The sequence below is a fragment of the Pimephales promelas genome, chromosome 20 (assembly GCF_988280905.1).
Source record: "Pimephales promelas chromosome 20, fPimPro1.hap1.1, whole genome shotgun sequence".
Taxonomy (NCBI): Eukaryota; Metazoa; Chordata; class Actinopteri; order Cypriniformes; family Leuciscidae; genus Pimephales; species Pimephales promelas.
This window is the reverse complement of record NC_142788.1, coordinates 30,347,596-30,459,748: the sequence shown is the minus strand read 5'-3', so window position 1 is coordinate 30,459,748 and position 112,153 is coordinate 30,347,596. Positions and strand designations below refer to the sequence as shown.

General features: G+C 38.0%; 8 protein-coding genes and 1 long non-coding RNA gene across 19 annotated transcripts; 4 read left to right on the top strand and 5 right to left on the bottom strand.

Moving 5' to 3' along the window:
* Positions 1-3,907: 3,907 nt before the first annotated feature.
* On the bottom strand, positions 3,908-13,973 carry gltpd2a (glycolipid transfer protein domain containing 2a). The gene is made up of 5 exons (XM_089124768.1): positions 13,890-13,973; positions 8,494-8,623; positions 8,325-8,386; positions 7,965-8,137; positions 3,908-6,829 (listed from the first exon to the last, which is right to left on the bottom strand). The coding sequence occupies exons 2-5, from the start codon at positions 8,564-8,566 to the stop codon at positions 6,265-6,267; spliced, it is 873 nt and encodes a 290-aa protein (XP_088980894.1). The 5' UTR covers positions 8,567-8,623; positions 13,890-13,973; the 3' UTR covers positions 3,908-6,264.
* Positions 9,363-12,286, bottom strand: LOC148970684 (uncharacterized). Its single transcript, XR_016148310.1, has 4 exons — positions 12,162-12,286; positions 12,007-12,079; positions 9,995-10,104; positions 9,363-9,620 (listed from the first exon to the last, which is right to left on the bottom strand). It is a non-coding gene; the product is annotated as an uncharacterized LOC148970684 (long non-coding RNA).
* Positions 13,974-15,751: 1,778 nt separating the features above from the next.
* Positions 15,752-30,934, top strand: LOC120471110 (zinc-binding protein A33). Of its 2 annotated transcripts, XM_039660844.2 has the most exons (7): positions 15,752-15,843; positions 17,704-18,266; positions 20,946-21,041; positions 26,630-26,863; positions 28,433-28,583; positions 29,167-29,193; positions 29,325-30,934. In XM_039660844.2, exons 2-7 carry the CDS (start codon positions 17,706-17,708, stop codon positions 29,861-29,863), a joined length of 1,608 nt encoding a protein of 535 aa, XP_039516778.2. In that variant the 5' UTR covers positions 15,752-15,843; positions 17,704-17,705; the 3' UTR covers positions 29,864-30,934. The 2 variants fall into 2 exon arrangements, with proteins under 2 accessions (XP_039516778.2, XP_088980893.1); XM_089124767.1 differs by lacking the exon at positions 26,630-26,863.
* A 2,960-nt stretch (positions 30,935-33,894) lies between these two features.
* LOC148970683 (E3 ubiquitin-protein ligase TRIM39-like) lies at positions 33,895-48,669 on the top strand. Of its 4 annotated transcripts, none has more exons than XM_089124765.1 (11): positions 33,895-34,318; positions 34,957-35,513; positions 35,795-35,890; positions 37,170-37,403; positions 39,677-39,827; positions 41,162-41,188; positions 41,301-41,365; positions 43,054-43,113; positions 43,217-43,346; positions 44,901-44,927; positions 45,030-48,669. In XM_089124765.1, the coding sequence occupies exons 2-11, from the start codon at positions 34,959-34,961 to the stop codon at positions 45,578-45,580; spliced, it is 1,896 nt and encodes a 631-aa protein (XP_088980891.1). In that variant the 5' UTR covers positions 33,895-34,318; positions 34,957-34,958; the 3' UTR covers positions 45,581-48,669. The 4 variants fall into 4 exon arrangements, with proteins under 4 accessions (XP_088980891.1, XP_088980889.1, XP_088980890.1 ...); XM_089124763.1 differs by having other exon boundaries at positions 41,301-41,419; XM_089124764.1 differs by having other exon boundaries at positions 41,301-41,419; positions 43,063-43,113; positions 45,030-48,667.
* Positions 48,670-50,080: 1,411 nt separating this feature from the next.
* LOC120471111 (E3 ubiquitin-protein ligase TRIM39) lies at positions 50,081-57,158 on the top strand. Its single transcript, XM_039660847.2, has 7 exons — positions 50,081-50,231; positions 50,845-51,401; positions 53,497-53,592; positions 54,058-54,291; positions 54,665-54,803; positions 55,442-55,468; positions 55,594-57,158. The coding sequence occupies exons 2-7, from the start codon at positions 50,847-50,849 to the stop codon at positions 56,130-56,132; spliced, it is 1,590 nt and encodes a 529-aa protein (XP_039516781.2). The 5' UTR covers positions 50,081-50,231; positions 50,845-50,846; the 3' UTR covers positions 56,133-57,158.
* Positions 57,159-58,502: 1,344 nt separating this feature from the next.
* On the bottom strand, positions 58,503-74,201 carry tgm1l4 (transglutaminase 1 like 4). 2 transcript variants are annotated; one of them, XM_039660819.2, is made up of 14 exons: positions 73,761-74,201; positions 71,533-71,702; positions 71,266-71,451; positions 68,276-68,518; positions 68,084-68,202; positions 67,251-67,358; positions 66,309-66,486; positions 65,919-66,057; positions 64,732-64,924; positions 64,495-64,648; positions 62,494-62,778; positions 61,292-61,452; positions 60,823-60,959; positions 58,503-60,670 (listed from the first exon to the last, which is right to left on the bottom strand). In XM_039660819.2, the coding sequence occupies exons 2-14, from the start codon at positions 71,687-71,689 to the stop codon at positions 60,526-60,528; spliced, it is 2,205 nt and encodes a 734-aa protein (XP_039516753.2). In that variant the 5' UTR covers positions 71,690-71,702; positions 73,761-74,201; the 3' UTR covers positions 58,503-60,525. The 2 variants fall into 2 exon arrangements, with proteins under 2 accessions (XP_039516753.2, XP_088980888.1); XM_089124762.1 differs by lacking the exon at positions 73,761-74,201 and having other exon boundaries at positions 71,533-71,893.
* Positions 74,202-78,533: 4,332 nt separating this feature from the next.
* Positions 78,534-101,745, bottom strand: LOC120471166 (AP-1 complex subunit sigma-2). 6 transcript variants are annotated; one of them, XR_016147961.1, is made up of 7 exons: positions 101,558-101,741; positions 99,624-99,802; positions 97,770-97,878; positions 97,549-97,686; positions 91,945-92,026; positions 87,388-87,463; positions 84,016-85,398 (listed from the first exon to the last, which is right to left on the bottom strand). XR_016147961.1 is itself a non-coding variant. In XM_039660918.2 (6 exons), exons 2-6 carry the CDS (start codon positions 99,800-99,802, stop codon positions 80,115-80,117), a joined length of 483 nt encoding a protein of 160 aa, XP_039516852.1. In that variant the 5' UTR covers positions 101,558-101,745; the 3' UTR covers positions 78,534-80,114. The 6 variants fall into 6 exon arrangements, 4 of the variants coding, with proteins under 4 accessions (XP_039516852.1, XP_088980327.1, XP_039516854.1 ...); XM_039660918.2 differs by lacking the exons at positions 84,016-85,398; positions 87,388-87,463; positions 91,945-92,026 and adding exons at positions 78,534-80,162; positions 82,689-82,697 and having other exon boundaries at positions 101,558-101,745; XR_016147963.1 differs by lacking the exon at positions 91,945-92,026 and having other exon boundaries at positions 101,558-101,714.
* Positions 101,746-103,253: 1,508 nt separating this feature from the next.
* Positions 103,254-104,078, bottom strand: LOC148970682 (histone H2B type 1-A). Its single transcript, XM_089124749.1, has 2 exons — positions 103,910-104,078; positions 103,254-103,499 (listed from the first exon to the last, which is right to left on the bottom strand). Exons 1-2 carry the CDS (start codon positions 104,021-104,023, stop codon positions 103,323-103,325), a joined length of 291 nt encoding a protein of 96 aa, XP_088980875.1. The 5' UTR covers positions 104,024-104,078; the 3' UTR covers positions 103,254-103,322.
* Positions 104,079-104,547: 469 nt separating this feature from the next.
* On the top strand, positions 104,548-110,527 carry rs1b (retinoschisin 1b). Its single transcript, XM_039661002.2, has 6 exons — positions 104,548-104,807; positions 105,566-105,591; positions 105,667-105,862; positions 108,962-109,103; positions 109,245-109,440; positions 110,264-110,527. Exons 1-6 carry the CDS (start codon positions 104,687-104,689, stop codon positions 110,414-110,416), a joined length of 834 nt encoding a protein of 277 aa, XP_039516936.2. The 5' UTR covers positions 104,548-104,686; the 3' UTR covers positions 110,417-110,527.
* Positions 110,528-112,153: the final 1,626 nt, after the last annotated feature.

The following is a 112,153-nucleotide window of genomic DNA, read 5'->3' as shown; positions in this document are numbered from 1 at the left end:
CGACAAACACACCTGCGCTACTAGAAACTCATTACAGAGTTTTTCACTCCCTCTCACACACTGACGGCATCTTTGAGCTCTTTGTCCCCGTCTGTAAGTTTCTCTCCATTCCAATAACTCGACACGCTCGTCACTTTGACTTTTCGCCGGATGACTTCAATAGCTCACAGACTCATCCCGGTTTTTCATCTGTCCTTCATAGTGAGACGTGTCTTATTCTTTCTTCACTCTCTGTAAAAACACTGCTCAGAAACTAGATGTATCTTATTAAATATCCTGAATATACTGTTATATATTGCCTGACATGAAAATTGTGAAACTTATATTCGAAAAATCAAATGATTATCATTATAAATGAAAAATGGAAAAGGAAATAAAACATTTTGTGTTAAACAAACATTTGTTTGTTGTCTTTTTTGTTGTTAAAAAAACTGTAAATGAAACTAAATTACTCTGTTTCAATATAAGTTATGTCATGAAACTCTAGATGGCGCAGGCTGATTGGTCCTGAACTCAATCTGCTTGTAATCAGATCTTTCTCTATAGGACACAGCTGATTGCTTCCTGCTGTATCAGTAGCCAATGAGCTCGCTGCTCAACCTTCAAATACTTGGTCAGCATTTGCTGTAGCAGTTCTCATCGCGCTTTCATACACCCTCCACCTTCCCCAGCTCCACCTGTATAGGTCTACTATGGGTAATACATGTATGCTATATTGTACAGAAGCAGCATGTCTTACTTGATCAACAGCAGCAACAATATCCAACAGCAGCAGCAATAACAGCAGGAATAACCAACCGCAGCAGCAGCAACAGTAGCAGCAGCAATAACAGTAACAGCAGCAACAGTAGCAGCAGAAACAACAGCAGTAGCAGCAATAAGAGTAACAGCAGCAGCAGCAATAACAGTAACAGCAGCAGCAGCAATAACAGTAACAACAATAACAGTAACAGCAGCAGCAGCAATAACAGTAACAGCAGCAACAGCAATAACAGTAACAGCAGCAGCAATAACAGCAGGAATAACCAACCACAGCAGCAGCAACAGTAGCAGCAGCAATAACAGTAACAGCAGCAACAGTAGCAGCAGAAACAACAGCAGTAGCAGCAATAAGAGTAACAGCAGCAATAACAGTAACAGCAGCAGCAGCAATAACAGTAACAACAATAACAGTAACAGCAGTAGCAGCAATAACAGTAACAGCAACAGCAGCAGCAATAATAGTAACAACAATAACAGTAACAGCAGCAGCAGCAGCAATAATAGTAACAACAATAACAGTAACAGCAGCAGCAGCAGCAATAATAGTAACAACAATAATCGCAGCAGCAACAACAATAACAGCAGCAACAGTAGCAGCAGAAACAACAGCAGCAGCAGCAATAACAGTAACAGCAGCAGCAGCAGCAATAACAGTAACAGCAACAGCAGCAGCAATAATAGTAACAACAATAACAGTAACAGCAGCAGCAGCAGCAATAATAGTAACAACAATAACAGTAACAGCAGCAGCAGCAGCAATAATAGTAACAACAATAATCGCAGCAGCAACAACAATAACAGCAGCAACAGTAGCAGCAGAAACAACAGCAGCAGCAGCAATAACAGTAACAGCAACAGCAGCAGCAATAATAGTAACAACAATAACAGCAGCAGCAACAACAGCAGCAGCAGTAGCAGCAAAAACAACAGCAGCAGCAGCAATAACAGTAACAGCAGCAGCAATAACAGTAACAGCAGCAGCAATAACAATAACAGCAGCAGCAATAACAGTAACAGCAGCAGCAATAACAGTAACAGCAGCAGCAATAATAGTAACAGCAATAACAGTAACAGCAGCAGCAGCAGCAATAATAGTAACAACAATAATCGCAGCAACAACAACAATAACAGCAGCAACAGTAGCAGCAGAAACAACAGCAGCAGCAGCAATAACAGTAACAGCAGCAGCAGCAATAACAGTAACAGCAACAGCAGCAGCAATAATAGTAACAACAATAACAGTAACAGCAGCAGCAGCAGCAATAATAGTAACAACAATAACAGTAACAGCAGCAGCAGCAATAATAGTAACAACAATAATCGCAGCAGCAACAACAATAACAGCAGCAACAGTAGCAGCAGAAACAACAGCAGCAGCAATAACAGTAACAGCAACAGCAGCAGCAATAATAGTAACAACAATAACAGCAGCAGCAACAACAATAACAGCAGCAACAGTAGCAGCAGAAACAACAGCAGCAGCAGCAATAACAGTAACAGCAGCAGCAATAACAGTAACAGCAGCAGCAATAACAATAACAGCAGCAGCAATAACAGTAACAGCAGCAGCAATAACAGTAACAGCAGCAGCAGCAGCAATAATAGTAACAACAATAACAGTAACAGCAGCAGCAGCAGCAATAATAGTAACAACAATAATCGCAGCAGCAACAACAATAACAGCAGCAACAGTAGCAGCAGAAACAGCAGCAGCAGCAATAACAGTAACAGCAGCAGCAGCAATAACAGTAACAGCAGCAGCAATAATAGTAACAACAATAACAGTAACAGCAGCAGCAGCAGCAATAATAGTAACAACAATAACAGTAACAGCAGCAGCAGCAGCAATAATAGTAACAACAATAATCGCAGCAGCAACAACAATAACAGCAGCAACAGTAGCAGCAGAAACAACAGCAGCAGCAGCAATAACAGTAACAGCAACAGCAGCAGCAATAATAGTAACAACAATAACAGCAGCAGCAACAACAATAACAGCAGCAACAGTAGCAGCAGAAACAACAGCAGCAGCAGCAATAACAGTAACATCAGCAGCAATAACAGTAACAGCAGCAGCAATAACAATAACAGCAGCAGCAATAACAGTAACAGCAGCAGCAATAATAGTAACAGCAATAACAGCAGCAGCAGCAATAACAGTAACAGCAGCAGCAATAATAGTAACAGCAATAACAGCAGCAGCAGCAATAACAGTAACAGCAGCAGCAATAATAGTAACAGCAATAACAGCAGCAGCAGCAATAACAGTAACAGCAGCAGCAATAACAGTAACAGCAATAACAGTAACAGCAGCAGCAATAACAGTAACAATAACAGCAGCAGCAATAACAGTAACAGCAGCAATAACAGTAACAGCAATAACAGTAACAGCAGCAGCAGCAATAATAGAAACAGTAATAACAGTAAGAGCATAACAGTAACAGAAGCAATAACAGCAGCAGCAATAACAGTAACAGCAATAACAGTAACAGCAGCAATAACAGTAACAGCAATAACAGTAACAGCAGCAGCAGCAATAATAGAAACAGTAATAACAGTAAGAGCATAACAGTAACAGAAGCAATAACAGCAGCAGCAATAACAGTAACAGCAATAACAGTAACAGCAGCAATAACAGTAACAGCAATAACAGTAACAGCAGCAGCAGCAATAATAGAAACAGTAATAACAGTAAGAGCAGCAGCAGCAATAATAGAAACAGTAATAACAGTAACAGCAGCAGCAGCAATAATAGAAACAGTAATAACAGTAAGAGCATAACAGTAACAGAAGCAATAACAGCAGCAGCAATAACAGTAACAGCAATAACAGTAACAGCAGCAATAACAGTAACAGCAATAACAGTAACAGCAGCAGCAGCAGCAATAATAGTAACAGTAATAACAGTAAGAGCATAACAGTAACAGAAGCAATAACAGCAGCAGCGTAGTAGATATATTCTGCTAAGATTCTGCTCATATTAACACAAACACTGTATGCGTATTAATTGTCTTTGCAAACTCACTTCTGGGGAATATTTTTATGCCAAACTATAGCAGTTAACACACATGCACACAAAGCAGAAACAACGGCTTATGACAAGACAGAAGAACATGTCATTTTCATACAGAGAGAAATATCTGAATGATGCTACACACTGAGAGCTTTATTTATCATCTTGTGTAATAAGACTTTGGTAAAAGCAGATGTAATTCCCAATCTGATCCTCTGTGTGTCTCCATATAAGAAAGAAACAACAACAAATATATCATTTAAATCTCAATTGTTTCTCCTGGATCAGCCATTCTCAACTGGTTTTGCTTCAGCACACTGTACAAAATATGTCTATGGTGCAAAAGCAACAAAATTATTTTCTTAAAATCAAACAAATGAAATGTATTAATATTATCATAAACGGTATGACATGAGCTGAATTGGACAATTGAGAATGTTGGTTTCTAAATGTCTCTTGAATCCAGTTTCTACCATGTGACGGAGGAATTTCTGCTGAAATATTGCACACATAACCTTTGACATCAGACACAAAAGATATGAGGGGTGTTTTCTGATAATTCTGTTTATTTTACTATCTTAACTGTGCATGACTGAACTGCTAGCTGTGTGCTCCTGTTTGCATTGATCATCGTTTCTTCCCTGCCCATCACTATCTGCTCATCACACACTGCACATTCATCAGTCGTGACCCACCAGTTAAGAAACATAGACGTATGTTCCTGCTTTTCTCTTGAGAATAAGACCCAAATAATCATGGAATCATAATAATGTCTATCGTAGAGTTTCAGGAGAGATAATGTCTCAAACTGTGTTCAGATTTGCCAAGATGAACGGACTAATTTCTAATCAAATGCAGGCATTGGAGGCTCAGAGAAACATATGAGACAAAGTTGATACCATAAATATAAAGCTTTGAAAGAGCTGTAACATTTGAGTATTTTTATGTCTGACACAGTTTGAGCAACAGTAATCTGTTACTAGTAAACTAGTGAAATGTTTCGACTTTCTCTGATAAACCGCTCATAAATAATTTATCAAATCTATAAAAAAAAACCAAAGTGAAATAGCGACATCTAGTGTACAAATAAGTGATGAGATCAGAGAATGTCTAATTGAAGAGAATTGGCACTGGCTGGTTACTTCCGGGTTCTGGACTGGCTGCAGTAACACGTCTCTGTCCATGAGGGGGCGCTCGAGTGCAGAATGAATGGGAGTCAATGGGGTTTCACCCCCAGAAATCCACTTTCCTCAGGATGTAATTTTTTGTCAAGTAATTTGAAAGTTGCATTCAAAAGGGAGGGCTAAGATAATACACTCAGCTGAAAATTGCATTTTTAAGTTCACTTATCTGTTCTAAAAATCCGTTCAAAACTGTGATGACGTCACACAATAGCAGAATGCTAGCGTGTTTCCGGTCAACAATGGCCTAACCTGTAAGAAATCAAAAGGACAAACGTTCATTCGACTTTTGGCCTATAATCTACAGTATATTGAACTTGCGGGATCAACAATAAAATCTATATTGATTCAATGACAAGCAGGAGAAAGAGACACATTTAGCCGTTTAGCCCCATAGACTCCCATTCATTCTGCTCTCGCCCGTGATCACCCCCAGTGGAATTATAATGGAACTGCAGCCAAGATGACACACAACGGGGCTAATAGGAAGTGCCAAGGCTCTCTGTGAGACGGGCTCTGGATGAGACACATTATTTTCCCCTGCTGGACCAGAAGATCCCAGATTCTTTTCACACCGACATGAAGAAAATACCAAGCAACCACATAACAACATAATATAAGGCACTTAAAAAAATAAGGTGGATATAATATGTTAATGTTAAAGGCCCACTGAAGTGCCTTGGAATGGACAGATTTGTATGATGATGCGTTGGCATTATTTCCACTGAAACAGGAAGCTTAGGCGGGATATATTGGTAGGCTCCTCCCCCTTTTCAAATAGCCAATAGCGTTTAGTTTACCTCACAGACTGACAGCAGCACGGAAGCGAATCTGAGCGCTGATGATACGCTGGATTCAATGGTAAAGCTGTGAATACATTTTAGAAATGTGAATACATTTCATTCTTATCCACAGTACAGTTGGAAAACAATAAAACTCGGCGTTTGAGTAACCGAACACACATCTCCAACCCATAATGCTCCGTGACTGTCAATGGTCACTTTGGCCAGGTGGTGTTGATACGATAGGAGGCGGAGCTTTAGATTCTAGAGACCATTTGATTGGACAGAATATGTGATGCGAAGTGAAGTCATAAAAATCTGTATCCATTTTAGGAAGTGTGGGACTATAAGTTTTGAATGCTTATATTGCCTAAATGTGAATTTTGTCATTGTTTAGGAACACACCACCTTATTCAAAACCTTAAGGCTAACATATCGTACTAAAAGCTAAAAAAAGTAAAATTTTAATTTCAGGGGGCCTTTAAGATCCATATATCTCTGTTGTGTGTGAGTGTTTGTATGTGTGCTAAGGCAAGTCCAGCATGTTTCTCAACTCCAGCTCTCTCTGTGTCCGTCGGTGAACTTCTTGGATCGCCGCGACGACGACGTGGATCACAGGCTCCGCCTCTTCCTGCGTTTGCACACACACCAGCTGCAGGAAAACTTTGCGGTCGGGCATCGCATGAAACACCAGCTCGGCCGCGCGCTGCACAAGCCATGGATGATGCGGCGCTAAAACCTCCAGGTACGCGTCGCGACATAGTTCGCCCATGCTACGCCCCTCGCGCTCCGTCACTAGCTTGTCCAGCAGAAGCTGTAACCACAGCAACGAGCGATGGAGGCGGAGCAAAGTCCGACTCCCGGAAGGCGTTTGACTGTCGAAGGAGACCAACCCCCTCTGTAGCTCCGCCTCCAGCATGGAACGCACCGAATAGTAGGCGTGGCTACGGCGAGGGGGCGGAGCTACACGCTGAGCATCATCAGTCGTAACGATTTTAGAGTCTTCCAGCGAGAGCTGTCGGATGAGTGTGATCTTCTCCTCAACTTTATGAGTGAAGAAGCCCACCAGAGGGCCCAGAGACTCCATGAACCTGACCAGACACAACATCAGTGTGAGACTGAGGAATCATCGTATGAACAACACATTCGGCATAGTTATTGTTACATAAATATATACACACTATAAACAATGTTTCTTTGGAATGTATAATAGAGTTTTTGAATAGATTAATAAATACTTTAACAAATGTATTGCTCATTGTTAGTTAATACATTAACTTATGTTAACTATTATGTCCGCGAAAGTAGGTATTTGAAATAATCTCCAATATTTAACGAAAGATTCGATTGCCAGACGTGGTCTTAGATGCAAAGTTGCTGAGAATGCGTAGTTCTACCATATGTATGAATGTCGTGTGCGAAACATCGTGTGAAATACAATCCTTTACGAACATGAAAAACGCAAAGGCGCCAATTTCTTTTGAATTTCTCACATGCCTCTGGGGCCGCGAGTCAAACACGCCCACTCTGAACATTTTGCCGTCATAGATCGAAATTTGTTCCATTTTTTTTTTTTTTTTTTTTTACAATTATTGGCAGTCACATTGGAATCTTCCTGCACAGTTTTGGTTCTTATCGGGTGAAAAAAACTAGGACTAGTTCGCAAAAGTAGGCTTTTCGCTAGGGTCAAGATCGAATCCAAGATGTACAAGAAAATTGTTTGTCCTGAGCCAAGGATCCAACAAACACTCTTGACAAACGGTTTAGGAGCCATTACGTACTTTTGACCGCTATAGCGCCACCATCAGGCCGATTGGGGTGAGCTTTGGTGCCGCTGGAGACTATGTGAGTACTACCGTCCCTCAAAGTTTCAAGTCTCTACGATTTACGGTTTGGTCTCCCCGATCACTTTTAGGGGAGAATGCTGATGCTTGGGAACAATTACAACAGTGTTTCAGCGCCACACTTTTACGTCTACGAGTCAGTATCGAATCCTCTCATCCCTATTCGTTACAGCTTTAACAGTATCACGAGAGAAAGGGTAAAATATGTTACATTACTGAATACCCTAAAACACTCAACACCCCCCAAAGGACAAATCTATCAAATTCTAAGGTTTATCTCAACCCTTTTTTCTTTTCTCGTCTATCCTAACCTCGTTTTTAAAAAAAATGTATATGTGTTCTGTACGTATTCCTGCAATAAAAGAAAAGAAGGGTATCCTACTTGATAAGCTCCTCCCAGCAGAGCAGGTACGGTTCCAGCAGCACGTCGGAGGCGGGGCCGAGGGCGGAGTTTAGATGCTGGAGGAGGCGGGACACTTGGAACTGCTGTCCAGCACACTCTGTGATGATGTCATTTCCTCCGAGCGCATCATCAGTAACAGCAGCCTGAACCACCTGGACAGGAAGTGAGCGTCAATCAGCACTAGTTAATGTCAAATAACAATATAGACTGTTTCATAGCAGCTTCACAGAGATAATATGAGATTACAGTAACAGAGATTGTTTACAGCAGCTCTAGAATAAAGTTATTGTCCAGATAAAGTGAAGTATTCAAGTTTAGTGTACTTTAGTCACTTCTCACCTCTCTGTTCACACTCAGACAAGGCCGCCACGACTGCTTACAACTCTGAACTGTTGCTTGAGCTGCAGAGAACCGGAAAACAACAGAACGCGGTTATTCAAGCTCGAGGGGGTTGTGTGTTTGTGTAGGGTGTGTGTGTGTGTGACGGTGAAAGGTTGTATGTACTCACGCAGCCACAGTGAGCTGAGAAACAGCAGCAGACTCAGCGTGACTGCGGTCACGACACACCGGCGCATTCTCATCGCTACAATGTCTCGTTCTCGTCGTCCGTGACTCCTTCGTCTCTCGCTCTAATGCTCCTAATGAACAGAGGAAGACTCAAATCAGCATGACCTTTGAACTGTTGTGCGTGTCACTGATTCAGGCTTGTGTAAAGAGCAGGGTTAAGCTGAACTATAAACACAACTGTGCTGGCATTTGAACATAGAATTACAACATGACATTCATATTAGTGTGGTAGTAGTTTTAGTAGTACATTTCATTTGTCAATATGAATTATCCATAAACATATGGATTATTTCCAGAAACCAAAACATTAAAAATGTATATTTTTATTACTTTAAATGAAATAAGCATTAACTGAAATATAATAAAATATTTAATTTCAGCTAGTTTTCAAGACAACGATTCTAATTTTCGTTTAGTTTGACTTAAATAACAAATTAAAACTGAAATATAAATGTACATACTTAAAAAAATTACTAAAACCTTAACTAAACCAAAATAAAAATAATATATAATACAGTTAGAATATTAATAATAAATATTATTATTTATAATAAATATCAATAAATGATTATATATGATCATATTTAATAAATAAACCTAGTTTATTGTATAAACCATAGTGAAACGCTTGCTTCTCTTTCTAGAAAATTTACCAGAACTTAATTTTAATTTTAAATTGTAAATATTGATTGTTTTGACAGTATTGAACCATGTTAGGAGAATGTCTGATCTGAGAATAATTATTAATCAAAATGTATGAGGCAGTTTTGCATTTCACACTCATAAATTAAAACGAGACAAACACACACATCACATTGAGATTAGATTTTTATTTGATATATTACACACATTGCTTTGACATGAGATAAACACGCAGACAGAGTGATAAACTGGCTTTCATACTTGCACACAAACAAACATCACAGTGTTCACTGAACAACCAGAGCCGCTCATGATGACATCACCACAGTGGGAGGGGCTTAGCACTGACAGACAGCTCAGACAGCCAATGGCAGAGCAGCGTCCTGAGTTTTAGGGCAGTTTGGATTGACTCTCTGCCTCCTGACTCTGAAACACAATTTAAATATACATTTATAAATAATATGTTTAGATAATATAAATATAACAAGATTAAACAAACATATTTTGAAATGTGATTATTGCAAAACAACAGTCTTGATGCTTCACACTTCTAATGAAAAATCTGTTGTGTTTTATATGTAACATGTAGGAAATGTGTTTTGCATTATGTGTTTATACATTAGTTGGCACATGGCACTAGATATTATAGATATTATGATTTTAAATGAATTAATACTGTGTGTGTGTGTGTGTGTGTGTTGAGCTTATCCATATTTATTCATTTTCTCTCAGGATTGGCGTGACTCTGTATTAATAAACTTATGTCCCGTTCAGTGTGTGTGTGTGTGTGTGTGTCTGACCCGTCTTCCTCGTCCACGAAACACAATGTTCAGTCCCTTGTGCGCAGAGACGTGTTTGAGTGTGTGAGGTTGTTGCAGCTCTTTCAGTAACTCTGGGCTGCTCAAACTCACTGCAGGAGAAACACACACAGGTAATTGCATTCATACATCAAGTTGCAGCCCATTCTCACCCCCAAGGCGTCACCTAACTGACGCCTTGGGAAGCATTTGGACATGCTTCAATATCTGACGCTTTAGGCGCCCTTTAGCGTCAGTTAGATGACGCCCTAGGATCGCGTGTACCCTACCCCCACCCCACACCTAAACCTAACCGCGTCCTCTAACAGACGCTTTCCTTTAGCGTCAGTTAGATGACGCCGTAGGATAGCGTCATGTAAGTGACGCTAAAGGGCGCCTAAAACGTCAAATATTGAAGCATGGTCAAAGATGACGCCTTGGGGTGAGAATGCGTTGCAAGTTGCATTGTGGGATACAGTATTTGTGAATTATTGCGCATTTTGTAGGTCATCTGAGTGTTTCATACGTTAAAAATATGACATAAAAAACAAAATAATGGCATAGTATGTTTCAATTTCAACCTCTTATGTCATGATTCAGATTTTTTAAATATATAATAATAATGTAAATATACGGTAAGACTTTACAATACGGGTGCACTAATATGCATTAATTCATGCTTAACTAATACACAGATAATCATGAGTTAATGTATAACTAAAGAAGAACTAAACCATTAATTAACAATTACTGGATCAGCAACTAATATCTAGTCTATATGATTAATAGATTAAGTAATACATGAATTGCTATTAATTCAATGTGTCATTGTGTATTAATTCCTTAATAACATATTTTATTAACTAATAGTGTAAATTAATGTGTTAATTATGCACTTCTATGCACTATGCACTTCAACTTCCAGTTGTATGCTTTAATTAATCATTAGCTAATGATTTGCAAAGGTATCATTATGTTATGACTTTACTTGTTGGGGCACATCATTATTAACTAGTCATTTAGTAATTGTAGTAATTTTCACATGAACTTGCGCTAACAATGAAGTAATTAATCATGTATTAATGCATATTAGTGTACCTGTCATATTATCTGGAAGTTAAAATACAAGGCTTTGGCTCATTCTGGTAATTAACATATTAATTAACACTATTGGTTAAAAAAATGAGTTATTATGTAATTAATCCACAATTGCATATTTAATTAAAAACAATTCATGTATGAACTAATACATTAAACCTTACAGACTCTTAATTAGTTCCTAATGTGGTAATCATTAATGAATAGCTTAGATGATAATTACTTGCACAATAATTCAGTATTATCTGTGCATTAGTTAAGCATCAATTAATGCTTATTAGTGCACCCTTATTGTAAAGTGTTACCAAATATACATAGTAAAGATTAAATAGACTGTCATAAATGTCAAAAAATTAAGATTAAACAAAGCATCTTATATTGCCGAAATAGGCTTCAATAGTTTCTCAGAAGCGGACGTTGTCATATTTGGGTAAATTGCTATATTGGTGAATGAGAAACTAATTTAAATATATTTTTTCATGTCTCCATTTGCTCAAATAGCAAAAGGAAAACTCCACAATAGTGTTCGAACAACTTTCGAAGAGAGGAAAAAATAGAGAGAGACTGATAACAGCACTCGAGAAAAATATGTCAATTTCACGGTCACCATCACTGTATTAGAAACACCCTCACACCAGCGTTAACATTTCTTGAAGCAAAGTCTTATAAATGTATATTAATAAAAAATAATAATTTAAATCTAAAAAACTGCAGGGTTTATGACGCTGATGACATCATCGCTCTATGAAAAATGTCCGTCGTATCAGATTCACTCTAACTTAAGCTTGACACTGCTTTATTTGTCCTTTTATGTCTGTTTATTTAGTTTATTCATTGTACCCCTGACTGAAATTATAATTCTTAAAATTCAATAAAAAAAAATAATAATAATAAAAAAAAGTATCAGATTCACTCACGCGTCTGTTCAGCAGAAGTCGGCGGGGAGGGCGTGGCTTTGGTTGGAGTGGTGGGCGGAGTTACAAGAACGGTCTGTAATAGTAATAAAGAGAGGCAATCGGATGAAATCACTGGTGGTTATTTCATGTTTTATCATTAAGAGAGTTCCTCTTACCTTAGTTTCTGCCATCGCTGGTCAACCATGCGCTCACAATTCTGATCAAGTCAAGTTATAAGGACAAGACGACGTGTCCAGATGACGTGGGTAACGGTCAGCGGTTTCAGCATCAACTACCAAAGCACTTAAAGGTACTAAACAGTTATTTTAGTAGTTACTGTATTTGTATATCTAAATATGATCCGGTCGCTGTGAGAAACTTGTTTCTCTCGTCATTCACTGAGATTAGCCTGAAGTCTATATTCTGCAGCGACATTAATCATTTACTTACTTTATGGCTCTAAAGTCCACTGAAAACACCCTGGAAAAAAGAAAAAGTCCCCGTCTAAAATAAAAACACTATTCCCCTGTTTTGACACACGAGTCAGATTTGTTGAACTGTCTCTGCAAAACTCTACACACAAATCCCTTCATTTCTCATTGCCTACACCATGTTGTCATTTAGTACGGAGGCGTATTGCATTCATTTGAAGAAAAAAAATCTACTCTGTTTTTCTGAATTAATGAGTTAATTTTTCATGAGAAAAAATTTTTTTCTCTGTTTTTCTGAATTAATGAGTTAATTTTTCATGAGAAAATTTTTTTTTGCTCTGTTTTTCTGAATTAACGAGTTAATTTTTCATGAGAATTTTTTTGCTCTGTTTTTCTGAGTTAATGAGTTAATTTTTCATGAGAAAAAATTTTTTTCTCTATTTTTCTGAATTAATGAGTTAATTTTTCATGAGAATTTTTTTGCTCTGTTTTTCTGAATTAACGAGTTAATTTTTCATGAGAATTTTTTTTTGCTCTGTTTTTCTGAGTTAATGAGTTAATTTTTCATGAGAAAAAAATTTTTTCTCTATTTTTCTGAATTAATGAGTTAATTTTTCATGAGAAAAAATTTTTTTGCTCTGTTTTTCTGAATTAATGAGTTAATTTTTTGTGAGAAAAAAAGTTTTTGCTCTGTTTTTTCGGAAGTAACTCGTTAATTCAGAAAAACAGAGCAAAAAAAAAAAAAATCCATGAAAAATTAACTCATTAATTCAGAAAAACAGAGCAATTTTTTTTTCTCATGAAAAATTTACTCGTTAATTCAGAAAAACAGAGTAGATTTTTTTTCTTCAAGTGAATGCAATACGCCTCCGTAATTTAGAAAGCACTAGACTAGCATTTAATATTGTTCACTCTAGTCAGCGCAGCTTTAGCTCAGTTAGCACACAATTAGTGGAAATCACAGACCAATCAGAACAAGGGCCAGAGTCGGTTCATTCAGTTTTCAAACAATGGATCCAGAAAGACATGAAGGAAGAGGTCGAGGAAGAGGATGAGGAAGAAGAAGAGGATGAGGAGGTGGATGAAGAGCAAGGAGACAAGTCTCAGATTAAATTTGTGCCACTCTGCCAATGTCTTATGACTATTAGGGAGTCTTGGCTACGAGGAAGGCCAAATTTGAGTCGCTTCGATCATGAAAACCTTCTTGGAGAAACCCAGGTAGATGTAGGCTACTAAAGACTGCTCTCAAGTGTATTTTTGAGAGCTGTATGTACACATGTAGCTGTTGCACTATCAACTGTAATAAAAAGAAAAAGGTTTTCTGAATGCTTCCATTTTGTAAAAAGGATGTTACAGTTACAGTAATCAGTATTTCTATTTTTCTAGGACACAGAGACGATGAAATGGAAGAAGCCTGCCAAATATTTCAGTTGTTGTGTGCCAGCGGGGAACAGGCATGCTAGAGGATTTTACCCGCGGCCTGGCTAGAGTCAGTATCCTGCGGATGAGATTCTCTGGCCTGACCCAGACCAAAGACGGGATGCTGTGGCGGTGTAACGTCGTGCGGAGAAATAGCGCTGAGACTGGAACCAGACGCAGTGTAGCCAAACTCAGACAGGAACAGGATTCAAGGAAACAAGACGACTCACAGATTCAAAAAAACACCAACGTTAACATACATTCAACAACTAACAAAGACAGGATAGAAAAAACACAGGGCTTAAATAATCAAGGACAAAAGTGTAGAGTTTCATTTTGACCTGAAAATAGGGGGAACTGGGTGAGACATTATGGATTTCTGTTTACTGTTTTGATCATACGAGGCACAGTTTCAAATAAGAAATTGATAAAAACTGTAAACTAAATAGATAGTGCATTGGCGCCACCTATCGGCAGTATGGACCAGAAAACACTGACATCTCTTCAGGTATCAGGGCTCTCAGTCATCGTTTTCAGCTCCTCCAGGATCCACACTGAGCCTCACACACCGCCCAGAGCAAAAGAACTGCACACTACACTGTAAGTAGGGCTGGGCGATATATCACACGATATTGTTATGCACATCTAATCAGTAAAGCCGGTTCCTTGATTAGTAGTAAATCACCTTCACCTGCTTTCAGATGGATGATATGAGTGTTAAATTAACACTCAAAAGTTAATGAGATAATTAAGTTATTAATTGAGTGATGATTGAGCATTATTGAAGACACCTAAAGCAGAATCACAAGGAGAAAATCTAAAATTGTAAGCCAATGTTATGGCGATCAGTGTTTGCTTTAGTGTTGGGCTCTTGACACTTAAACTTACATTTTTAAACTTTGTCTGCTGTTATTGATTTATAACAGTCAAATAAACAAAGAAAACTGTGATTTGATAGTGTTGGTTATGTTTGACATAATCATACTGTGATCTGAAAAATTTAACTTATTCAGAGGTTTTGGTTTAACTTGTTAGCAACAGTTTGGTGAGTCTACAGCATATGATAATCCATATTTTTCTTATAATCCAAAACATTTAATAAAAATTGTTCTGATCAAATCACTTTCATTTCTATTGAGAAACACAGACATCAATAATTAGCCTGTTTATCTCAACCATGGTGACAATAATAATCATTGTTGCCACCAATCACAACTCATTAATGGCTCCCATCATGCATTGCGGTATGAATAAATTATGATCTGAATTGTCTATATTTACTTTTCCTAATTGAATATTCTGCTTGTCACCATTCTTGAGAAGCATTGACTGAATCTTGAGGTCTGTGTGCCTAAAAGAAAGATTTTTTTAAACAACTTTTTTTTAAACAACAATCTCAAATTCTGGGTATTCATGCAGAATCTCAGTTATGCTGTAACCAACAGAATAAATCGCAAATACAAATTTCAAATGATGAATGTCATAATATAACCAACACTATTAGATCATATTTTTTCTTTGTTCGTCTGGCAGGTATAACTCTGATTAAAATTGCCGATTAAAATACAAACGTTTCTGCAGATTTAGGCATGTTTGGCTTGCCATATTGACACCAATATGCACCGATATGTAATAGGCTATATAATCCCAATTTTATCGTTCTAACCCGACGTGACGTTGGGAGTAACCGACTGAAAGGGAACACAGAAAATTTCACTGTAAAACATGTTTAACATGTTGTTTCTATCAAGCTGCAATTGTGTAAACTGTGATACATAAATATGATAAAATAAGAATATAAACTTGACATTCTAAAACGTTCCTACTCTATTACAGTCTCAGCAGAACTCTTCCATATTCATGATTATGGGCGGAGCTGTAGCATCACTGCAAGTGTGTAAAGACTTCAGTGAAAGTGAAGCTAAACAGATGAACAGGAAGCTTCATCAAACATCATTTAATTTCAGAAACTCCGAAATCAATGACCAGATCTGATCTTCACTTACAGGTAAGTGATGGAAATGTAAGAGCTACACTGTAAAAAAAAAATATTTTCATTATTTGTAATTACAACATTTTTTCTTTTATCAAATCAACTTAAATAATTTATATAGTTCAGATAATATAATATTTTGAGTTTCTGGCGATTAAATCAATATCCTTCATTGTATTAACTATTTTTTTTTTATTTCAATGCCTGGCAGCCAGGTTACTTAATTTTTTAAGTTAAAACCAACAATATTTTTTTACAGTGTAGTTTAGTAGATTCATCAGATTGTTGGTAAAAGTACTCGATGACCCTTTTTTTTTTGGGGGGGGGGGGGGATGTAAATCAAAGTTTGTTTATTCGTGGTCATGTCACACTCAAGTGACTTTAGAAACAGGAAGTACTTGAATTGGCGGCAGAATGAAAATAACAGTAAAAGTTCTAGTAAATGTTACATGTTAACCCTCTACAACACAGAGTTTAAATATTTCTTAAGCCCTATGTTCAGTCCTGTTCTGTAAAATATTTCAACTAATTAGAATGGTGAAAAACATAATCAAACAACAGTCTAGTAATAATAAGGTGTGGTAGTCGAGCACCGTTTGAAAGCGGGGATTTCCTTTTCTGACACATTTAGTCACCGGAGCACATGGTGTGACAAGTAAGATTATTTGCATTAGTAATCTTATTTAAAATGACATGAACTGTACATAAAAAGCGTGTGTGTAAATGAAGGTGTAGAGAAGGTTTTTCCTTGGCATCGTCGTGTGTTAAGGGGTACTTTCCAAGGATGTCTTTGCTAAAAATGTGTTTGGACATTATCACGTATTAGTGCACAATATCAAATCTTAATATCACTCTTCTATATATGTAGCATAGGGTTCTTTACTCAACTCCAAAGGACATTTTATGCTAAAAAAGGTTCAATAACGACAAGAAAGAACCCTTTTGGCACAAAGGTTCTTTAAAGGCTATCATTCATTCATATATTACATTATTCTGCAACATTATGTAGTTGTAATTAAATTATTGTTTATTAAACTGTTGTAGTAACTTTAATATGACATTTTAATCATGCAGATTTTTGGAGGATAAAAACTGAAATGGCACTCTTTGTGTGATATTGATTAATTACATTTTTTAACCACCATATCTTGAATTTTGTGATCGTTCACACTCATTGCATTTTAGGGGTTCCAAATACGTAGCGCTTTAGAACCTTTTAAGGTTCTATATGGAACCTTTTCTTCTAAGAGTGTAGTTAGTAGATTTCTGATACATTTTGCATTGCTCTATGACCATTTTCTTGTAATATTTAAATTTATCATTAGGCAACAAAATATTTTATCAATAAAATCTTCTCAAATGAACCAAGAAATGATGTGGAACACATTTTTTTTTTATCATGTACCATCACAATGTGTGCAGTAGAGGGTAACAAAACTGACACGTGGGATTTACCGATGATTATTTAGTGGGTTATTTGTTTGATAAAAATACACTTTCAGGCCTTTCTGTGTTGTCTTTTTTTGTACTGTGGGTCCCAGTTTCTGTATTTAGATGATTCTTCTGCAGCCCAATAGATCGAACTCCATTGATCTGAAGCACATGGTCTCAGAGTGGCAGTTAGAGGCGGAGCTTATAGGCTCAGTGAGGTTAGAGTTAGTGATGGAGGGACTTCCCGTCAGAAACTGCTGTCTCATATACTCACGCATGGCGTGTTTGTGGTTCATAGATTTGAGTTATTATAATTTTTAACCATGCAACATAGATTTTAGAACACAAAATAATTTACTCAGTGCACATTACTTATGATGTATTATGAAAGTTGCTCTCTTCAGCAATGTAGATGATATATTGTCGTGATTACTTATCTTTCAGCCATGGCATCCTCCAGCAGTCCAGCACTAAATGAGGAGCTCCAGTGCTCCATCTGTATGCAAGTGTTCACTGATCCAGTCACCACTCCATGTGGACACAACTTCTGCAGAACCTGCCTGAGCAAGTGCTGGCCGAACTCAAAGACCTGCTTCTGTCCACTCTCACACTGCAAAGCAAAATTCAGCAAAAGACCTAAACTCAGTATTAATACAACACTCAGAGATGTTGCGCAACACTTTCAGGAGAAGCCCAATCTAGGAGGATCTGAGGTGTTCTGCGACTTCTGTGATGAAAGAAAGCAGAAAGCAGTGAAGACCTGCCTGACGTGTCCAAGCTCTTACTGTGAGACTCATCTGAAGCCTCATCTCAGTGTCCCATGTCTGAAAAAACACAAACTCATCAACGCTGTGGAAAATCTGGAGGATTATATATGCCAGAAACACAAGACCTCTCTGGAGCTGTTCTGTAGAGATGATCAGATGTTTGTGTGTCTGTTCTGCACTGAAGGAGAACACAGGGGACACAACACTGTTCCTGTAGAGGAGGAGAGTCGAGAGAAGAAGGTAAAGAGATACGAACAAAACACCACATGAAATTCAGTTCCCTATCACTCTAAAAAATGCTGGGTTGTTTTAACCCAATTTCGGGTCAAATATGGACAAAACCAACTGTTGGATTAAAAAATGCAATTTTTTGATTGACTGATTGATTTACTTTATTAATCCCCAGGGGGGAAATTTACACTCACCGGCCACTTTATTAGGTACCCCATGCTAGTAACGGGTTGGACCCCCTTTTGCCTTCAGAACTGCCTCAATTCTTGGTGGCATAGATTCAACAAGGTGCTGGAAGCATTCCTCAGGGAGTTTGGTCCATATTGACATGATGGCATCACACAGTTGCCGCAGATTTGTCGGCTGCACATCCATGATGCGAATCTCCCGTTCCACCACATCCCAAAGATGCTCTATTGGATTGAGATCTGGTGACTGTGGAGGCCATTTGAGTACAGCGAACTCATTGTCATGTTCAAGAAACCAGTCTGAGATGATTCCAGCTTTATGACATGGCGCATTATCCTGCTGAAAGTAGCCATCAGAAGTTGGGTACATTGTGGTCATAAAGGGATGGACATGGTCAGCAACAATACTCAGGTAGGCTGTGGCGTTGCAACGATGCTCAATTGGTACCAAGGGGCCCAAAGAGTGCCAAGAAAATATTCCCCACACCATGACACCACCACCACCAGCCTGAACCGTTGATACAAGGCAGGATGGATCCATGCTTTCATGTTGTAGACGCCAAATTCTGACCCTACCATCCGAATGTCGCAGCAGAAATCGAGACTCATCAGACCAGGCAACGTTTTTCCAATCTTCTATTGTCCAATTTCGATGAGCTTGTGCAAATTGTAGCCTCAGTTTCCTGTTCTTAGCTGAAAGGAGTGGCACCCGGTGTGGTCTTCTGCTGCTGTAGCCCATCTGCCTCAAAGTTCGACGTACTGTGCGTTCAGAGATGCTCTTCTGCCCACCTTGGTTGTAACGGGTGGTTATTTGAGTCACTGTTGCCCTTCTATCAGCTCGAACCAGTCTGGCCATTCTCCTCTGACCTCTGGCATCAACAAGGCATTTCCGCCCACAGAACTGCCGCTCACTGGATGTTTTTTCTTTTTCGGACCATTCTCTGTAAACCCTAGAGATGGTTGTGCGTGAAAATCCCAGTAGATTAGCAGTTTCTGAAATACTCAGACCAGCCCTTCTGGCACCAACAATCATGCCACGTTCAAAGTCACTCAAATCACCTTTCTTCCCCATACTGATGCTCGGTTTGAACTGCAGGAGATTGTCTTGACCATGTCTACATGCCTAAATGCACTGAGTTGCCGCCATGTGATTGGCTGCTTAGAAATTAAGTGTTAACGAGCAGTTGGACAGGTGTACCTAATAAAGTGGCCGGTGAGTCTATATGTCACAGCAGCACATAAATACAATAAAAATAATATAAAAACACAACAACAACAGGTCTTGTACTCAAATATCAATTTTTCAAAGCATTATGACCATGATTATATATATGACCATCATCTGCATCATCTTAAATAGCACTGATTGTAATTAGATTTTCTAAAACGCTCTTTGTAACAGCGTGGATGAATTAATCTTGAGCTGTGGGTACTCGCATAAGCTTGAGAAATTTCATTAAGAGGATGATGGTCATGATTAATCATAAGAGAAAGTTTTCCAATCATTCTATCCTGCATTATCTCGTCTACAGTGGGCAACACACTCCCCACGACAGAGCCTGCCTTCTTTAGAAGTTTGTTTAACTTATTCTTCTCCTTTTCCAACAATCCCCATGTAATGGAGTACAAAATAAGAGATAACCCAACAGCTGGGTTAAATTTGACCCAAAATTGGGTTAAAATAACCCAGCATTTTTTAGAGTGTATAAGTCAGTCACGTTCAACGTTGCATCGGACTGAAATGACGTATTGGGATCTCGCCCGAGAGCCCAATCTCAATCGAGTGGTAACAAGCCAATCCACCTCCCGCTTCCAATTATATAACGCAGCGTGCAAACTCACACACTAAGCTTTTGCTTCGGGACAGAGCAGATGTTGTTTCATTCTGCTCTTCAATCATCTTTCAATGAGAGAGTTGTTCCTTTGTTGGTGTGACTCTCCTGACGGGTGAATCCCTGTGGTCCCATGGGTGACCCGGCATCTCATTCAGAGGACCGGATGTCGAGTGGAATATCACAGCTGGATGACTGGGAACGTCCGACATGACTGACTGATAGGGAACGTCTAGGTTACTAACGCCTGTACCCTCGCTGAAACGGCAGAGACCCCGTATCAGCTCCTCAGTAGAAAACTTAATGTCAGAGTTCAAACTCTTCAAACTGCATTATATACCCGGAAGCGGCGAGTGGATTGCAATGCAAATCTCACATTGGCTTGGTCATTTATCACTCAAAGGTGATTAGGCTCTAATGCGAGATCACATTCAGTCCAAACGTAACTTCTCCGTTCCCTCCTTCACATTAGTAACCATTTTCTTTACCTGCATCTTGACATGTTGAAGAACCTGTCTCTTTTTTTTAAATAGTTAAAAGATTAAAAAAAGATTCAAACTGTAATTTTGAATTAATTTGATCCTCACAGTAAATGGTTTTTAATAAAAGACTGTAAGAAAATGGAAAGCCATATTTAGTGATAAATGTGTGTTTTTCTCTGTATGTAGAATCAGCTGGTTCAGACACGGACAGACATTCATCAGATGATCCAGGACAGAGAGAAGAAGATTCAAGAGATCCAGAACTCAGTAGAGCTGAGAAAGGTTTGTGCTTCGATCATGACTTTCTGTTCACTCTCTTAAAGGAGTAGTTCACTTTTGAAAAAACTTTTGCTGATAATTTACTCACCCCCATGTCATCCAAGATGTCCATCCTTTCCTCAGTCGAAAAGAAATTAAGGTTTTTGATGAAAACATTCCAGGATTTTTCTCCATATAATGGACTTACATGGGAACCGGATGGTTCAAGGTCCAAAAGATAGTGTTAATAACAGTTTCAGATGCAGCTTCAAATGTCTTTAAACGACACCAGACGATGAATAAGGGTCTTATCATGCGAAACGATCGCTTATTTCAAAACTTATTCCAAAAATGTAACTTTTCTAAGGACAAATGCTAGGCGCGTTTATAAAGTCACGTAATACGTAATTACGTTCAAAAGGTCACGAGCGACGTAGCCGGAAGTACAGAATCAAAATCGTCCGACATCGTTGTTTTACCTTTTAATTCCTTTTTTTGTAAACGGCGTTTGAGTTCGTTTGCACGTTCAACCTATGCATTCAACTTGTTAACACTTTGATTCTGTACTTCCGGCTACGTCGCCCGTGACCTTTTAAAACGTAATTACGTATTACGTGACGTTACAAACGCGCCTCACAGAATATAGCAAGGCTAGCATTAGTCCTTAGAAAAGTTACATTTTTGGAATAAGTTTTGAAATAAGCGCTCGTTTCGCATGATAAGACCCTTATTCATCGTCTGGTGTCGTTTAAAGACATTTGAAGCTGCATCTGAAACTGTTATTAACTGTCGTTTGGACCTTGAACCATCCGGTTCCCATGTAAGTCCATTATATGGAGAAAAATCCTGGAATGTTTTCATCAAAAACCTTCATTTCTTTTCGACTGAGGAAAGAAAGACATGGACATCTTGGATGACATGGGGGTGAGTAAATTATCAGCAAATGTTTTTTCAAAAGTGAACTAATCCTTCAACTATTCTAGCAAAAAACATTAAATGCATCATAATAGTTTAATCTATTTAATAAAAGGCGCTAAATTAATTTGATATTTCTGCCATCATCTAGTAACCCTAGATGAATCTAGTAATGATTTTTTTCCCATAGAGCACAAATCTGTTGTATGGAGTTATATAGGAGTGCTTCAACAGCTGGTCCTCAAACATTATTTTGTGTTCCACTGAAAATCACACATTTTAAGTGACATAAGGTTAATTATGGCTCGTTTCCACTGAGTGGTACGGTACGGTACAGTTCGGTACGCAATTATTTGCGTTTCCACAGTCAAAACTTGTGAATGGTACCAAAAAGCCGAAACCGTACCGTACCACTTTTTGGGTACCCTTCCGTTGGGGTACCTAGCACAGTGAAAGGGTACTAAAAGGTGGAGCTAGACTCACTGCAGAACGCTGATTGGTGGACAGAGTATCGTCACTCGCGCGTGCTACAAGGGCATTAGAAGCATATAAAGTTGAAATATAATACTACTGTTACGAAGCTGGAGACGAGATGAGATCCATGTGCAGCTGTATTTAGAATCATCAAACAGGCAGGGGTCAGGAAACAGCAAAACAGGGATATCAGAGAGTGAGCGTAGAGAGTCGTCAGGTAACAGGCAGAAGATCAGGGCAGGCAGCAAACAGGCAGAAGTCAGGAAACAAACCAGGATCAAAACCAGAGAAATCAGAAACAGGATATACGCTCAGAAATTACAAGCCGTAGCAATGCAATACTTCGCACTGGGTGAGTGTAAGAGTGTGGCTTAAATAGAGAGTCTGATGAGGTGCAGGTGTGTGTGTAATCAGTCACCGGGATGAGGCATTATGGGAAATGGAGTTCTGGAGAAGTGATCAGTTCTGATGTGGAGTGCCCTCTGGTGATTCTCTGGGGCACTCCAACTGGTAATCGTGACATAGCCCCACCCCAAAGAGCGGCTTCCAGACGCTCAAAACAAACAAAATTGTCCAGGTGGGCGGTGGAGCGAAGGCGGATCTGGGGGTGGGATGGAGGGCCAGGTCCGTGGAGCAGAAGAGGAGCAGGTGACCAGAGCGTATCAGGCTGAGCAGGTGACCAGAGCGGAGCAGGCTGTGCAGGTGACCAGAGCGGAGCAGGCTGTGCAGGCGAAGGCCAGGGCGGAGCTGTCGGACCCTCGGGCGTCCAAGGCGAAGCAAACTGTGGGCATGGCCAGAGCAGAGCAGGCTGTGGACGTGGCCAGGGCGGAACTGTGGGACCCTCGGGTGTCCACGGCGGTGAAGACCCCTCGGGCGTCCACGGCGGTGAGGACCCCTCGGGCGGCCACGGCGGTGAGGACCCCTCGGGCGGCCACGGCGGTGATGCCCTCTCAGGACCAGACACCGGCTCGGGACCAGACACCAGCTCAGGAACAGACACCGGCTCAGGAACAGACACTAGAACAGAAATGGTCACAAACACAGAAACAAACACAGAAACAAACACTGGCTCAGGAACAGACACTGGGTCGGCCATCTTGTCCGGAGACACTGGGTCGGCCATCTTGGCCGGAGACACTGGGTCGGCCATCTTGGCCGGAGACACTGGGTCGGCCATCTTGGCCGGAGACACTGGCTTGGAGGCGACCATCTTGTCCGAAGACACTGGCTTGGAGGCGGCCATCTTGTCCGGAGACACTGGCTTGGAGGCGGCCATCTTGTCCGGAGACACTGGCATGGAGGCGGCCATCTTGTCCATAGACACTGGCTTGGAGGTGGCCAACTTGTCCGTAGACACTGGCTCGGAGGCGGCCATCTTGTGCGTAGACACTGGCTCGGAGGCGGCCATCTTGTCCGTAGACACTGGCTCGGAGACGTGAAGCGTCTCTGGCTCGGCAGAAGTGACGTGAACAGGCTCAGACTCGGCAGGGCTGACATGGAACTCAGGCTGGGCTGTCTCGGCGGGACGTGACTCTGGCTGGGCTGTCTCGGCGGGACGAGACTCTGGCTGGGCTGTCTCGGCGGGACGGGACTCTGGCTGGGCTGTCTCGGCGGGACGAGACTCTGGCTGGGCGGAAGTGACGTGAAGCGTCTCTGGCTCGGCAGAAGTGACGTGAAGCGTCTCTGGCTCGGCAGAAGTGACTTGAAGTGTCTCTGGCTCGGCAGAAGTGACTTGAAGCGTCTCTGGCTCGGCAGAAGTGACTTGAAGCGTCTCTGGCTCGGCAGAAGTGACGTGAAGCGTCTCTGGCTCGGCAGAAGTGACTTGAAGCGTCTCTGGCTCGGCAGAAGTGACTTGAAGCGTCTCTGGCTCGGCAGAAGTGACTTGAAGCGTCTCTGGCTCGGCAGAAGTGAAGTGACGCGTCTCTGGCTCGGCAGAAGTGAAGTGAAACGTCTCTGGCTCGGCAGAAGTGAAGTGAAGCGTCTCTGGCTCGGCAGAAGTGACGTGAAGCGTCTCTGGCTCGGCAGAAGTGAAGTGACGCGTCTCTGGCTCGGCAGAAGTGAAGTGACGCGTCTCTGGCTCGGCAGAAGTGAAGTGAAGCGTCTCTGGCTCGGCAGAAGTGAAGTGAAGCGTCTCTGGCTGGATGGTCTCAGGCTGGACGGTCTCTGGGAACGCCCCCTCGGCCTTATCCTCAAAGCCCACAGTAAATGATGAGCCGCTAATTCTCAGGGCGAATCCAATATACTGACATAAAGTCCATTGAGGGGTATTATCAGGCATGAGATAATTTATTATGTCCTTAAGTCCATATCGGAAAGCATCTTTTAAGACTGAATCATCCAAGTCCACCCCATGGCATAACTCACAAAATTCCTCAACATATTCCTCTATAGAACGATTACCTTGGCTGAGGCGGAAGAGACTAATAAGTGGGTCCATGGTGGATCTCGGTTCTCTCTCGGCTGCTGGATCTGAAGAGGCGAAGTATTCTGTTACGAAGCTGGAGACGAGATGAGATCCATGTGCAGCTGTATTTAGAATCATCAAACAGGCAGGGGTCAGGAAACAGCAAAACAGGGATATCAGAGAGTGAGCGTAGAGAGTCGTCAGGTAACAGGCAGAAGATCAGGGCAGGCAGCAAACAGGCAGAAGTCAGGAAACAAACCAGGATCAAAACCAGAGAAATCAGAAACAGGATATACGCTCAGAAATTACAAGCCGTAGCAATGCAATACTTCGCACTGGGTGAGTGTAAGAGTGTGGCTTAAATAGAGAGTCTGATGAGGTGCAGGTGTGTGTGTAATCAGTCACCGGGATGAGGCATTATGGGAAATGGAGTTCTGGAGAAGTGATCAGTTCTGATGTGGAGTGCCCTCTGGTGATTCTCTGGGGCACTCCAACTGGTAATCGTGACAACTACTGTTATTGTGTCACGAAATGTAGTTTTAAGAGTTTTTCAGGCGAGAAAGTAGTTTTTTAAAGCTCAAATCTGTGGTTTATTTATAGATTTATGATAATTTGACTGAGATCCATTCTAAGCGATCACCGGACGCTCGCGCTCGTGTCCCCCGCCTGGAACAGCCTTTCCTCGGCTAGTCGTTCTGATGTTTGCCGCTGACTCGGACGTCTCTTTAGTGGTTAAACATGAGATATAGTTCGTCTTGTATAAACCTAACAGGTGATCTTTGGTCTCGTGAATCTATAATTAGTTTCCTGGCCAATAGTTTTGGCAGAAGGCTACGTGAAGTTTCATATCTTTGAGCGCTGAGTATATTTGACTGACTGAATTGTTTCTTGATGTTATATTTAAGCTTGTATATTATATTATATTATGTATTATATATATAATATTATTATGTACTTTTTACTTATACTTTTATAATGGCTATTATTGATAAAACTGAAATTCAACAAAAAGAGAGTTTTGTCATATTTTATTTTATTACAAGATCATCTGTAATGTTGTTTATTGCAACATTTGTACCAATGCGATAGCCTATGCAATACATTAGGCTACATATTGCCTGGAGTATGTTAAATAGTTTTAAATTTAAACGAAAAGAGGCAGGGTTGTTTTATATTTAGTTTTGTTATAAATAACGTTAGATGCAGTGAATATAATCAAGGCTATGCGTTGCACATTTGTGTGCTTTAGAATGTTTAAAATATATTGAAATGAAATCGAAAAGAAGCAGAGTGGTGTTTTATAACATATTTCGTTTTATTGTTGCCTAAAATGAACATACAGAGATAACCGGAGTCGCAGAGCCAGAGCGAGCTGAGGCCGTGTTCAAGAACGCACTGTTGCATTAACAGAATTACTGGACTCGCGTCCTCGGGATCATTCTCCTGAGTCGGACTTTGCGTTGGCTTCTTGGAAATGCCTAATGCCAGCGCTTGTTTCTAGTGACAAACATGCCGAGAAGTGAGAACAAGATCTACTGTCTGTCATCCATTGTTGTTTACTATGTCTCTTTCTTCGTGCGAAAATGACGTCGATCGCTTCTTTCCAGCATACCACGCCTATCAGGTAAGGGTACTGTTGGCGGTGGAAACGCAAGCCTGATCATGGTGTACCCGACCAGACCCGTACTGTACTGTACCGTACCGTACCCCTCAGTGGAAACGAGGCATTAAAGATGATAGATTTTTCCATTTGGGGTCAACTATCCCTGTAAATAATATGTGAATATGAAAAACAACCAGAACTGTTCTCGTTCATCAGAGAAACACAGAGGAAGAGAAATCCTCCAAAGATAAGATCTTCACTGACCTGATCCGCTCCATTGAGAGATGTCAGTCTGATCTGCTGAAGATGATGGAGGAACAGCAGAAAGCAGCAGAGAAACAGGCTGAAGATCTCATTAAAGAGCTGCATCAGGAAATCACTGAGCTGAAGAGGAGAAACACTGAGCTGGAGCAGCTCTCACACACTGACGATCATCTCCATCTCATACAGGTCTGGCAACATCTCACTCAATATGCACAATATTACAGGACACACACTCTGTTCTTTGAGGTCCACCAAACTGACCCAACATCTGTGTGTTCTGTAATTTCAGTACGTGCAGTGCATTTTTGTCTTGACCCCTATAGAGAATGACACCATTATCAAAACGATCCCCAATCACATGGATTGCGAAAACGACTAAAAACCCTGTATCCTGCTGCCAGGCCAGTAGATGGCGATGAAACACTATAGACTGAACACGTAATACGCATGTGCATGACATCATCGTCTTCAGAGATTGCGCTTTTAAAAACGTGTACTTTGAATCCCATTTTCAAACGTTTGCATTTTCAGGAACCCAAAACGCTGTCGTCGTGTAAATGAACGGGCAAAACACAATTTTTTAAAACATTTTTAGCTAAAAACCGTGTCATGTAAACAGACCCTGAGTTCAGTTTAGTCTTAATTGCATCCTATTTCCATTTCGTATTCACTCCCAAGTTACGTCTAATGACGACGAAATGGGGGTTTCGCCTAGAAGCCTATCACCTTTGAGTATTAAAAAAACGAGCCAATAGAGCATCACAGTCCCGCCCACAGCCCGAGAGAGCGTTGGTGCCGGAAGTAAATTTCCCATTCATTTCTCCCATTGACATTTTGTAAAATCCATATCTAAAGAGTTTTAGAGCATGTCTGAGCATACAACATATCATTTCGAGTGAAAAAACGAAGAGAAAATCCAAAAAAAGTCAAGGGTACAAGCCTGAGTACATATTTTCATTTCCGAGCAAAGAAACTACTCCTCCCATAAACCACCGCGCCTCACTGAAGTCGACTCAAGCCACCTTGAAAGAGCCTTTTGAGTGACTCCCAAATCTGACGACGAACATGTAAACTTTTTCCTCCAGTGAATTTTATATAGTGAATGTGCAGAGAAACTCCTTTTCCTCCATTTACTGAAGCTTATGCACATGCTAAAACATTGAGCATCTGGCTCGCTCATAGGCTAAGCTGTGGCTACAGTACATCCAATGGCGCGGGGTCGTCTCTGAAGTGCGACCAATGAACTTCAATACGCGATCTTCAGTCTTCAAGCGCCTTCGCGGGGTTTCAGACACGTGACACGACTTCCACCAATCAGATGCATCACTGTGGGATTGTTCAGGATTGTGGGTAATGATGAAGTACTTATTCAATACATCGTGACTAAAAGGGATTTATCGGAAAACAAGGTTAGTGCCCCATGATCTTTTGGCGTTTATATGAGCATATACAGTACAATCGCTTAGTACAGCCGTAGCTGGTTTTAAGTCTACCATGTATGGTTACGTTTTTATGGCTTATATCCCAAATGTCAATGGAGAAATTGTATTGAATTTTTACTTCCGGCACCGGCTGTGGGTAATATAAGCAATTCATGTAATCAATCAACTAGAGGAAGTACGGTGATATCCATCCGTATCCATACAGAGGTTTAGCCTCAACTGTGTTAGAAAGCTCCTGTGTAAAACATATTGACTTTAACTTGATCATATTTACCAGTCTTCTCTCTCTCTCTCTCTCTCTCTCTCACTGTAGATGAGCTCATCCCTGCAGACTCGTCCACACACCAAGAACTGGACTGAGATCAGGAGTGACTCTGATGTGAATGTGAACTCTCTGTATAAAGCTCTGACTGAACTGAAGAAAACTCTAGATGAGACTCTACATGAAAAACTCAGTCAAACTGGTGTGTGAATATCAAATACAGTGTATAGAGTGTTTTGTTATTAACTTACGTTTTTCAAGGAATATTATGGGTTGAATAAAAAGTTGGTGATCATCACATTTATTTTATCTCAGTCTGTTTAAAAATATAATCATAACTTAAACTTGCCATGTCAGCATTAGACTGATATGATAAAATCACTTACTAAACGTCCATGTAAAGTCATATCCAAACTTTAACTGATGCCATAACCAGTTATTGCAATATTACTTTAACTTACTTTAGAGATATGCAAGTGACAGAAACTCTTTCACATGTCAGACACTGGACATTAAACATTAACAGATGTTTCCATTCACTCAAAAACACATAAAATAACACTTCATTTCAATATTTACTTTCCATTTCCAGCCTTTTGCAAAGCGTGCGATCTCTAAATAAAACTGCATAATTGAACTAATTCTCTTCATATAAATAGGTATCCTTCTTTCCTTAATTTATGAGTGAAATGTCCTCATGCCACTGATGCTGCCAGTAGAGAAACTGTTAACCTGAAATCACTGCTATAAATAATTCATCATTATTCTGTCATCTGTGTCCACAGGGTTGGAGTTTGTGCAGAAGTTTGCAGGTACAGTGTGACTGACACCATTTTCTTCAATACACTTACAATACATTGTTTATAATCATAATCATATAATTATATACTCTATCTGAAAATGTTTGTTCTGAAGTTGACTGATAATGTCTGATCTCTCTCAGTGGATGTGACTCTGGATCCTGATACAGCGAATCCACGTCTCATCCTGTCTGATGATGGAAAACAAGTCAATCATGGAGACATTTGGCAGTACGTCCCAGAAAACCCAAAGAGATTTGATAAGAGTGTTTGTGTTCTGGCAAAGCAGGGATTCAGTTCAGGGAGATTTTACTATGAGGTGCAGGTGAAGGGAAAGACTGAGTGGGATTTAGGAGTGGCCAGAGAATCCATTAACAGGAAGGAGGTGATCAAACTGAGTCCTGAGGATGGATTCTGGACTGTGATTCTGAGGAATGAGAATCAATATTATGTTTGTGAAAATCCACTTGTCTCTTTATCTCTGAGAGTGAAACCTGAGAAGATTGGTGTGTTTGTGGATTATGAGGAGGGTCTGGTCTCTTTTTATGACGTGGAGTCCAGATCTCATCTCTACTCTTTCACTGGTCAGACTTTCACTGACAAACTCTATCCGTATTTCAGCCCGTGCCTTAATAATAAAGGTGAAAACTCAAACCCACTGATCATCACTCCTGTCAGATGAAACGAACTAAATAACATAAACTCTCAAAAGATTAACTATGGATGTGCTGTTTAAAGAATATCTAAATAAAAAACAAAAATATTTGCACTAAGCACAATTAATAAGTTTTACATTGTAACTATTAAGAAAATTAATATGTGATACAAGCGGACAAAATAAATGTATTCAGTCCCTTAAAAATCAACTATAATGAAATATTTGTGTGTTATATATACACGTGTAAATGGCTAATTTGTTACACATCTATATATTTTTTTTGTCTTACATGTAATTAATACTTTGCTTGTCAAATCTACTTAAATTTGACATAATATGCTTTTTAAATTACATTGTGAAATTCTACAAAATGCAAAATTTACAAACTTTCCAGTGTTTCCAGAAAAATTTCTGAAGCCATTTTCTCTCTCTTCTCTCCAGCTGTTAACACTGAATTACTTGAGATATGTGTTTGTGTTAACACATTACAATTTATATCCACATATAGAACAGATTTATTAACATACTTGTTTTAAATGCTTATAAATGAGCAGAAATACCGTAGTAAACCTGCTGTCATCAGAAACACACAACAGGACTAACATGTCAGGTCACATCTCACCATCGATAAAAGGAAAAACAAAGAGAAATGCATCGTGCATAAAGAAAATGAATCATACTTTAGGACTATTACTGTAATCCAAAAAAATATTTGGAGACACGAGATGGCACAGATCTGTTTCCTAATGTTCCCATTTATATGCATTGTTTCTTTTGTTTTACAATCTGATGGATAAGTCAAATAATAATCATAAAGTATAAATTATATTTACATTTACCCAGAATACAACTTTAACAAATTTATAATAAGGTATGAATGTAGTTAATTGAACCTGAATTATTTTTATTTGGAAATTATGTACATGGGATGCCAGTAATGACCAATGAATGTGTTTTTGAAAAAAGCTGTACTTATTTTATTTAGAAATAGCACTCAATAAAAACTAGAATCTGAGATCTTAAACTCATACCTGAACGAACTGAATCTGAAATGTCTTCATTAAAATGTTAATTAAAGCTGTTTTTATGAATGATGTGTGTGTGTGTGTGTGTGTGTGTGTGTGTGTGTGTGTGTGTGTGTGTGTGTGTTTGTGAGCACTGACCAAATCTGACTAGGTTTGATGGTTATCAGATCCGTTTTCAGTCCAACATCACTGTCATTAACCGCTGCCAATTAAACCCACAAGAGAGAGAAAACGTAATATTGACAGGAAGGACGAGTGAACACCAACGGGTGTATGATGAAGTCTTAAAAGTCTTATTTTTCATAAAGTTCACCTTTATTGTCAGCCGCGCTCTCCTCTGTCCTCGAACGAGCTATGAACTATGAAAACACTCCCTCAGAAACAGGCAGTGGGCTCAGATTGGTTAGTTTGGCCCGGTGTGTTGTGATTGGCTAAACTGTCGCTCACGTTGTCCGGAAGGTTAACACCCATTACCTTTACGGGCGAAACGTGCACGTCATGAGCTCCGGTCCAGATGTAAATATGTGTCGAACTGCAGTATCAGTGAGGCAGAATCAGACCGAGAAAGCCGCGATGAATCGAGTCAAACAGAACCTCACCACACACGGCTCTTACTAAACGTTTCTGAATGTTAATTTGCTAAATTTTTTTACTTTATACACGTTTGTTTTTACACAATAGCATCTGACTGGCAACAATAGCAACTGACTGGCTACTAATGTTATACTCAAACAGCATTGGCAAGTTTACGTTCTTGATCAAATCGAAAATAACGTCATAAAACATATATGAAAAATACGTTTACAACATTAGCACTTATACAAAATTCAGGTCCATAATGTTTGTACTCGTTTGTCGTAGACACAAAACAGTATAACTAGTAGCCTAGTGGCTATAAAGCCAGCGCTGGCATTTGAAAAATAACCCCACAAGGCTACATCTGCAATTATAGCTACATGCAAAGACATAGTCTTATCCTACTTACAGGTTGTGGCCCAACAACTGCTGCCTCTGGTTTTAAAGTTGAAACTGCTTTATGTTTTAGTAACAGTTTCTTGTTGAATCCGGCATTGAATTCATGGAGATTCTGGAAGCTGTCTTCCGTAAATGTGCAGCACAGAGAGCTAGATTACAATCGTCATTTTCAGGAACATAATCAAACATAAATTGTATCCATTGTGGACGAAGTACAGCGTCCGTGGGAAGCTCGAACACAGAAGACCTGACAGCTGGTGAACAACACACTCGACGAGCCGCTGAAATATGATAATACCCTTTTTGCATTTTCCGGAGGGAGGGTTGATGAATAAATTGTCTGGGTAAGTGACATCTAAAACCAAGCTGTAGTCCCAATCGAGTCGTTTTTGTAGGCAATTATACTTCCTGATATTTAAAAGACGATATCTCTGCTTACGCTGAACTTTCAGCGCTGCAACTTTGCAGATACTCTTCATGCACCAACAGCAACATTACACACTATTTAAAATCAAAAAAGTGAAATCGCAGTCAACCCCCCCTTTAAAATTTCCCCAACAGGAATCTTAAACGAAAATAGAGATGCCATGAATTGTGTATTTACTCCTCGTTCTACAGTGTGTGAGCGCATTAATTGAGCACCACAGGAAGTTATGTGTTGTTAAATGTCTGCGCTTCATAACCCAGAGTCAGTTCCCTTGCAGAATTGCTGTAGCTTAAAATAATTAATCGCAAATAAAAAGTGCACATGTTAAAAGAGGACTGAGAACTTTTGAAGCTACTATAAAGATAAATCGTTTTAGGCTTTTTTTTTTTCTTGTCTTTTTTTCTTTGAATTAAGTGAAACCACCTTTCTTGTTACAGGTTCTGAAATTACAAATGTAAAATATTTTGAAACGGTAATAAAATGAAGAAACATACCTAAAATGACCATCATCATCATCGCTCTGTTCTTCCTCACTGTGGTTTCTCTCCTCATCTTCATCATATTCAATGGCGTCTGCAGTCTGAACCCAGAGACTCTGTGCAGGTTTGACTGGTGGATCCATGACTGTCCCACACACACACACTCTCTCTCCTGAGCTTCAGTAAGTGAGTCCTGTGTGTCTCTGGATCTGTGTGTGTGTTCATAGATTTGATCTCTGATGCTCCACTAAATCCTGTCCATCAGTCACACACACTCAAACCTCTTCCAGCTCCTGAGGAACACAGAATCACAGCGACTTTCAATGTATTTAACAACTTTTCCTCTGAAGGACACTATTTTAAAGAATAATAAACTGTTGTCAGACTGGATGTAACATTTTTTAGATATGTCAAAAAATAGCAGTAGAGATTGAGTCGTTCTCATTACACTAATGTCTGACAGGAATGCTGGAAGATTCTCGTTGTTCTGGTAATACTGACACTATAGGATACATAGGCTAAACATTGCACTCAGAATCTGCAGTCACAATTCAACATATTTAAATTGTATGAATCGAATCAATGAATCAATTTGATTAGTTCAAAACAAACAGTTTCAGGTAATTCAGGTAACTCGATCCCTTTAGTTTCTTTCTCCATCATCTTTACCTCCAGTGACGCCTTCTCTTACTTCAGCTGACAGATTTCTGTGATGAAACTATCAATGAACAGAAATATATTATCTCCATTTAACAGGTTTACATTTTAAACACGCTATTCTCGAACTTCTACTGGTTTCTTCTGAATCTGTGAGCACTGTGTGAACTCATTTCAAAAGTGAGCTGCTGCCGCTTCGTTTTGTTTACAGTGGATATTAAACTAGTAAACAGTGCATTAGCGCCACCTGTCGGCAGTATATGGACCAGAAAACACACCGTCATCTTTGGAGGAATCAGGGCTCTCAGTCATCGTTTTCAGCTCCTCCAGTATCCACACTTTTTTGTTATTTTACCGACGAGTACAATCAGATTTCCCTCAGACGGACCGCCAAAATATCCGTTAAAATTTAAATGGGGGAGATTCGCGGTTCAGATCGTGACGTGTGCACTCGTGCAGTGGCCAGACAACGGACAGCATTTTATCTCTGAGGGGCTGATTTTAAAAACAACTGACAATCCTTATTTATATTTTTAGCTAATCGGAAGCGAAATGTTTTATTGTTCTAGCGACGCAGGAAATCAAAGTAAATTGCACTGAATATGTTTAGTGTGTGCCTTTTCAAACACTAAACGGTGATAACTTGATATTTGCAACTGCTCTCTTAAAAAATCTAAAATTAAGAAAACTACACGTAAGTTATATTTTACAAATTTTTAAACTATACTCACTCAGCATGGATGGATGGATTATGAAGTTTCATATTTATGATTATGGGCGGAGCTACAGTTTATGACATCACTGGATGTGTGGAAGGACTTCAGTGAAAGTGAAACTGAACAGATTACCTGGAAGCTTTCAAAACAACATTGCAGAAACCTTGACATTAACGATCAAATCTGATATTCATTCACAGGTAAGCATTGGAAATGTAAGTTCACTAGTTTAATAGCATGAATGTTTGTAAAAATTAAAGCTTGTGTTCATGTCACATATCAGAATCAGGAAGTACTGCAGGCAGAATAAACGAAGTAGGCTAAAGTAAAAATCATAACTCCATTAAACAGAAATTACACTTTTTTTTTTTTTTTACAGATGTTTATCTAGTAAGTTATGTGTTTGAAAAAGTACAGTTCCACTAATTTTCTGTTTTGTCTTTTATTAAAGATCTTATGATGGGATTAAAATGTGGTTGTAAAAACCTGTTTAATTTGCTGTACTACTGTGGCTCCTAGTTTCTTTTAGGTTTCTGTATTTAGTTTCTTCAGGGTTTTTCTAACACTCAATAGTACCTGCAGTGCCACAGAGCCCATCTGAAAGGACAGACCAGCAGTCTCAGACCAGATGTTAAGGTTATAGACTCAGTGTGGTTAGGGTTAGTGTTGGGGCGAGTTAAACATTTTTTGACTATGATATAAACAGTGATACATTATTTATTGTTGTAATAAAATTTAATATGTAACATCCATTGCCTAATTTACTCAGCACATATAATGATCAAAATGTCTCTCTTCAGCAATGTAGAAGATATATTGACATTACTTATCTTTTCAGCCATGGCATCCTCCAGCGGTCCAGCACTAAATGAGGAGCTCCAGTGCTCCATCTGTCTGGACGTGTTCACTGATCCAGTCACCACTCCATGTGGACACAACTTCTGCAAAACCTGCTTGATCAAGTGCTGGACAAACACACAGACCTGCTTCTGTCCACTCTGCAACGAAAAATTCAGCAAAAGACCTAAGCTCAGTATTAATACAACACTCAGAGAGGTTGTGCAACACTTTCAGGAGAAGCTCACTCTAGGAGGATCTGAGGTGTTCTGCGACTTCTGTGGTGAAAGAAAGCAGAAAGCAGTGAAGACCTGCCTGACGTGTCCAAGCTCTTACTGTGAAACTCATCTGGAGCCTCATCTCAGTGTCCCACGTCTAAAGAAACACAAACTCATCAACGCTGTGGAAAATCTGGAGGATTATATATGCCAGAAACACGAGAGACCTCTGGAGCTGTTCTGTAGAGATGATCAGACGTGTGTTTGTCTGTCCTGCACTGAAGGAGAACACAGGGGACACAACACTGTTCTTATAGAGGAGGAGAGTCGAGAGAAGAAGGTAAAGAGATACAAACAAAGCACTTTAAACACGCTGTGAAATGCAGAACTCTTTCCTGTGTCTTGAAGAACCTGTCCCTTTTTTAAAAAAAAATCTAATAGTCTTTTATTACATCTGATTTTGATAACCTTAAAACTTTCAGACATGGACTAAAAGATTCAAAACTACAATTTTGAAATTAAATGGTGTTTAAACTGTTTAAAAAGAGAAATTCAAATAAGACTGTAAGATGGAAAGATATATTCAGTGATAAATGTGTCTGTGTTTTTCTCTGTATGTAGAATCAGCTGGTTCAGACACAGACAGATAATCATCAGATGATCCAGGACAGAATGAAGAAGATTCAAGAGATCCAGCACTCAGTAGAGCTGAGAAAGGTTTGTGCTTCGATAAATCCCAGTTCATATGGTCGTTTCACTCATGGGGGTTTCCGATCCCGCTCTCCCAACTTCACTCTCTAACTATCCTAGTCACATTGCATGACTTTACAGAAGAAAGAATCGCCACCAACTTCTGTCTGGTCCACAGACTACGTTTCACAACCAAACACGCGAGAAGCGGTAAGGAAATAACGCAAGATCACGTGTGCGCGAGACTGAAATTGTTATTAATAATTATAGGCTGCAAGAAGATTGCGATCCAAATTGTCTGTGTGCTGATTTGCAGCAAAAAGGAGGGAAAAAAAACAGATGCAGGAAGAAATGGTTGAGGAGATGAGGGGAGCAAGGATTGTGTTTCTGCAAAGAGAGTTGGAGGTAAATAAATAATTTTACAATGTGCTTGTCACAGGCCGGTTGAAGCAGGATCGAAATGCAGCAGTTGTATTAAACAAACTAGAATGATACATAGGAAACATGAACGGAACAACCAAGCATGTAGTGAAAACGACAGACAAGAAACTAACTGAAACAGGATTGAAATACACAGGGAACAGATCAGGGGAAACAGGACACATCTGGGGCAAATGAACTGATAGTTACAGGTAAATAGGTGAATGAACTAAACAGTAACGAGGAGCGGGAAATAGAAACAGGACTGAACCAAATACACAAAAAACAGGGGAAACACAGGACACACATGTAACATTACGCCCCCTCCCAAAAAGGCACGACCTTGCGCCGTAGAACATCACTTGGGGTGGCGGGGGCGGCGCCCTGGAGGCTGATGGGGGCGAGGCCAAACCGGAGCAGGAAGCCTTCAGGGAGGAGCAGGTAGCGCAGGAGGCCAGGGCGGAGCAGGTAGCGCATAAAAAAAAATCATTTTCCTTTAAATCCTTGCTTATCTGGTTATGCTACTCTAAGCAATGTCTGAACTTTGTATTTTGAGCACTTCTTGCGTTGTTTTTGCCTCTTCACGATGACTCACTTGGTTTAGTCCTCAGTTGTAAGTCGCTTTGGATAAAAGCGTCTGCTAAATGACTAAATGTAAATGTAAATAAGCTTAACATTTTGAATCGAGCTAAGGCAAGCAGAGAGTTTTGAACACTGACTGATTATGTACTTGCTCAAAAATGTATTTTGAATCATTTTTAACCCCAAAAAAGTTATAGACTGGAGCTTTAAAGATGATAGAACTTACATTTTGGGGTGAACTATCCCTTTAAATAATATGTGAATATGGAATATATTAACAAATATAACTGTTCTCATTCATCAGAGAAACACAGAGGAAGAGAAATCCTCCAGTGTTGAGATCTTCACTGATCTGATCCGCTCCATTGAGAGATGTCAGTCTGATCTGCTGAAGATGATGGAGGAACAGCAGAAAGCAGCAGAGAAACAGGCTGAAGATCTCATTAAAGAGATAAATCAGGAAATCACTGATCTGAAGAGGAGAAACACTGAGCTGGAGCAGCTCTCACACACTGACGATCATCTCCATCTCATACAGGTCTGGCAACATCTCAGTCAATATGCACAATATTACAGGACACACACTCTGTTCTTTAAGGTCCACCAAATTGACCCAACGCCGGTGTCCAGTGGTGTGTCTGAAGGTCTCCTGTGTGTTCTGTTTTTTCAGTGCGCCAAGTGATTTAATTTCAATTACACTTTTATCTGACTGAATTGTATCTTAACCTTGAATTTATGTTGGAATGCCAATGGATTATTGGTCATTTATATTTATCTTGATATTTTATTATTCTGTCCAACTCTTTACTTTAGATTGTACTTGTTCATTTGGATTCCAATGTTGCTCAGAGTCTCACGCCGGGCGTTAAAGGGATAGTTCACTTTGAAATTAATTTTTGATATGTTTTATCTTACCTCAAGGGCATCCAAGATTTAGGTGTCTTTGTTTCCACAGCATTTTCAATTTTGACATTTTTTGGTCAAACCGTTGTTGTCTATCAGTCATATAATGCAGGTCTATGGGGATCTCCTAAAAGAGCATGCACAGAGAAGTCCAAATTAAACATGATTTAATGACTCGTAAATGTAAGTACACATTAATGGTGTAAGACACGAAACGAGCGGTTTGTGTGAGAAAACCAACAGTATTTATATAGTTTTTACCTCTTGTTAACTGCCGTCGAACTGATCTGAATCAGATGTTCAATTGAACCGAACTGAACCGTCTCCAAAGTTACGCCGGAAGTGATCTCTCGCGCGTCTACGTCACACATTGTTTGCACTAAAATTTAGGAAGTTTTACCTTTCACTAAACATATTTAGATATATATCTAAATATATAATTTATAATATATAGCTCCGTTTTGCCTTTTGTATCTCTGGAGGGCGTTTTAGTGTAGACGGGACAAAACAGAGGACTTTAGAAACGCTGACGCAGAGGCTGATGCTCGGCTCTACGATTGGGTGTCATCAGTCATGACGTGTCCTTCCCTGATTCGTCAGCCACTGTTTACACCGGCACGGGCATGCCCAGTGTTGCTGAATGGTCACGTGATCCACGTTTTCAGTCGTCTTAATGTGGACTGAGATCAATTCTAATACGCAGATAAAAAGCTGGTGATAGTATTCATTTTAATTCTCAGTTTTTAAGCGAAAACGCAGTAGTGTGGACGGGCCCTAAGGCTGTAAAGACGTTTACACTTGGCATTAACATGCGATCACCGTGATCCGATCAAGCTTATCAGATCATAAGCCAATCAGGTAGGTCCGTTTACATTCGTCCACATCAAGTGGCTTATGTATCTGGATAACAGATCGGATCTTGCATCCCTGCGGAAAAAAAAAAAAAGGATGGTTACAGTGCAAAGTCGACCTGAAGTGGTGGATTTTCTTTTAGAAACAGTTTTCAGACGAGGTACATTTTAAAAATCTCGCAAAATGAAGAGGCTGCATGTAACCTACTAATAATGTAGATGTATGCTGCAATGGAAACGGTATAGAGAAACATATCCGAGAACGTTGGCATTCTGCCGTTCTGGAAAAATCTGTGTTCTTTACAGAAAACGAATGGTTCTGCAACTTTAGGGAGCGAAAGCAAACATTTCAGTATATTTGCGATGTATTGTAGGCTATCACAAAACCACACAGCTACGAGCGGCAATTCCTGAAGAGAGGAGGGGGAATAAAGACAGTGGGCGGGGTTTTGTATGACATCCACCTATGAATGCCAAGGTTGTAATCCACCCGCCGGAAACCGAAGCCTCGCGGGGCCGTCATTGGCTAGCAAGCCTTCTCCTGCTGTTAGCACTACATTGACTCCCATTCATTTTGGCATCACTTTGACAGTGAATAACTTTACATCTGAGGTGTTTAAAGACTCCATTTGTCCATTGTTTATTTATAAAGAAACACGACAATGTATAAAAGGCTCCATTACCGTGTGTCTTATGTTATGGCCTCGTAGAAGCAGTTTTTGTAAAAATAGGCTAGCGATTGCGTCATAACACGAACTGTCGCGCAATTCTGGATATTTATTAAAATCAGTGCATATTCAATTAGACAATGCTTCATTTGCATATTAAAATATTTCAGAAATGTTTTAATAGAGAAAATATAAGCAATTCTTCATGTAATCAATCAACTAGAGGAAGTATGGTGATATCCATCCGTATCCACACAGAGGTTTAGCCTCAACTGTGTTAGAAAGCTCCTGTGTAAAACATATTTCAATACTTCACTGCTTCACTCGTACTTCACTGCTTTAAAAATAATGCTCATATTTACCAGTCTTCTCTCTCTCACTCACTGTAGATGAGCTCATCCCTGGACACTCGTCCACACACCAAGAACTGGACTGAGATCAGGATTGACTCTGATGTGAATGTGAACTCTCTGAAAACAGCTCTGACTGAACTGAAGAAAACTCTAGATGAGACTCTACATGAAAAACTCAGTCAAACTGGTATGTGAATATCAAATACAGTGTATAGATTTATTTTGTTATTAACTTTATTTAAAGGAGTAGTTCACTTTTTAAAAAACTTTTGCTGATAATTTACTCATCCCCATGTCATCCAAGATATCCATGTCTTTTTTTCTTCAGTCGAAAAGAAATTAAGGTTTTTGATGAAAACATTCCAGGATTTTCTCCATATAATGGACTTCAATGGGAACCAAACGGTTCAAGGTCCGAATGAGAGTTTCAGTGCAAACTGTTCAAAGGGCTTTAAGCGATTCCAGACAATGAATAAGGGTCTTATCAAGCAAAACGATCGCTCATTAAAAAAAAAAAAAAAAAAAAAAACAAAGTTTAAGTTTTATAAGTTCAAATGGTAACGTAAAAATAAAACGTAATATTGACTGGAAGGACGAGTGAACACCAACGGGTGTGTTGTTGTCAGAGCGGGAGTGAGGAATGATGGGATGATGACTTTTAAGTTGTGTTGTACAAGTAAAAGAAGACAGTGTGATGCTCAGCACAGCACGAGAAACACGTCTGTTACTGCACTGGCATCAGCAAAGCTATTGAACAAAGCAACATATCATTAGTACATGCAGTTATTCACTAGCCTGGTTCCACCAGACTCTCGTACATGTTATTTCATTTGTATATAGAGTCTGGCACCGCTCCATTGACAAGCCATAACCAATCGCTAACATTTGGTGACGTATGTCTTTTCCTGAACCCGGTGAAGAGGACAACAACATCATGGCCACCAGCAAAACTAAGCAAAGATTGTTCTTGCTCCGGCTTATTCGGCAGCGTTGCCAAAACGGACCGAAGGAGTTCACTCGCATCATGGCTCGGAAAAACTTGACCGGAGAAAACCAAAGACACAATTCCAGACGTAGTACTGAAGGAAAATTAAAATTGAGCGGAAGTATGTAGGAGGGCGGAGCCAGGCTAGTTATTCACAACCTATAAGCTCTACTCTTCTGCACAATGGTAACAATCAAAACTTCAACATAACAGAAACTCTTTCACATGTCAAACATAACAGAACATTAACAGATGTTTCCCTTCACTCAAAAAACACAAAATAACACTTCATTTCAATATTTACTCTCAATTTCCAGCCATGTGCAAAGCATGCTATCTCTAAATAAAACTGCATAAATGTTAAACCTAACCCTTCTTTCCTTAATTTAATCTGCTTAATCGGTTCCTCAATTCAAGCCTCAAAACTGCTTAAGTTTCCTTAAAAAAATGAGGAAAGTGTATCTCTTGGTTTTATCTGTTAACCTGAGATTACTGCTATAAATAATTCATCATTATATTGTCATCTGTGTCCACAGGATTGGAGTTTGTGCAGAAGTTTGCAGGTACAGTGTGACTGACACCATTTTCTTCAATACATTGTTTATAATCTGTATTATATACTCTATCTGAAAATGTTTGTTCTGAAGTTGATTGATAATGTCTGATCTCTCTCAGTGGATGTGACTCTGGATCCTGATACAGCGAATCCACGCCTCATCCTGTCTGATGATGGAAAACAAGTCAGTCATGGAGACGTTAAGCAGGACGTCCCAGAAAACCCAAAGAGATTTGATGTGGGTCTTTGTGTTCTGGCAAAGCAGGGATTCAGTTCAGGGAGATTTTACCATAGATATCCACAATAAAGGCTAGATGTCTTACGGCGGAGTTTCTATCGTCATCACCGGCGGCCATCTTGTCACAGGCAAGCTGATGTAAGACGAGTGGTCAGCACGAACACAAATACTCTTATCTCGTTGAAATCTTGACGGACTTACAAACGGTTTGGTTTCTTACAAATGTTATTAACGTTGCTATAATTTTGGATGATTATTTAATTATACACTTATTATTCATAAGTATGCTGTCTCATAACTACATCTCTGACGTTTATAACAAACCAAACCGTTTGAAAATCGGTAGAAAATTGAGCAAGTTATGGTCATTTGAAAAGTACATGTTCCATTAACACAATGTTACGAGTGAGCGAGCTGCCTGTGACAAGATGGCCGTCAGGTGCAGACGTCGACCTCCATTGGCCAGCAGCGTGAATGAGATATCTAGCCTTTATTGTGGATATCTATGGATTTTACTATGAGGTGCAGGTGCAGGGAAAGACTCAGTGGAGTTTTTATAGGGATGTCCCGATCGGATACTCAGTCTCGGCTCCGATATTGAGCGTTTACTTTACCGTGTTATTGTTAATCCCCACAAAAGCATTATAAAGCACCATAAAGTTTTCATGCACTAGCGTATATTGTAAGTTTTCTGAAGCCATACTACATTATAATGTGAGATAGAAATTAATATTAAATTCAAGTTCATATAAACCTTTCCCTACTTTGCGGCTGTCAGTCATTCTCCATTCAGCGTCAAACATACGACAGTCAACGATGAAACTCTCTCCGAGATGATTCAATGTTAATATTATCATATGTGACCTGTAGATAAAGGTCTATGGTTTCACATAATAAACTTTATATTGCTGTACTTTATTCGTGTTCCTTTCTACCGTGTCTGTCTATTATACCCGTTTCACACTGCATGCGGGTGCGATCCGTTCCAGGTGCGGTGCGTGTACAGCAGCAAAGCGATCGTTTATGCACCGTGCACGGCCTATTTTAGCCCATCTGGGCCTTCGGGTCAACTGGGAGAAGAGCAAACTTTGGCCCGTGCAGAGGATCTCTTTTCTCGGCACGGACATTGACTCGGTCGCCATGTCTGCGCAGCTTAAGGATTGATGTACGCTCATATTGAATTTTTTATTGGAATTGGATCAGGTTCAGAAAAAATGGTATCGGGACATCCCTACTTTTTAAACACACTGTGAAATGCATTCTAAATCAGCTAAAAGTAAATGTAAATTTTGAGAATGTAATATGTTACCTTCAAAGCTGACAGACATGGACTTAAAGCCATTTAATTCATGGGGTCTAACATTTATTTTTCAAATAAGAATTGTTTTGGGTGGTGATGGCACAGTGGATAAGGCCAGGTTCAAATCCACTGTGAGACACCAATGTGTCCCAGAGCAAGACACTTAAGCCCTAGTTGCTGCAGAGGTGTGCGACCTCTGACATATATAGCAGCAATTGTAAGTCACTTTGGATAAAAGCGTCGGCTAAAATGAATAAATGTAAAATGTAATGTTTTGTAGGAAGATCGAACGCTAAATTCAGTAATAAACGTGTGTGTTTGTCTCTGTATGTAGATGATCCAGGACAGAACAAAGAAGGTTCCAGAGATCAAACACTCAGCAGAGCAGAGAAAAGTGAGTGGAAAACATTAAAATATTGGGCTTTTTGCACTTTGTGCCACATCTTATCACAAGCTTTGCGATCGTTTGTTCGAACTGAATCTTCTTCTTTTTACAGACGCTCACTTCCATTGATCGTTTCCTTCCTTTGCCTGGACCCGTCCACATTTCAAAGTGGATGATTATTAGTCTTGGAGTCCTGTTGGTAGCAGGATTGATGACCTTGATCTTGCCTAAACAATATACGAGTGAGTGTGAGTGTGTGTGTGTGTGAGTGCATTGGTTTAGGAGTGAGTGGTTTGGTACTTGCAGTTCGGAGTGTCTTCAGCTGCTTCTTGAGTGATGCGATGGTCTCACTACTCTCTGGTGTTCAGATGGATCTGTGTGTGTGTGTGTGAGATGCCCTCTTGTGTTCAGATAGATCTGTGTGTTTATCCACTTTGGAGAGCGTTTTCAAAAACTTTCTTTTTCGTTGCCAAAAAGCCGTCTCAGTGTGGACAGCGTACATGTTTAAGTCATGTTGGTCTCGGTGTGGACGGAAGGCCAAACCGGAGAGAAAAAGATGTTTTCAAACATGTGGACATGGCCTGAATTCACAATCATGTTCAGCTCTTAGCATAAGTTAATTAACGAACGCACGTTTGACAGGGAAATGATGGGCCAAGGACCTGATCCAGAGTTACCTGAGTCGTGTGTCTCACACCTCTTTTTTTCCTCTCTTTCACCTCCTCAATAGTCTGTCATGCCGCTGGGTTGCACAACAATCCTCAGGGTTTACAGATGAAGACGCGCCGGTAGGGAGTAGTGGCAAAAGCTCAGGCGTCTCGTCGGTCTGTCCAGCAGTTTTTCCTAGGAGTGAATGTCGTAAGAAAGAAGTGTTCAAAACAAACTTAAGATCTCAAACGAGCAACCAAAACACACACAGTGAGCACAGAGATCCCGTCACTGACACACAACCAGACTTTGGCTATGTTTACACGGAAACGATTCTGAAGAGAAAACGCAAAAGTGGCGTTGCGTCATCACTTTTTATTCTGCGTTTAGACGAGCGTTTTGTGTGGGAAATCCGTGTGCAAATGGTGACGCTAAAGTGTGTCAAATTCAATGTAGTATGCACTTCAGGCGGCTAGGAGTGCATACTACAACAACACCAAGTCCACGCGCCTGCGTACAACCTTCACTGTCAAGCAGACTTTGCGTTTTTACCGTTTACGCGGGAACGCGGCGGTGGAGCGTTTTTAAGATTTCCACTCTGGAGGATGGTTTCACTTTTTTGCGTTTTTAAGCCTCAAAAACGCCGTCGCCGTGTAAACGAAAGGCACATCCGAAAAAATATTTTTACGTTTTCCGCCGAGCGTTCTCGAGTAAACAGGGCCTCTAAAACAATGATGAAAAATGAGAGCAAACAAAGCAGGTAAAGAGGGAGGACAGGTGGGGCAAATTAATCAATAATCATACAACAAGATGGGAGGGACTAGACGATCAACAGGAGAGAAACACACATGACACGGCTAGTCATCTGTTTCCTTGTGCCATGTGCTCACACCAAACATGCCAACATGAAAGCACACAGCCAGTGTTAAACACAGTACAAGACAAAACAGGAGTGTCACAGCTCCGTCACAAAACCAAAAAAAGGACTAGACAGAAGTGACAGAACCCTGACAATAATGATCAGCATTTTGTTTTACAAACTGATGGGCGATCGACATTTACATGATGCTGCCAGTAGAAAAATTCACTGTTAACCTGAAATCACTGCTATAAATAATTCATCATTATTCTGTCATCTGTGTCCACAGGGTTGGAGTTTGTGCAGAAGTTTGCAGGTACAGTGTGACTGACACAGATTCACACACTATTTTTTGTTCATAATGTACATATGAAAATGTTTGTTCTGAAGTTGATTGATAATGTCTGATCTCTCTCAGTGGATGTGACTCTGGATCCTGATACAGCGAATCCATTTCTCATCCTGTCTGATGATGGAAAACAAGTCAGTGATGGAGACGTTTGGCAGGACGTCCCAGAAAACCCAAAGAGATTTGATATGGATTGTGTTCTGGCAAAGCAGGGATTCAGTTCAGGGAGATTTTACTATGAGGTGCAGGTGAAGGGAAAGACTGAGTGGACTTTAGGAGTGGCCAGAGAATCCATTAACAGGAAGGGGAAGATCACACTGAGTCCTGAGGATGGATTCTGGACTGTGATTCTGAGGAATGAGGATCAATATTATGTTTGTGAAAATCCACCTGTCTCTTTATCTCTGAGAGTGAGACCTGAGAAGATTGGTGTGTTTGTGGATTATGAGGAGGGTCTGGTCTCTTTTTATGACGTGGAGTCCAGATCTCATCTCTACTCTTTCACTGGTCAGACTTTCACTAACAAACTCTATCCGTATTTCAGCCCAGGCATTAATGATGAAGATGAAAACTCAAAGCCACTGATCATCACTCCTGTCAGAAGAAACGATCAAATATAACATCAAATCTCAAAAGATTAAATATGGATGTGCTGTTTATACAATACCTAAATAAAAACCAAAAAAGAATTTGCACTAACCACAATTAATAAGTTTTTACTTACAACTATTAAGAAAATGAATATGTGATACAAGCGGACAAAATGAAATGTATATTCAGGCCCTTAAAAATCAATTATAATGAAATATTTTTGAGTTATATATACACGTGTAAATGGCTAATTTGATACACATCTATTGTCTTACATTAATACTTTGCTTTTCAAATCTACTATGAAATTTTACACAATATGCTTTCATATTAAACGGTGAAATTCTTCAAAAATGCTAAATTTCCAAACTATTCCAGTGCCGTTTTCTCTCTCTTCTCTCCAGCTGTTAACATTGAAGTTCATGTGAATAAGACAAGTGTAAAATTCTTTAAAGGGTTAGTTCACCCAAAAATGAAAATTAAGTCATTAATTACTCACCCCCATGCTGTACCAACCCCGTAAGACCTTCGTTCGTCTTCGGGACACAAATGAAGATATTTTTGATTAAATTTGAGAGCTGTATAACTACCACATTGGCTGCCTAAGGGACTGCCTCTTGACGGCCCAGAAAGTCAATAAAGAAAATGTTTAAATATCCCAAGTGACTACCGTGGCTCAACTATAAGTTTATCAAGCGACGAGAATACTTTCTGTGCGAAAAAAACAAACAAAAATAACGAGTTTATTCGACTATTCCTTTGCTTCCTGGTTGGCCTGAAATGAGACTTCCTTAGATTTCCACGACGCATGCGCGAGAATTGCGAACTACATCAGTTCAGTTCTCACGCATGCGTCGCAATAACTTGACTTGACTTGACGAGTGAACACCAACGGGTGTGTTGTGGTCAGTGAGGGAGTAAGGAATGATGGGATGTGTTTACCGAATGATGAAGTCTGCTGTTTATCAAACCCCGCCGCTCTCGGGTGTGACGAGCTCTGCAAGTGACCCGGGCGTGTTTGCTGCTATTCTCTTACTAGTTCTTAATTTTATTTTTTTATTAGTCTATTTAGTATTATTTACTGGTTTTATTAGTTTTATTTCTTTTGATCGTGACAGCATTATGGGACTTTATGGTGACGTGGTCGGGACGCCATTTTTGTGGACTCTGTTTCTGTTTTTGTGGATTACTGAACATGTGCCTGCTAACACCTGGAACGGACCCTCTGCCCATCTCCTATACCAGAGATAAGCTTCTGTCACTCCGCTAGGCAGGATTTTCCTTCACCGTCGACCCGCCCGATACTATTAAACTTCGGCTAAAGAACACCATTAGACTTGTACCCTCCATGATATTGTGCAACGCCTTGTTTAGATTAACATCAGAGGCTGCTTTGAGAATCGGAAAATCAAGTCTAATGGTGTTCACAGAAACGTGGCTCCAAAAGAGACATTCCCGATTGGCCGGTTGAATTAAGCCCCTTTCACACAGAGATTCCGGAAAATACACGGATAATATGACCCGGCATTTGTCCCGGGATTGTTTGATTTTGGTTCATTGACACCGCCAGTGATTTGCCGGGATTTGTGAGTGCGTTCACACACAACCCGTAAAGATCCCGGAAAGACATGACGTCAGGATGAGACGTGTAACGTACGCGTCGAAAACATGTACCGTTCCACAAAGCTGTTGAACGATCTCAGCTTCAGCGCGGATAGAGAGAGGAGCTCCTGGTCTCTGCTTCGTTCCAGTTTGCAGACATTTGTTCATCCTTTCTTTGTTGATGACGAACACAAACTTTATTCTAAGAGCAACAGAGTCGCGCGATGGCACGAGCGTCATCAATATGACACACCCCTTACGGCATTGGTCCTGGCGTTACGGGACTGATTCCGGCAATGTTACTTGGTCCCCAACCAGGCATCAATGCCGGTATCAATCCAGGGTTGTGTTTGCGTTCACACAAAAGGCATTCTGCCAATTTCCCGGGATCAACGCGCTGTGTGAAAGGGGCTATAGAGTGGTTCCCCCTCATCCGGGCTGACAGGACGAGGTGGATTGTGCGGTTTGTGAGTAACCAATGGTACAATATACACTGAGAGAGACAGTCTGTAACCCATATGTTGAACTGTGTGTTAGCCTAAGACCATCTGCCCTCCCTAGGGAGTTTGGGAATGTTGTTATTTGTGTGGCGTACAACGGCTCAACCAATCAGAATCAAGGACCGGACTGTGTCCACCGCCAGCTGCGACGAACCCCTGGTGCCCCGTTTTTATTTCAACCACTGTAAATTCAAACCATCGCTTCCTGGTTTTGCACAGTATGTCACATGTAAAACACGTGACAAAAAGACTTTGGACAAATGTTATGATAACATTAAAAATGCCTACATTGCTAAATCTAAGCAATCTCTAGCTAATTCTGATCACAACACCATACGTCTAATTCCAACTTATAGGACTGTGCTTAAGCAAAATAAACCACAGACCAAAACAGTGGCGGTGTGGTCAGAAGATAGTGTTGAAACACTTAAAGCAACACCATGGAACTTTTCCTCTTCGGTCGCACTACTGGTTGGAAACGAAACTGTCCATTACCGCCGTTGTAAATAATTTAGCCTACCATCGCACGCGCGCTCATTGTTTATCCAGCACCGGCTTTAGAATGAATGATGTCCACAGACAAGGTAGAGTTTGTTATATGATTTCATGAAAGGATGATGTATTGCGTCAGCAGAAACGAAGAAAAACGAAATAATGACTATTTGTAACGCTCGACCATAGTAGGAAAATATACATACTATGGTAGTCAATGGGGAATGAGATCTGTTTGATTAAAACATTCTTCCAAATATCTTCCTTTGTGTTCAGCAGAACAAATAAACACATAGAGGTTTGGAACAACATGAGGGTGAGCAAACACTGACAGAATTTTCATTTTTGGGTGAACTAACCCTTTAAAATAATTATCGCAAATAAAAAGTGCACATGTTAAAAGAGGACTGTGAACTTTTGAAGCTACTATAAAAATAAATCGTTTTAAGCTTTTTTACATTTTTTGTCTTTGACTAAAGTGAAACCATCTTTCTTATTTCAGGTTCTGAAATTACAAATGTAAAAATATTATGAAAAAGTAATAAAATGAAGAAACATACCTGGTGGAATAAAATGATCATCATCGCTCTGTTCTTCCTCACTGTGGTTTCTCTCCTCATCAATTATATTCAGTGGCGTCTGCAGTCTGAACCCAGAGACTCTGTGCAGGTTGACTGGTGGTGGATCCATGACTGTCCCACACACACACACTCTCTCCTGAGCGTCAGTGAGTCCTGTGTGTCTCTGGATGTGTGTGTGTTCATAGATTTGATCTCTGACGCTCCACTGAATCCTGTCCATCAGTCACACACACTCAAACCTCTTCCAGCTCCTGAGGAACACAGAATCACAGCGACTTTCAATGTATTTAACAACTTTTCCTCTGAAGGACACTATTTTAAAGAATAATAAACTGTTGTCAGACTGGATGTAACATTTTTTAGATATGTCAAAATAGCAGTAGAGATTGGGTCGTTCTCATATTACACTAATGTCTGACAGGAATGCTGGAAGCTTCTCGTTGTTCTGGTAATACTGACACTATAGGATACATAGGCTAAACATTGCACTCAGAATCTGCAGTCACAATTCAAGATATTTAAATTCTATGAATCGAATCAATGAATCAATTTGATTAGTTCAAAACAAACAGTTTCAGGTAATTCAGGTAACTCGATCCCTTTAGTTTCTTTCTCCATCATCTTTACCTCCAGTGACGCCTTCTCTTACTTCAGCTGACAGATTTCTGTGATGAAACTATCAATGAACAGAAATATACACCATTTAACAGGTTTACATTTTAAACACGCTATTCTCGAACTTCTGCTGGTTTCTTCTGAATCTGTGAGCACTGTGTGAACTCATTTCAAAAGTGAGCTGCTGCCGCTTCGTTTTGTTTACAGTGGATATTAAACTACTAAACGGTGCATTAGCGCCACCTGTGGACCAGAAAACACACCGTCATCTTTGGAGGAATCAGGGCTCTCAGTCATCGTTTTCAGCTCCTCCAGTATCCACACTTTTTTGTGATTTTACCGACGAGTACAATCAGATTTCCCTCAGACGGACCGCCAAAATATCCGTTAAAATTTAAATGGGCGAGATTCGCGCTTCAGATCGTGACGTGTGCACTCGTGCAGTGGCCAGACAACGGACAGCATTTTATCTCTGAGGGGCTGATTTTAAAAACAACTGACAATCCTTATTTATATTTTTAGCTACTCGGAAGCGAAATGTTTTATTGTTCTAGCGACGCAGGAAATCAAAGTAAATTGCACTGAATCATATGTTTAGTGTGTGCCTTTTCAAACACAAATAAACGGTGATAACTTGATATTTGCCACTGCTCTCTTCAAAAAATCTACACGTAAGTTATATTTTACAAGTTTTTAAACTTTACTCACTCAGCATGGATGGATTATGAACTGTTTCATATTTATGATTATGGGCGGAGCTACAGTTTATGACATCTGAGGTGTGTGTAAAGACTTCAGTGAAAGTGAAACTGAACCGATTACCTGGAAGCTTTCAAAACAACATTGCAGAAACCTTGACATTAACGATCAAATCTGATATTCATTCACAGGTAAGCGATGGAAATGTAAGTTATAGTTTAAAAGCATAATTGTTCATGTTCAAAAATTAAAGTTTGTGTTCATGTCACATATCAGAATCAGGAAGTACTGCAGACAGAATAAACTATAAGTACAGTGAAAATCATAACTCTAGATGATTTTCTAGATATGTTTACTTTATCTAGTAAGTTATTTGTTTGAAAAATTACAGTTCCACTAATTTTCTGTTTTGTCTTTTATAAAAGATCTTATGATGGTATTAAAATGTGGTTGTAAAAACCTGTTTAATTTGCTGTACTGTGGCTCCTAGTTTCTGTTAGGTTTCTGTATTTAGTTTCTTCAGGGTCTTTCTAACACTCAATAGTACCTGCAGTGCCAAAGAGCCCATCTGAAAGGACATACCAGCAGTCTCAGACCAGATGTTTAGGTTATAGACTCAGTGTGGTTAGGGTTAGTGTTGGGGCGAGTTAAACATTTTTTGACTTTGATATAAACAGTGATACATTATTTATTGTTGTAATAAAATTTAACATGTAACATCCATAGCCTAATTTACTCAGCACATATAATGATCAAAATGTCTCTCTTCAGCAATGTAGAAGATAAATTGACTTATCTTTTCAGCCATGGCATCCTCCAGCGGTCCAGCACTAAATGAGGAGCTCCAGTGCTCCATCTGTCTGGACGTGTTTACTGATCCAGTCACCACTCCATGTGGACACAACTTCTGCAAAACCTGCTTGATCAAGTGCTGGACAAACACACAGACCTGCTTCTGTCCACTCTGCAAAGAAAAATTCAGCAAAAGACCTGATCTCAAGATTAATACAACACTCAGAGAGGTTGTGCAACACTTTCAGGAGAAGCTCAATTTAGGAGGATCTGAGGTGTTCTGTGACATCTGTGATGAAAGAAAGCAGAAAGCAGTGAAGACCTGCCTGACGTGTCCAAGCTCTTACTGTGAGACTCATCTGGAGCCTCATCTCAGAGTCCCACGTCTAAAGAAACACAAACTCATCAACGCTGTGGAAAATCTGGAGGATTATATATGCCAGAAACACGAGAGACCTCTGGAGCTGTTCTGCAGAGATGATCAGACGTGTGTTTGTCTGTTCTGCACTGAAAGAGAACACAGGGGACACAACACTGTTCCTATAGAGGAGGAGAGTCGAGAGAAGAAGGTAAGAGTTATAAATAAAGCACTTTAAACACCACATGAAATTCAGTTCCCTATCAGTCAGTCACGTTCGACATTACACGTATAGGGATCTCGCCTGAGAGCCCAATCACCTTTGATTAGTAACAGAACAAGCCAGTGCACATTGGCGAGCGGTGCATGGTGAACCACAGCTTCCCACTCCGGTCCCTTACTTCCAGGAAGAGCACGAGGAGGTCACGGAAGGCACCTTTTTCTGCCAGAAACCATTCTGCTGCCTCCTCGCTTTTTTTTTACCGATGGCTGGGTGACCAGAGGGTACATGGAGAATCCCCAGGTGGAGCGTGCAGGTGTGGTTCAGTTATGCTCACAAAATGCTGCTCCCTGGCGGGGTCATCCTAGGCCTGTAAATTCTCGGCTGCACTCGTGGCCAAGGTTCACAGCGCCACTGGACAGGCCACCTCTGCCCTGCTCACTATAGCTCTACTGCAGGTATATGAGGTCAAAGCAGTAGAAGAGCTGCACAAGTGGCATATCCTTTGCCTCGAGTTCCCGTACTGTTGGCTGGTTTCTGCCGTTGCTGCAGGGCAAACATTTGCTGGTCCGAACGGACAACACATTGACCATTGCGTACATGAGCCTTCAAAGTGGTCTACGCTTCCATCGCATGTCGCAACTTGCCGCGTCATGTCCTCCTATGGAGTCAGAAGCGACTCAGGTTGCTTTGTGCCATTCACATCCCTGTGCTCATTCATACAGCAATTGCCTCAATACAACACATGTCAAGGGAAGAGTGGAGACTCCATTCCCGTACAGTCCAGCTGAAATGGGAACACTTCAGGGTCGCTCAGATCGACTTGTTTGCATCTCCAGAGACAACCCACCGCCAGTTACAGTAATTTATGCCCTGACTGGAGGGACCCTCGGCATGGACACACTGGCACACAGCTGGCGCCTGGGCCTACACAAGTATCCTTTTCCCCCAGTGAGCCTGCTCGCTCTGACACTGTGCAAAGTCAGGGAGGATGAAGATTAGGTTGCACCTTACTGGTCCACCTGGACCTGTTTCCCAGATCTCATGCTCCTCGAAACAGCTTCTCCTTGGCGGATCCTCCTGAGGAAGGACCTGCTTTCTTAGGGATGGGGGACCCGCGTCCAGACCTCTGAAACCTTCACATGTAGACTCTGGACACGACACAGAGGACTTAAGTCGCCTACCTCCAGCAGTAGTTGACACTATCACTTCAACTAGAGCCTCCTCTATGAAGTGTGCTTATGGTTTTAATTGGAGCGCCTTTGTTGATTAGTGTTCTTCTCGCAGGGAAGACCCCAGTAGAGGTCCTGCAAAAAGGGTTGGAGTGAAGGCTGTTTCCCTCAACTCTGAAAGTGTATGTTGCCACTATCGCCGCACATCACAATGCAGTAGACGGTAAAGTCTCTGGGTAAACAGGACTTGGTCATCAGGTTACTGAGAGGCACCAGGAGGTTGGAGCCAAACCTCTTCTTCTCTTGAGACGTCTCTCAGGTCTTAACGGACCTACAGAGAGCATCTTTTGAGCCCTTCCAGTCACTAGTGATCAACATCCTGTCTCTGAAGACGGTTCTCCTGACTTTGTTCACATCCATTAAGAGGGTGGGGGACCTGCAGAAATTTTCGGTCAGCGAAGCGAAACTCAAACTTAATGTATGAGTTTGCACGCTGCCTTATATACCTGGAAGCGGGGACTGGCTTGTGATGCAAATCTCACTCACATTATACATTGACCTGTTCTGCTACCACTGAAAGGCTCTCAGGCGAGATCCCTATACATCATTTCAGTCCATTGTAACGTCTCTGTTCCCTCCTTCAGGGAATGGGGGTTACATTAGTTAGCTTAGCTAGATGTTTTCTTTCTTGTGTTCTGAGGAACCTGTTCCTTTAAAAAAAAACACACACACACAAAAACAGCTTAATTCAATAGTCTTTCAATACATCTAAAAAAAGCATAAAAAGGCAAATTTGATCAGAATTAGCTCATGAATTAAAAGATTCAAAACTATAACTTTAAATGTTTTTCTTTTAATAAGACAGTCAGAAGATAGTCAGTGATAAATCTGTCTATGTTTTTCTCTGTATGTAGAATCAGCTGGTTCAGTCACAGATAGACGTTCATCAGATGATCCAGGACAGAATGAAGAAGATTCAAGAGATCCAGCACTCAGTAGAGCTGAGAAAGGTTTGTGCTTCGATCAACCCCAGTTCATATGGGCGTTTCTGTCATGGGCGTTTCCGATCCCGCTCTCCCATTTCACGATTCTCTCAGATCGCGTCTTCGATAATTCACACTGTGTGATTGACACTCACGTGATCGAGCACAGATTTGCCAATGATTTCGGGCATGTGCCGGCGATCTCACAAAACTTGTTGACGAGCGAAAAACGGGCTAAAACTGTTCAGTCAGAACATTAGTTCCACAGAAGATGAAGACGATGATGCAATAACATAAGATTTAGTATGATACTCTAAATAAAAAGCCAATATGCGAGACAGTGTGCTGTGCACAAATACTAACCGACAAATGAACAGAACCAAGGAAGGAACTCAAATATACAGAGATGATTTCATTTTGGGGTGAACAATCCCTTTAAATAATATGTGAATATGGAATAGATTAACAAACATTACTGTTCTCATTCATCAGAGAAACACAGAGGAAGAGAAATCCTCCAAAGATAAGATCTTCACTGACCTGATCTGCTCCATTGAGAGATGTCAGTCTGATCTGCTGAAGATGATGGAGGAACAGCAGAAAGCAGCAGAGAAACAGGCTGAAGATCTCATTAAAGAGATAAATCAGGAAATCACTGATCTGAAGAGGAGAAACACTGAGCTGGAGCAGCTCTCACACACTGACGATCATCTCCATCTCATACAGGTCTGGCAACATCTCAGTCAATATGCACAATATTACAGGACACACACTCTGTTCTTTAAGGTCCACCAAACTGACCCAACGCCGGTGTCCAGTGGTGTGTCTGAAGGTGTCCTGTGTGTTCTGTCTTTTCAGATTTTATTTTAATTTCAATTACACTTTTATCTGACTCAATTTTATCTTGACTCTGGTAAAGGGCTCTCCCTCCACAGTAAGCAAAGTATTTTGTTTAGACATGTGTGTGTTTAGACGGACGCCTGCATGTGTTTCTTCTGCTTGAGAGTACGTTTACCCGACACCGATATGCTTTTCTTCGTACAGACGACACCATTTACCAGTCCTCTCTCTCTCTCTCTCTCTCTCTCTCTCACTGTAGATGAGCTCATCCCTGGACACTCGTCCACACACCAAGAACTGGACTGAGATCAGGATTGACTCTGATGTGAATGTGAACTCTCTGAAAACAGCTCTGACTGAACTGAAGAAAACTCTAGATGAAAAACTCAGTCAAACTGGTGTGTGAATATCAAATACAGTGTATAGATTGTTTTGTTTTTAACTTACATTTTTCAAGGAATATTATGGGTTGAATAAAAAGTTGGTGATCATCACATTTATTTTATCTCAGTCTGCAAAAGATGACACTGTTTAAAAATATAATCATAAATTAAACTTGTCATGTCAGTATAAGACTGGTAGGATAAAATCACTTACTAAACGTCTATGTAAAGTTACATCCAAACTTTAACTGATGCCATAACCAGTTATTGCAATATTACTTTAACTTACTTTAGAGATATGCAAGTGACAGAAACTCTTTCACATGTCAGACACTGGACATTAAACATTAACAGATGTTTCCATTCACCATTTCCAGCCATATGCAAAGCATGCGGTCTCTAAATAAAACTGCATAATTGAACTTATTCTCTAAATATATATAGGTATCCTTCTTTCCTTAATTTAATCATCTTAATCGGTTCCTCGATTCAAGCCTCAAAACTGCTTAAGTTTCCTTAAGAATGAGGAAAGTGTATCTCTTGGTTTTATGAGTGAAATGTCCTCATGCCACTGATGCTGCCAGTAGAGAAACTGTTAACCTGAAATCACTGCTATAAATAATTCATCATTATATTGTCATCTGTGTCCACAGGGTTGGAGTTTGTGCAGAACTTTGCAGGTACAGTGTGACTGACACCATTTTCTTTAATACACTTACACATTGTTTATAATCTGTATTATACTATATACTGTATCTGAAAATGTTTGTTCTGAAGTTGATTGATAATGTCTGATCTCTCTCAGTGGATGTGACTCTGGATCCTGATACAGCGAATCGATATCTCATCCTGTCTGTTGATGGAAAACAAGTCAGTGATGGAGACGTTAAGCAGAACCGCCCAGAAAACCCAAAGAGATTTGATGAGGCTTTTTGTGTTCTGGCAAAGCAGGGATTCAGTTCAGGGAGATTTTACTATGAGGTGCAGGTGAAGGGAAAGACTGAGTGGGATTTAGGAGTGGCCAGAAAATCCATTAACAGGAAGGGGAAGATCACACTGAGTCCTGAGGATGGATTCTGGACTGTGATTCTGAGGAATGAGGATCAATGTGAGGCTTGTGAAAGTTCACCTTTCTCTTTATCTCTGAGAGTGAGACCTGAGAAGATTGGTGTGTTTGTGGATTATGAGGAGGGTCTGGTCTCTTTTTATGACGTGGAGTCCAGATCTCATCTCTACTCTTTCACTGGTCAGACTTTCACTGACAAACTCTATCCATATTTCAGCCCAGGCATTAATGATGAAGGTGAAAACTCAAACCCACTGATCATCACTCCTGTCAGATGAAACAAACAAAATAACATAAAATCTCAAAAGATTAAATATGGATGTGCTGTTTTTAGAATATCTAAATAAAAACCACAAAAGAATTTGCACTAAGCACAATTAATAAGTTTTAACTTACAACTATTAAGAAAATGAATATGTGATACAAGCGGAAAAAATAAATGTATTCAGTCCCTTAAAAATCAACTATAATGAAATATTTGTGTGTAATATATACACGTGTAAATGGCTAATTTGTAACACATCTATATATTTCTTTTGTCTTACATGTCATTAATACTTCACTTGTCAAATCTACTTAAATTTGACATAATATGCTTTTTAAATTACATGGTGAAGTTCTACAAAATGCAAAATTTACAAACTTTCCAGTGTTTCCAGAAATATTTCTGAAGCCGTTTTCTCTGTCTTCTCTCCAGCTGTTAACGTTGAATTACTTGTGAAATGTGTTTGTGTTAACACATTACGATTTATATTTACATATAGAACAGATTTATTAACATACTTGTTTTAAATGCTTATAAATGAGAAGAAATACCGTAGTAAAACCTACTGTCATCAGAAACACACAACAGGACTAACATGTCACGTCACATCTCACCATCAATAAAAGGAAAAACAAAGAGAAATGCATCGTGCATAAAGAAAATGAATCATACTTTAGGACTATTACTGTAATTCAAAAAATAGTTTGGAGACACGAGATGGCACAGATCTGTTTCCCAATGTTCCCATTTATATGCATTGTTTCTTTTGTTTTACAATCTGATGGATAAGTCAAATCATAACCATAAAGTATAAATTATATTTACATTTACCCAGAATACAACTTTAACAAATTTACAATAAGGTATGAATGTAGGCTAGTTAACTGAACTTGAATTATTTTTATTTGGAAATTATATAGGCCTACATGGGATGCCAGTAATGACCAATGAATGTGTTTTTGAAAAAAGCTGTACTTATTTTATTTAGAAATAGCACTCAATAAAAACTAGAATCTGAGATCTTAAACTCATACCTGAACGAACTGAATCTGAAACGTCGTCATTAAAATGTTAATTAAAGCTGTTTTTATGAATGATGTGTGTGTGTGAGAGAACTCACCAAATCTGACGGGGTTTGATGGTTATCAGATCCGTTTTCAGTCCAACATCACTGTCATTAACCGCTGCCAATTAAACCTGCAAGAGAGAGAAAACGTAATATTGAGAGGAAGGACGAGTGAACACCAACGGGTGTGTTGTGATCAGAGAGGGAGTAAGGAATGATGGGATGTGTGTTTACCGTATGATGAAGTATGATCTAGTGATGGGAATTTCAAAACACTGCTTCATGAAGCTTCAAAACCTTTACGAATCTTGTTCTGAATCAGTGGTCGAACTGGCAGAGTCACGAGATTTCAGTAAACGAGACTTCATTACGCCATCACGGATTCAAATCACTTCGACATTTCAATGGTTCACCGCTGGGGATTCACAGATAACCAATGAAGTGTCTGTGGGGTTTACCTAATCTCTGGTACGTTTTATATATTTGTTGACACTTTAATTAGACAGTATAATTAAATATGGTAGTTAATAGTCTCTTATTGGCCTGTTTAGCTTAGCTATACATAGAACAAAGGTCATACATGTAGCTATGATATAGGACACAAGGAAAATATTTTATTCACAAAATACAACCAATAGTACGGTAATGTTAAATCTTAAATCTTACTTGTGAAAAGTAATGTGAGGTCGTATTCATTTTTAATGGATTTGAAACCTCTGTAACAAAACGTTTGGTTCCCATTGAAGTCCATTATATGGAGAAAAATCCTGGAATGTTTTCATCAAAAACCTAAATTTCTTATCGACTGAAGAAAGAAACACATGGACATCATGGATGACATGGGGGTGAGTAAATTATCAGCAAAAGTTTTCTTTTAAAGTGAACTACTCCTTTAAGCGCTACAGCAATTTTTTGTACATTACAACTGTGATAACATATTATTTGCTATTTCTATAATAAGGAAATAAACAAAACAACATACATTCTACAATCACTCAGCAGGGATGAAATAGGAACTGTTACATATTCATGATCATGGGCGGGGCTACTGAATGACATCACTGCAGGTGAGTCAAATAATTCAGTGAAGGTGAAACTAATAAAATAGATGAACGTGAAGCTTCTTCAAACGAACACCTTTTTATTCACACACACTGAAACTAGTGATCACAGCTGATATTCACTCAGATAAGTGATGGAAATGTAAGAGCTTGTTTCAGTATTTTAATATACAGGTGAAAACTCAAGTCCATTTGTAACTGGTCTCTTTTCTGCGTTGTGTTTTTCATTCACGTGGGAAGAACAGGACAGGACTCAGCAGTTTCAGCGATCTTTTATTCTGATGCACAAATAAAATGTAATCAGCCTCTTAGTGAGAATCGCCCTCTCTAGCTCTATAAAACAAATGTGATGTACACTTGTCACACATGCTTTCATTTCACATTTAGGCCCAGATGTTAAAACATCACTTAATCGGGACAAAATTACGGAAATAGCCACACAGATAAGTAAAATAACATTATACACAGGAATTAGATTGAAAATTTAGACATAAAAGCAACAATTAAGATTACGATTAAAGATGATTATCAGGAGCCTAAAATAACCTCACCTCTCACTGCATCACCAGTGCAAAGAGGAAGAGGAGGAGACAGAACAGGAAATTATATTGACTCATGACATCACATCAATTAAAGGGAAAGACACTCGACTTCACTTAGGCAGTAATATCAGGTATATGTCAACAAACAATTTTGTGGGAATTCTAATAAACTATAAATACATTTAACAGTACACTTTATGTACCTGTTACACATTGATCATCACCTTGGTCAGTTAAAATAAACAAAAAATCATGAAATCTGGTAAGATTACCAGTGGATGTGCTGTTAATGGATCAGAACACGTAACGTAAGTACTTGCACTGACCACAATCAAGCAGACACTGAAAAAACATCAACTATAATGAAATATCTGTGATATATTTCATCACGGCTACATTTGAGTGGCCAATTTGTCTATATTTCCTAATCGACATATTTGTTTGGTGTTAACTTTCATTAATAGTTTATTTTTCAAATCAACTATGAAATTTTACATTTTATATTGTAAAAATTATACATAATAAACTACATTTTAGAGCCAGACCGATATATCGGCCAGCCGATATTATTGGCCGATATTAGGCATTTTCCAAACTATCGGTATCGGCAGTTATAAGTGCTATAAATTAATATTTCAAAAATAAAATAAAAACGGACGAAACACGCTTGAACCATGTCATGAGTGTTGGAGTTGTATAGTTTGTCCACCAGAGGGCACTCTACACCGTTCCTGTTGGCAACACTAGTTGAATTGTTCACGAGACATACATTGCTTGAATAACAATTAAAAGAACATCCCCATCAGTTCTCTAAACTCAAATAAGCATGACAAAATTTGTGACTATCATGTCCAGTTTTGCTGCTGTTAAATAAGCCGAGAGCGAAACGGAATTAGCTAGTAATAGTTGCGTTACGTTGTTACAGTGTAGTCGACTGACTGTCCTTTTAACTTTTGACAACGTGACTGAAGTATTTCTTTAATAGCGCGTGACAGTTATAGCAATGAGACGTATCCTCTCTCCTTGGCCTGTTATATTGAAAATGTATGTTTTACAATTTGCAGAATGACGTAATCCATAGCTAAATTATGGCTCATGATAGACTAGCTAACCATAAAGCTAGCTAATGCTATCATCAGTCTGTTCTGTTGTGACAATAAAAGAAACAAGTTTCTTTTTAAAATGCGTTATCGTATTATTTTAGTTAAAACTCATAAATAACAACAAATAACTAATGTTAGGAAAATCTGTTAATGTTTTGTTGCGCATTTCTGAAATAAAAATAAAATAAAAAATATCGGCCGATATATCGGATTTAAAAAAAAAAAAAAAAAAATGTTTGTATCGGTATCGGCCTTCAAAATCCTTTATCGGTCGGGCTCCACTACATTTCCAAACTTTCCATAGTGTTTCTATTATGTTATTTTGTAAGCAAATCTCACCTCTCCAGCTGTTAACGATGTTAGGTCATTTTTAGGTTCTTGGTTTATATTGTAATATAACTGCAGCATCTGAATAAAGACAAGCATTCAATTTCAAATCTAAAAACTAAACAGCTTGCCAATTTTAATGGATAAACATGACAAGAGACAGACGGGATTTAATTTAAACATGGAGGATCTTTATTGTTGAATTAAATTAATTGAGAATGAAAATACTGAATTATTATACAATGTAGATGACCCTTAAATCTAGTACATATTATTCAAGAGAAGCGAGCGCATTAGAAGGTGTTTTTCACTTCGCTTTGACCACAATATCCACGAATCCGTGCACCTGAGTGAGCTGACGGCAGTCCATCGACGCCAGGAGCTTCTGAGAGCCGGAGACGGTGGGAACAAACTTCTCCATCAGGGTAACCGTCGCAAGCTTCTCCACATCACTGACACACACAAACACAATATCAACTCTCTGGAAGCTTCACTCTTTCAATGTCATATTTAATGAAGTACAATTTATGTTTTTAAGCAAATCTAAAGTGCGTGAACACGTCACGGCTGAATCTAAACTGCTGTGAAACACTGAAAGTCTTACCCATTCGGGATCTTTCTGACGCTCTGCATTCCCAATCCCTCTATTTGGAATATAACGTTCCTCAACACTTGTGACAGCGGGTTCTGGAACGTGATCTTGACAGTCAACTCTTTACCCACCACAGCGTCCCCTAGAGGCTGAAACAGTACAAAACACAAACAGATGAACGTAACGCCCTCAAGAAAGCAGAGCAGCTGAAGAAAACAGATCTAGAGGTTTTTCGTATATCGTGGAAGGATAGTGTTATCGCTTACAGAGACCTAACTCTCTTAGAAGAGAACGAACACCCTCATAGATATTTATTTGATTCAGTGGCTAATTAACAAGAAATAAAGCTTCATCTTCAAACGTTTTCAGACGTTTCTCAGAATATAATGCACTACTATTATGATACTTGACAGTAACAATCTAACTGCAACCAAACATGTTGTGCTTGTTACACGACACGACTAGAGTCTCATTGGCTTACAGTGATGATGAGGTCTGGAGTTCGCAGTCGGAAGTTGAACTGTGTGGCCAGAATCTGTTTGGTCTGATTGACCCGTCCGGTGACCGTGAGCATCAGAGCGCCCTGATCCACCAGATGACTCATGTACTCCTTATACAGCAGAGTCCAGGGAATAGTCTTGGCTGAAGGGGGACAAGGGGACATGGTGTTAAAGGAGTAGTTCACTTTAAAAAAAAACTTTTGTTGATAATTTACTCACCCCCATTTCATCCAAGATGTTCTTCAGTCGAAAAGAAATTAAGGTTTTTGATGAAAACATTCGAGGATTTTTCTCCATATAATGGACGTCAATGGGGTCCAAACGGATCAAGGTCCAAATGAGAGTTTCAGTGCAAACTGTTCAAAGGGCTTTAAACGATTTCAGACGATGAATAAGGGGCTTATCAAGGACCCTCTGAGTCGTGACTCGAAAAAAGATTCGTTCATTTTGATGAACGAGTTCGAACAGGAGAGTCACGAACGTGCATCACAGAACAGAGCAAGGCGAGCATTTGTGCTCATAAAACTGAAACTTTTTTATTTATTTATTAAATGAGCGATCGTTTCGCCTGATAAGACCCTTATTCATCGTCTGGAATCGGGTAAAGCCCTTTGAACAGTTTGCACTGAAACTCTCATTTGGACCTTGAACCGTTTGGACCCCATAGAAGTCCATTATATGGAGAAAATCCTGGAATGTTTTCATCAAAAACCTTCATTTCTTTTCGACTGAAGAAAGAAAGACACGGACATCTTGGATGAGGTGGGGGTGAGTAAATTATCAGCAAAAGTTTTTTTTTTTTTTAAGTGAACTACTCCTTTAATGACAACGATAAAACAACTGTGAGTCATTTTGCACTGTAGTTTTGGAGCAGACAGTCTGTGTTATGAATTAAAATATTTATAAAATACATCCTCATTTTGATGGATTTCATCCTTCATCAAAAGTAAGGAACAAACTGGGATTTTTAAAGGCAGAAGATGTAGAGAAAAAGTATTGGGGGGTGGGGGGCTGAACATTTATGAGGCAAACAATGCATTTTGGGCCATTTATATTTAGTTTTTAGTTTTTTTTCCCCCCTAAAATGTCTTTTTCCTCTAAAATTGTGGCCAAGAATGGATTTATGGATCTTGATTAGCTAAATGTTGCATTAATGTCCCTTAAATTTAGAAACTCCACTCACTCTCTAGTGGTTTGAGGTCGACAGGAATCTTGCCCTTCTTCACGGTGGCTTTCAGCACTCCAGTGTAGTACATGACCAGCACCTCAAACTGCAGACTGGCCGTGCGCTGCTTTGAGCTCTTGTTCTTCAGGACGACGGAGAGTTTGGCGTCTCCACCGATACGAGGTCCTTCCCCGTCCATGACTATCTCAATGCTCACGTCGTTTTCGGTGGCTGACGGGTACAGAGTCGGCTTGGAGCCGAAGCGACTGGCTCTTTCCACAGCAATGCGTTCCTCCTCCGAACCTGAGCGACAGGAAGATAAAGGGAGAGAATGAGGAGTTCAGTTCCAAATACTAGACGATTAAGGGAAATAGTTCAACGTCGTGGTATAACACCCTCAAGAAAGCAGCCTGAAATAATGGAGAGCAACTGGAAGAAAACAGATCTAGAGGTTTGACGTATATCGTGGAAGGATAGTGTTATTGCATACAGAGAGACTGCTAGATCTGCTTACTTTTCCACTCTCTTAAAAGAGAACGAACACAACCATAGATATTTATTTGATTCAGTGGCTGATTAACAAGAAATAAAGCTTCATCTTTAGACGTTTTCAAATGCTAGATTGATACTATTAGAGAGGAAATTACAACCACGCAATCTACTAGAGTATCACATCAGATGTTGTGTTATAAACCCCCTGATGATCAATTTCATTCATTCTTTACTATAGGAAATTAAGAATTATCTAATCTAAATCATCAAAATTAGTATGTTAGACCCTAAGCTACAAAATAAGATCTTTCCCAAAGTTATAGATCGTCTTCTTGATATTATTAATTCTACCTTGTCATAAGGATACGTAGCGAAATCTTTTAATCTGGCTATTATTAAACCTCTTATTTAAAAGAATTAGTAATTAAAGTCCAATCTCAGATCTATTTTTTCTATCAAAGATACTAGTGTTTTGTGTATACCTTTTGTATATATTTATGTCTGTTTCTTGTAGTGTTTTTCACGTTAGGGTTGATCACCTAAAAAACTACAACTCCCACCGGTGGACTACAACTGGCCCTACCTGGCCTCTGCAGGTGTGGGTTATCACTGTTGATCGTCCTGGTATGTTTGAACACAGTCGAATGGAACGTACCATTGTGTTTGTGTATGCCCCCCTGAGGATGGTGGTATTACCGAAAGCTTGGCATTAAATTTTGCTTTAAGGGCTCAAGTGTGCAGACAATTTATTTATTTTTTGGGTTGTCAAATGGTATCTGTCTGGCACCTTGTTTGCCGTGAGTGCGGTGAAACTCTTTCAAATTATTAAAGATACTAGAAAAGCCAGTCTCCTCACAACTATATTCCTATATGAGGATTTTTAGACCGTACCACAGCACTGAGACAGCTCTCGTTAAAGTTACTGTACAAATCATTTGCTCTTATCATCCGACTGTGGTAGTCTCTCTCTATTAGTGTCACTAGATCTTAGTGCCGTATTTTGCTACTATCAACCACAACATTCTTGTGAATAGACTGGAAATGATGTTAGCATTAGTGGAGTTGCATTGGTATGGTTCAGTATGGAGTGCCACAAGGCTCAGTACTAGGACCGTTTCTGTTCACTCTGTACATGATGCAACCCTTGAAGATTTCATTAGGAAGCATGGCATTAGTTTTCACTGTTACGCTAATGATGCTTAGCTCTATATTTCGCCCCCTGAATGAAACTTACCAATTCACACATTTTTTTTTTTTTAATATTTAAAAAAAAAAAAAATTCCAACTACTTAATTCAGAAAAAATACAGAGATACTAATTTTTGATAAATACTGTCTAACACTTGATGGCTGCTCTGTCAAGTCTGCATAGTTATGCATGTGTATGAATATAAATATGCATGGAAACGGGTTATTATTTTAGAGTTTTCTACTATTAAAGACGTTTGATAATATGGAAACATATGCGTCTATGATTCCTTAAATGCTTTACATGAGGTTTTGGACACAGATGCATTGGTTTTGTTACCCTCTGGGTGTTTGTAGAGGTGTGTGATGTCCACGCGCTCCTCCGATCCCACAGCTTTGGTACTGATGCGCTGGCCGATGGTGTTCTTCTCCACGCTGACCTGACTGAAACTTCCATCGGGTTTCTTCTGCCAGTAGATCCTGTCACTGTTCACCTGAGACACAGGGAAACGAGTTCAGAAGACTCAAATTGAATCCAATGCTCAAAATGAATCATAAAAAAAGGCAAAGGCTTCACCTCGGCAAAGACGAACGGCGTGTCGAATTTCAGGTCGACTTGTCCGTTGCGGACGGCGGAGACGGGCGTGGGGCCGCAGCGGTACGAACCCTGGCTGGGCTCCTGAGGGGTCGCGTCCACCACCTGCCATCCACCGTAACCCACCGGCAGGTCCGGGCGGGACATCCACGACTCGTTCCACACGTGGAAGTTCCTACATAGGAACAGAGTTTATTGGCAGTCGGCAATTTACACAAATGAAGTCGAATTAAATAGGCCCTGAAACTAAAATTAAAAAATTTAAGTCATTCTTATGCATCACGTTTGGTCATGTCAGCTTATCCTATTTATTAATATTTTATTACGAATTATTTTATGAGCGGTTTTATTTTCTGTTTTTTTTTTAATATGAAGTTTGAATCTTAATTTAATTATTCTAAAAACTTTGGACAGCCCTAATTCAAAAAGTATAAAACCCTAAATTTATATACTACATTTATTAATATATATAAATTTATAATCGAAACAAACAACGAAATAAATGCACTATGAATATATTAAAAAATATATATTTTTAATTTAAATTAAATGGAAACTCAGGTAAAGTTTCATTTCCCAAAAATCACAACTAGCTATTTTTAATTCTAAAGGGTTAAACATTAAATCTAAGGTTAATATTAGATACGTGTTCATATAAAATATCTATTACTTTTAAAATAAAATTTAAAAAAAATATTTCATTGGGACAGCTCTAAATACACTTCAAAACCCCTGATTTTATATTGATAAACACTAAATAAACAACGATATAAATGCAATATATATATAAAATTAAACTTTTTTAATTGAATTTCAATGAAATCAAAACTAAATTTCATCTTAAAAAGAACCTTAAAAAAACAACTAGCTATTTTTCATTCTGTAGTTTATATATTAGATGTAGGTTTTAGGAGATGATTGTTCATCTAAAATATATATTATTTCTCAAAATAATAAAAAATAAGATATTTTTGCTTCTAATGCTTAAAATAAAAGTCATGGGACGCAGAAATGTCTGATATTCATGGATAGTGTCAGTAATGATCACTTATATTTAAGAAAATCTAAAAAACAATCTATTTTTTTTTATGTATAGACAGTAATTGTAAATGACACGATCATGAAAGGAACATGTGATTTTGATTGATGGATGGTTGTGTTTATCGTACCAGACAGAATCTTTGGTCTTGTCTTTAATTAATTCCAGATTGTCATCGATGTAAATGTCAGTGGTCAAGGAGAGATCCGTGTCGTGGGCGGAGCTGAAGTTGGTCACACAGCGAGTCGGAATACCGAGACATCTCAACACTGAGAGAGAAACAGAAAGAAGCGCATTACAAACACATGGATGGAGTACAAGGTGAAGTTCTCTTAAACTTTCCCAGGTTAGTTATATTTATAGCGCCCCCTTGAGGACTGACGGTCACCCGCTGGCCAATCATTCTCATCTGATTTGCATATAGCGTAGGTTTTGGTAGGCTACTTAACAATTGCATTCAGTGTAATGCATTGCATATTATCAAATGCACATGATTTATGCCACCGAAACATGCACGTACCAGAGGTCGTGACCCCGGCGTAAACCCAGCACTGGGCGAACTTCACGGGCTTTCCTGCACTCTTGTAATACTGTTTGAGGATGTCTCCGCTCCCGCTCCAGGTGGTGGGAGACGTCCCGCCTTCATAGCTGTTCGACCAATTACCCATCAGCACTCCTCGGTCGTCATTAGCGTTCACCTGTCACAGAGAAGAGGAGGAGCCCTTTCAGAACAGCCACAACAAACTTCTAGCCAATCAGCAGTAAGGGGCGTGTCCTTGTGTGAGGGGGAGGAGCCTGTGCTGCATTGTTAATTTGGGGGTGGAGCTATCATGACAGGGGCGTGTTTGTTTTGGCGATTTCAAATATCAAACTGTGTTTCTGGGGTTTTTTGTACAAAAATGTATACTTTTATTCAGCAAGGACGCATTAAATTCATCAAAAGTGACAGGAAAGAAATTTATAATGTTACAAAAGATTCAATTTCAAATAAATGCTGTTCTTTTGAATTTTATATTCATCAAAGAATACGGAAAAATAAAAAGTATCACCATTTCCACAAAAATATGATAATTTTAAAATATTATAATAATCATAAATGTTTCTTGAGCAGCAAATCATCATATTAGAGTGATTTGTGAAGGATCATGTGACACTGAAGACTGGAGTAATGATGATAAATTCAGCTTTGATCACAGGATGTAAATTACACTTTACTGTATATTCACATTGAAAAAAGATATTTTATATTGGAAAAATATTTCAGAATTTTTTACTCTATTTTCGATCAAATAAATGCAGCCTTGGTTAGAATAAAATACTCCTTTCAATAACATAAAAATAATCGTACCCACCCCAACAGTTTTAACTGTACTATATATTAATAATATGACTGTAATATTTTCACACCTTTACTCAATTGTTTAGATGGTTTATGAATGCATGTCTTGTGAATGAGCCTCACCAGAGCAGAAATCATGCGGGACACGATCACCGGGTCTCTCCATTCGGTCATCGCGACCCGACCCCTCTCCAGCAGGAACAGACTCGCTTCCAGGACGTCCTGCTCAAACTGACCAAACACACACCTCTCATTACAAAACATGAAAAACAATAACAAGAGCAATAATCTCACTTATAGTAATGATAATGATAAAAATTATGTAAATACTACTAATAATGTAAATAATATTAGTATTAATAATAATTGAAATAATACAATAATAATAGCAATACAAATGTAAATAATAATGTAAATAATGCTAATAATAGTGAAATACTACTACTACTAATAATAGTGTAAATAATAATTATATTATATTAATAATTAAGAATAATAACATTGTAAATATGCAAATAATAGCAATGAAAATTGCAATAACAATAAATAAAATAAAAAAATAACTTGATAATAAAAGCAATAATAGCAAACAATAAAAAACACAATAATAATGTCAATACAAATAATGTCAAAAAAGTGGGGAAAAAATAATCACGTAAAAATATTAATATAATATTAATAATAGCAATACAACCACTACTACAACTACTACTAATAATTATTATTATTATAATGTATAATAATAATAATGGGAGAATAATAAAAACAATATTTTAAATATAATGATAATAATAATGCAAATAATAGCAATAAATGTGGAACAAAAAAAATGATTAAAATATAATACTACTACTAATAATAATATACAGCTGTAAAATAACATCAGCAATAATACTAATAACAGTCCCTGTCTGCAATGGGATCGTGTGTGTGTGTGTGTGTGTGTGTGTTCACACCTGGGCATAATTCCATGTTCTGGCTCCGATCTGCTTCTCGGTCCCGTAATAGATTCTGCCCATGCTGTTGAGGACGTACTCTTTCCTCTCCGCCTCGTTATCCAGATACACGGGATCATCTGAGGAGAGACAGTGGTGTTACTTCAGTGCTGCACATGAGTGTGTGTGTGTGTGTGTCGGGCCCGTATATACCTTCACACCAGGGGTTGAAGAGCAGGAACAGGTCGTTGGGGGCGCAGGGGAACAGCAGCTTCCCCCTCGGAGAGAAGGTCTCCACCGTGATCCGGTAGCGGCCGATGGAGGCGCTCGCCAGCGTGTGCACCGACACACGGACCCGCTGGTCCTTCTGCTCCACGATCTTCATCTCCCAGCGGCTGTCCTCCAGCACGTCCACCAGCGGGACGGAGATGCGGACGCCGGTCGTGGCGGCGGAGCCTGAGGAGGACACACACACACACCATCAATCATCCATAATGTCATTTATAACAGGCTAAATGCTTTTGTCCTGAATCCTGAAAAATAAAACGTGAAAGACAACATAAGTATCCAATGGAAAAACTACTCAAGTACACGTGAGGTGAACCTCGAAAAATTTGAATATCGTGCAAAAGTTATAATTCTCATATGAATTATGAAATTCAAAATTTCTGAAAATGTAAATATTTCAAGAAATCAACGGGAAAAAAAAGGATTTTAAATGCAGAAATGTCGGCCCTCTGAAAAGTATAATCATGCATATGTATACAGTATATACACTAAATAAATCAGTGTTTAACCTTTTATTTGGAAAAAAAAATCACTGAAATACAAGAACTGTTGCACAATATTAACAATATTCACATTTTTCGAGGCTGGGTTGTTTCAACCCAAATTTGGGTCAAATATGCACAAAATCTAATTAAAAAATGTACAATTGAAAGTGACAGTTGAAGTTGGGTTAAAAATTTTCAATTAAACTTTTAACCCAACATTTGGGTCTATATTTGACCCAATTTTGGGTTCAAACAACCCAGCATTATTTAGAGTGTAGATAATGGAACAAGGCCTATATATATATATATATATACTGTATACACACACATTAATGTTTATCATTACTAGCACAATTAGATATGCATCAGAAATAGAAGAGACAAGCATTATGTCTGGCATCTGTAGCCGGTCAGTGTCTGGTTTGTATAATAATAACTTATACAATTACATTTGGATTCACTCTTAGAAGAAAAGGTTCCATATAGAACCTAAAAGGTTCTATCAGCACTACGTATTTGGAACCCCTAAAAGGTTCTATACACTCTTAAAAAAAGGGTTCCTCTGGGTTCTATATAGAACCCTAGGGTTCCATACTTGGCCAATAGAACCTTTTACAAAAAAAAAATGGTTCTATATAGAACCATTTTGGAGTTCCATATATGAAGCGGGGGATGGAACCATTTCTGGTTCTAAATAGAACCATTTCTTCTAAGAGTGATTATGAGTGACTGCAGAATTTTGCATTCAGAAGATTTGCTTCTGAACACTGAACACATGACGGATCTTCTTCTCCACAATCTAATCAAATGTATATTTCTGCAAGTACAGCTGAACGGTGTGTGAGGCAGGCATTCATCAACACACACACACATTACTGCGGCAGGGTCAAAAGTGACAGTTAAGAAACTTATAATGTTACAAGAGATTCTATTTCAAATAAATTCTGTTCTTTTAGAACTTCATCAAAGAATCCCGAAACATTCCACACAAAACTCTGAATCCGCAGCACAACTGTTCTCGACACGGATAATAATCATCATAACCGTTCCTTCAGCGGCGCCAATTAATAAAGAGGCAGGATTAGATGACATCATCATAACGATCCTGGCCCGAAACCAAGCACTTCATGACTCATCCATCTGGATCGAGGAGCGAGTGTGATGAATGCACTCACCTGTCAGCGGGATAAAGAGAAAGATTATCTACTAACTGGCAGAACGTCTAGCCATCTTTCTCTCTTTGTCACACACTTAGCCGATGTCTCAGGCAATCATTAATGTGTGTGTGTGTGTGTCATGAGTGACGGCTGAGTACACACACCACGAATGCACTGAGACATCTAATATTCACTGATTCTTCATCTTATTAATTCAGATATCGATTGTGATTTTCTTCTGATGTGGATTCTGGTTCCTGTGTTACTGGTTTTAATGGTGTTTGTGACTCGAGGTGTGTGAGGTAATTGTCGTTCAACAACTCTTTTTGATTCGATTATGCAAAGCCAGAAGTGTGTCCACTGAGGATGAGACGGGTGTATTATGGTAATGGAGAGAAACTGAACAAAAAACTGAAAACACACACGTCACGAGGGTATCCAGACGTGTCCCGGCGTGAGTGTGTCGGATTAGGATAAGCACAGATATGTAAAGGTGAAGTGAGATGGAATTTAATAATAATGACTGTCCCAAAACAGGTTTATCCTCCCCTCACACTTTGTCGAGTCAAATCAAGTCACATTTATTTATATAGCGCTTTTTACAATACAGATACAGTGATAACAGGAAAACATCTTTACCAGCCCTAACATTACAAACACATTATTTTAACCCCTAAAATATACCTTTTTTTTGGTCCTGAAAGCTCATTTTGATAATATTTTTTTAATGCAATTTTTTGGGAGATTTTTTTTTTACCTTTAAATTACTAGATTTGATCAATAAATGATAAATAAATAGTGATTTAAGTAAATTTATCACATTCTTTCAACTTAAACTCAAAATAACTCATGCATAACCCTTTTAATTCAGCTGAAAATATCTTTGTCTTTGCCCAAGAAAAATAATAATAACACATGATATTTCATGGATCAATATGCAAATGAGCTGGGTCCTATAAAGTTCACTTCAGTGTGTGTGTGGTCAGATAAACATGCAGACATAAATTATTTAATTTTATTTAAAATTATTTTAATTAAATTATTTAATTATTTTATTTTATTATTTAAGTTAAGTTTTGTTCATATTTTCCTATGAAGCCTTCCTCACATTCCTAAGAGGGTCAAAATGACCCGCGAGTGAAGGATGCATTACTTTTTTCAATTTCAACCACAAAACTCAAATCTATACATTTTATTAATTTGTGTATTTGTGGTTGAATCGTCCTGGGGTCTGAGGAGCACTCGATGTGAACAGGGAAGGGTTGAGACTCACTCAGCTGCAGCTGCAGTTTGTCGGATCCGCGGGTGAAGGGTCTGGAGAGCTCGATCCACATCTGGAAGGTCTGTCCTCTGCGGACGATCAGGTGGTCGCTGACGTAAGAGTCCGTGTGATGCTCGCGACGGTTCGGCCCGTCTCTGGACTTCAGGAGGTCCACGGAGCGCACCATCAGCAGCGTGTCTGAGGAACAGAGAGGGTTCGAGGGGTCAGGACACAGTCAAATCACAAGTCTGAAATACTCCTCCTCATCCTCATCCTCACCTAAAGCGGCAGGTCTGGGAGAGACAGACGCAGACGCAGATGTTGGTGTTGGTGTGGATGATGCAGATCCAGATCCGGATCCGGATGTTGGTGTGGTCGTCGGCACATCTCCACGTGTGCTGGGACCTCTAGTAGTGTTGGGATCTGAGCTAGACATTTCTACAGGTAGGCTGAGATAAAAAAATTAAAAAAAAAAAAACTAAATATGTTAAATATATTTTCATAAATAAAGAAAATATATATTTACAAAATAAATATTAAAACAATTAAGAAATAAATACAATTCTAATGAATAAATAAATAAGACCATGAACAAATAATCAAATAAATAAATATAAGTAAATTGTATATATTTTCAAGATTTGTTATCACAACATTTTTTCTTTTGTCAAATCAACTTAACTAATTTATTTAGTTCAGATAACTTATTATTTTGAGTTTCTGATGATTAAATCAATCTCCTTCATTTTATGAACTCGCTTTTTCCAGTTTTTATTTTAAATTCAAATTTTAAGGCACAAAGGTTACTTAATTTTTTAATATTTTTTACAGTGTATACACACACACACACTATACTCACTGTAAAAAATATTGTTGGTTTAACTTAAAAAAATTAAGTAACCTGGTTGCCTTAAAATTTTAAGTTGATTGAACTGGAAAAAGTGAGTTAATACAATGAAGGAGATTGATTTAATCATCAGAAACTCAAAATTATATGTTCTCTGAACTAAATAAATGATTTACGTTGATTTGACAAAAGAAAAAATGTTGTGATTACTACACTGTAAAAAAATATTGTTGGTTTAACTTAAAATTTTAAGGCAACCCAGGTTATTTACTTTTTTAAGTTGATTGAACTGGAAAAAGTGAGTTAATACAATGAAGTAGATTAATTTAATCATCAGAAACTTAAAATAATAAGTTATCTCAACTAAATGAATTATTATAAAGTTGATTTGACAAAAGAAAATATGTTGTGATAACAAATCTTGAAAATATTTTTTTACAGTGTAATTGATATCATAAATAAATAATTTATACACTGAACAACATTATAAACGCAACACTTTTGTTTTTCCCCCCATTTTTCATGAGCTGAACTCAAAGATCTAGGACTGTTTCTATGTACACAAAAGGCCTATTTCTCTCAAATGTGTGTTAGTGAGCACTTCTCCTTCGCCGAGGTCATCCATAAACCTGCAGGTGTGGCGTATCAAGATGCTGATTAGACATGATTATTGCACAGGTGTGCCTTAGGGCTGTCCACAATAAAAGCCCACTCTAAAATGTGCAGTTTTATCACACAGCTCAACGCCATTAATTAAATTTATGTTCATCGAGATTTTACAAAGTCTGCCGTTCTGCTGTCTAAATGATGTGCTCTTTGTTATGGGTCTGAACGTCTTACAATATACATTAAACATTATTAATGTCATTTTGATCCAAAGGCTTGAAAATAAAATTGCAGTTTAATTAAAACTAACAGTGTGTGAGCGTGTGTTTATTTACAATTACTAAACCAGATAAATATTTCTTCTTGAAATATCAAGGCAGAGCCTACTGACCAATGTTTTGTCATCAAGTTTCTCTATTAAATCACACAGCGATTAATGACGAGTTCTGCGTCCTCAGTGACTATTGTAATTGTGCGATTATAAAATGATTATAGAGTACATTATGATCTTGCTTCTGACGGCATCCCCACCCATGCTAAACATAGAGTCATTGTCATTTTTTCACAAGTCTTTCACAACAAACACACCACTTACACTTACACACACACATCTACATCACGAACCCATTTAACAGCATCAACATCATCATGTCTGAAAGAATGCCTTTGATCGTGCAAATACATGCTTTACAATAACTTTCATTCTTAAATAATAATTAATAATAAAATAATGAGAATAATTATCCTGTTTTAAAGTGATAAAGACCCAAACAACTGCACTCTAAAAAATGCTGGGTTGTTTTGACCCAATTTGGGGTAAAATATGGACAAATATGGCCATTGGGTTACATTTTTAAATTACATTTTTAACCCAATGGCTGGGTTTGTCCATATTTTACCCAAAATTGGGTTAAAACAACCCAACATTTTTTAGAGTGTGTAAAGTGCAACACGTATAATTTAATGCATTACTGGTTCCACATATATTTTCAATTCTATTAAGCATAATGTTCATCATCATAAAGTGCAGTGGTAATGCATGGAAGAGTGTTACCTGTGTCTCTGACGGAGCGTCCGGTGTGTGTGTGTGTTGATGTACTCAGGGAAAGTGTGGCTCTTATTTAAACTCGTCGCCACTCCTTCTTCTTTGTGACACAATCATGACATTTGACAGCTGGAAATACAGGACAAGTCTTCCACCTCTTACTGACAGGAATTATTCCAGAGAAATCAAATTCTGGTGAATCACAGATAATCAGCTTCAAATCTGTGAATCACCAATCGTTTCTGCGGTCCAAAAGCAACTAGAAGTCTGTTAAACATGATATATATCCTGCAAAAACGGTAAACTACTGGCAGTGGTTGCAAGCATCATACCGTAAAAATACGGTGTGTTACTGTTTTTGAAATTAACGATATAGTCAGCTACAGTATAAAACTTTAATTTAACAGCTCTAACACAAAAACAGTAACACACCGTATACGGTATGATGCTGGCAACCACAACTGCCAATAGTTTACCGTTTTTTTTCCAGGATTATTTTTTACAGTGGATTTAATACAAATTAAAACAATTAAAAAAAATAATAATACAAATTATTAATAAATAAAATTTGGATAACTAAAATGCGAATAAATAAATAAAATATAAAAAGTATTAAATAAATACAATTCAGAAAAATAAAAATAATTTCAGAAAATTAATAAACGCATTAAATGAAATTCAAATAAATAAAATAAGGTCTCAAATAAATAGAATTCTAATAAGTACAATATAAATAAATGCTAAATCATTTAAGTGCAACCAATAAACACATTTTTCAAATAAGTAAAATTCAAATAAATAAAAGTATAAATGCATCTGAAATAGACTTTATCAAATTATGCATGTATGTGTTTACGTTTGAACATGCATTCGATTTTGATTTGAGTCATCAAATATACACTTCACACACACACACTTTTGAAACTTTTCATTTAATTTAAAAACTGTAAGATTGTGTTGAACAAACACATCATCCGCATACCTCAACCTTTTCGAGTTTTGAATCAAAAAATTACAGATCTAAAATACAAAAATTGTGTTGTGACAAAATACCAAAAACACAAGGTGTGTCCAGAAACGCACAGGACTGAATGACAAGTATGCGGATGATGAGCGCGACTGGAAACTGAAACACCGCTGCATGCTTTGATATCTAATCTTCATGTGCAATTGAAAAGGTTTTCTTATAAATCTATAGTGTGCATAAACTTTTGGCCCACATTACAAACACAATCACTCATGCACACGTATATTAGCCTACATAAACACGTTTCCATAAAGTCATGTTTTCCATTCGGCGACATGGAAGAGGAGAAACCGGTTCAAGTGTGAAAGCGAGTGAGTGAAAGGGAGGGATGAGATTAGAAGAAAGAGTAATGAGGTGTTAGTGTGTGTGTCCAGTCATTTTCAGGAGTGTGTTATTATTTTAATGAGTCTGGAATGATAAAAGTGTGGGTGTGTCGCTGTTACGTTTATTAAACACGTCTGTTCAGTGACCATGCAGGTCCACTTGCGATATCGAGGTATTAACACAGTTTCATCATCTTCTGGATCAGAAATACTCGGCTTGAATTGATTATTAATGCATAGAAGAAGAGTAAAAGTTTCTCCAGAATTATTATTAAATGCAAAGTAAGATTAAAGCGTGAAACTCGAGTAATGTAGGACTTTTAGAGACATGGACCAAAAACATGCTAAAACCTCATGACATGTATCAATTAATAAATGGATAAAAATATGATAAAGGAATCTGCTAAAATAAATTTGAATGGCTATAAAGATAATATTTGTAAAAATTGTCAAAAAAACACAACTTTTCATGTATCAGACATTTAATAAAAGTGTCTGCTACATACAAGTAATAATAATAAATTGTTATATAGAATACATTTAAAATTAATTCAAAAACAATTTATAAAGCACAATACATTTAATGAGTGTATGTTAAATAAATAAAAGTATAATAATAATGATAACGAATTTCTAGCTATACATTTATAATAATAAAAAAACACATTTATAATACATTTAAATGTAAACCTTTAATTTAATTCATTTATAAAGCACTTTTCATTTACATTTAGCAAAAGCGTTCGCTAAATAAATACAAGTTTATTATTTGCATTAATGAGTAGTAGTATAGACTCGTAATAATTATAAAATAAATAAATACATTTTTAATAAATTTTACTAAATGAGCAAAAATACAATTTTCTTGTTTGAAAACTGAACTTGAAGAAAAGAGACTGCTAAATAAATACAGGTATAATAATAACAATAAAACATAATTTACACTCATTTATACAAGTAAATATTTACAATTAATTAAGTTATTTATAAAGCACAATACATTTAATGAGTGTATGTTAAATAAATACAAGTATAATAACAATAATTGTAAATTAGGCCTATATCATTTAAAATACACATTGTAGTAAATTAATATATATATTAAAAAAAAAAAAAAAAGAAACAAGTGAAAGATCTGCGTCATAATGTGAAATATGAGGATATTAACCACTAAAGCAAAGACTGGGCAAAACCAAAACGTAATATTTGTCACTCCTCGTCCAGTCTCGGACGAAATGAATCCTGTTTCTATCTGGCGTTTCACATCCCAAAAAGATGAATAACCACACATTTGTTGAATAAAATGAGGCTAATTACATGACAGACTGATGAAAGATGCAGGAGTGTTTCTGAGTCATTACAGGAACTTTTGAAAAACTTCATTATTAAATCAAACTTCCTTGAATCAGTAATTACATTTCTTGGACATCACACACACACACACTGTCAAGGAATGGGCAGATTAAAGGTGTAAGGACTCAAGTGCAGAAACAGTGTGTATTTATTAATTAAACAAACAAACATAAAACTACAAACAAAACTCCCTCATGGAGGAGAACGAGAACGAGAACGGGAATGGGCAGAACCCGGACAACACACCAGCAGAGTTGCTTTCACACACATGGAGACACAGGCCAAAGCTTGGAAACACACTCCATCATATAAACATGGAAATAAGTGCATCATTATGCAATCATTTAAGACGGTTCTCCTTCACCAGAATTCTAAATAGAAATATAGAATATGTATTTGTATTTTCTTATTTGGAAGCTTATTTCCACCACAGAATAGGAAAATCAATTACATTTTTTTTAAAATAATTATATATATATATATATATATATATATATATATATATATATATATATATATATATAAAAAACACCCGAATAGTTGTAGTATTAAGTGCACATTATTAATCACACAATTCTGATTTTGAACGTAGCCATTCAGAAATATAAATGGAGAAAAAGAGATTTTGACATGTGGTGACCCGACGACCCTTTCATCCAGCGAACACGCATGACAATTCAGACGAACACAAGTCAGGAGTTCGACAGATGAACTACAGTAATAATTGTGAGAAGTAAAGTCAGAATTGCGAGGAAAAAAAATAATTGTGAGATGTTAAAAAGGTAAGAATTGCGTGTGAAAAAATGTTGCAATTATCTTTTCACTTTTTCAGTAAGTGATGAAATGTATGAGCAATAATAACACACACACCTCACTGCTGCATTATGTTGCACAATATATGTACATCTTTTAATTCCAAAGAAGAGTAAAACCCTTTATTTCGTCACAGTTTGACGGATAATATGTGGCATTTCCTCAAGCATCATCATCACAGAATCAGATTGGCAGTGAAGTGTGTCTGTGTGTGTCTGTGTGTGTGTGTGTAGGACAGGTGCTTTTTCCAACCATATTTGGAAATAATGCTGTAAAAAGATGTTGCAAAACAGCTGGATCAGCACTGCCAGATTTCAGACACACACACACACACACACACAGTAATGCAGCGATGAGAAAACCCCAGAAAGCTTGTGTTGAGATGAATATTAAATTAATCAAAGATGGCATTTGAAAAAATGTTGTTTGCATTTTCTCATTCAAAAATACATGATTAGAAATATTTCAATTCAATTACGAATGTATTGCAGTCCACAGAAAGTGAAACGCTGAATATAATATAAAAAACACACGAGTAAATGACTTTTTATTATGGTGATGATTAAGACTGGACGGACGGATATTAAAACAAGCGGAAAATACCCCACAAAATGTAAAACATCTGTAAATAAATAAATATTGTAATTAATAATAATAATTAAAAAAATCTGCAATACATTTAAATAAATACATAAAAATATTGGATAAAATATCAAATGTCTGTAAATAAATTAATTATTGCAAGAAATAACAAATATCTGCCATCACAAAAGGAAATAAAAATAAATTAATAAATATTGACAAAAAACCATGAAATATACAGAATAAAATAAATAGAAAAAAATATTGCCTGTAATATTAAATATCTGCCAATATGATTTTACAATTGCCCAAAATATTAAATATCTGCCAATAATGATTAAGATAAATAAATGTCTAAATAAATAAATAAACGCCCCCCCCCCACAAAAAAAAAAAAAATTTAAATATCTGCCTCACAGATAAAAAGAAATATTGACCAAAACATGAAATATACAGATCATTTAAAAAAAAATATCTGCTAATATGATTAATTTAAAACAATAATAATAATAATAATTAAAAACAATTCTACCAATATTGGTTAAAATGTCTTAAATATCAAATACTTAAGTAAATTAAAAAGTGTTTTTAAAATATATAAAAATCATGGAGATTATAATGCATCATTTCTCTACACGTAAAAGTGTTTTAAACTCGACAGCAGAACAAACAGACAGACCCAGGCACTTATAAACACATTTATTCCATATTTAGAACAATAAACACGTTTGATTTCATACGACACACAGCGTCTCTCGAACACGGGAAACTTGAAGACGAGCTTGAGGTGTGTGTGAGTGACGCCTGAACACTGTAAACACATGCACTGTTCAACAACTGGAGTCACACACACACACACACACACAGAACACACTCTGTCTCAGTGAATCCAACAGTGGTCAAGTGTGTGTGGCCCGTTCACACAGTGATCAAGAGTGTGTGTTTACACAGTGGAGAATCAGTGAGGTTCTTCGGGTTACTTTACACATAAAAACCACACACACACACACACAGTGATGCACTCAAATCATATTTCAGCCTAGATTTAATAAACTTACTGATGCATATTAGTCAGTCATAAAACAGGCCAGATTTGTGGAACCGTACTGCATTATAAATGCACAAATAATTCAAATATTAAAATGTATCATTTGAAATATGCATTAAAATTGCACATCATATTTCCATTTATAGGCATTACACACTACATGACATGTACATATGTCAGCCACTCAGATTTCCATAAAAGTATTCATAATAAACTGTTTTAAAAGACACAATAACCCTCATTTATCAATGTGTTTCAGTCTCACATAATAAATGACTGAAAAGTTTGTTTCACAGCTAAATATTATTATTTTTTACCACGTTAATACTTTTAAACTAAAAATATTACAGGTTTGTGTTGCTTCCAAGCAATTTAAATAAAACCATTTTAAAAATATGACCATTTAAATCAAATCAAATAGATGCAAATAATGAAAAAAAATCCGTGATTATTTTTTTGATTTTTTTGAGACTGACAAAAACGCATCACATTAAAGGAGCCGTATGCAAGATGGTGGCCAAAACTGGTACTGCAATCACTTAAAATGAGGGTGTATTAAATTGCATACTGCTCCTTTAAGTAAAGAGGCTATATGCACGAATTTTCATGTTTCAATCGCTTGCTAAACTTAAACGAGACCTGAATTTGTAGTTTTTGTAGGCTTGTAGTTCTTGAATGGCCCTACGTCACATAATACTTTTCCGCTAACACTTTACAATACGGTTCATTAGTTAACAATACTTATTCAGCATTTATTAATCTTAGTTAAAAATAATTTCAACATTTACAAATGCGTTATTAAAATCAAAGGTTGAATTTGATACCAATAGACTAACATTTTAACAATAAACAGCTGTATTTTTATTAACTAACACTAACAGAGATGAATAAATACTGGAACAAAAGCATTTCTCATTGTGGGTTATACTAATAAACCTTAATGTGAAGTGTTACCACTTTCCCAAGCACTGGTTTACTGTGTAAAGCCAGTAGATGCAGTGTGTGGTGATCACGGATGATGAGAAACACATATATTTGATGGAGTGTGTGTGTGTGTGTGTGTTCTTCACATCAGATGTAAAGTAGGATGTGCTGACAACATTTGCACAAGTTCTTCTGAGCTCACAAACCAAGCACATGATCAACATGGTGAAGTGTGTGTGTGTGTGTGTGTTTGCTACATCTTTAGGGGCAGGCGCTCAGTGTGTGTGTGTGGTTTATGTGAGGCCGATCTCCTCTAGGACGCTGCGGGGAGTCTCTGCTTCCTGTGGGAGGAACATCAACACTTTCCCTGATCACACACTCACTGATAAAACCAGCAAAAACACACAAACACACAAATGTCCAACAAGCTTCAAACATCCAAATATTGGCTTTTTTATTATAATTTGTATTTTTTTTTATCAAATATAATTCAAAAGTATGAATATGTTTTAAAATGTATGAATAAAAATGCTTTAAATATTATGTTGTTGTTGGTTTTGTAAATATTTTTGTTTGTATATATTATTATATACAAAATCATTTTTTATGTATATATTTTTTTTTTTATAAAACAGTCAATTTTTGTGTATATAATATTGAATTTGTGTTTGTTTAATAAATCAGTTTTTATAACAAAAACAAAGTTAGCATTTGAATTTTTAGTGTTTGGTAAATATTTGTTTTATAACAAAAATTGTCAACATTTGGATTTTAATGTTTGTTTGATCAAAAAATATTGTTTTAGAACAAAAACAAACTTATTAAATTAAATGTTGTCATAAAATATCTACAAACTAACGGTAAATAATTCAAAAAATGGTTTTGTTCACACTGTAAAAAATATTTTCAATATTTTGTTGTTATCACAACATATATTCTTTTGTCAAATCAACTTTATAATAATTTATTTAGTTGAGATAACTTATTATTTTGAGTTTCTGATGATTAAATTAATCTCCTTCATTGTATTAACTCACTTTTTCCAGTTTAATCAACTTAAAATTAAGGCAACCCAGGTTACTTATTTTAAGTTAAACCAACAATATTTTTACAGTGTAGTAATCACATTTTTTCTTTTGTCAAATCAACTTAAATAATTAATTTAGTTCAGATAACATATCATTTTGAGTTTCTGATGATTAAATGAATCTCCTTCATTGTATTAACTCACTTTTTCCAGTTCAATGAACTTAAAATTTTAAGGCAACCAGGTTATTTACTTTAAGTTAAACAATCAATATTTTTTTACAGTGTCATAAAAAACTTAAAATGTTGTTTTTGGGTTTCATTTTAAAAACTAATATTTACCAACAAACTCTAAAATATTTAAATGTTAGCTTGGTGTTTTTTTTTTGTTGTTTTTTTAAACACTAATATTTACCAACACTAAATGTTTGTTGGTAAATATTAATTCTATATTATAATAAATATTATACTAAATATATTATAATAAATATTAGGCTTTGTTCTGAACAACTTCTTGAAATCTAAGATTTTAACTTTTTGTTTTTCTTCCTGCAAGCATTGATCAACTATGAATAATTTACTCAGAAACAGCCAATTTATTTCCATGAACACACACAAACGGAGATCATTTAACCTAAAACATTAGAAAGGCAGAGCACCTTTGAAACGCTGATATAACAAACAGTCCACACACACACACACACACACACACACACACACAATGAGTTTAGAGTTATGGGTTTTGTTCACTGGACATCTGAGAACAACTTTTGCCCATGCAAACGTCTTGTATGAAATATTAGTCTTATGATGAGGAAGCTACAAAAATCTGAATATACATTTGCAGTTATTTTAACCCCTTAAGTGCCACGCCCCCTTTGAATAAAAATAAAAGATTGGTTTTGATTTAAAGAAGACATTTGGCAGATTTGTGTAGAAGATAAATAAAAAAAAAGATAGAGGTTTGAGTTTATGAAAATGTAAAAATACAATTATTCATATTTTATTTAAAATATATTTTTTCAAAGCCTGGTGGACTAAGTTTTTGCTTGGGCGCAGTACCAAAATTTCCCACTAGGTGACAACCAGACTCCATTAATGCCTTTATAAGGGCGCCTCCATTTCTATATGTGTTTGAGTGATCTCAACCATTATTTCCACAATTACCATACAATTTATGAAGTACAGATCCTATTCAGGAGCAGTAAGGGGAATTTAGCATATTTTGATATGAATTCAACCTCTAATAAACATAAAAATAACCTGCATGTGCGTCATAGCTCGCTGCCACATCACAAATGGTGAATCTATAATTATTTTTTTGTGTTTGAATTTTTTATTTTTTTTTTAAATTAAAAAATAAATAATGGATGTTATCTTTTGATCTCTTGACATTAAACAAACTGAGGTTTCTACCATTCTTTCATGATTTCAAAATAAAAGTCTGAACACACCATGAAAATATTCTATAGATTACAGCTCTTCTGTAAATTATTTAGAAATTCAATCACCAAATATGAAAACTGATATCTAGTTTGTCAATATTAGTTTAGTTTTAGTGTAGGATATACTGTTTTGGATATGTAATGGATGACATTGGCGGGGTTAAAGACGTTGCGCTGGCGTGTTGTTCGGAGACGCCCCTCTGGGCTCAGCAGGGGGATATTATATATAATGAAGCACATGGAGATGAGCAGAGCTAAATTTATTCTCCGAGATCTGAAAATAATCAGTACGTGGGCTGCCATGACTCAACGATGACACAAATACATTTACAACACACTGAGGAAAAGCAGACACACACACACACACACACACACACACGAGCAATCTCAACTTACTTTGGCATCCTGAACATCAGTGGGCCAAAAAAAGAGGAGAAAATCAAGATTTAAAAAGTGCATTAATTAATTCAGCCTGTTATTTGCAATCTTCAAAGTTTCCAAAAAGGTTTTTATGGTCACACCAAAATATTAAGATTCAAGAACCAGAAAAAAAACTGGTAAAATAGGCTAATTATTACCTACATGACAAAGTAAGGTGTAGTAAGGTTCAAAGGTGGAGCAAGAGGATGAAAGATTAAAAAGTTGTTGCTGCGAAATAACATGGACTGTAATAAAGATATTGAACTCTATAAAACACAATCACACACTTCTTGAAATTCTCACATTTCATTTGTTTATTTCTACAGCGTTACATGAATTTACATCCGCTCATATTCTCAGCGATTCAAAACATCCAAACATGAACGTGTTTACAGATCCAACTCAATATTCAACAAAACATTCATAGATTGTCTCGAACACTGCAGTGCAAAAGTGTTTAGGTGTTAAACGTGTGTGACCGCAGAAATACATATAAATATCAGCATCGGCACCAAACTGCATATTTTAGGGCTTTTTTTCTCACTATTACAGAATGTACGAGCCATTAAAGCCTAATTTATTAAATATGATACTCAAAATAAAACAAAAACTTGTCCTTGCTGATTTAAAAACTTAAAAATCTCCTTATTGAAGTTCCTTAAAACTTCAATAAACTCTTCCAAAATATTCGACTTTTCTGGCCATTTCATGTTAGGGTTAATAAATGACACTTGATATTTTATTATTTAATGCGGACATTCAAACATTTCTATATGTTTATATAAGCGGCCAAATATTTTGAGCCCGCTGTAGATCTGTGTGTGTGTGGAAACAGTAAAAATAACTAATAATTTGATATAACTTATAAAAACCTACATCAAAATGTGTTTAAAATAGTGTACTACAAATACATTTTTACTGGAATATCGATTGAGACTTACTGGTATAGATATTATAATTAAACTTTACGTGGAGTGCCTATTGCACAATGTACATTTGTTAATATTAAAAAAAATAAAATGTGTTCAATATCAGTATTATTGAGGATAGTATGATCTCTATACTTTCAATATAGTTCCACTTTAGCACAAACACACTTAAATATATATTTAGTTGAACTTCAGCACTATTCCTGGATGACTAAAGTGACTAAAGTGTCCAATTTTGCAGACTTTAAGTATATTAATTTAGTACACTAAAAGTACAATTACATTACGTACAGAAATATGTATTGTATTTACTTAGCATAAAATAAATGTATTATATTTATTTTACACCAGGGTTTTTACTAAATGAATCATGAAAGAAACTAAAGTTGCCACCGCACATACATACTCACAATTTATAAATCACAGCATTTACCATCCGTAAACTTACAGCTGTTGTTCTGAGGATTGATTTGCCTAAAACAAACTGAGCACTGCAAAAAAGTCCTTTGTCTTTTTTCTGAGAAAAATAAATCAAAATTAAGTGAGTTTATGCTTAACATAAAAAGAGATATGTGGTCAGAAAAATAAAGTTAATTTAAAGACATTTATAATTAATATAGAATGCAAAATTTATAAATATATAACTTATCGGTATCAGCCGATATATGTTCATTTTTAATGTTATCGGCTTGAAAAGAAAATTTGGCTGATATATTAAAGCCGAAAAATATTGTATTATTTCCATCAGCTGAGACACACAGTGTTCAACATTGTGTTTGAATTGATTGAAACATGTTTTTAAATCACTTTAGAAAAAGGAAAATACAGTAAAGTGAAACAAGTCGGTCATATCGGCTACATAAAATGATCATGAGTAATGATTCATAAAATAAAAACAATATAATTGTGTGTTTGGGACACGGATTTTAAAAGGTAAGACTTTTTTTGTAATGAGACTCTGAAAAATTATATAAAACTTAGATTTATCGGCCGATATATCGGTTATCGGCTTTCAAATATAAAGAATTATCGGTATCAGCCAAAATTTCCATATCGGTGCATCCCAATATAATATAATAAATGCAATGTAATATAATAATCTTTTCTTGTGTTAAGCATAAACTCACAAGTTATTGCTTTTCAAGTGAATGCATCTTGATTTTAAAATGTGTTATATATTACATAACAGATATTTGTGTGAAAAATACTGAGGAAGAACATCATTTTTTGCTGTGTAATCATTAAAGCAAAAAACATCTTAAAATATCCTTACGTGGAAATCAAAACAGCATTTAATATTACTAACTCGCTTAAGTCTGTCGTTCACTTTTGTTTTCAATGGTAAAACCAGATGAGGACACCAATTAAGAATGGGGTTTCTGCTCTGAAACGAAGACTGAAAAGTCCGTATGATGACACAGATCTCATGAATTTCTCAGTGTATTTGAAATAATGTCCATTAGTAAGAGTTATTCAGGTGTTTGCGCTGATTTCTACGCTGAAGCTACATGAACGAGTGTCGCCTGAACAAGATACAGGAACACAATCAGTTCAGATGAAGGACCAGCATGAAGAAAAACAAAATCCAAATCCAAAATCTGACAAAATCCACTATATCTGCAGGGGAAACCGGGTCCAAGATGCAGCTCTCTGATTGGACGGCGCTGAGACAGAGGCGGAGTCAGGCGTGCAGGGGGAGTGGCTCAGCATGCAGCAGCCAATCAGTACACAGGCACGTTAAAGTACTCATGTCGGGGCTGAAGGAGAGACACACACACACACACACACACACACTGAAAATGGTGCAGACAAACACAACTGTGAGATGCAGACAGACACGTGCAGGACGACATGCAGTGAACACATTAAACTCAAGCGCTTTACATGCAGTCTCACTCCGATTACTGGGAAACACACTTTAATCTGAACGGACAGATGTGTGTGTGGAGTAGCATTCAGTCTTACACTCATGATGAGCAGAAATACACAGATACACATTCTGCTCAGACTTTATACACTATATTATATATGAACTAATATCCTGTCAAGAGATTTAAATATCTCCAATTAATCTCAAGATCTATTCTGTAGTAAATGTAATTATTATGAAATATATACTCGGTTGTTCCAAAGTTTGCAGTTGGTAGGATTTTATTTAAGGGAATTAATGCTTTTATTCAGCAAGGATGCATTAAAAATAGAACAAAAGTGACAGTAAAGAAATGAATAAGGTTACTAAAGATTCTAGTTCAAATAAATACTGTTCTTAATGAAAGAATTCTGAATTAAAACGCATCACTGTCATAAACGTGAGCATCAAATCATCATATTAGATCATCATATTTATGAAGGATCATGTGACACTGAAGACTGGAGTAATGATGCTGAAAATACAGCTTTAAATCACAGGAATAAAGTACACTTTAAAATATATTAACATATTATATATATATATATATATATATATATATTACATATTATAAAAAGAAAACAGATTTAGCTTTTTTATGTATTTTTGATCAAATAAACACAGTCTTGGTAGGCTATTATATATATTACACATAAAGACAGATACATATATACATATATTAGGGCTGTGCAAATATTAATTGCAATTAATCGCGTCCAAAATAAAAGTTTGTGTTTAGATTATATATGTGTGTGTGTGCTGTGGATAAATATTGTGTATATATAAATACACACACATGCATGTATATATTTAAGAAAATGTGTTATTCATATATAAAATATTTATATTTATATATAGATTATGTATTTATATACATACAGTATTTACATGCAAATAATTCTTAAATATATACATGCATGCATATGTATTCATATATACAAAATAATCATACACAGCACACACACACACACATATATTATGTAAACACAAACTTTTATTTTGGATGCAATTAATCGCAATTAATCTTTGCACATCCCTAATATATACACACATATATATATATATATACATATATACACACACACACACATATATATACACACTCACAATATTATATTTCTTTATAAATAAATATGTAATTTTTAGGGATGCACGATATATCGGCCAGCATATCGGTATCGGCCGATATATGTTCATTTTTAATGTTATCGTTATCGGCCTGGTAAGAAAATTTGGCCGATATATTAAAGCCGATAAATAATGTAATATTCCCTTCAGCTGAGACACTTGTTGAGCACTGTTTATGTTTTCGAATTTCTTGAAATATGATTGAAATCTCTTCAAAAAAATGAAAATACGGTTCGGTACAACATGTGCAACGCATATCTGTCATATCGGCTATAAAACACTATAATGAGAACATCATTATAATTATGCACTTGGGACGTGGATTTAATTGTGAGACTTTGGTTTTTGTAATCAGGCTTTTAAAATTAGATAAAAATTTGGATTTGAGTTTATCGGCCGATATATCGGTTATCGGCTTTCAAATATAAAGAATTATCGGTATCGGCCAGAATTTTCATATCGGTGCATCCCTAGTAATTTTATATATTTTTAATATTATTAATATAAATCTAAATATACAATAGTTAGTCCTATGAGAACTGCAGCTGTAAAGTACAGCATTGGTAAACTCTGTGAGGGAAGAGGACGATGAGAAACACTGAAACACAATGACACACACATATAAAGCTCATGATATGCGTGTTAAACGGGTCATCTAGAGCCACGACGACACCAACACACACGACTCTACGACTGACGGAGAGCACACCTGAAGCGCTCGCCTCGAGCCGGCTAACTCTGGAAGAGAACGGACGACTCGCCGGACATGCTCGGACTCAGAACACCTGCAGGACATTCACACACACACACACACACACGTGATTTACAGACACCTCAGCATCCAGTCGATCCACAGACACACACACGGGCTGAATCCGAAATCGCCCCCTAAACCCTCATTCACCAAGTCCCCTAATCCTGTCCACTTGAAGGAGTGAATGAAAACGAGTGCGTGAACTCGGACAGCCGCTGAGCGTACATCGGTTGTACACACGTAATTGCAGTGCATTGTGGGATTGAACGAGTGCACTTGATAACGTCCATTATGTTTTCGGACAGCGCTACACATTGATGTCCCCTGATATAAAGCCCTAGTTGTGCCTATAGGGGGCGATTTCAGGCTCACACACTGGAAAAACTGATCAGTTGACTTAACTTATAAAAAAATTGAGGATACCTGATGCCTTCAAATTATCAAGTAAATAAACTTCATGCTTAAAGGGATAGTTCACCCAAAAATGATAACTCTGTCAGCAATAGAGTGCCGAAGTTACGACGTCACTCTGTAGGCCAAAACGCGGTAGTGAGTTAGCATATTAGCATTACGGTTCCCTCGCTCTAAAGCCTATGGGGATTTTGAATGGGTTTTTGCTAAAAGGCCTGAAATAAGGTCTGTGGTGAACAAAGCCTCTAAATATGTTCACGTTTTGATCTATGACACAGAACACACAGTTATAACCTGCTTTTGGTGTCTGATTGTGTTTTTTAAAATCTTTATATAGGCTTCAAAATGTATAAATTTTGGATTAGCTTGTAAAGATTATCTTGCTAGACAAAACGTGTAAGGGTCACAACTCTTTGTTGAACACAGATCTTATTTTTTGCGATTTTCCAAAAGTCTATGGGGAAAATGCATTGCTTTTTCGACCGAGGAAACCCATGCGCCGCTAGCTTCCGAGTCGTCCTACAAAGTGATGTCATCACTTCGGCACTCTATTACTCTCCCTCATGTCCGTTCATCTTCGGGACACAAATTAAGATATTTGTGATTAAATCTGAGAGCTGGATCACTCCTCCATACGCCTCGGTCACACTACATGATTTGAAGCCCGATTTGCAAATCGTTGCGCTCGCCGACAGGTCATGTTATCGCGTGCAAACCGCGAGGGATTAGCGGACGATGAACGCTCGCTAATCTGTTAGTATGAAAGAGCCCAGAAAACTATCTAGCTATCCAGAGCTGTCGCGCGACTCAACCACCAGTGATGTCATGAGCTACAGCCAATCAGAGCAAGGCATGGGTTGAGGTCACCGGGTAAATATTTTTTCTTATTTTGTGCTTTTTTTCTCAGAGCAAAACAGTTTGCAGCACTAGTTTCTGTCTGACGTCTATATTCGCGCGTTGTGTTCTTCGTCGTCGTCTTCGCTGGGTATTGCCGTTTCGCGTCATTTGCGGATCGTTTTATCGCGTGATTTTTCGCGACAAAACGTGGTTTGTAGATAAGATTGAATCGTTGAGTGACAGAGTTGTTGTCAACTAGTGCGTTAGCTGTGTGATAAAATGAACAGTATTTATATCGTTTTTACCTCTTGTAACCACGTCTGATCTGAGGGCGCGGGCGCTTTGCGGTAAAAACTATATAAATACTGTTGGTTTTCTCACACAAACCGCTCGTTTCTTGTCTTAGGCCATCAATGTGTACTCACATTTACGAGTCATTAAATCGAGGGCTTGGAGCCAGAGGGGCGTAAGTGGCATTTTGGACAAATATATGAGTGTTTTATATCAAAATAAAGGTCTCGATGAGCTCTATCCAATGGTGCCAAAATACCTATCTGAGATCAAACTGTATTGAATAAAGCAACAAAAAGGCATATCTGACATATTTTTTTTTTTTTTGAAAATGTTTTAGAACATGTTCATTGTGTTAATATGCCATAATTTTTTTTTTACTTAAATACTCATTCATGCAAGTATGCCTGTGGTTGCAATGTTTGTGGTATAATACAGGTGACTGAAGTGTGGTCAAAATTTTATTTTGTCTGTCCTGTAAAGTTTGTTGAAAGCCACTTACGCCCCTCTGGCTCCAAGCCCTCGAAATCATGTTTAATTTGGACTTCTCTGTGCATGCTCTTTGAGGAGATCCCCATCGACCTCCATTATATGACTGACAGACACGAACGGTTTGACCTAAAAATGTCAAAATTGAAAATACTGCGGAAACAAAGACACCTACATCTTGGATGCCCTTGAAGTAAGATAAAACATATCAAAAATTAATTTCAAAGTGAAATATCCCTTTAAGATTGAGCCACTGCAGTCACTTGAACTATTTTAACAATGTCTTTAATAACTTTCTGGGCCGGCAAGTTTCAATCCCTTAAAAAGCGTATGGAGGAGTGATCCAGCTCTCAGATTTAATCAAAAATATCCTAATTTGTGTTTCAAAGATGAATGAAAGTCTTACGGGGTTTAACAACATGAGGGTGAGTAATTACTGACAGAGTTTACATTTTTGAATGAACTATCACTTTAATCGAAAAAATTAAGTATGGAAATGTGGAATTGTCAAGTACACATAACTTAATTTTTTCAGCTAAGCATTGCGTTTATTTACTTGATACTTTGAAGGTTTACTAATCCCGACAGTGCAGCGTCTCCCGCAGGTTTCTCATCAGACACGGGTATAACTGAGCGTCAGTCTCGCTGTCAGTCTTGCTCTAATGAAGTCGGAGCCGCGGGCCTGTGAGCTCGAGTGTGTGTGTGTGTGTGTGGGGGGGATCTCTTCTGTTCCTTCAGGAATGTTCCGGATTGACTTTCCCGGGTTTCATTCGCTAAGCTGACGGAGAACCGTGTGCTTTTAATTAAACACACCTCAGCTAACAGAGGCCTGCGTTCGTTTGAAGTTCAACCCCAAAGCTTCAAATTAGCTTATTCTAAAGTTTAACTTTTAATAAACTCAAAACTAAACCCATATAATACCAGTGAGAATGTAAAGAATGGTAATCAGATTATTAAAACTGGCCGAGTAATATGAAATCAGTCCGGGAGAATATATAGACTTCACACAAAAAACATGTCCAGAAGTATATAAATAAATAAATATACAAGATTTGTTCATTTTCAACCAAAACTATGATGAAAAATGTTCGTCAGCGACCTTTGTTTTTCCATGACTGAGACGAGACGACAATAAGGTCATTAAACCATAACTGGGACGATATCAACATGGATATAAGTGACGAAAACTAGACTAATATGGCCAGACGTTGAGTCAACTAAAACATGACTAAACATAAACAGGACTAAATACGATAAAAAAAAGAATAAAAAAAAGACGTGGGAATAAAAATAAATTAAAAAATAGCAATATCCAGGATACATTTCACCTGAATAAATTAAGAGACATTTAGCAAATATATATATATATATATATATATATATATACACACACACACCAATGATACATATAATTAAAGTTTCAGAAGGGAAAATATATTATTAAAAGTAATAAAAGTAACTCCAGACCATTCCTGAAATAAATATTTTATAATCGAAAATAAATGTTTTTTTTTTTTTCAGAAATTAATTAATTGTATGCATGTAGATCTCTGTAGGTACTAAAATGCTTAATTTTTCATCTTAATAGAATTTGCTCAACTAATGAACTAAATTCAATCATTTTAAGAACATTAGCAAAAGAAAGCAGAGCACAAGAGAGAGAGAGAGAGAGAGACATTGAGAGAGAGATAGAAACACAAACCCGTCGCCGCATAATGTGATTTATTCTGATGCAGTGGGATATTTATGCAGTGGCGAAGCCCCAAAATGAAAAGGGACACACTCATCTCTCATCCCCACACACACACACACACACACACACACATCTTTATGCAGGCACAATTTACGAAGGAAAGCATAAACCGCAGTTAAAGCATTAGTTGTCATCCAGTGCCAGTTAGTTCCCATCAGGCATCATCACGTCAGAGACCGACACACACATTCACAGCGTCTGATCGTGGAGACGGGGTGTGTGTCTTTAAACGCAACACATTCATATTACATGCATAGCATGTGTTCAGTCGTTTGCTGCATATGCGATTATGATCATTAAATGCAAACCGATAACTGAAGACATGACTGGCCCTTTAAGACTGATCACAGTACGCCTCAAATCTTCTCTTTAGAAGTAAAAGATGCAGTTTTATATGTACACTGCCGAGTCTGCATAACTAGTATGCTAATAATAATCCATTCTGAATTATTTCATACATCATAATTAATAAACTAAATAAGGTTGCATGCTTAAACTAAATCTTAATTCTCACATCATGAATTCCTCTGGTTGCCGTTTTGCTCGAACTTAAGACTGATTATCCTTTTGCTAGAAATCTTGTGACCACATATTGACCAGGTCAAAGGTCAAGAGTTAAGAAGTTTAAACGCTCCCCCCTTCGTCACGTCACCACGTCTCCTCCAATCAGAGCGAGCGAGAGCTTCGTCATGCCCAATCAGCAATCGGCTCAGGCAAATCACACCATTTACCAATCGGCTGACCGGGTGGGCGGGGCTCCGGCCCCTATAAGATCTCCTCATTGGCCAAACCTCCCCAGTCTTCAGTCTGGCTCTACGGACAGAAACACCAGCCAATCAAACAGCCCCGAGTCCGCTTCACAGAAGGCAAGGCCTCTTGGGATTGGATTAAGATTGTGAACGAGGATCTGTTCGACCTCGGAGACACGATCCAGGCAACATGACACAAGTTACATTAAATTAAGCTGATCGTCATGATGGCTTTATGAGCTGGCCACAGAAATTAACATCAGAAGCCCTTTGTGGACGCCTGTAAGGTCATATTTTTGATACAATAGCTTATTCATTCACACATATTTGGAAATAAAAACATTTTAGAGAAACAAAAGAGGTTTAACAGAAATCCATGGGTTAAAACGCTATATACTGTACATTTAACCCTTGTGCATCAATTAAAAAAAAGTTACACATAGGTAAAAAGAGGACAAAAATGTCCATGTCAAAAAACTGTCAAAAATGTGACGCTTTGGAGCACAGATTTAAGTTTGGTATCATTTTAAAGAAGACCCTTTGCAGATTATTGCTGAAGTAAAAAAAATAACAATAAGTAAATCCAAAAAAAAGTTAAATAGACATAAGTTTATGAAAATTATTTATAAAAAATATTTTATATAAAATATATATATTTTAAATCAGGTTGAACTCAAAACTGCAATAAAATCAAAGCCATAAATCTAAATAGGTTGTGTTCCAAATGTGAGGATGATATCTCAAAAAATGAGCTTTCGGTAACAGTTTGTTTGGCCGTATTTTCCCGTTGAACATATTTTCCCCATTGGGTGCCAGCAAAACAGGAATAAAGCCATATTTGTTTTAAAGGCCAAACTTAAAAAAAATGACACCATCTGATCTGATAAAAAAAAATTGTAAAAAATAAAATTTTGAAGCCTTGCCATCAGAATAAAAGCCTCTTAACAAAGATTGCATAATTTTATAGTTAACTGAACCGGGGATTAAAAATGGCAGTTTTCAATGGGGACATTTTTGTCCAAAAGGGGCTGAGAGGGAGTATTTTTTGTACCTAATGCAAAAAAATATATTTTTAAGTAAATAACGGTGAAATAGAAAAATTCCAATAAAAATACACACCTGTGGCAAGTTTTTTGCAGTTAGCTTTAACACAGGCAAAGTGATCAAAAAAAACAAAACTGAAAAGGACAAAAATGTCCATAAGGATGCACAAGGGTTAACACGGACATAAAAAGTACTAAAATATTTTTTTATTATTTTTTTTTTTTACAAAATTTGGAGATCCAGGCCATACAAACATACAGATGATTTTTCATAAAACTGTGCTGAATGTATGAACAATAGTCAGAAACAGACTCATTAAAACATCACAGATCTGACCTGGAATCAGCAGATAAAGGACAAGCCCCAGTCGAGACTAATAGTAACGGATATAACTGATATCTGATAACGCTTTTATTTTGTATATTACTTATGCATATTCGTTTATTTCTTACATAAATGCAAATTGGTGTGGTTACATGAACCATGACATCGATAAAAAAGCAGAGCTAGTTGTGTGTGTGTGTGTGTGTTGGTGCTCAGCCGGTGAGCTGCACATTTAGGTCATGTCTCGCTGCTAAAGCGTGGACAGCGAGTCTTTGTTCTCCTGTGTCTGTGTGTGATCTGGCCCTCGGGATGCGGTCTGTCGGGAGATGATGAAGCTCGACGTTTCTACATCATCTCGTCTGTAACTAGTGCCTCAATCAGCCTTATCCAATCACTTCATACACGCATTCATTCATAAACCCTTTTCACTGGGAGAGAACCAGGAGATATCCTTGGGGAAGACTTTAACTAAGAGACTTAACTATTACCACTAACTAACTGGGTCAATCTCACAAAACATGGTAGGAATGTATTCAACCCCAAAAATCAAAATGAATAAAATAGCATTTTACTACTGCGGTCAAATTGATTAATCGCATCTAAAATTTGCGTTTACATAATATGTGTGTGTGTGCATATGTATGAATATACACACACACATACAAACATTATATATATATATATATATATATACTGTATATATTAGAGCCCGACCGATAAAGGATTTTGAAGGCCGATACCGATACAAATATTTGTTGGTTTTAGAATCCGATATTTTGATATATCGGCCGATATATCGATATATAATTTTTTTTTTCCAGAAACTTCCAACAAAATATTAACAGATTTCTCATACATTAGTTATTTGTAGTTATTTATGAGTTTTAACTAAAATAATATGATAACGCCTTTCTTTTATTGTCACAACAGAACAGAGGAACATCAAAATATATTCAAGTTCTGATTAATAAAATAATATAATAATATTCAACTCCAACACTCATGACATGGCATGTTTCGTCCATTTTTATTTTATTTTTGAAATATTCATTTATGGGCCATTATAACTGCCAATAACGATAGTTTGGAAAATGCTTAATATCGGCCGATAATATCGGCCTGGCTCTAATATATATATATATATATATACACACACACACACACACATATTTTCTTAACTCAAAATTTTGTTAGATGTGATTAATTGAGATCAAATAAAACTGATCAAATTGACAGCACTACATTTTAAATAAATAAAATGACGAAACTAATAATAAATATTAAATATGCAAAAAATATATATAATATATAATAAATATGCAAAAAAAGGCTTAATATATACTTAAAATAAGTAAAAAAAAAAAAAGAAAATAATGGAAAAAAAAATATGAAAAGTTAATTCTTTTTCTTTTGATTCGTGTGATGTGAAAAAATGCTGATATTCAGTGTGTGTGTGTGTGTGGGGGGGGGGGGTGGAGTGGAATTTTATTGTCAAATTGCTGTTGACATTAAATATATTCTAAGTACAAAAAACGGTAAAATATTTAGATTTCTGGGGTGAAATGTGACCCTTTTTAAGTGAGATTCACTCAATAAGACTATAAGTAACTAGTTTGTCTAAGTGTTTTACTCAGCATGTCATCAGAAGCTCATGGCATGCAGAAGACAGTCCCGACTCACGACTACAGCTACAGGGACACTGAGCACTACGGGCTAATCCACGACCCATAAATCATACCTGGAAGCAGACGGATCTGAAAATCTAGATTCTGCAAATCAAAACAGTCGGGTCGGGCAAAAGGAGGAAGAAGACAGAAAGCAAGAGAGACATCAAACTGGAGAAGCAAGTTTACCCGTGTGTACACCAGAAGTGTGCGGTTCACATAGTTGCTACGCTTCTTCAGATTAGACTTGCATATGAGAAAGCATTTCAATATCAAACCAGATACATCAGTGCGTCTGTACGCTACAGCGAGACTCATGAAGATGAAGAGGTCGTGTGCGAGAGCTCACTGTAACCAACAAAGGAGTGTTTTGTTCTGCAAGCGCCGGGGAAGCTGGGTAATACACACACCAGAGCAGTCGCAGTGAACCTGGAGATCCTGAGGGATTTCTGCCTTTCAATTCAGACGTCGGAGCGAGAGAGCGAGAGAGAGAGAGAGAGAGGACGGCGATGCGAAGGTCAAAAACACTCTGAAATACGCGAACGGCCCCGTTGCTTTGCTGTGGCGCTCGAGCGGGAACACACCCGTTAAACCAGATCTTACGGTAACCAGGGTTTGAAGTTAACTTTCACACTTTAAGGGCGTTTTCACACCTGAAGATCTGCACCGAAGTTCATATTTTGATACATTTGATACATTCGGTAAGTTGGTTTCACATTGCAATTTGCCCTATGGCTAAGCCACGCCCCCTCCACTCACTGGGACACACAGTTAACGTTCAGGGACGGGCGCTATGGCAGCTGTCACATGGCAATTGGTGATTTTTGGAGACATCATCTGGAAGTCTTCTAAAGGGCATTAACCTATTTAGGCCTAAAACGCCTGCTAAAAAAGGCCTGCTTTTCTGAAAACCCCCTCCCAAAACATTAAGGTTTCCAGAAATATTTTTCAAAATTTGTCAAAGCCTACTAAAATCTTAATTTCTCAGGCTCAATGTCAGATAAAAACATGGAATAAAAAGCCGACACCGCTCAAAATGATGCAGACGCATTTGCCGGGCGTAAAGGTCACTACGCACAGATGCGCGATCTGGTCTTAAAAGTAATGTGTGATCCGGTTTTAATTGGTTAAAAGAGTAGTTCACTTTAAAAAAATTTTTTTTAAAATTCATCCAAGATGTCCATGTCTTTCTTTCTTCAGTTGAAAAGAAATTAAGGTTTTTGATGAAAACATTCCAGGATTTTCTCCATATAATGGACTTCAATGGGGTCCAAACGGTTCAAGGGCCAAATGAGAGTTTCAGTGCAAACTGTTCAAAGGGCTTTAAACGATTCCAGACGATGAATAAGGGGCTTATCAAGCGAAACGATCGCTCATTTAAAAAAATTAATTAAAAAGTTTAAGTTTTATAAGCTCAAATGCTCGCCTTGCTCTGTTCTGTGACGCGCGTTCGTGACTCTCCTGTTCGAACTCATTCATCAAAATGAACTAATCTTTTTTCGTGCAATTTGGTTCATTCAACGAATGAAATGAACGAATTGACTCGGAAAAAGATTCGCTCATTTTGATGAACGAGTTCGAACAGGAGAGTTGAGCAAGGTGAGCATGTGTGCTTATAAAACTTTCGTTTCGCTAGATAAGACCCTTATTCAAAGCTGCACTGAAACTCTCATTTGGACCTTGAAGCGTTTGGACCCCATTGAAGTCCATTATATGGAGAAAATCCTGGAATGTTTTCATCAAAAACCTTCATTTCTTTTCGACTGAAGAAAGAAAGATCTTGGATGACATGGGGGTGTGTAAATTATCAGCAAACGTTTTTTTTTTTTAAAGTGAACTACTCCTTTAAGTATGCATTGGAGGGTTATATTAATAATCTTATTGTTCGGAAGGTTGATGAAAAGCTTCAGCTCCAGGTAAAAATGTACAGTGACTTGTTCGATTAATCGTAATTATGATTTCAGCCAAAATTGTCCAGCACTATTCTGGGAGTTGTTGTCTTTCATCCACATAAGCAAAAAATACATTCTCTGGCTTTTCTCAGTCTAGAAAACTCCAAATTCAAAAATAATTTCACATTTCATCTACATAAATTACCCATTTTAAATACACATTCATCTTTCCAGAGTTGAAGTATATATATATATATATATATATATATATATATATATATTATAAAATCGTATTCAAACAAAATCCTGTCATCTCCTCATCCTTTTCACCAAAAATGTATTTTAAGAGGACAGATTGAGTACAAAAAAAACATTAAAAACAGTAGGATGTTGGGAAAATGTTGGTCTTTTCTGTTAACCAAAAGCTTTATAATCGCTGCTATTGCTTCACTGCAAATGAATACGCAGCATCTAATATATCATGATGAGTCACGAGTTGATTATTTGTGCTAAATCTGCTCATATTTGGTTTACATGAACTTATATAAGAAGTAACACACTAAATTGGCCAGTGATTTGACTTTTCACTGGGTGTTGAGTTCAAACCCTGATGGTAGATAGATATAAACACCTCAACAGACTTGTTTCTAACGAACCCTCACCTCCTGCAGGAGATCCGCCTGCTCGATGGCCTTCAGGACGTTCTTCTTGGACGTCTCCTGAGCTTCGCCCCCCAGCAGGAACTCGTCCAAGATGAAATAGGCCTTCTCGAAGTTAAAGATGATGTCCAGCTCGCAGACCTGAGTTTGGGGGGAATAATCACTGTAAGTGGGTTCTTCTGTTTTTCTTTGGGAAGCAACAAGTCTGGTATATTTTGACTTACGCTGCCGAAGTATTTGTCGAGCAGCTCGACGTAGCGGTGGATGATCTCCAGTGTGATCAGCTCGTTGTCCTGGTCCTCGATGGCACAGCAGAAATACAGACTGGCGTATCTGCAACACAATCAACATCCGCTTCAGTGTTAGTCACACCAGTGATAGTGGAAAAAACAGACATAATATGAAAACTAATTCACCAGATGACGTGAATTTGCAAAGAATGAATCGTTCTAGAATGATTGAGGTGATTTAGTGAGGAAGTGAATCTGCATAAAATGAATAATAAGCAAATTACGATCTTAGGTAAATACAATATGCTTGTAAAAAAGTGCTATATGTGTTTTTCAGGTAACTCGGGTATAGAAATTGAATAATGAAATGTACAATAACAGTCTTCATTGTATAAATTAAATATAATTCATCTTTGTTAAAGCTACAAAAGTGATCTCTTTGTATTTTGTTGTTTGATAGACATTAAAGGATTAGTTCACTTTAAAAAAAAAGACTTTTGAGAAAAAAAGTTTTGCATTCGTTTGGCATAGCTCCGCCCCTCTTCTGGAAAGTGGGTGGAGCTCATTTGCATTTAAAGATACATGCATGAAAACAGCATGTCTTTCCTTCCACCCATCCGTCTATCCATCCAACTATCCATCTCCATCCATCCGTCTGTCTGTCTGTCTATCTAACCGTCCATCCGTCCGTCCATCCATTCACCCATCCATCCATCCATCCGTCCATCAGTCCGTTCGTCCATCCATCCATCCGTCCATCCGTCCGTCCATCCATCCATCCATCCGTCCATCCATCCGTCTATCCATCCATATGTCTATCTATCCATCCATCCATCCATCCATCCATCCATCCATCCATCCATCCGTCTATCCATCCATCCATCCATCTATCCATCCATCCATCCGTCCGTCCGTCCGTCCGTTCATTCATCCATCCGTCTATCCATCCATCCGTCCATCCGTCCGTCCATCCATCCATCAGTTCGTCCATCCATCCGTCTATCCATCCGTCCATCCATCCATCCATCAGTCCATCCGTCTATCCATCCATCCGTCCATCCATCCGTCCATCCATCCGTCCATCCATCCACCTATCCATCCAATCATCCATCCATCCGTTCATCCGTCTATCCATCCATCCGTCCATCCACCCACCCATCCGTCCATCCACCCATCCATCCATCCACCTATCCATCCATCCGTCTATCTATCTGTCCATCCATCCATCCATCCACCCATCCATCCATCCATTTTTCATTGCATATAAAATTTTACTCTGAACATAAAAACTGGTCTGCAAATGCAGCTTCATATTGAGTTTCACACTGAAAACACTCGAATAGCAAATGTCGTTATGAGCAAATCCCACCAATCACGTGACAAGAAGCTCGACTCGAACTGAAGCAAAACTTGAGCTAATATTTACAGACATTCAGGAAGTTTTCCCACAGAATGTTTAAATTAGTAGCCAATATGTTTTATTATTAACCTCTTTCTGAGTAGTTAGTTACACACACACACACACACACACACACTTTTAATCTCAAACTCTCTCAATATGCACTGATGCTCGTCCTCCAATAGCCAGGGTAATTGCCTTTAACTAAAACTGCCATAGTGCTGTCAAATCGATTAATTGCATATAATATAAAAGTTTGTAAATATATGTTTGTGTGTATATCAAAATAAATATATATATATACATCGATACATACTGTATATATTTACAAACTTTTATATTACATGAGATTAAATCATGATTAATTGATTTGACAGCACTAATATAAACATAAAACTGCAAATATAAAATATAGAAAAATAATACAATAAGTCTAAAACTCCACCGACCTCTTATACACGATCTTCAGGTCCCGCCACTCCAGGAAGCTGCACATCTTGGGCTTGCGGGCCAGAACCGTCTGCACCAGCTCTCGGGTGATCTTCTTCTTCTCCTTATCGGACAGAGGAACGTACCACTTCTGCAGCCGGAGCTTCCCCTGTCTGCTGAACAACAGCATGAACTGCATCTGTGCGGGACGAGACGGAGAACAAACGCATTCAGAGACGGGATACATAACAGCAGAACCACTGGCATTCACACAATAAGCACTCAGGATTCGCACACAATCGGGAAAAAATGTATCTTTCGGCACTGCATGATTCGATTCAAGTGGATTCTTGAGGTCAGGATTCGATCAAAAGGATGAAAGTAAAACTTTACAACTAGTTAACATTAATGCATTAACTAAAACTAACTTACAATGAGCAATACTTGTGTTATTAATCTATGTAAACATTAGTTAATAATAATACAACATTGTAAGTTCATGTCAACTCAGATTTTAGTAGTGTATCAGTAAATGTTAAATTTAACAATAATTCAAATTAACCATTTTTTTATTGTTACATCATCTTAACTAATGCAGTCTTATTATAGAGTTACCGTAAACGTTAACTTAACTCAAATAAAATGCACAAAAGTAAACATTTAAACATTTTCATTTAGTTAAAAAAATATATAAAAGGTCTCAATTTTTTTAATCAAATTTGACTGTTTTGTGTTACTTTTCATATTTGACTGTGGTGGATAGTTTAGACAGGGAACATTTTACAGAGTTAATTTTAACCCTTGAAATTTATTTAATTTTTCTTCCCAATATTCAACCCAACATCATAAAACAAATGCCCTTTATAAACACGCATGACTGTCAGTCTTCTGTAATGAACCAGGGTAGGCCTGACACTAAGAGGAAAACTACGAATAATGAAAAATTCCTTGATACAAAATTAACACTTTTGCAAATATAAAACAAATAAAATGAAAATAATCAAACTATTGAGTTTCTCAGGTACATTAGCCTAGCTTTATTTAAATTGTTTTAAGAAAACTACAGAATCTGAATAATTTAAAAATTAATAATACACTATAGTCTTCACTGTATGAATAAAAAACAGCTTTAATAAAACGCATGGCAACAGTTTATTAGGCTGCTGTCCCTTTAAGAGGAAACGCACAGATCTAATATACTGTTACACATACCATTTTCTCCCAACTGTTTATAGTTGTCTAGAAAGCAACTAAAGACAAGTCCATGTGACTCCAGTGGTTTAACCTCAATTTTATGTGCTTTGAACACATCATTTACCACTTTATTTACAAAATGTATCTCTCCCGCCCATTCACTACGCATGCGTGTTGTGTTGGTAGTTGTAGCTGTCAATGGAGGGACAGAAAGCTCTCCAAATTCATTAAAACATCATCATTTGTGTTCCAAAGATGAGCAAATGTCTTATGGGTTTGAAACGTCATGAGGGGGAGAACTTATTTCATTTTTAGATTAATTATCCTTTTAATATAATATTAAATCAATTACAACAATAAACTCAAGGCATCTATTCTGCATTTTTAAAACGTGTAAAAAAGGCACATATATAAAGATATATATTTTTCACATTTTTATAAAATAGCATACAATTGTCATTATTATATATTGTAAGGAATGCATGTCATTTCATGATAATATAATGATTTTATCATTATAACCAAACTCCTTGATCGGCAGTACTGTGCCAGTTCATTTGCACAGACAGAGATATTTAATTAATTCAAAGCCCAAATGCACATAACTTATGCGTTCTAGAGATTTGATTGCAAAGCTAATTAATGCCTTAACTAATCAGCATGTGATCTCCAATCCGCAGCTGGTGTTTACACTTTTGAGTCACGCGAGGCGTTTACAACCTATTCCAGAAAAGAAATGCTGAAATAACACACGACATACCTTTGTGAAGAGGTCCGTTAGTAAGTAAATGAGGGATGAATTCACATGAGTTCTGGATTCACAGTGTTCGCGTCTGTCTCAGCTCGAGGCTTGTGTACAAGAGATGCGAAACGGCGTCAGCTGACTGCTCGCTTCTCATTGGACGGAGGATTCGCTCGGGGCGTTTTCATTGGTGAGAAAAAGACCGTTACACCCGCCCAGTCAGGAGCGCAGGCATTCGATTGGCTGATACGTACGCCAGTCACCGCCACAGCCACAGCTCCACTCAGTGTTGTTGGAAGGGTGATTGTCAAACGCTTTAAAAGGTGGTCCGGGTTTTAAAAGGGAATGAGCGTCAGAGGATCACATTTAGTGTCAGATTTAAAAGCGTTTGTTCAGCCTGTGAAAAAAAAAAAAAAATCAGTCAATTAAGGCCTAATTGCTTTTTGTCATTCACTTGTCTTAGGCTAGATGACACATATTAGGCTCTCAGCTGTTACTGATAATGCACTTAAACACAAAATCGTGTCTTTATACACGTAGGCTACATAATATATAGGTAGCCTATAATAATCTGTTGTCATATATTGCTGTGAAACAAGACTTCAATATGACTAATTTGATCTGATTAGAGTCAAAAGGCCAATTACACAAACGGGTTCATTTGCAGATACAAACACCTCTTCTTTTTACTGTTATTTTATCTGAAATGTTCAAATGTTGTCAGGGCAAGAGTATTTTTCATAAAAAGATACATCTATATTTATAAATAAAATATTAAATAAAAGCACACTTGGCAATAAAGCTCTTTCTGATAGGCTATGCAGGGTGGGCAAGTCACGGGTGTTTCAAATGCTAAAGAATGCAAATTATTATTATTATTTATTTATAAAGTGTCTGTTGGCCTTAACCATTTGTTCATGAACATAACGCTTTTCCTTTAAGCTAGAACCAGTTAATTAATCATTTAAATCACCAACCAAACTGTTTAAATGACGTCATCGCTGATGTTACAGCGCCACCAAGTGACGATTGTCGCCTTGAGGCTTTTTACAGATTTTCTTTTCTTTTGCCATTATTAGAGAAAATGTGAAAGCAAAAACAGCAAGGGCTCAAATCCATATGAAAAATCATATCCTTAATTCTAAATAAACACTAAAACTGGCTTTATAAGAAAAGGTTGTCGAGGCGTTGTGTACTTCAAATTTGACTCTGCTACCTGTTGATGTATCTAAATTTTTTTTGTAATTAATGACACCAACTTATTTATATTCTTTAAATGCCTATAAGCTACATTTCAAATTTGTTCTGTTCTGAATACCACGAATTAATTTGGAGAGGGGAAAATAGGCCTATGTATGTAATGTTATGCGTATAGGCTTCCGCTATTTTGCATTACTTCTGAATGTAATAAAATGCGACTTTGTTCCCTTTCAACGCAAGTTTGACCCAAATGCAACTTTTTTCCCCCATAAAATAGCCTACGGTAAATGGAATAAAATTGTGCAGGATTTTTTAAAAGTGTATAATACAACAGGGACTTTGTGAACCAATAAAACAAGCCTTTACTCCCACCCAGGAATGTTATAAAAACGATAGGGGTCTCTGGAAAAAAATTCACTATTAGTGGTCCCTGCTCCAAAGTCTGACAAGCCCTGCTTTAACCTCAGAGTGAAAATGTAACGCAACACAAAATGTCACAGAGTAAAGACAAAGCTTTCCTTTAAAAAAACAAAGCCCCTTTATTAATGTACAAGTCTAAAAGTGTATAATTGATCTCCAGCGGTCACCGAGACGGTTTGCCCCGGTGCGCGTGCACGGCGGCGGCGTATATCTCTCGCTGCGTGATCACGCGCCTCCGGTTGAACTTGGAGAGGCGCGCGGCCTCGGTGCCCACCTGCGCATGCACATCTGCCCGGCGTCGCATCAGAGAGACGGCGTCACTCACGTCAACAGTCAGCTCCTAACAAATAAATAAAAATAAATTAACTGTAGGCTGCATGAGTTATTCAAAAAGCAACATCAAAAGATGCATGTTAATTTGGTAACACTTTACAATAGTTAACTACTTTAGCGTGAATTAATAAGCTACAGTACAGCATTTTACTCTTGGTCAATAATTTTAACATGTAGGCTACTAAAACTTCATTTAAAAAAAGGTTGTAGGCCAACCTATATGTTAACGTTAGTAAACTAACATGAACAAAAAATGATCAGCAGTATTTTCATAACATTTAACAAAGAATAATAATGAATACTGTAACAAATGTATTGCTCCTTGTTAGTGTTAGTAAATACATTAATGTTAACTAATTAACCTTATTTTAAGACGGAAAAAAAATGGACGGATTATTTTTTTTTTCTTTAACACACCTTCTCAATCTTGTAGATGTAGGCAGAATATTTCTTGCTGCTCTGTTTGCGTGTCCTGCCAGTTTTAATGGACTTCTTCAAGAATTTCACACTCCCATCAGATGATGTCTTCATGATTGATGCTGTTCAAGCCGCTTTCACAGAACCGGAAGTGACGCTGTTGATCGCCGGAACAATTTATTGCGTCTCTGTTCGTCTCAGCACAGGTGAAACACTTAAGTCTTAATTAAATCTTCTTTCCCTAATTAAACATTCAATAAAATGCCATTGCGATACTAAATCATAATTTTGTTAGTAGCCTATTTGGTTGATTCAGTCATTAAATAGGCTACATACTATTTTTGACTCCAATAAAACCAGTAAAATTTAGATTCTTTGAGGTTTGGGAATTCATTTGATACACAACTATAAAATGCATAGTTTTAATATTCATAGTTAGTTGCTCTTTTCCCCCTTTTCACGTTAGACTCATTAGTTGTGTAACTGGATGTGCATTTGATAAATAAACTTGTAATGTTTTTTTTTTTTTTTTTTGACCCATTGTTTCATAATCGTGTGAAGACAATCACACAGGCCCGGTTTCACAGACAGGTTTAGATTAAGCCAGATTAAGCCTTAGTTCAATGTGCCTTTGAAAAAATTGGTACTGACATATTTTAAGATATGCTTTCAGTTAAAAAAAAATAGTTTAGGCCTTGATTTCAAGAGAAACACGAGAGAGACTCCGTCATACACACACACACACACACACACACACACATTACTATTATTGGATGTATGGATTACAGTAATCCGGAGCACACTAAACACTGCTGCTCGTGTAGTGTTCACCACACAGATCTGATCATCAAGATGGACACCAGGATCCTCGCTGTGTTTCTGCTGCTGGTCACTCAAGGTACGAAGTGTTTGTGTGACCGTGAGTGTGTGTGTGTGTGTGTTCATAACAGACTGTGTTCTGAGAACATTGTGCTAACGTTCCCAATTAAGTTATGAAAGATTATTTCTGAATATTCCTGAATGTCCATTTTTTAAATGTTTTCTTGGTTGTGCGAACGATAAGGGAACGTTCTATTTTAACATTCTTCAAACATTATGGAATGTTACTTTTGAATGTTTCTCTGAACATTCTAAAACAAGGAGTAACATTTAAAAATGTTACAACTACCACATTTTTTAAAAAAAACATTCCATGGACGATAAATAAAAAATAATGAAAATGTATTATGTTTGGTGCTATTTTTTTTTTTTTTTGAGAATATTAGAAACATTAGACAGGCCAGAAAACTTTGAACCAACGTTCTATTAATGTTGGAAGAGTGTTTGTTAATAACATTCAGAGAACGTGATCTGAAGTTGTGGATAACACAGTCTGCGTTTGTGTCCCACTAAGTCTCTGTTTCCTGGAACTTGACTGTTATGTACCTGGACTATAGCAGATGTTAGGACACACTCACCAAGGGCTTTACCTGTGGATGAAGATATAAGAAACAACTTTGAATGAATGAGATAAAAGTGTGCAGAATTATTAATTTATGAGGAATTAAATTTGAGCACTTTACCTTTATGGTTCTGATCCTTCAAAACAAAGATAGATAGATAGATAGAGACGGATTTCTTCAATGATGACCTGACTCTATCTCTGATCTCTCACAGCTTTCATTGGCATTAACACACAAGGGGTGAGTATTTTTGTGTGTGCATGTGTGCGTGTGTGTGTGCGCATGTATGTGATAGTGTGCACATGTGTGTGTCAGGAGTTAGAGATGCCGTGGCCTTATGAGGAAGAGGAGGAGGAGAGTGTGAAGGAGGTGACGGAGAACCAGACGCCGACGGGCTGCAACTGTGACTGTCAGGATCGAGTCCAGCCGACCGGGACTCCAGCGACCTGGACCTCCATCATCAGCCCCACACCGGACACACGCACCGGCCCGTACCAGGACTGCATGCCCGGTCAGCTCTTCACACACACTCCTGGTCAACTTACACACACCTTGCAGAAAACGTTCATTATTTTGACACAATCACAGAGATCACACAAAATTCCTGGGATTTTCTTATTAGTACCGTCCAAGATATTTTACATAAAATGTGTTTACCTATTATTAAAAAAAAAGTTTCCACCCCCTTGATTCTTAATACTGTGATTCCTGGATGATCACGACTGTATGATTTTGAGATTCGTCTTTTCACATAATGGACGACTGATGGACTCAAACACAAGTATTATCAAAGGATGAAGATGTGCACATTTTTCATATTTTGTTTAAATATATTTTTTTAATTTAGTACTGCTCTTCAAAAGCAACTAAAGACACTTACATGTTTCAAAATGAGTGCAATATACCTTGATCTTCAAATTAAAAAGTTTCCTTCGGAATCATCAGTGAATTTTTCAACATTTTGTAACACTTAAGTTTAAGTCCCGCCTCAGTCCCTCAAATATAATTACATCCCATGCAAATATGCATGACACTATAGCAGATATACAGTAGTTTGATGAGGATCCTGCTGAGCAAGTCATGTTTATATCTATTTATATCTACCTGTACAACACATCAATATTTAACTCTATTGCCCTCTTGAGTACTGAGGAGTATTACCGCAATGCAACATTAATATAAGCAAGCTCAAAAGTGTCCATCCACCTATTTTTATACTCAGTTTTGGATATTGCATAAAAATGCTGTAAGATGCACATAAATTCTCTATTTTTCTTATTAACAAAACATAGTTGCATAAACTAAGCAATAGACAAATTAAATATACACACAAGTACACAAAGAAAAATATTAAATATAATATAAATATATAGATGTGTAGATAATGCATACAGGTACAGTAATAATTTTAATCAATAAGTTATTCCAGTGTGATATCAACTTTATATTTAAGTGAAAAACTCACTGCGATTAATAAATATCATAGACTATTTGAAACAATCATGATAATAATAACATTAGTGCAGTAATAGTAACATTACTGTAATAACATTCATAATAATAATATAATCTATTGATAATATTATAAAATAATTGCAAACTATCACTACGCTCTAGTTCTTGTTCATAAAAAAATAAAGAAATTATTTTTTTTTACAAAATCAATTTTTTATCCGGTAAGAAAACGTGCATAAACTACGACGTAAACACATTTTCCCAATAAATTCATCGATGGGCATCTAAAAAAAACCATGTGATTTACAATGGGACGCCATAAGTGGACAAACGAAGGGACTAACTTGTTCCGCCGTGACGCTCACTGATACAGGGCACACAGCCAAGAGGCTTTACAGCGATTACATGAGTAACGAACATCCATGATGCATCTGCTAAAACTGATGACACATGAGCCAACCTCTGAACTCGACAGAGTAGCGGACATTACAATCCACATATTAAAGACCAGGAACAAGAGAACTAGAAGGACGGTCTGCAGGAGACGAGCTGGGCACCACAAACACCGTCAGAACCAGATCGCAGTGGCTTTGAGAGAGAGAGAGAGAGTCGAGCGTGCCAGCGGATAATCTCATGACGAATGAATGATGCCCAGATTACCGGGCCTGAAATAGTCCTGCGCCCTCACAAACTGCTGGAGGTCCACTCGTGCCAACCAACGGGAGCAAGAGCTGCAACTACGGCAGCTGAGAAGGCCATTCTTTGTGTTCGTTGTGAAGAATTTTCAGAGCCCGATGAAGTCGGTATAAACATGTGTTTAAAACTACAAAATATGCCCGATGTTACAGAGCACAAGAGAACATCCTAATCTTACCTAATTCAGGCTAAAGGCCAATTTATACTTCTGCGTCTAGTGTACGGCGTTGGTAGGCGACGCCGTCGTGAGCATTTATACTTCTGCGTTCAGGTCTTGATTGCCCTGCAGTACTGCTCCGAAACGCTAGGTGGCGACAGAGGGTTTTAATGCTCCACTGTGTTTAGATTCCTCGCGGCTAGGTTACTACAAGCAATGGCGACTGAAAGAGAGCGGATCATGTTGGAGTTGGAGCTTATTGAGGTGGAAAAACGGTTAAATTTAGTGAAATTACTAAAACTAAAAGGCAGAAATGAGAGAAGACGGCGGAGGAGATGGTACGTGCGGAAATGCGTAGGAGGAAATGCGATGCTACCAAGCCGACCAATCACAGATCTTGTGGTCCGCGTCGTTGCGACGTGTAGTTACATTTTTGAGGAGGCGCTCGTCAGGCTACGGCGAAGGGTACGCGGTATGGTACGCGTCTGTGCGTAACTCCTGCGCGCACCCTATGTAGAATTATAAATTGGCCTTTAAACTATTTAGCCTCGCATACGGACTTAATACGCTGTATTTTCTTTCTCATTTTTAGAAAAAGGACTTAATTACCATTGTTTATTTCTGTGAAGCTAAAAATATAAACAACTACATCATTATGTTGATATCCTATATTTTTACAATAAAACCAACGCAAACATGTCTTCTATTATCCTCGGTCGTTGCGTATACCGAGCTGCATCGAACACATTTGTAAATGACTTTCCTTGAACCCATCGTGCGAGTTCACTTTAATACCGCGTGCTTTATAAACGTGTTCCTGCTGATTGGACTGTAGTTTTGACACACCCACCAAACCCGAGAAAACGTATCTCAAAACCCGGCGCACACAAGTGGAAGTTGAAGCCTCGCGGGAGCCGCCATTGTAGGAGAGCTTCACCTGCTGTTAGCATCCCATTGACTCCCATTCATTTTGGCGTCACTTTGACAGCGAATAACTTTACATCTGAGGCGTCCAAAGACTTCATTTGTCCATTATTTATTTCTAAAGTTTTAAAGTGCTCCGTTACCTTGTATCTTACGTTACGGCCCCGTTATAACGATAAAAAGTACATATGGGTAACAGGACTGTAAAAGGAAGCATTACCGTTTTATTTTAGGTTTTGATGTGCTTAAGAATATATATTTGCGGGATGAGTGCCAAAAAACATCTCGATATATATTTACAGCTCTTTCTCAGGAGCTTTGCCAACAACGTAATATTCTACAGGCACATTTTTAAAGGATGATCTTCTGTTTCCTCAGAGTGTCCCTACCACACACCGCTGGGATTCGAGGCCGGGTCGGTGAAGGCGGATCAGCTCACCTGCTCAAACCAGGACCAGTACATCGGCTGGTTCTCCTCCTGGACCCCCAACAAAGCCAGACTCAACAGTCAGGGGTTTGGGTGAGAAAACATTGCACTTTTTTTTTTTTCGGTCGCTTTTTTCTCTGTAAAGCTGCTTTGAAACGCTCTGTATGGTTGTAGCGCTGTATAGCTGAAGGTGATGGACTGTAACATGTGAAGTGTGTGTCCTCTCGGCCTCAGCTGTGCCTGGCTGTCTAAAGCCCAGGACACGAGTCAGTGGCTTCAGATCGACCTGCAGGACACTCAGGTGGTGTCCGGGATCATGACCCAGGGCCGCTGTGATGCGGACGAGTGGACCACCAAATACAGCGTGCAGTACCGGACCCACCAGCACCTCAACTGGGTCTACTACAAAGACCAGACCGGCAACAACAGGGTAACGCCTCACACACACCAGTACAACCATACAGATACTTACTCTCAGAGAAACTCACTGACTCACCTCCGGAACTGTCAAGCTCCATCCGTCCATCCATTCATCCGTCCGTCCATCCATTCATCCGTCCATCCTTCTATCTATCCATCATCCATCCAACTATCTATCCGTCCGTCCATCCATCCATCCGTCCACCCGCCCATCCATCCATCCGTCCACCCGTCCATCCATCCGTCCATTCATCCATCCACCCGCCCATCCATCCACCCGCCCATCTATCCACCTGCCCATCCACCCACCCATCCATCCATCCACCCGCCCATCCATCCACCCGCCCATCCATCCACCCGCCCATCCGTCCATCCATCCATCCATCCATCCACCCGCCCATCCGTCCATCCATCCACCCGCCCATCCATCCATCCATCCACCCGCCCATCCATCCATCCATCCATCCGTCCGTCCATCCATCCATCCATCCACCCGGCCATCCATCCACCCGCCCATCCATCCACCCGCCTATCCATCCACCTGCCCATCCATCCATCAATCTATCTATGTATCCATCATTCTATTTATCCATCCATCCACCCACCCATCCGTCCATCCATCCATCCGTCCATCCGTCCATCCGTCCATCCATCTATCTATCTATCTATCTATCTATCTATCTATCTATCTATCTATCTATCTATCTATCTATCTATCTATCTATCTATCTATCTATCTATCTATCTATCTATCTATCTATCCATCTATCTATCTTTTTCTCTATCATCTGCCAGGTTGTGTGTCCGGCTGAATGATTGTGTTCCTCCGTCAGGTGTTCTACGGGAACACGGACCGGTCCTCCACGGTCCAGAACCTGCTGCGCCCGCCTATCGTGACCCGCTACCTGCGGATCCTTCCTCTGGGGTGGCACACACGCATCGCCATCCGCCTGGAGCTGCTCATGTGCATGAACAAGTGTGTGTGATGACGGACTCACTGCTGGCTCTCAATACAGAGGAGCACACTCACAGTTTAAATACTTTAAAATGGCTTTTTTTGATCACTTATAAACCCGAATATTGAGCAGTGATCAAAATAGAGGAAATCATTTCCTAGAAGTAGTAAAGATTGGATCATTGCATCGTTACACCAGTAGGTGGAGACAGGGGACTGTTAAACATGTGTCTGTCATTGAATCATTCACTCAAGAGATTCGTTCAAAATGCTGAATCATCCATAAACGAGTCTTTAAGGATGAGTCATTGAATCATTCACTCAAAAGATTCGTTCAAAACGATGATTCATTCAGCCTTGAGTCTTTAAGAATGAGTCACTGAATCATTCACTCAAGAGATTCGTTCCAAAACGATGATTCATCCAGCCTTGAGTCTTTAAGAATGAGTCATTGAATCATTCACTTAAGAGATTTGTTCAAAACGCTGGATCATCCAGTAATAAGTCTTTAAGGATGAGTCATTGAATCATTCACTCAAGAGATTTGATCAAAATGATGATTCATCCAGCATTGAGTGAGTCATTGAATCATTCACTCAAGAGATTTGGTTTAAAACGCTGAATCATCCAGTAATGAGTCTTTAAGGATGAGTCATTGAATCATTCACTCAAGAGATTCGATCAAAACAATGATTCATCCGGCATTAAGTGAGTCATCTAATCATTCACTCAAGATATTCGTTCATAACGCTGAGTCATCCAGTAACGAGTCTTTAAGAATGAGTCATTGAATCATTCAACTCAAACCAGTTTATAAAATCAATTCAATCAAATCAATTAAACATTTTTAAACAAACTACAGCAATTAACATTGAATCAGAACCTCTGGTATATTACATTATTTAGTTTATTCTGTTCAGAATCTCTATTTGAAACAAAAAAAAGGTGATTCTCAGTTTATCCAGAATCGTGCAGCTCTACATCCCAGCTAACAATATATGTTTTGCTAACATATCCATTAATCTCTAAAAACATTATTGGAGAATGTTCTCAGAACGTTTAACTGCGAGTGAGCGGGAACATTCCGTTTAGAATGTTCAGAAAACTTTCAAAAGTTACATTTAAAAAAAAAAAACAGATTCGAAAAATAACATTCCATGAATGCTGAATAAATCGTGTTTTTTGCCAGTGTTTTGAACACATTATTAAACACTGATAATGTTCTGTTAATGTTACTGAATAACTCTCCAGAACACCGGCCGTTAGCTGGGCTATATCTGAACACGAGATGAGATGCATATGACTGATGCGTAATCATGTTTTCCAGGAAATCCTGTTGTTTGACATCTCATGTACTCGACTGACATATGAATCATAAAGGCACACACACACACACACACACGCTGAGAGGGCAAACTACGCCTCCAGGTACCTTGATCTTTATTTAGAAGGATTATCTGGCGAAGGTGAAATTACATATTGCATAAAATTAATGAATAATTATTATTATAATATCTCGTGAACACACACTGGCTCTATTTCCCTAAACAGAAACATTAGACGATCTGAAGAGCTTTGACATCTGATATCCAGGTATTGCATGTAAAACTGTATTTGCAGTGTTCAGAGAACTCTATCCCTGAGGGAATCAAAGACTGGTGGATTTAGTCACAAGTAAACTTGCTTTAAAATGAAAAGGCATCATATGCTTGGATTGGTTGTTTTTTTGCAGTGGATCTCAATGGCCAGCAGGAGGCGCCGCACCATC

What these genes read in the sequence shown, in the direction of transcription:
- tgm1l4 (XM_039660819.2), bottom strand. Translation starts at nt 71,689, where the DNA reads ATGTCTAGCTCAGATCCCAACACTACTAGAGGTCCCAGCACACGTGGA. An exon ending in CCTCTACAAACACCCAGAGG is followed by an intron (nt 62,779 to 64,494) that starts GTAACAAAACCA and finishes CCTGTCGCTCAG; the next exon opens with GTTCGGAGGAGGAACGCATT. An exon ending in GTCAGAAAGATCCCGAATGG is followed by an intron (nt 60,671 to 60,822) that starts GTAAGACTTTCA and finishes TGTGTGTGTCAG; the next exon opens with TGATGTGGAGAAGCTTGCGA.
- LOC120471110 (XM_039660844.2), top strand. Translation starts at nt 17,706, where the DNA reads ATGGCATCCTCCAGCAGTCCAGCACTAAATGAGGAGCTCCAGTGCTCC. An exon ending in ACTCAGTAGAGCTGAGAAAG is followed by an intron (nt 21,042 to 26,629) that starts GTTTGTGCTTCG and finishes CTCGTTCATCAG; the next exon opens with AGAAACACAGAGGAAGAGAA. An exon ending in ATCATCTCCATCTCATACAG is followed by an intron (nt 26,864 to 28,432) that starts GTCTGGCAACAT and finishes CTCTCACTGTAG; the next exon opens with ATGAGCTCATCCCTGCAGAC.
- rs1b (XM_039661002.2), top strand. Translation starts at nt 104,687, where the DNA reads ATGGATTACAGTAATCCGGAGCACACTAAACACTGCTGCTCGTGTAGT. An exon ending in GTACCAGGACTGCATGCCCG is followed by an intron (nt 105,863 to 108,961) that starts GTCAGCTCTTCA and finishes CTGTTTCCTCAG; the next exon opens with AGTGTCCCTACCACACACCG. An exon ending in CTCAACAGTCAGGGGTTTGG is followed by an intron (nt 109,104 to 109,244) that starts GTGAGAAAACAT and finishes TCTCGGCCTCAG; the next exon opens with CTGTGCCTGGCTGTCTAAAG.
- LOC148970683 (XM_089124763.1), top strand. Translation starts at nt 34,959, where the DNA reads ATGGCATCCTCCAGCGGTCCAGCACTAAATGAGGAGCTCCAGTGCTCC. An exon ending in GTTTGTGCAGAAGTTTGCAG is followed by an intron (nt 41,189 to 41,300) that starts GTACAGTGTGAC and finishes GATCTCTCTCAG; the next exon opens with TGGATGTGACTCTGGATCCT. An exon ending in GTTTGTGCAGAAGTTTGCAG is followed by an intron (nt 44,928 to 45,029) that starts GTACAGTGTGAC and finishes GATCTCTCTCAG; the next exon opens with TGGATGTGACTCTGGATCCT.
- LOC148970682 (XM_089124749.1), bottom strand. Translation starts at nt 104,023, where the DNA reads ATGAAGACATCATCTGATGGGAGTGTGAAATTCTTGAAGAAGTCCATT. An exon ending in ACATCTACAAGATTGAGAAG is followed by an intron (nt 103,500 to 103,909) that starts GTGTGTTAAAGA and finishes TTTATTTGTTAG; the next exon opens with GAGCTGACTGTTGACGTGAG.
- LOC120471166 (XM_039660918.2), bottom strand. Translation starts at nt 99,802, where the DNA reads ATGCAGTTCATGCTGTTGTTCAGCAGACAGGGGAAGCTCCGGCTGCAG. An exon ending in CTGAAGATCGTGTATAAGAG is followed by an intron (nt 97,879 to 99,623) that starts GTCGGTGGAGTT and finishes ATTGTGTTGCAG; the next exon opens with ATACGCCAGTCTGTATTTCT. An exon ending in TCGACAAATACTTCGGCAGC is followed by an intron (nt 97,687 to 97,769) that starts GTAAGTCAAAAT and finishes CCCCAAACTCAG; the next exon opens with GTCTGCGAGCTGGACATCAT.
- LOC120471111 (XM_039660847.2), top strand. Translation starts at nt 50,847, where the DNA reads ATGGCATCCTCCAGCGGTCCAGCACTAAATGAGGAGCTCCAGTGCTCC. An exon ending in AGGAGAGTCGAGAGAAGAAG is followed by an intron (nt 51,402 to 53,496) that starts GTAAGAGTTATA and finishes CTCTGTATGTAG; the next exon opens with AATCAGCTGGTTCAGTCACA. An exon ending in GTTTGTGCAGAACTTTGCAG is followed by an intron (nt 55,469 to 55,593) that starts GTACAGTGTGAC and finishes GATCTCTCTCAG; the next exon opens with TGGATGTGACTCTGGATCCT.
- gltpd2a (XM_089124768.1), bottom strand. Translation starts at nt 8,566, where the DNA reads ATGAGAATGCGCCGGTGTGTCGTGACCGCAGTCACGCTGAGTCTGCTG. An exon ending in TCTCAGCTCACTGTGGCTGC is followed by an intron (nt 8,387 to 8,493) that starts GTGAGTACATAC and finishes GGTTCTCTGCAG; the next exon opens with CTCAAGCAACAGTTCAGAGT. An exon ending in TGCTGGGAGGAGCTTATCAA is followed by an intron (nt 6,830 to 7,964) that starts GTAGGATACCCT and finishes GTGTCTGGTCAG; the next exon opens with GTTCATGGAGTCTCTGGGCC.